We start from the raw sequence: 138996 nt of genomic DNA, 5'->3' as shown, positions 1-138996 counted from the left end.
CACTAATTCAAGCTTTGCCCTTCTCCTCTGCTGAGGGCAATGCTGAGGCTATGGAGGAAGAAGCTGCCAGCAAGTGGATGTAAGGAAGAAGGCAGACAGCCTCCACTGTTGTGCAGTGGGTCTGCTTGGACCATTCAGTCACTCCCAATGTTGAGTTGCCACAGAATTACCCTTGGAAGAGCATCTCCCTGCCCGGTGTGTCCGAATGAGTCACTGTTCCACACCTCCTTTCTTGCAGTGAAAAGGCCCTTCCAGAACAGTGACTCAAACACACAAGGGAGGACCTCTTCTGAAGGTGAATCACTCCTCCACAATCTAAAAATAAACCTTCTTGGGTGTAAGAGTGAACATCTAGCCAGAGGAGAAAGTGTGCTTTGGCCGTCAGAATTTTGGCGTGGGGCGGGGAACATGGCTTTTGCCATTTCTGCAAGTTGGAGCTCTCAGTCCATGCCCCAAGTACTCACCAAGAAGTGGTGGTAAAACCATCAGTTGTCTTCTAACATGACTTCAGTGGCTTCAAAAAGTGTGCCAAATGGCACTCATGGACTGCAAGAAGAACAAACCTATCCATTCTTAAGGAAATCAGCCCTGAGTGCTCACTGGAAGGACAGATCGTGAAGCTGAGGCTCCAATACTTTGGCCACCTTATGAGAAGAGAAGACTCCCTGGAAAAGACCCTGATGTTGGGAAAGATGGAGGGCACAAGGAGAAGGGGATGACAGAGGACAAGATGGTTGGATAGTGTTCTCAAAGCTACCAGCATGAGTTTGACCCAACTGTGGGAGGCAGTGGAAGACAGGAGTGCCTGGCGTGCTCTGGTCCATGGGGTCACGAAGAGTCGGACACGACTAAATGACTAAACAACAAAAATGAAACAGCTGCAGGGGTCAGCAAACTTTTTCAGCAGTGGGCTGGTCCACTGTCCCTCAGACCTTGTGGGGGGCCGGACTATATTTTGAAAAATAATAATGAACGAATTCCTATGCCCCACAAATAACCCAAAGATGCATTTTAAATAAAAGGACGCATTCTACTCATGTAAAAACATGCTGATTCCCGGACCGTCTGCGGGCCAGATTTAGAAGGCGATTAGGCCGGATCTGGCCCCCGGGCCTTAATTTGCCTACGCATGGCTAAAAGCAAAGAACAACAGCACAGATCCTAATGATTTTGTTGAACAATGCGCTACTTCATCCAGTATATTCAAACAGCAAAAGGACAAAAGTCACACTGGTAGATAACACACAGAAAATTATGAGTGGCTCTATTAGGGTAAATATAGCATAACGGATGTTACACTAGGCCAGGGGTCTGCAACCTTTAAGACAAAAAGAGCCACTTGGACCCATTTCCGAAGGGAAAAAAAACTGGGAGCCGCAAAACTCGTCATTATAAAAATAACTTTTTTGTCACTTTTTATTATTATTTCTTTGTTTGACCCCTCAGAATTACTCCTCCTCATAGAAATAAACGTTAAATTAACAAGTTACCTTTTTTTGTGTGTGTGTTCTTCACTCCCCTTCAAAACAGTGACCAGCGTACATGCCCCCTTTCAATGCAGTGACCAGCTTACAATGTAGCGGGCGGACGGGCGGGCAGGTGATGTCAGGATGGTGTGTGACTAACGCACACACTGCCCCCATGCGACGTCACAGCCAGTACAGCGCCCACCACAGTGGGGAGTGTTGGGGCGCACAATGCGCCTCCTCCCCTCGCTAGTATCCGCCCCGGAGCCGCGGCAAAGGTGTAAAAGAGCCACATGCGGCTCCGGAGCCGCGGGTTGCAGACCCCTGCACTAGGCAAACATCCAGATAAGTATGGAATTTAAACTTACCTTAATGAAGGTAATGAGGAATCCAGACACTCGGAGAGAAGAGGGGGAGGAATTGGAAGGAAGGATGCACGAGTTTAATTATTGTTTCTTTATAAACATTGATTCTTGAAAGTCAGTTAATAAATACATTTTTTAAAGAGGCCTGGAAACATATGGTGCATTTTATAAGATTCTCTTCTTTTTTTCTGCACACTGTGAGTCAGAGGAGCAGGCAAGCTTTCAGGCAGTTAGTGTGCCTTTAAGGCACCTTCAGGGACGCAGGTGGTGCTGCGGGTTAAACCACAGAGCCTAGGACTTGCCGATCAGAAGTTCAGCGGTTCAAATCCCTGCGACGGGGTGAGCTCCCATTGTTCGGTCCCTGGACCTTATGGTCAGGGGTCCCTTTACCTTTAACTTTAAGGCACCTTCAGTTCCCTCCAAAGGAAACAGCATGCTCTTACAACCCCACTTCTCTGCTTCTTCTCTATAAAAACACAACTTCTGTCTTTCAACTACAAAACTGTTTCCCTCCGCCCTCTTTGAAACAACTAGGAGGTGCTCAGCAGCAGTGACAAGGAGCCATCAAAAGCCATCATCAATGCTCATTCAAGCAAGCAGCTATTAGTCATCAGTGCCCATTGAGGCAGCATCTTTAGCTATTAACAAAACAAATCCCTAGAGAGAAGGTCATCTCTACAGGTGACAGCACAATAGTAGTCCTATTACATTATAGATAGGGACCTTCACAGAATGATAGCTTAACCACTGTTTCCTACTTGCCTTCCAGGGTGAAGGGCTCTTTGATGGTACATGCATGTATTTTATCCTGCTTGCTCTGGTCAGACTGGTTTTGGGTGCACTTCAGATATGGGCAAATTTCTTTTCCTTCTTCAAGAATGCTAAAGGATTGCTATTTTAAAAAATAAGTTTTAGGGACACTTTAGAGTCGTTAACACATTTTATAATGGCACATGCTTTCTGTTATGTACTGAAGTTCTCACCCTGGGCCAGCAGGGGGATACTGTAGATAGTTATGCAAATGAAGGATCGAAAGTGACGTTCAGTGATTGGATAGTTTTAGAAAGTTGCTACAGTAACGTTGTACTGGAGCTCTATATAAGCAGGCTGACTGAACCCTTCAGTTCAGTTCTGTTCTGGCCTCTGAATAAACAAGAGCTGTTTGAAGAATCGCTGTGTCGTCTTATATGTTCACCCACAACTTAACACTTTCAAGTTCTAGAGTCCGTTTCATCAGTAATCAGTTATGCACATGATTGTAAGATGTAGGGTGGGCAGAGTGTTGTAAGCAGCATAATCACGGAAAAAAGAAATAAATGCAAGATAGTGCCAATTCTGCTAGAGCCGCTTGCAAAACAATCACAGCAACTCTTCACAACAGCAGTAATAGGTGATAAAACAACATGGCCATGCTAAGCTAATTAACATCTGTACTAGAAAAGGAAAGCATTGTCTCTATTCCTCTCCAGATGAACCGAGTGGAACTCTTTTATGAATTTTAATCCAGCAGTTTCATAACGGAGGCATCCTTTGAAAGTCCTTCGCTCAATTATGGCAACCTTAAGATCAGTGGCATAGGCTGAAATGTTCATCTAGTGGTTTATTACCTTTGCCACCTGTGATGTTAGATTTGGGGTCTGGCATTATTGGGTCCTGTGTTGCCAAAAAAGTTACGAGGATAGATGTTTATTAGAATTATAGAGTTGGTTGGAAGGGAGCCATAGGGTCATCTAGTCCAATTATTTGTAGATCTCAAAGATCTGTTGGCACTACAGTTGTACCTCGGGTTAAGTACTTAATTCGTTCCGCAGGTCCGTTCTTAACCTGAAACTGTTCTTAACTTGAGGTACCACTTTGGCTAATGGGGCCTCCAGCTGCCGCCGCACTGCCGGAGCACGATTTCTGTTCTCATCCTGAAGCAAAGTTCTTAATCTGAGGTACTATTTCTGGGTTAGCGGAGTCTGTAACCTGAAGCGTCTGTAACCTGAAGCGTATGTAACCCGAGGTACCACTGTATAAGGCCCCCATCTTGAAGCACCCTTAGTGGAATTAGACAAAATGACAGTCCATTATTAAGGGAAAAGTGTATCTCAGATTTGCCAACCAGGTTAGAATATCAATTATAAAGGCTACAGTTTTATCTGGATATTGTTGCAGAATGTGGACCAGCTGAGAAAAATGTCCCCCTGAATTCCGTATCAGTTGATGTTGGACCCTGATTAATGGGCTTCTGTGTCCAATTTCTGTTCTGAATGTGTAACACCCACCTGCTTGGTTGACAATGGGAGGTGAAAAGGATGATTTGTGCATTTTTGAGCTCAAACTGCAATCCTATGTGGAGTAAGCTCCCCTGAACGCAGTGCAACTTCTGAGTAAATATGCATAGCAAAGGAGCCAACTCCTGGGGGCTGAGGGGTCTTTGGCCCCCACAATAAAATATTTGAGGGGGCTGGGCCCCCCAAAGTTGATGGGCATTGCCATTCAAATGGTGTATATGCACCACGTCATATGATCAATTATGTGGGCCAGGGTTTACTTGGTTTCCCCCAATATTTTATTCAAGTTGGCACCCCTGGTGTATACGATTGCATGTCAGAGAACAAGAAAACCATGCAAATTTTGAATCTAGCTAAGAAACACTGCCATGAGATTTCTAACTTATGAAACAGCATTTCAGGATCACAGAAGACGTTGCTTTAGGACAATTATGACATGTGCGCTTGCTTGCTTGCTTGCTACTAAATAAACAGTACAGTGGTACCTTGGTTCTGAAACTTAATCTGTTCCGGAAGTCTGTTCCAAAACCAAAGCGTTCCAAAACCAAGGCACACTTTCCCATAGAAAGTAATGCAAAGTGGATTAATCCATTCCAGACTTTTAAAAACAACCCCTAAAACAGCAGTTTAGCATGAATTTTACTATCTAACGAGACCATTGATCCATAAAATGAAAGCAATAATCAATGTACTGCCGTCACACAATCAATCAATCAGTAGCTGAACTGGGTTCCACACAATCACAAAAACAAAAGAGCCGCAAAAACAAAAACGCAAAATAAACAGCAAAAACAGACAGACCTCAGCATAACACTCAAAACGGAAGTGTGGCACTCAAAACAGAAGTGTAACACTCAAAACGGAGCATGTTCGGCTTCCAAAAAAAGTTCGCAAACCAGAACACTTACTTCCAGGTTTGCAGTGTTTGGGTTCCAAGTTGTTTAAGTACCAAGGCGTTTGAGAACCAAGGTACCACTGTATGTTACAAAAAGAACTCCAGTACTCTTTCATCCAGATGACTCTGGAGCATACTAAACATTTCAAAGTCTGCAACATCTTAGCTGAATAATTTGTTTTCACAAAAGGATATTTTTTTAAAAGAAATCCTTACCATTGCAGCATGGACTAGTATCATAACCCCACTGAATTGTTTAAATAGAGTGTGTTTGCTTCACAATTTCATATGACCGCATCATTTAAGTAAGTGGCTTTCAAACTGCAACCAGGGACCCTTCGATTTCTACTTTTAAAAACACAGCTTGACCGGCATAGCAAATCATCCCCTGAAAGGCGCAGCTGCAAATGTATGATGGACACAAATATAGAGGCACCTGTACATCACCAACTTAAAACTGGTTTAATATTTGTACCCTCTTCTCAAAGAATCCCAGAGATTGGTTTGGTGCTAGTGCTGGAGCCAAGGGAGCTCTATCTGAATTCTCAGCACTCTCACCAAACTACAGCTCCCAAGATTATTTGGGGATAAGCCAAAATGTCATACGTTTGTAGCCCCATTGCTGTGGATGACTACACCACCCTGGTCGTACCTAACTAGAGTGGGATTTGACAAAACCGTGTTAATGTTTCTTAATGGGTGTGGATGGTCCCTTGAATGAGCAATTTATCTGCAGTGGGGAAGGCAGCTGATGGGTTTATTGAAGGCAGGTTCAGTGCCTTTCCCTGGCAATCCGATATTGTGAGGGAATAGATAGGCTGCCTTGCCTGGATGCTTGTTTACCTCCACTTATGCAGGTGGCGCTGTGGGTTAAACCATAGAGCCTAGGGCTTGCTGATCAGAAGGTCAGCGGTTCGAATCCCTGCGATGGGGTGAGCTCCCGTTGCTCAGTCCCTGCTCCTGCCCACCTAGCAGTCTGAAAGCATGTCAAAGTGCAAGTAGATAAATAGGTACTGCTCTGGCGGGAAGGTAAACGGCGTTTCCGTGCGCTGCTCGGGTTCTCCAGAAGCAGCTTAGTCATGCTGGCCACATGACCCGGAAGCTGTACGCCGGCTCCCTCGGCCAATAAAGCAAGATGAGCGCCACAACCCCAGAGTCGGTTACGACTGGACCTAATGGTCAGGGTTCCCTTTACCTTTATGCTCTGTTGGTACACTTCTAAATAAATATTACAGAAAGACCCCCCCATATAGTCTCCCATGATCCACTTCTCACCAAACAGGCAGTGAGGGGATATTTAACAACCCAATATAAATTAGTGGTCTCAATCTGTAGGAGTCAGCCAAAGTTTGCACAGGGTCAATGTGAGAAAACGCAACAGACCAGGATGCAAACTTGAGTGTGCAGCCTAAAATACACCCTAGAATCGTCCTTTGCATAGAGATTTATCAATGGCAAATCTATCCGGCAGAAGTTTAAAAATTACTTTTAAAAAAATATCAGTGTACATTACAGAAACTGTCACTCCCTTCCCCCCCCCCTCTGCTTTTTCTCTTATTGAACTCCCCCCACCCTCTTATTGATTTGCAAGTGTGTCGGACACACATGCTATCACAAAGGGCTCACAGCTGCCCGGGACAGCTGCACAGGCCATGCAAATGACTTGAGCTATTCAATCACAAAGTGAGCCATGTGAGATATACAGACATCTCAGTTACTTCCTGGGGCCAGGCAAGAGAGAGGGGGAGAGGGTTTGTGAGAAACTGCACACTTCTAAGCCAAGTCCTGGGTTGTGCAAAAGGACAGCTAAGCATGTTCTACAGCTGATGAATATGTAGCCTTCTGATTTTAAGAAGCAGAAAATGAACTCCACAACAACAACTGATTTGGATATTGACACCTCCCCATTTTCCACCAGTTTACAAAAATCTTTAGGCTCTGTGGACATTGCTTTGTGGTCCGCAGCCTCCTTCGCTCTCCTTCCCCATTCTGACCCCTTTCTAAGAGGCAGTTCATAAAATCATCTTACTCATGCAATCGCCATTTTTGTAGCTATTCCATGGACTTTAGATTAACTAATAAGATGCCTGCCATTGTGGTGCTTGGTGTACAATCATGGTGGTGTGACACATTTATCCTTTTGTCGCACACACCAATCCCTAAACAAAATTTAAAAATTCCTTCCAGTAGCACCTTAGAGACCAACTAAGTTTGTTGTTGGTATGAGATCTGAAGACGTGTGCATGCACACAAAAGCTCATCCCAATAACAAACTTGTTGTTGTTGTTGTTGTTTAGTCATTTAGTTGTGTCTGACTCTTTGTGACCCCCTGGACCAGAGCACCCCAGGCACTCCTTTCTTCCACTGCCTCCTGCAGTTTGGTCAAACTCATGCTGGTAGCTTCGAGAACACTGTCCAACCATCTCGTCCTCTGTCGTCCCCTTCTCCTTGTGCCCTCCATCTTTCCCAACATCAGGGTCTTTTCCAGGGAGTCTTCTCTTCTCATGAGGTGGCCAAAGTATTGGAGCCTCAGCTTCAGGATCTGTCCTTCCGGTGAGCACTCAAGGCTGATTTCCTTCAGAAAGGATAGGTTTGATCTTCTTGCAGTCATAAGAGTCTCCTCCAGCACCATAATTCAAAAGCATCAATTCTTCGGCAATCAGCCTTCTTGATGGTCCGGCTCTCACTTCCATACATCAGTACTGGGAAAACCATAGCTTTAACTATACAGTGGTACCTCAGGTTAAGTACTTAATTCGTTCCAAAAGTCCGTTCTTAACCTGAAACTGTTCTTAACCTGAAGCACCATTTTGGCTAATGGGGCCTCCTGCTGCTGCTGCGCCGCCAGAGCCCGATTTCTGTTCTCATCCTGAAGCAAAGTTCTTAACCTGAAGCACTATTTCTGGGTTAGCAGAGTCTGTAACCTGAAGCGTATGTAACCTGAACTGTATGTAAACCAAGGTACCACTGTACTATAACTATAACAAACTTAGTTGGTCTCTAAGGCACTACTGGAAGGATTTTTAAAATTTTGTTTCCACTATGGCAGACCTATCTGTAACTACACTAATCCCTACTTAAAGTTTGCCCCTTATCCTATTTATAGGGATTTTGGGGGTGTTAAAGCACATCACATACAATGCTTCAATAATTCTAACGAGAATCCTGTAAACTTGGGTCAGTAACTTCATAATAGGGGACTAGCAGGGTTTGTTTATCACAAGCTGTATGGATGGCCACCAACTTAGGGATGGCTCTAAGGGGAGATTAGTCAGATTCACGGAGGATAAGGCTACCAATGGCTACTAGTTATGATGCCTGCATACTACTAGTATCAGAAGCACCGTGCACCTGAATACCAGTTTTGGGGGAACACGAGCTGGAGAATGCAACTGTGCTTAGGGGTGTCCCATCGGTGGTGACATCAGGGCAGGACTCTAGGGCAGAAGTCTGGAATCCCTCGCAGCAGAATCAGCAGGAAGAACCCCAAATACCCCAGGGCTGGCTTACCACATTATGAAGTAAAACACACCACTATCTAAAGACTGGCCTCCCTGGAACCCCATTATATCCAGATTCTAAAAACCACATCATTGCACTACATTCCCACAGGTTGACCACTGTGGTCAACACAATCCTGGACTAGATGGGTGTGATCCAGCAGGGCTCCACTTTTGTTTTCGTTAATTTATGCAATTGTGCAATCAAGAAACCTCCCCCCCCCCCAAGACATCTCACCCTTTGAGCTAGCAGGGAGTAGATAAGGCATCAAATAAGCTACCTATTTTTTCCTATCACTAGTCTACTTTGAGGAACAGCAGAGGAATTGAGACCAGGAGCTTACGGAGAGGAAACAGCAGTTCTGAAAAACGAAGTCCCTTTGCCTGACTAGACCATTGTGTTACCTCCTTCATCTCTTTCCACAGCACAGAGGGTTATAAACCTGTTCCTCTTTTTAAATTAAGCAGGTTATCTCAAGTATCTGATGGAACGGCTCAACAGCATTCTGAAAGTAAACTACCAGTTTGCACACACTTCATAGCCATGCAGTAAATTCATTTCCGTTGGCATCGTCTGAAAAACAAGCCGCAGTGATCTTTCTGCTTGCATGCAGAGAGAACGCTGCAAAAATGGAATCTCCCCCCTGTGAATTCCCAGGAATAGAATTCTATAGACAGCTCCACTCTCGGATGCAGGGGTCCCAACCAGATGGTGGAGAAAGTCTGAAAGTATGCATTCTGTGTGCATGGGTGGGATTGAAAAGCATTGCCGGAAATCAGCAGCTCTGAACCAGCTGCCCATCAGACGGATGCTGTGCAAGCGGAGTCTTGCTGAGCACACAGATGAGTCCAGCTGCTGAAAGCAGCAACAAGACTGAGGCCGACATTACTGCTAAGGTGCAAACTGTCTATCATTGTGATGAGTGGTGTTTGTGTGTAGAAGTCTTCTTCTTTCTTTGGCGATCCCTCGTAGCCGAGTAAGATTGTCTTCCATAAGCACGGTTTTCACAATGAGTCCATAAGTGACTGTGTAGGCCAATTCTGGATCCACACATCCTTCCACAGTGGGGACATTGGTTTCCGGGTGGGAGTTGATCCCGGTGTGGATTTGCCAAGCATGCCTTCATCTTAGCACGTTTCTCCTTTGTGTCCTGAGTTCGAGTGTCATCAAAGCCCATGACACCTTTGGTAAAGGCTGTTCTCCAGCTGGAGCACTCGCAGGCCAGTGTTTCCCAGTTGTCAGTGTTTATACTACATTTTTTTAGATTTGCCTTGAGACAGTAATGTGTATACTGCATGGAAACCCTGGAATGTGTATATGCATGTACAAGACATTTCTGTGTACCAAGCACACATTGCATTGCCCATCCCTCCATGGAGTTAATGGAGGCTGAGGCATTCTCTGCGTAGCTGTCAATTTACAGATTTGAAAATAAGGGATCAGCAGCCAAAACAAGGGGCTTTAGTCAACCAGCTCAAATACGAAGTTAAAAGGGACCAGATAATTTTGGAGAGCAGTGCCAGTTTTTGGCCCTTCGTTTCCAGAGGTTGCTGCTCAAGACACCAGCTGATGAAACACTGCAATTAAATAACTACAGGCAGCAACCACTTTTCACGCAAAACGAAGTCCAAGCTACGAAGATGCTGCTGCAGTTCCGTATCTTTTCTCTCGTGCTCCATCTGCAGCTCTCAGTTCCATCAGGCAGGGCGGGAGGATGGGGGGGAAATAGCGCCCAAAGTAAACCCGCAGATCAGACCATCTATGCTAGTCTACCACTACAAATCTATGGGATAAGCGCTTGTGGTCCTTCCTCCACTTTCCCCCTCTATGGTTAGCCCTTGGAACACCTGCCCGTGCCTCCGCCTCCTCTCTCTGAACTGTTTTCTCTATGGTTGCCCTCACTCTCCTCTCAAGGCTCCTCAGTCCTGGCAGGGAGGGGCTCCCAGGGACCGAGCCCAGAGGGGGACAGGCCGGACAGCCAAGCAACACAGTTGGAGCCTCCCTCCTCCCTGGCCAGGGAGCTGCTTCCTTTGAAACCCGGGAAATTTAAGGGACATAATCAATAAAGGACAGCAGCGGGAAACGGCGCTGGGATAAGGGAGTTTCCCGCCACATAAGGGACGGTTGACAGCTATGATTCACTGTCATAATTACTAAGCATTTTTTGCCCCCAAGTACAGCACTATTCCCTCCCCCCCCCATAAGAAGCAGCTATAAAGGAGAGAGTTAAAGGGTTTAGTATTCAGGGAGACCACAGGGGTGGGAACTAAGTTTGTATTCTGCGCCTGGTGACTCCAGTATTTGGAGTGAGAGTCCAGTTTTGCCTCATATGGAACTGAGCCGGGCAATCTCTTCATAGTTCCTCCCCTTTGTGTACATACCCCTTACTTGGGTTCAATTTCTTGAGGCTTTACCACAGTGTGGTGGAAGAGAATGTGGGGAAGTAGGTGGGGGAGATAGAGGAAGAGATCATGAACAAGCATTATAAAGGCCCATCCTTTCCTCTTCTTGGCAGAGAGGCTCCTGCTTCACTGAGGAGCAGGGAGAACATTGTTGGTTCAACAGAACTGGAAGACAACTGAGATCTGCTCTTCCACTCCGACTACAGTACTAAATAATAATAAAAATAGTAATTTGTACCTCGCGCATCTGACTGGGTTGCCCAAGCTACTCTGGGCAGCTTCCAGCATATATTAAAAACACAGAAAAACAGTAAACCTTAGAAAGCTTCCCTATACAATTCAAAGTGTTAGTGTTGACCTTTAAAGCCCTAAACGGCCTCGGCCCAGTATACCTGAAGGAGCATCTCCACCCCCATCGTTCTGCCCGGACACTGAGGTCCAGTGACAAGGGCCTTCTGGCGGTTCCCTCATTGCGAGAAGGAAAGCTACAGGGAACCAGGCAGAGGGCCTTCTCGGTGGTGGCACCCGCCCTGTGGAACGCCCTCCCATCAGATGTCAAAGAGATAAACAACCACCTGACATTCAGAAGACATCTGAAGGCAGCCCTGTTCATGGAAGTTTTTAATGTGTGACATTTTAGTGTATTTTTGGTCTTTGTTGGAAGCTGCCCAGAGTGGCTGGGGAAACCCAGCCAGATGGGCTGGGTACAAATAATAAAATTATTATTATTATTATTATTATTATTATTATTATTATTATTATTATTATTCAGGGCTGCAGGAGGAGTAAGCAAAACAAGTACGGAGGGCATGTTGGAAGGCTCCATGTGGCCTCTGTGTTTAGATTAGAGATGGGGAAGCTGCTGCTCTCTAAGTATTGTTGGCAGGGCCGTCCTTCCTGTTGGTCTTACTGGTGCGTTACGCCAGGGCACCGGCCTCTCAGGGGTGCCCCAGCAAGTGTGGGAGCTGCACGGCTTTGCCTGTGGCCCCCCTTCCCTCCTGCATGCCCACCAGCTGCGCCCCATCAACCATATGGCTGGCGGACGTGCAGCTTCCTTCCCAAGCCCCCGCAGGAGGAGAGCGATCCCCGCAGAGGCTTGGGAAAAGGTCAACAACTCTGGGAAATGGGGGGGTGGGCCGCTGGAGGGATCTTTGCACCACTTTGCCGGATATGCTTAAGACGGCCCTAATTGTTGAGGCTTCAGTGCTCATCAGCCCAGCCACCATGGTCAATGATCATGTCTGTGGGGGGTGGAGGGGTTGTAGTCCAATGAAATCTGGAGGGCCATAGTTTTGGTGCTTGGTTTTGGTGCTTGCCATGAGTTTGTCTTATCCATAACTCTCTACTTGTTGCGCTTGTCTGAGTCACTATGTTTGATGGTGGGTACATAGCAATGACAAGTGGGGGCAGAAATGTAGAGGCCATATTACACCAAAGGCACCATTGAAGGACTGGAGGCCTTTGGGAGGAAGGTGGGGTATACAATTCTTAAACAAACAATAGCTTTTAAATGCAATTAAAAATTGAGATCAAGATGCTTTAGAATTTATGTTATAAAGAAAAGCAGGGCATTCTTTATATAATAAACATATAATCTTTAGAAATGTATGATTACTTTCTCCTTCCCCTTCTTCTGAATTAAGCTACTGTGGCATGCAGCCAAAACACACAATTGGACCTCATGATTAGCATCTTTACCTCATTCAATGTATAGGGTCACTTTCCAGTTCCCAGTTCTTAAATGTGCTGCCAGAGGAGTAATGTGATGTAAGCATTGCAATCAAATATAATTTAATTATTATTTTCCATGCAACTCTCTATTAGTGAAACCAACCTCTCATCAGTCTGGTGTCCTCCGCCAGCGTGATGTAGTGGTTAAGAGCGGTGGACTCATAATCTGGTGAACCGGGTTCGCGTCTCCGCTCCTCCACATGCAGCTGCTGGGTGACCTTGGGCCAGTCACACCTCTCTGAAGTCTCTCAGCCTCACTCACCTCACAGAGTGTTTGTTGTGGGGGAGGAAGGGAAAGGAGATTGTTAGCTGCTTTGAGACTCCTTAAGGGGAGTAAAAGGCAGGATATCAAGTCCAAACTGCTCTTCTTCTTCTTCTTCTTCTTCTTCTTCTTCTTCTTCTTCCGAATGTTTTTGAATATAACTCTGACTGGCTGGTGCTGATGGGAGCTGTAGACTTAAATATCTGAAGGGTACCAGGTTGGGAAAGACTGAGTTAAGCCTTCAGAATTTACTAATCTTTTCTTCGTATGCATTATTGGTCCATGACATTTTCAGATTTCCCTCTCTCCCTTCTTTCTGATCTCTTTATCCATTACGATACAAGCAATCCACTTTAGAGAAACATATTTTTCTATTGTTAAGATATTCACAATCCAGTCACACTACACAGCCTACATTTTATCAGAGTGTGTCACAATGAGGGATTTGCTAGTTTAAACATGCTGCACTGCTTACATTGAATGACAACCCCATTTTCTTCCTTAATTCTGTTAAATTCTTTTAAAACCCAATTAAAATGATTTTAAAATGGTTTAGAAGATCAGAGTTTTAAAAGAGTATTACACAAACATCTGAAAGATAAGTTCTCAAAAGTAGCAATTAATTTCACAATCGGGATGTGCCTGAATTCTACTTTCTATCACCCCAAAAAAGGGTAGTTGCTTTCAGAATCAGCACAAGACATTTTGATGCCTGTACATTCCATGCACAGAAACCAAACTGACTGGTAGTTCTGAGGGCAGCAGGCTAGTTTAGAGGGCACAAAACAGAGTGTACTGCACACATAGCTCTGAACTCCAATGAAGGGGAATGCTGGGGTGGGGTGGGGGCTTCAGAAACAACAGCTGTGGGAGCTGTTGCCACCTCCAGTATTTGCCACCTGAGGCAACTGCCTCACTTTGCCTAATGGTACAATGGCTTTGCCTAATGGTACAGTGAGCCAGTGTGGTGTAGTGGTTAAGAGCGATAGACTCGTAATCTGGGGAACCGGGTTCGCGTCTCCGCTCCTCCACATGCAGCTGCTGGGTGACCTTGGGCCAGTCACACTTCTCTGAAGTCTCTCAGCCCCACTCACCTCACAGAGTGTTTGTTGTGGGGGAGGAAGGGAAAGGAGAATGTTAGCCGCTTTGAGACTCCTTAAAGGGGGTGAAAGGCGGGATATCAAATCCAAACTCTTCTTCTTCTTCTTGTCCAGATTGAAATGTGTTCTAATATGTTCCTGGTAAGACTCCTTGTAAATCACTCCTAAAAGAATAAAAACACCAAAGTCTTATTCATAAGTAACAAAAAGTAGTTTTACTCACGATCAGGCAGAGCACAGTGTGATCCCTGAAGGCAGGCTTTAGGCTTGAAATTACAAAATGTACAAACAGGTTTACCCCATATGGGAGATAACCTAGAGAAATTGCCTGGCTGACAGCCAGCAGAACGAAAAGGAAGATCGAAGAGAAGAAGGTGGCAGTGTTAGATCAAGTAAGGTCACGTCCACCTACTAGTCACATGCAAAGAAGGATGCTCCAGGCCAGGAGGAACAGGAGGTTCGACTGGCTGGACCAAACATTCCCTTGCATGGCCACTCTAGCAAGACAAGGAATGTTGTACTTGACTGCTCCCAGTGGATTACATCCAACAACAGGATGAAGTGTTCCAGATGCCACCAAAGTGGTAGACCACGTCACCTGCCAAAGACAATATAAACAGCAAAGTTTATTGTCAATATGAAGTAATAATGGTACATTATTACTTGGTATGTCCCAGAGAGAAATTTACGGTCTGCAAATAAAAACATTCTGAAGATCCCAGGCCACAGAGAGGTTAGGCTGGCCTCAACCAGAGCCAGGGCTTTTTCGGCTGTGGCTCCAATCTGGTGGAACGCTCTGTCTCAAGAGACTAGGGCCCTGCGGGACCTGACATCTTTCCGCAGGGCCTGCAAGACAGAGCTGTTCCACCAGGCCTCTGGTCAGGGTGCAGCCTGACCCCCTCCTCTGGCAATCTGCACAGAATTTTGCTTAATGGTTGCCATCAATTGATTTTAATTAATTTTATAATGAATGTTTTTAGAATGTTGAATTATTTTGATTGTTGTTAGCTGCCCTGTGCCCAGCTACGGGTGGGGAGGGCGGGATATAAATAAAATTTATTATTATTATTATTATTATTATTACATGGTTTTTTGGACTAGAGCTAGTATCCAAGAAGTTGGCTTCCCTATCTATGTCCTTCAAGACTCATGGTGGATTCTGAAACATTTTGGTAATGCATCACAAATCAAATGCATGGCATAATAGTTAATAACGCTGTAGTGCACACTACTTTACCAATAGCTGGGAATCTGCCTGGTTTACCAATGTGAATCAGCAGTCATAGTGTTTGACAAAATAATGCTAATGTTTCTTAAATTCCAGAGGGGTAACTGTGCCAACCTAGCAGTTCGAAAGCACAGCAAAGTGCAAGTAGATAAATAGGTACCGCTCCAGCGGGAAGGTAAACGGCGTTTCCGTGCGCTGCTCTGGTTCGCCAGAAGCAGCTTAGCCATGCTGGCCACATGACCCGGAAGCTGTACGCCGGCTCCCTCAGCCAATAAATTGAGATGAGCGCCGCAACCCCAGAGTCGGCCATGACTGAAACGTATGGTCAGGGGTCCCTTTACCTTTACCTTTAACTGTGTTAGTCTACTGCAGCAGAAACAACAAAACATATTGCCTTATGACACTATAGTGGAGCAATGTTACTAACCCTAACCCTAACCCTAACCCTTTGTCTGCACCCTCTTTCCAGGTTCTCATTCATACTGGTAAAGGTACCCCAGACTGTCTCGCTTTATTGGCCAAGGGCCAATAAATACTGCTTCCGGGTCATGTGGCCAGCATGACTAAGCTGCTTCTGGTGAACCAGAGCAGCGCACCGAAACGCCATTTACCTTCCCGTCGGAGTGGTACCTATTTATCTACTTGCACTTTGACGTGCTTTCGAACTGCTAGGTTGGCAGGAGCTGAGACCAAACAATGGGGGCTCACCCCGTCGCGGGGATTCGGACCAATGACCTTCCGATTGGCAAGCCCTAGGCTCTGTGGTTTAGACCACAGCGCCACCCGCGTCCCTTTTCATTCATACTGGAGTGCTATGCAAACTGTGATGACACCAGCCAGGTCAGAAAATCAAGCAGAGTACTGGACTTGTTCATCCGCTCTGCTCCTCTGTTAAGGACCGGTTTGATTACAGGGGATGCAAGTGCCCATCTGTCACAGCCTTTTCAAATGCTGCATCAAAGAGTTCAAATGGTCCCAAATATTCCCTTCTCTTTGTACCTCTGGGATATACCCTGTAATTGAGATCACAGCTCCTACTGAATAATTCAGGGAGGCACTGAGTGTCAAGTTTATAATAAACACGCAGATTACGACCAGCTCACTTTCCTTAGCAGAAACAAAGATCAGTAGTGGAATCTCCCAATTTCCCTCTCCTTTCTATTTTTTTTTTTAATTGCTTCCTGTATCTTGCACTTATTCAAAATCCACCTGTTTTTAAGCAGCTTGCTGTTTAGCAACTCCATCCACCCAGCGTCATATTGGTATTCTTTTCAGTGTCTAGCACCTTGAATTCGCTGGCCTCAGTCCATTGTCTTTCTATCCAGCATCTGCTCCTAGTGCCTGAAAAGCCTCAAACTCTCCGTGACCCCTTCCTGCCCCTGAAAAATCACCTCAGTCTACTCACTGAGCTACTGACCCTCGGTCCCTTAATCCTCTCCCTCCCTGGTCCAATAATACAATGCAAACCTCTCCTCCACAGATGAGGCCAAGGCAGACTTGTTTCATGCGCCATGTAAAGCCCCTCCCCGCTGACTCTTTGAGGGGGCCACCATATTTCTCTCCCCCCCCCCCCGTATTTTCAAAGTAATGAATATAGCCTGGTAGTCCATATCCGAGCAGCGATGGTGATGCACTTTCAAGATTAATGAAATTCAGTGATATTTCAGGTCTGACAGCCCTATTTATGGCAGCCTCGGAATTAATGTGCTAGGCTGTGCGCTGCAGCTGCTATTAGGAACCTGAGGTACACACACTCCAGGATGTGAAGAGGGCTTCCAGATCTTTTAGCTCAAAGCAAGGCAGACATTGATCCTGCTAATACATTCTTCATACTGTTTCCCCTCTTTTTTCTCTTTCTTTCTCCATTTCAAATTTCAGAGCCTGCCTTTGTGGAAGCAGGGAGATGCAGACACAGAGCATACCAAGTACATTTTAGGAATGCATGCAGGCTCGTAGCCAGAAATTTTGCAGCCGGGTAAGTGTGTGGGTGTTTAAGATGACACTGGCATGGAAGATTCATAACCAAATGGAAAAGAGCAAGGAAAAAAAAAACCCTAAATGCAGATAGTCTTCCATGATTAAAACCAATGAACAAAACAAAAATACATTTTTAATTTTAAAAAAAATTAAAAGCAAGAGCTAAGCCCTTTTGCACTTATTTGTCAGAACACTGGATTAGAGACTAGATGTCAGAGGTATTGCTAGGTACTTAAAAGACTCAGGGCACAGTTCCTCGACACAAATTTGCATAACATTTGTGCATGTTAATTTTATCTACTGTATTGGCCTGAATAGAAGATGCACCCGCAAATAAGCCATGCCCTGGGCAGCTGGCACTCGGTTCTCAGTGCACTGCATGCCCACGTCCCGGCACTCCCTCCCCAAGCCAGCACCAGACGCCCCCATCCCCCTTTCAGGGTGGTAGTGCCAGCACTCGGTTCTGAATATAAGCCGCACTTTGACTTTTCACAGTTGGAATTTGGAAAAAAGTGTGGCTTATATTCGGGCCAATACAGTATATACATATTACTTAGGACTTCGAGCAAATTAAGATGGTGAGTGACTGGGACCTCACTGGCACTGCAGAGTACAGAATGCCCGGTCACCATGGAAGCTGGTGGGGGAGACTTTAAACCTCTGACCACTGGTCCTGTTAGCTAGGGATGATGGGAGTTGTAGTCTCAAAACATCTGGAGGACTGAGTTTGCCTATGCCTGGTTTAAACAGGGGGAAAGGAACAGGAATCCTGGGCCGTATGCTAAAGATCTGGAGCTCAGGCCGCTTAGCCACCCTCTAACGGTGCCCCTGACCACTGGTTTGTTTTTAAAATGAAAGCTGGAAGTTCAGGGAAGACACATGAAACACACCTAAGAGGTCTAGGCTAAGGTTACCAGACGTCCCCTTTTCCCGGGGACAGTCCCCAGATTTATAAAGCAGTCCCCGGACAAAATCCACCTATTTAGTAGGAAGTTGAAAAGTGTCCCCTGATTCATTGAAAAAAATCTGGTAACCTTAGTCCAGGCCCCTTGCACTACCAGTTATAAATCTGTGTAGATGAAGCTTCTTGGCATTCATATTTCCTTTCTGAGCGTTACAGAGATCTGAGAAATGCCATTTTAAAGCTCCAGGGGTCCCTCATAACAGCTACATCAAGAATAGGTAACCTGTGACCCTCCAGATGTTGTTGAACTACAACTCCCATCAGACCAAGCCAGCATAGCCAATGGTCATGGATGATCAAAGATGAAGTTCAAAAGTATCTGAAGGGTGCTAAGTTCTCCATTCCTAAGCAGCATCTTCATTTTTGATTACAGCATTGGTCATTAGCCAGTAAGGTCTGTATAGTTAAAGCTATGGTTTTCCCAGTAGTGATGTATGGAAGTGAGAGCTGGACCATAAAGAAGGCTGATTGCCGAAGAATTGATGCTTTTGAATTATGGTGCTGGAGGAGACTCTTGAGAGTCCCATGGACTGCAAGAAGATCAAACCTATCCATTGTGAAGGAAATCAGTCCTGAGTGCTCACTGGAAGGACAGATCGTGAAGCTGAGACTCCAATACTTTGGCCACCTCATGAGAAGAGAAGACTTCCTGGAAAAGACCCTGATGTTGGGAAAGATTGAGGGCACAAGGAGAAGGGGATGACAGAGGACGAGATGGTTGGATAGTGTTCTCGAAGCGACCAGCATGAGTTTGACCAAACTGTGGGAGGCAGTGGAAGACAGGGGTGCCTGGCGTGCTCTGGTCCATGGGGTCACGAAGAGTCGGACATGACTAAACAACAACATTAGCCAGTGTTGTTGGAGGGTCACTTTTAGGATGAAGAGCACTGATGTGCCAAGACCCACACCCACACCATCCTGCCAGCAAGCCTAATTCTTACACCCACCAGTTTCCTTTCCTGCTCCTGCCTTAGCAAATGTGGCACTGGGGCTGCCAATTTCTGACCCCCCAGGTCTCCTGCTGACTCCTCTGGCTAGCTATGAATCGCTGAATACCTGGTACAAAGACTCAGTGAAAAAAGGCTTTCTGAAGTCTCGCCACTTTCCCATAGCGGGAGAGATGAAACCTGCTGTCAGCTTAACATATCCACAGTGAAGCGAAGCGAAAGAGAGCTGCTCATATGTAACTGAAATTTGACAGCAGTGAGGCGGGAGGCAGGGGCTGTGTGTGTGTGTGTGTGTGTGTGTGTGTGTGTGTGTTTGCATGAAGAAAGCCTCTGCAGTTTTAATTGATGATTGGGGCTAAGAATCTCAGAACCCCACATAGCTTGTGCCCTGGCACAGAGTCTCTGAGCAACTTTGCCTGAAAATACCATGTGCAGATCATTTCTTCCCACTCCAAACTCTTATTTTACTAATGACTCATTATTTTATTTATAGCTGTTTGAGATGGGGAGGGGGAATAAAAAAAAACAACTTTAAAAGTCATGTTTTGTCACCTGTCTCTTAGTTCCCTCTCAGCAGACACTAAGGAAAAGCTGTATTTATCTCCTGAAGTGGTTGACACTAATAGAATGCCTCTCTGAGAAACTGCATTTCATTTGAGTCTTGCCGAGAGTCTCATATACATTTTTTTATTCAGGTGCAGTCTTTGTTTCAACATGTCTTTATGGGGAAGTGTCCCCACCATAAATATGTGCTTCGGAACTGCTCATATAGCTTAATGGTATGCCTGTTTCAGAGGCAGAGATTGGTAGGTTAAAGCAGCAGTCCTGTTTTGTTAAATAATAATAACAATAATTTCTGGGAAGTTGGGAGCTGCAGATTGGTTGCATAGGAGGTTTTCTTCACGGAGGAGGGGAGAGACTGTTATATTCCCATTGCTGTCACTCGTCTCTTTCCCCTCAGACATGTTCTATACTTCCCTATAACTCCATTTATTTATTTATTTATTTATTTATTTATTTATTTATTTGGTTGGTTGGTTGGTTGGTTGGTTGGTTGGTTGGTTGGTTGGTTACTGTGCCCTGCTTTTCACCTTTCTGTGGCCCCTGAAAGTGTTGTTTTGCCTTAGCATGCAACATCAAACCACTGTAAACCACTATTACAAATTAATTCCAGACAAGAAACAAGGTGTCAGATCAACAATCTAACAATATACCACAAACCGATTCAGAATTGCAGGCTTAAATTAGCGTTCTTGATGGCTGCTTTGGTATGCTGCAAAAATTTTTTTGTAATTTAAATGCTCATATTTCAGTTTTGCAACTGGGTTTAATCTGGGGGTGATTATTTGTTTTTATACTGTTTGTTATCAGATTTGCTAGCTAAACCGCCCTGAGATCTATGTATGGAGGGTGGTATAGAAATTTAATAAAAAAGAATAGACGGGGCAGAAAATTTGAAAACAAAGTAACACTTGAGAGCCTGTTGGAAGAGAATTGTCTTTTGATCTGACAATGCCATTAGAGTTGCCAAAGCGTATTTAATTGCCATCTTTTCCTTCTTTAAATTGCAAGCACTCTAATTCATATTTTATACTTTCTTGTTACCTGATGAGGTACTGATTGTGATTGATGATTTGAAGGTATAACTGTATAGACACAAAGGTGATATTTTAGGATTGCATAGGGCTTTTCCAAGTATGTTTTGAGCAATGAATGAGTAGCTAGTTCAACTAATATGTTGAAAAAGTTCCTTCACACATCTTGCTTCAGGGCAGCGCTTTTGTTGTGGCAATGCCACTGGACTCAAGCAGTAATACTTTACTGATTACAAAAAGGCACCCACAGTGCAGTACAATTCTTTGCGCATACAGAATGCAGCAGCGAGACTCCTTACGGGGTCCTCACCGCAGGATCACATTCACCTGGTGCTATACCAGCTGCACTGGCTCCTGGTGGAGTACAGGATCAGGTTTAAGGTGCTGGTTTTAACCTTAAAAGCCTTATACGGCCTATGACCCTTGTACCTACAGGACCGCCTCTCCTGGTATGTCCCACGGAGGACCTTACGGTCTTCAAGGAAAAACATCTTGGAGATCCTGGGCCACAGGGAGGTTAGGCTGACCTCGACAAGATCTGGTGGAACGCTGTCACAAGAGACTAGGGCCCTGTGGGACTTGACATCTTTCCGCAGGGCCTGCAAGATGGAGCTGTTCCGCCAGGCCTTTGGCCAGGGCACAGTCTGACCTCCTCTCTCCTTCAGTAATCCTCATAGAACTCTAACCCAATGGCTGCCATTAATTTGATTCTGAATTGATTTTAGAGTGTATTTTGATTGATTTACTGTGTGATTTTGTGTGTGCTGTGCTATTTTTGCTGCTTGTTAGCCGCTCGGGGCTGGCTTTGGCTGGGGAGGGCGGGATACAAAAATATTATTGTTGTTGTTGTTGTTGTTGTTAAAATGCTTGCAAGGTCATCTTATTGACACCAATGATGAAAACCTTTTCCTTAAGCCTAATGGCCACTTTGGGGGGTGGGATTCATTGGGGGACTCATGGGGAGTGAAGGATTAAACCTCCCTAACCTTCTCACAAAAGTCCTAAGGAAAAACACATTGCCCTGAAGACAAATTGCATGCTGCTCTATTAACAGTTAAGCCCTCAGGCTGTCAGATTGCAACCTGAAGGCTGTCCATGGACCTTGATATCTACTGTTGAGTTAGGAGAGAAGGCAGCTGTTTCTGCTCTCCCTCATCCCAGGTAGTTTAGCCTGCCCTGCCCCTGGCCTATTGTGGTGAGCAGGACACCAGTTAAGTCACACAATAGGTGGAGAGAGAAGAAAGAAGGAAAAGACACAGGAAGATGGATGCCACAGTTCTCTCATCTTCAGGTACTGCACCAGATTTACAGGGACAAGGGGAATCTCAAGATTGCAGCTTAGCAACCCTACCCATCTCCTCTCTCCTCTTAACTTAATTGGCAATATCCTTTCAAGGCAAGAAAGTTCCAGGAGAAAGCAAAATGCAGGTCCAGATTTGCATTTCTCTTAGCCGGACTGTCTTTCCAGCTTTCAGTGATATCATTAAGCTGTATAAGGAACCATAACAGCAACGGATGAATAATTGGCTACTGGCTAAATATTTCAAAGTGATAAAAAGGTTTAATTTTCCATTTAAGAAAGTGCAATTCACATAACAGATCCCCCCAAGAATCAAAGCCTCCTCTTACCTCCAGTCATGCTGTGACTATGTCTAAACCTTCACGCCCAGTGAATGTGATGCGATAGTCTTTGCAAGTCAAGTCAAATGCAATCGTACAATCCCAACACTGAACCTCTGAGTTGATCTGGTATCATGGCTGCTAAACTGACAACATCCATGAAATGGATGCAGCCTAAAGTCCAAAAGCATATTATTATTATTATTATTATTATTATTATTATTATTATTATTATTATTATTATTATTATACCACCCTATATCCAGGGGTCTCAGGGCGGTTCACAGAATAAAATCATATAAAACCACAAGATACCCAATGACAATAAAACAACAGACCAATACCACCCCCCAAAAAAACACATTTTAAAAGGGCATTATCAAATGGCAGCATCCAACAATCCAGAATCATATATAAGTATCACAAGAACACGGTCGGTCTTCGCCATTGGCATTTAAAGGGATCTGGTTAAGTTGAAGTCTCTTGATTTCTTATTTATTTTATTTTAATACTGTATGTGTTTTGTGCCCTCTTTCCTGAACCTGCAATATAAAACATCATTCCTTTTCTGTTGTTATACTTACATGATATAATCCCTGAAAATTATCATATACAATTCTTACACTTTTCAACTGTTTGTTCTTTGTATTTGTTTTGCGTTCTTATCAAGATACAACCAAGTAAAAACCAAACAATTGTATCAGTTATCATTCTTATGCAATTGATCCAATGTTTATGATTTATTCAAACTTAATGCAGTTTACTAACAAAATAATGACAGAACCCAATTTTCCTTGGTATAGTCTGAGCTACGGATTGTAGCCATTTTAATTTAGGCTGAAGACAGACAATTCAGCATTAATCTATTAATACACAGCTTTTTTGTCTTCAGCACTTGCTTTACAGGTAAGGGAACAACAACTTACTACAAAATATCTAAAACATCTAAATATATCTATCTAAATAAATAAATAAATAAATAAATAAATAAATAAATAAATAATCTAAATATCTACAGCATAGTATAAAACTCCAGTTGACCAATACTGACAGCAGCTTAAAGGAGCTAAAAAATGTCTTCTTCTCTAGCTCCAGGAAGTTAGCAGAACTATGCTTTACCCCCAAAGCTGTGCCTGATGCCAAAAAACCACTAGCTATGCCTCTGTTGCCATAAAGTTTAGTACAACTTACCTTGTGCTTTTGACTCATGATGCTATAACATTTCCATGCCAGCAACAGGTGAGGTGAAGAAGAAACACACAACCCTTTGTTCTTATAACAAGTCATACTAAATAAAAAGGAGAGGAGAAGAAGACACGCCACTGCTGTTTCTGGCAATGTTCTGTGTGTTTCAGAAAGTGATTTAGAAGGCTCCGTCATTCTCAAGTCTCAAGAAGAAAAGAATTCCATGGTGTTTGTTATGTACTGAAGTTCTCACCCTGGGCCAACAGGGGGATACTGTAGATAGTTATGCAAATGAAGGATCAAAAGTGACGTTCAGTGATTGGATAGTTTTAGAAAGTTGCAACAGTTACGTTGTTCTGGAGCTCTATATAAGCAGGCTGACTGAGCTCTTCAGTTCAGTTCTATTCTGGCCTCTGAATAAACAAGAGCTGTTGAAGAATCGCTGTGACGTCTGATATGTTCACCCACAACTTAACAGTGTTGGGGCAGCTGCTGTGGAATATCCAGCCCTGACCACAAACACAGCAGTCACTATTTTGCTACATAAGCGACATACATTTAAAGCGTGTCTAAAGTACATGACTCACACACACACCCCAGTCATGGGAACTGTAGCTTACCCCTCACAGCGGTACAATTCCCAACACCCTTAACAAACTACAGTGCCCAATATTCTTTGGGGGAAGTCATGTGCCTTATAGATGTATGGTTTGTATGCAGCCCTAGTTGATCTTAACGGTCATAACATACCACAGGAGAAGTCATGATCTCTTACGCTGGGTCCAGGATGTATATTTGCATTCTTCCTTCTGTAGTTGCTGGAAGGTATTTTGAAGCACAAAGAAACAGGCCAGTTTTTCTGCTCCCTTTTTCCTCACTTCCTTTCCCTCTTCCTTCTTACTTATATCAAACAATTTAAATGAAACAAAAACACCCACACACCAGATTTATATCTTCATTACTCAACTTTCAAGTATACTTACTCCCCCAGTCATAATTTGCATGGATACTCATATCTCAGAAGCACTGCTCATGATAATTTGAGAATGCATTATCAAAGAGATTTGCCCAAATTATTTGTTTCTGCAGAAATAAATGTCTGGGGGAAAGGGCCTTTTGGAAGAAGGAAGAGGCAACTGAAAGCATGACTTGAAAACTAATAATGGAGATCCTTTGTAGAAATAGAATGCGTAGAGTTGTTACTTGGTCATACCCATTCTGAAAAAATCACGTAGCTGATAATAGTAATTGGTATCCAGTTTCTCTTTATGTTATGTAAAAACAAATAATAATTCTATAATTGGTGGATTTCAGTGGCAACTCTAGCTGTGCTGTCTGCAATTTGCTAGGTTAAAAGGTGGTCATCTCAATCATACCTTTATTTCCAATACAGGTGGGCTTCTTGGTTAATTCTGATGTTAAAGGTAAAGGGACCCCTGACCATTAGGTCCAGTCATGGCCGGCTCTGGGGTTGCGGCGCTCATCTCACTTTACTGGCTGAGGAAGCCGGCATACAGCTTCCGGGTCATGTGGCCAGCATGACTAAGCCACTTCTGGCGAACCAGAGCATTGCATGGAAACGCCGTTTACCTTCCCGCCGGAGTGGTACCTATTTATCTACTTGCACTTTGACGTGCTTTCGAACTGCTAGGTTGGCAGGAGCAGGGACCGAGCAACGGGAGCTCACCCCGTTGCGGGGATTCGAACTGCCAACCTTCTGATCGGCAAGTCCTAGACTCTGTGGTTTAACCCACAGCACCACCCGCGTCCCTCAATTCTGAGGTTACTGCACATTAAAAACAATGCAAACCCAGTTCCCGACTATTTGAGTGTGATTCTTTTAAAAAAGGAATATATCAACCAAGGAGATAGCTATGTAAAAGATGAGAGAAAAGGTTAGCAGCTGAAGATATTTCCACAATGGGTGCCAAATATGCTGTGTTCAATGGTCCATAATGGCTGGTAGCTACTAGCTATTGTATATCCTTCCCAATCAAGCTGGGAGCTGACATAAGTAGCTTGGAACTTCCTAACACACGGGGAACTGAGGAGTTGTGAAACAATACTAGGAAGATGGACAAGGGAAAAACCCATATATGAAAAGCACTTCTCCTCTTGAGGGTCAGACTGGCAAGTAAGAATTCACTTCTAATTCAACAGCAGCCAAAGAAATATTGGCCAAATGCAAAAGTAGAACAAGCCCTGTAAATCAACACTATACAAGTCTCATATGAGGTGAACTAATGGAGACAAGTCAGAAAGTCTCTGGAAAATGTGAGAAGTATTAGTTGAGTTTAATGAGAAATATGAATCAGGACAATCATAACTAATGACTAATCCACCGGGACCACATAACACTGGTCCTGAGAGATCTGCATTGGCTTCCAGTACGTTTCCGAGCACAATTCAAAGAGTTGGTCTGATCTTTAAAGCCCTAAACGGCCTCGGTCCAGTATACCTGAAGGAGCGTCTCCACCCCCATCGTTCAGCCCGGATCCTGAGATCCAGCGCCGAGGGCCTTCTGGCGGTTCCCTCATTGTGAGAAGTGAGGTTACAGGGAACCAGACAGAGGGCCTTCTTGGTAGTGGCGCCCGCCCTGTGGAACACCCTCCCTTCAGATGTGAAGGAATTAAGCAGCTATCCTATCTTTAAAAGTCATCTGAAGGCAGCCCTGTTTAGGGAAATTTTTAATATTTAATGCTGTATTGTTTTAAACACTTGATTGGAAGCCGCCCAGGGTGGCTGGGGAAACTCAGCCAGATGGACGGGGTATTAATAATAATAATAAATTATTATTTATTATTATTATTATTATTATTATTATTATGGCATGGATGACAGTACAGTAGTAGACATGTACCAAAAGGCCCGAGCAAAACAAAGGCATACCATGGAATAACACAAGGAACTACTAATGAACAAACAAACAAACAAGCAACAAATAAAATATAGGATGTCTACAAGTAGGAAAACAATTGGTTATGAGACCAGGATGCTGGACAACATGGCCACAGGGAAAGAACAATATGTCACACTTCATTTTATTTCTATTTAAGCACAGAGCCACCACTAAATTTATTTTTTTAAAAAACACACCAAGGCAGCCATGTTGGTCCACAAGGAGGAAAAAAACATTTCCAGCAACTACATTTGGGCGATACACCTTTATTAGGACCAATCATGATTTTTCTCTTTGCAGGTATCAGACAACACCTAGAATTCTGAGGTAAAGAACAAATGACTGGTTCCCATTAATCAAACAAACAATCAAACAAACAAACAAACAAACAAACAAACAAACATAAAGGGAGGGATTATGTGTAGTACTGTGGCAATGGTGCTGGAGGAGACTCTTGAGAGTCCCATGGACTGCAAGAAGATCAAACCTCTCCATTCTGAAGGAAATCAGCCCTGAGTGCTCACTGGAAGGACAGATCCTGAAGCTGAGGCTCCAATACTTTGGCCACCTCATGAGAAGAGAAGACTCCCTGGAAAAGACCCTGATGTTGGGAAAGATGGAGGGCACAAGGAGAAGGGGACGACAGAGGACGAGGTGGCTGGACAGTGTTCTCGAAGCTACCAGCATGAGTTTGACCAAACTGCGGGAGGCAGTGGAAAACAGGAGTGCCTGGCATGCTCTGGGGTCACGAAGAGTCGGACACAACTAAACGACTAAACAACAACAACAACAACTGTGGCAATGGTTCTCTCAGCACAAGCATCTCAATTTGTCAGATGGAATGATGCCCCTCTCTTCCACCTGTGTTGTCGGATACAGGACACCAAGGAGTTTTAACCCTGTAAACTCCAAACTCCACATGTGTGCTGTTTTGGGGGCTCTCCCAAACCCTCCCCCACCCTGAGCCAATATGGTGGTGCTGGTGGGGAGACGAAGGAAAGCCCCACTAAGCTTGCTGAAGTCCTTGTGTAGGTGGACATCTACTACTGGGACTCATTAGTTGAAGCTGCCCCACAGTTCAGCAATTACCCATATCTGGTTGGCATCTGTCTGTCTTGGGAGACAATGGAAGAGTGTGCCTTTGGGGGTGAAGTCAAACTGCTGTACAGTACCTGCTGTGGCTATAGAAACCGATATGGGAGAGACATGTTCTGTTGCAGCTGGGGCAGGTGAAGGTGTCTGGTTAGGCTGATGCAGGTGTACCATGATGTTTCTTCTTTCTGTGCTCCTCCCCGCAGTAGTAGAAGAAGAAGAGTTTGGATTTGATATCCCGCTTTATTACTACCCTAAGGAGTCTCAAAGCGGCTAACAATCTCCTTTCCCTTCCTCCCCCACAACAATCACTCTGTGAGGTGAGTGGGGCTGAGAGACTTCAGAGAAGTGTGACTGGCCCAAGGTCACCCAGCAGCTGCATGTGGAGGAGCGGGGAATTGAACCCAGTTCACCAGATTACGAGTCCACTGCTCTTAACCTTTACACCACACTGGCTTTCCAGTAATTCCTCCTCTGATCATTGCTGTGGATACATACCCTGATTATCTCCAGGTGTTGCAGTTGTCTGCAAGGGATTCCCATGCACAGTGGTGTCCAAACATTTTTCAAAGAGGACCATGTTAAGTTGTGGGCGAACATATCAGACGACACAGCGATTCTTCCAAAGCAGCTCTTTATTTGTAAGCTGGAACAGAACTGAACTGAGGAGCTCAGTCAGCCTGCTTATATAGAGCTCCACTAGAATGCAACAGTAACCATTTTCTGTAACTAGCCAATCACTGAACGTCACTTTCAATCCTTCATTTGCCTACAAACTATCCAATCACTGAACATTTCGATCCTTCATTTGCATAACTATCTACAGTATCCCCCTGCTGGCCCAGGGTGAGAACTTCAGTACATAACAGACCAGATCTGATGAAGTGGAGGGACGCGAGGGCTGACCAAAGGGCCAACTAAAGTTGTTAACTTATTTTTAAACTGCAACAGGGGCAGGATTAAACCGACCAGCGGACCAAATTAAGCCCCCGAAACGGACTCTGGACATGCCTGCCATACAGTGTGGTTAATGTTGCCAGCCTTCATGTCACATTTGCATGTTTTATTATGTTTATCATGTCACATTTGCATGTTTTATTATGTTTCTGTATATGCCAGAAGCCATGGGCAGGGTGCAAATAATAAACTGATTATTATTATTTGTAATTTTAGAGTTGGTCTGCCAATGGGTCTGTTGCCTCAAGCCAGCTCCCCGTAGAGGACATCCTTGGGGATACTTCCATCTTCCATTCTGTGGATGTGACCAAGATGTCACTGAGACAGGAGTGCAAACATTCTAGGAATGTGGACCTGGGAGAGCACATTTTTGTTTGAGACTCTGACCTGCCATGTGATGCCCAAAATCTTCCTGATGGAAGGTGTTGAGGCATCACTTCTTGCGGGGGCCAGTTACCCACGTCTCACTATGTCGTGATTATTACATTTGTCTTATAATGCAACACAGCTCTTTCAGAATGGCCTCTGCATAGTCATGCTTTTGAAGGTGTTTGCAAACATTTATTCCCATTTACTACCTACAGTTCACACGTCTTTTGCTCAGTGCTCCTGGAGTCTTGGAAAGGAATAATAGCTCAGTGGGTAGAGCACTTGCTTGCTTGTAGAAGGTCTAGTTCAATCCATGGCCTTTATTATTAAGCCTATGGTTAGGCAAGTGTCACTGACAATAATATGGTGGTTTGGGTACTAACTTATGGTCTCTGTGTGTGGTTTGGGAGCTGCACAGCCAGGGAAAAAACAATTCTATCCAGGCCAGGGTTGTAAAGACTGCAGAGAGAATAATTGGGTGCACTCTTCCCACCTTAGATCAAATCTATGCTGCCAGGTGCCATAAGAAAGCGGCAGAGATAGCCCAGGAAAGTATGCACTTTCGGCTTCTGCCTTCGGGAAGAAGGTATAGGGTTATAAAGGCCAGGACTAGCCGCCTGAGAAACAGTTTCTATGCAAATGCAATTCTGGTTCTAAACACAGCATAAGGGGTTTCTATAGTATAGTGTATTTTAAAATGGGGTTTTAAGAGTTTTTAGGGGTTTTTGAATGCTTTATGTAGTTTTGTAGTAGTTTTATGTAGTTTTTATGTAGTTTTATGTAGTTTTTCAATTTCATTGTCCTGCATGGGACAATGACAATAAAGATATATCATATATCATATATCATATATCGTATTGTAATATGTACGTACATAATCTGCAATAGAGACCAGCGCAACTCCTTTCCCTCACTCAACCACATTCCATTTCATGCTGAAGTGCATGTTTAAACAGGTCACACTATTCTGCAAAATATTTTTTTAGCTGTATGAAGTTTGTATACTCCTCTGCTTCCTCATGCACACTTCTAAGTGCAAGCTCGATATCTGATAAATAGTTGAGTGCTTGATTGCATTCCACCATCCTACTTTGTTTGGCTGTGCTTCTGTGATCTCATTATTTAAAAGTGCTGTAGTTTAAAGGTTGCCTATTACAGCTGCAATGAATGGTCCCTATGGCTGTTTTTTATACATTTGAGATTTGCACAGAATTGTCTCAGACTGTACCTCTTGTCTTTCATAACTATTTGACACCACTTTTTGCCATTTTTCTCTTTATATAAGCCAATTGAGGATAACACTTTTAATGAAGCGGACTTTAGCCCACACAGAAACCTATTCTATGAAGTTTACTCTGCTACAAACCCGTTATGTTTTGAGGGTGCCACAATTCACTTTGTGTTGGCTGCAGCAGACTTCTTATGATTACCCCTCTGGAAGCATGAGGTTAGTATGCATTTTCAGTCTGTCCGTCCCCAAATGGTCACACAATGTAATTTGTGCAGTTGAGAGACAACTGATGGGCTTTGTAAAAATAAAACAAAAAGAGAGTGAAGAGTAAACTATACCTGCCTATCTTCTTCCCCTGCAACCCCAATGGGAATAAGTTAATCCCCTTTAGTTTACATTATCATGGTGCGGACCAGATAACTGATGCCTTTCATGGGGATGGCAGAGGACAGGCACACAAGAATTGTCAAATGGGTAAAATAATAATAATAATAATCAGCATTTCGAACTGTTTCTCATTTTGAACTGTTTCTCAGACCTCACCTGGAGTACTGTGTCCAGTTCTGGGCACCACAGTTCAAGAAGGACACTGACAAACTGGAACGTGTCCAGAGGAGGGCAACCAAAATGGTCAAAGGCCTGGAAACGATGCCTTATGAGGAACGGCTAAGGGAGCTGGGCCTGTTTAGCCTGGAGAAGAGGAGGTTAAGGGGTGATATGATAGCCATATTCAAATATATAAAAGGATGTCACATAGAGGAGGGAGAAAGATTGTTTTCTGCTGCTCCAGAGAAGCGGAAACAGAGCAATGGATCCAAACTACAAGAAAGAAGATTCCACCTAAACATTAGGAAGAACTTCCTGACAGTAAGAGCTGTTCGACAGTGGAATTTGCTGCCAAGGAGTGTGGTGGAGTCTCCTTCTTTGGAGGTCTTTAAGCAGAGGCTTGACAACCATATGTCAGGAGTGCTCTGATGGTGTTTCCTGCTTGGCAGGGGGTTGGACTCGATGGCCCTTGTGGTCTCTTCCAACTCTATGATTCTATGATTCTATGATATAACCTCCTACTAATCCCTTGCAACAACCTGGTAAAGTAGACCAAATTAACTCTGTACTGATAAGGGTGAGAAGCAGTGGCTTGCCTAAAGCCTTAATTTGAGCCCATGGCAAAGGTGAGGTTCGAACAGGTTGCTTCCACCAAGTTGTTAAGTCAGGAAGTGCCTTGGATGACTACGTGGAAGAGCCCGAGGAGCCGGGGACTTTCATAAAGATTCTCATTGTGAATCCTAATGTAGGCCCTATAAAATATACCTATCCATTGAAGTTATTCAGGAACTTTCACTTTGCACTGAAAGTTATGTATGTTGGTTTTGCTGGTTTCTCAGTTGGAAACTAAGCCTCAGGAGAGAAGGAAAAATTATCCATTCAAAAATGCAACTATTTCAGGGATATTACTATGGATATGGATATTACTACACATACATTTGCACTTCTTAACAGTTCTGGGATAAAAAAGCTGTATCTTTGTTCATTTCATTTCTCAAAGACTGGCCAAATGAAATTGGCAGAAATAGGACGTTTTTGACAGTAATTAAAGAGAACATTAGTAGCTCAGTAAAGCTATTAAAACCAGCTCCCTTTACACTGCTGAAATAACCTCTCCGGTTAGCCTTTGGAAAGCTATGATTCCCTCAGCTCCCATCTGGAGCATGGGGATAATAATACAGAATACCTTACTGGTCTGTTGCATGGACTCCTGGGATAAGGTATATCACTATTATATATGTACTATATATATATTGCATATATACTATTATTCCCATATTACATAGAAGAGGAACAGGAAACTGAGGGTGATAAAACAGTGCAGTGGCATGGCTAAGGGCAGCTAGCCAGTTCCTGGCTGAACTGAGATTTTTAATCAGGGACTTCCTGGGTGACAGCTCAATCTCTTTAGCTGCTACAATACACAAGCTCTCATTGGCAAGATTCTGGCACACAAGCAAATTAAACAGGCCTCATTGTGTATGAGCATCTCAAATACTTTGGAGTATATTCAGCATTTTCTTCAATGACTCAAAAATAGTAGATCAGATTAGGTTCAGCTCCATGAACATATGGAAAAAAAATTGCTTCAGAGTGAGAATAGCTGTTTGTTCAGCTGAGTTATAGCCAATGGATACTTGAACCATTTTTGTTGTGAATCTGTGTTCTTCTCCAATGGAGCGACAGAATCTTCACAAAGGTAAAACCTGATGCACTTAAAAAATACTTAGTGACTTAATCCACCAAAAAGCAAGCAAAATTGTTTCCCTTTTGGCTCCCCACCCTTTGCGCAGCCCTGTACTTTCTTTTCTCAGTAGAAAGAGTAATCACTAAAAATACGGTACATGGTAATTGGGAGAAGGCAGCTTGCCAAATGTACAAGAAATCAAAGGCTAGATCCTCATTTAGAGCATTTTCTACACGTTGAGACTTCATTATCTACTGCAGCTTGCTGGGAAGGGATTGTAAGGCTGGGGACTGCAGAAGGGAGTCGGGTGCAATCCACTAAGCACCAATGTTCAGTGAACCCTTTCATAGGTTTTAGGCTGGATGAATGGATGGGCTCAAGTTCAGAGATATGGTCAAGTGTTTGTATCTACTAAGCCCCAGTACCTCCGTGTACTTATATATGACAAAGACATATACAGAGATCAAGATAAAAACAAAGACTTGAATCCTAAGAACCACTTGCGAAATGGGAATTTCCCTTCTTGTCCTAGTGCAGCCCGCCGAATATCTGCCCCTATGAATATGAGGACCACCCAGAACCAGTGTTCAGGCAACATAAAGCCTATTGATCTTCTGGGTCCAATTACAAATATCTGGGACTTGACCTTCTGCCTTAGCTTGGTCAATAGAGTAGCATTTTCTGTGTGTTGCACCTGAGACTAGTTCTGGAGTCCTGTATGGCTGCCCATGACCCTGGACCGGTTGCAACAGGCCCTAACTAGGACTGGGCATAACAGATGCTCTGCGGTTGGCAGGGAAACTTGGCAAAGGGCATCCTGGATTTGACAAAACACAGGAGAGCTAATTAAATACTCAAACTCTGCTACCTTTGTCTAAAGCAAGATCAGATTTGCCAGAACTTAAGAGTTAGAGGGAAATGAGATCTAAATTTAGGCCACATATTTTAAGGATTCAACAGAAATTAACTGATTTCCTGTCTCTGGAAAGAGAGAGGAATTTAAAGGTCCTATCTACTACAGCCATCAGATATCAGTAATGCGAGGTTTCTTGGGAAGGGTGGATTTTTCTTTGGAAATGCGGGAAGAGGAGGGAGTTCTGTGAAATACAAGCATTTCCCTTAAGAGAGGTTCTGGGGGCATCTATTATTGAGGGCCTCTTAGGCACAAATGATTTATTTGCAACCTCTGTTGAACTCTAACTCTGCCACATGTTTTGCTGTTATTGGAGGAGGGGGAGATAGTTTTTTAAAAGTATTTTTATTGACTAGCAGAACCATACTCAGCTGATTGGAAAAAGTCTTTACCCAAAATAGTTAAACAGTGTGTAGGGAGGAGCAGTTAGAAAGGATGCCAGGCAAAGGCGTAGGAAAAGGTGGCGATAACTCCAACAAAGTGGAACTGTAAAGATTTCCAAGCCTGTTTTCTTCAGAAATTAGTCTCACATAATGCATCCCTAATAAGTTAGAAACCAGAGCGCCTCTCTTCATTCCCCACCACTTTGCTTTTCATTGTTGGCATTTCTCCAGCTGTGTGCCTGCCAACTGACTATCAAGGAAAAGTCATCCTCTAGAATAATACAACTGGTAATAGGCAGACTTCAGGGGTCACTTCCACAAGAGACACACAGAGGCCCAGGTGGTTAAAAGCTCCAGGGTGACTGTAGCAGTTTAAGAGAAGACTCCCTGGAAAAGACCCTGATGTTGGGAAAGATGGAGGGCACAAGGAGAAGGGGACGACAGACGACGAGATGCTTGGACAGTGTTCTGGAAGCTACCAGCATGAGTTTGACCAAACTGCGGGAGGCAGTGGAAGACAGGAGTGCCTGGCGTGCTCTGGTCCAGGGGGTCACGAAGAGTCGTACACGACTAAACTAGTAAACAACAACCACCACTACTGGAGAGCCCCCTTCCAGCCCTATAGTTCTGCTTCTATAGTTCCATTGATGTGATGTGTTGTTGTTGTTGTGTTGCTTTTGTTGTTTTTAAGGGATGGCATCCAATTTCGTTGCACTTGTGCAATGTTGCACTTGTGTAATGACAATAAAGAATCTATCTATCTATCTATCTATCTTCTACCAAGGGACAACTGCTTCTAGAAGAAACAAAGAAGAACAAAGAAACAAATTAGGGGTTCCTTATGAGGAGCTTAGTAACTGTGAAAACCAATAGATACCACTCAAAGGCTACTCACCAAATCAAGGCTTATTCATGGACTATCATATACTAACTCATTCTGAGTGTGAATCCTTATGCAGCCAAAACAGCACCATCCATCCACAAGAGGAAGCAAACAGCAGGCTTGGGGGAGGGGACACAAAATAAATAAGTACTGCTGTCAATCAGATATCCCCCTATATTTGTACATCTAATTATTCCTGCCTAAGTACAGGACCTTACATTTGTCCTTACTGAATTTCATTTTGTTACTTTTGACCCAGTTCTCCAATCTGTTAAGGCCATCTTGAAACCTGATTTTATCTTCTAGGTATTAGCTACCCCTCCCAGTTTGGGTTCACCTGCAAATTTGATGAGCATCCCCTCTGTTCCTTCATTCAAGTAATTTATAAAGATGTTGAACACCAGCCAGGACAAAACCCTACGGACACCACACTTGTCAATTTTGTCTAGAATGTAAAGGAACCATTGGTGGAGCACACTTTGGGTTTGGTCAAACTCACCTAACAATAAAATCGCCTAGCCCACATTTTCCCAGCTTCTCTATAAGAAGGCCTTACTGAAATCAAGATATGTTACATTCACAACGTTCTCATGATCCACCAAGCTGGTAACTAACAAAAAAGAAGCAAGATCAGTCTGGCATTATTTGTTTCTTAGTAATAAGATGATCCTTTCCTAAGCACTCACAGACCAAATGTTTAATTATCTGTTCTAGGACCTTTCTTCATACTGATGTCAAGTTGACTGGTCAGTAGTTTCATGGGTCGCCTTCCAGACTCTCACCACCACCACCCCATTTTTGATGATGGGGATATTTACCTGTTTCTAATCTGTAAGGGGGACGCAGGTGGCGCTGTGGGTTAAAGCCTCAGCACCTAGGACTTGCCGATCGAAAGGTCGGCGGTTCGAATCCCTGCGGCGGGGTGCGCTTCCGCTGCTCGGTCCCAGCGCCTGCCAACCTAGCAGTTCGAAAGCACCTCCGGGTACAAGTAGATAAATAGGGACCGCTTACCAGCGGGAAGGTAAACGGCGTTTCCGTGTGCGGCTCTGGCTCGCCAGAGCAGCGATGTCACGCTGGCCACGTGACCCGGAAGTGTCTCCGGACAGCGCTGGCCCCCGGCCTCTTGAGTGAGATGGGCGCACAACCCCAGAGTCTGTCAAGACTGGCCTGTACGGGCAGGGGTACCTTTACCTTTACCTTAATCTGTAAGGACATCACCTGCTCTCTAAGAATTTTTGAAGATTACACCTGCATGTTCCTTGGATGTGGGAAGGGGCTGGAGATCTGAATTCATTTGAAGTAGCTAGGTATTCCCTTACCATCTATTTTCCTATATTGGGCTACAGCTCCCTCCCTGCCTCATTTATTTTATTTTTCACCAGGTTGGGTACTGTTTTCCTTTCGGGAGAAGACAGAGGCAAAGTACAGTGGTACCTCAGGTTAAGAACTTACAGTAATTCATTCTAGAGGTCTGTTCTGAACCTGAAACTGTTCTTAACCTGAAGCACCACTTTAGCTAATGGGGCCTCCTGCTGCCGCTGCGCCGCTGCTGCATGATTTCTGTTCTCATCCTGAAGCAAAGTTCTTAACCTGAGGTACTATTTCTGAGTTAACACAGTCTGTAACCTGAAGCATCTGTAACATGAAGCGTCTGTAACCCGAGGTACCACTGTAAGTGTTAATCAGTTCTGCCTTCCCTCTTTCACCCAACAGCATTTCTCCAACTTTTTGCAGGACCTTTCTGTGTTTTTCCTATTGCTTCAAAAGTAGCTGAAAAAACAACCCCTTTAAAATAATTGTTAACCTCTCTCACAAGCCTGAGCTCATTCTGAGCCTGACCCTCTCCCTGCAAGTGCTGGGTACTCTATAAATGATTTGCCCCTTCTTCTATTTCTTATATATGCCACTTTTAAATCTCAGCTCATCTGAAAGTTCCTTATGCAGCCATATGTGTTTCTTTAACTGCCTCTCATTTTTTCTTTCTTGTTGGAACGGTTAGCAATTGTGCCTTCAAAGAGGGCATGGGTAGGCTCATGCTAGCTGGCAGCATCCACCCAAATGTCTCCTAAGTGCAGGATTGTACCAGAAGGGCCCCTTCAGCAGTTTCATTGGCATGAATTGGGGCTCCCTGGTGGTGATGTGGTAAGCTGCCTAATGCTTTCTTTCTGAGTAGCCACAATCATGCAAATCACGATGGATAGAGAAGCATTGCTGTTAAAGGTTTGTGTGGTGCCAAACGGTGTAAGAGTATCTCTTTGCTACAGATTATGAATAGATGTAATTTTACATGATAAGATAATGACAAGAATAATGAAACTGTGTGTTTCAAGACATCCTTTGAGGAGTGGGAAATAGCTCATCACTATCATCCATATCCAACACTGGAGAGACCGAACAATGCATTAAAACATCTTCCACATAAATGTCAGAAAGATTAAATTGCTAAACGGAAGGTAACAGTCTGGGTCGGTTAATGATCTGGTTTGTATATTTCTAATTTTCATTCATTTTCTTGAAGAGAATAGAAATTGGGTTTTGATTTGTGTGTGGGTTTTGATGTGATAATTTTTTTCAAAAAAAAATCACAAAAGTATGCAGCGATGGGGGATGGAAGGAATAGAGCGCTATTCCTTATCACAAACCATGTGACAATACAGAAGTGCCTACGACTAATGACAGGTGGACTCCCGAGTCCAATTTGTAGTTGACCTGTTAAAAACAGATTAATTGAAAGGATATCAAAAAATTAATACTTTTTAAAATAGATCAATTAATAAGATTGCTTCCTTTAGCTGTTATGTTGCAAATGAGCTGTTCAGATCAGATTTTTCTGTCTGCATAATTGATCCAAGTGTCCACACAGTGACCCGTATTTTCAAATATTAATTGCTATTTGCCATCTACACCAGTGGGTGTAAAATCCACAGTGGTACCTCTAGATGCGAATGGGATCCGTTCTGGAGGCCCGTTCGCATCTAGAAGCAAATGTAACCCGTGTCCACGCATCTGCGCATGTCACCTTTTGGCGCTTCTGCGCGTGATGTCATTTTGAGCATCTGCGCATGCGCGACGAAACCCGGAAGTAACGCGCTCCATTACTTCTGGGTTGCCACGGAGCACAACTTGAACGCGCTCATCTCGAATCACATTCAACCCGAGGTATGACTGCAATAGATTTTAACCCTTCCTGGATGCAGGGAGCAAGGAATTAGAAGGGACGCAGGCATCATACAGACTACTCCCCCCCAAACTCACAACAACATATTCATAATTGTGAGTTCTGGCTAATAACCAGTTGACTGTGTGCAAACATGTTAGCGCCCCACACAAGTTTTCACAATGCACAGCATCGCCTCAAGGCTCTTTATCAATACACACTGCACCCGTATAAGGAACTAGATGATGATGATGTTGTTTAGTCGTGTCCGACTCTTCATGACCCCATGGACCAGAGCACGCCAGGCACTCCTGTCCTCCACTGCCTCCCGCAGTTTGATCAAACTCATGCTGGTAGCTTCAAGAACACCATCCAACCATCTCGTCCTCTGTCGCCCCCTTCTCCTTGTGCCCTCCATCTTTCCCAACATCAGGGTCTTTTCCAGGGAGTCTTCTCTTCTCATGAGGTGGCCAAAGTACTGGAGTCTCAGCTTCAGGATCTGTCCTTCCAGTGAGCACTCAGGGCTGATTTCCTTCAGAATGGAGAGGTTTGATCTTTTTGCAGTCCATGGGACTTTCAAGAGTCTCCTCCAGCACCATAATTCAAAATCATCAATTCTTCGGCAATCAGCCTTCTTTATGGTCCAGTCCTCACTTCCATACATTACTGGGAAAACCATAGCTTTAACTATACTGAGCTTTGTTGGCAAGGTGATGTCTCTGCTTTGTTGGACTCTGTCAACTCTAGCAAGCATTGCCAATAGCCAGGGCTGATTTTATTTACTTACTGAATTTATACCCCACCCAGGGGCAAAACTAGGTTTTATTTCACCTGGGTCAAAGACCCCCATGCACACACATTTGTGTATCTCAGGGCTGTCAGGAACAGTATTCTTCAGCGACCTAATGCCTGGGTAAACAAGAATGTTTCCAATTTCTCTTGAAAGTTAATGATGGGAGACAGACCCTAGGGAGAGTATTCCACAAATGGGGAACCACCAATGAAAAGCCATTGTCATGGGTCAACCAGGCAGCCCCCAGGGGTGGCACCATCAACAAGGCATCACATGCTGATCATAGGGTCCAAGATGGTTGATACTGGAGAAGGCACTTTTTTAGTTACAACTGGAGGATCACATCTGGAGGATCACAGGTTTCCTATTCCTGCAGTTCTGCCTCATAAGTGTCTTAATATTTCACATGTACCTCATGGTTGCCTGTGTTTTTCCTCCTCTCTGGAAGGATGCCCCACCCTCTAATTCCTAGTTTGCTTCCAGCATAACCGAGGGAGGGGTACCCATAATCCCCACATCATTCAAAGCTTGCATGCTGAACAGCTTGAATAGGGAGCCACCCTACCCATACTTTCTCCCACCAAGAGCGTATTTTCTGCCATAGGCTCCTGCTGTTTTCTCACCAGCATGGGGTGAGTTGTTACTGTTCCATTCCAAGGGAGTGGTAATTTATCGTCACAACAAACAATTTGCCTGAGCTAATTAGTCGAGAAAGTTGTATTTGTTACGTTTTCTCAAAATATTCATGTTGATTACAATAGTGTTTATTTTAACTGCATAAATCAATATCATTGGTTCAAAACAAGGCACTTGATTAAACTTTGCAAATAAAGCCTCAGTAGAAACTAGCTCATAGAAATGTCTGCTAAACTGCTGGCCCACACATGATTACATCAATCATCTGTAGCACATCGTAGATCTGAAAGAAGGGGAAGGAGAGAAAAGGATCTGGAAAAGCTGGCAGCCATACTTCAGGAGATCAATGAGATGACCAGATTCCTAGTATTTACTATACTTATCTTACAAAACTGTAGAAAGCTGCTGAAATTAAACATATGCATTCTGCTTAGAGGGATGTCATGCTCACTGAAAACGGTCTTTCTTGTTCATTGGTGAAGTGAAAAATCTTTATCACCAAGCATGTTGAGACTGTTGAGAGCACCACCCTCCTTCCCATCAATTAGGTTTGGGGGAAATGCTTTAGGTTTTTTTGAGCTTGGGGAGGGACATGGACTTCCTGGATCACCCCCAAAATTCCCCTTGAGAGATCCTTCTACAGTGCTACCTCGGGCTAAGTACTTAATTCATTCCCGAAGTCCGTTCTCAACTGAAACTGTTCTTAACCTGAAGCACCACTTTCGCTAATGGGGCCTCCTGCTGCCACCACGCCGCCGGAGCACGATTTCTGTTCTCATCCTGAAGCAAAGTTCTTAACCTGAGGTACTATTTCTGGGTTAGCAGAGTCTGTAACCTGAAGCATATGTAACTCGAGGTGCCACTGTATTGGCTACAATATGTGACTTTTTTCAAGCCTAACTGCATCAGGGGAAGGGCAGGTGGGGATCCTCTTAGGGGTGTCAGGGAAGGTCTTGGCATGGGCACATCTGCCTATAGGTGCCAGGTTTGTAACCTCGTATCCCAACGTTTATTTGTTTTTTAATGAAATTCAGCCATGCAGCCTTTTGGCAGTGGTAGAAGAAGAAAAGTCAAGGAGTGTTTGAGTCTTTCCCGCTTCACATCCCAGACAATCTTACTCAGCTATGAGTGATCGCCAAAGAAGCAGCTATTTGCCTGCCCTAGAGGGATGATAGTGTTTCCACCTCCTTATAGCAAGGGTGGCAAACCTGTGGCCCTCCAGATATTGCTGGGATTCCAACTATCATCAGCCCCAGCCTTCAAGGCCAGAAATAATGGGGCACTCTGGACCAACAACATGTGTACAGGATAAAAAGGTGCATGTAGGTTGCCATTTTGACCAGAATGTTGCTCTGATCAAACTGGTAATGGCAAACGGGCTGCATTTTAATTTTAAAAAACTATGAGGTCCTATTGTAGCTACCCTACATAAAAATGCTGGTCGCTGGGTGGAACTGATCTGATACGCTAGCTTCCTGTTGCTTCCAACTTGCTGTTGCTTACTGGGAGGACAACGGCAGCAGGGAGGTCTGTGCAGTATAAATGTACTCTCCTGGGAAGCAACAGTGGCCCAGGGAGCTAGTGTAGTACCTCTAATACTAGCTCGGCATTAGATCCATTTCAGTCCGGTTTCCGTCCTGGTTTTGGGACAGAGACGGCTCTGGTTGCCCTAACAGATGATCTCCGTAGACAACTGGATCGAGGCGGGTCAGGACTGCTGATCCTTTTAGATTTGTCAGCAGCCTTTGACATGGTCGATCATGATCTTCTGGACCACCGCCTTGCAGACGTGGGGATACAGGGCATAGCCCGTAACTGGTTGTGCTCTTTTATCTCTGGTCGGGGACAGAGGGTGGCACTAGGGAGGGAAATGTCGTCGCGCCACTCCTTGGTGTGTGGAGTGCCGCAGGGTGAAATTCTCTCCCCGATGCTTTTTAACATCTTTATGCGCCCCCTTGCCCAGATTATCCGGAGCTTTGGGCTGGGCTGTCACCAATATGCTGATGATACTCAGCTCTATCTGCTGATGGATGGCCACACTGACTCGGCCCCGAACACACTGACCAGATGCTTGGAAGCTGTGGCTGGATGGTTTCGTGGGAGCCGATTGAAACTAAATCCTTCGAAGACAGAGGTCCTATGGCTAGGTCGGGATGGCATGAGGATGAGGGACCAACTCCCTTCTCTTGCGGGGGCCCAATTAGTGCCATTGCCTTCCGTTAAGAGTTTGGGTGTAATCCTTGATGCCTCCCTTTCCATGGAGGCGCAAGTTACAGCAACAGCCAAGGCGACATTTTTCCACCTTCACCGCATCAAGCAGTTGGTCCCTTACCTTTCCCGCCCCGACCTGGCCACAGTGATCCATGCGACGGTCATCTCCAGGCTTGACTACTGTAATTCGCTCTATGCGGGCTGCCCTTGAAGCTGTCCCAGAAACTCCAGCGGGTGCAGAATGCTGCAGCGAGGCTCCTCACGGGGTCTCTGCCATGGGAGCATATTCGCCCAGTGCTTTTCCAGCTGCACTGGCTCCCTGTGGAGTACAGGGTCAGATTTAAGGTGCTACTTTTGACCTTTAAAGCCCTTCACGGCCTAGGACCCTCGTACCTACGGGACCGCCTCTCCTGGTATGCCCCACGGAGAGCCTCAAGGTCCATAAATAACAACACCCTAGTGGTCCCAGGCCCTAAAGAAGTTAGATTGGCTTCAACCAGAGCCAGGGCCTTTTCAACTCTGGCTCCGGCCTGGTGGAACCCTCTGTCTCATGAGACCAGGGCCCTGCAGGATCTGATTTCTTTCCGCAGGGCCTGTAAGACAGAGTTGTTCTGCCTGGCCTTTGGCTTGGAGCCAATTTAATTCCCTCCCTCTCTCTTTTTTTTCTCCTTTTCTTTTCTTTCTTTTCCTCTCCTCCTGTGATGAGGCTACATTTTAATATTTTAATGTTCCATTATTTTAATGTTGTATTTTATTTTTGTTTTTAAGTTGTAATCATTCATCTTGTTTTTATTATTGCTTGTAAGCCGCTCTGAGCCCGGCCTTGGCTGGGGAGGGCGGAGTATAAATAAAAAAATTATTATTATTATTATTATTATTAATACTACATGCATGCTCTAGTTATCTCCCGCTTGGACTACTGCAATGCGCTCTACATGAGACTACCTTTGAAGGTGACCCGGAAACTACAACTAATCCAGAATGCGGCAGCTAGACTGGTGACTGGGAGTGGCCACTAAGACCACATAACACAGGTCCTGAAAGACCGACATTGGCTCCCAGTACGTTTCCAAGCACAATTCAAAGTGTTGGTGCTGACCTTCAAAGCCCTAAACGGCCTCGGCCCAGTATACCTGAAGGAGCGTCTCCATCCCCATCCTTCTGCCCGGACACTGAGGTCCAGCTCCGAGGGCCTTCTGGCGGTTCACTCACTGCAAGAAGCCAAGTTACAGGAAACCATGCAGAGGGCCTTCTCAGTAGTGGCACCCGCCCTGTGGAACGCCCTCCCATCAGATTTCAAAGAGATAAACAACTACCTGACATAGTTCTAGTTACAGGTAGGTAGCCGTGTTGGTCTACCATAGTTGAAGCAAACAAAATCCTTCCAGTAGCACGTTAGAGACCAACTAAGTTTGTTATTGGTATGAGCTTTTGTGTGCATGCACACTTCTTCAGCTTGGTATCTGAAGAAGTGTGCATGCACACGAAAGCTCATACCAATAACAAACTTAGTTGGTCTCTAACGTGCTATTGGAAGGAATTTTTTGTGTTTCAACTACCTGACATTTAGAAGACATCTGAAGGCAGCCCTGTTTAGGGAAGTTTTTAATGTGTCACATTTTAATGTACTGTATTTTTAGTCTTTGTTGGAAGCTGCCCAGAGTGGCTGGGGAAACCCAGCAGATGGGCGGGGTACAAATATATTATTATTATTATTATTATTATTATTATTATTATTATTATTATTATTACCCCACCTGGTAAGCCACTTCAAAATAATGTAGCTCACAGATTATCAGGGCTATTTACAAACCTGGGAGATTTTTCTTTAGAAAAGGGAAAAAAGCAACACTATGATACAACTGACGGTTCTGCTGTTGATTGGAAATCAGAAATGAGGGAACAGAATACAGTGGCACCTCTGTTTTCAAATGTAATCCATTCTGGAAGACCGTTCCAAGTTCTGAAACGTTCGAAAACTGAAGCCTCAATAACTGACAGCTAGCATTCAGGATCTTGCACTCAGTGGAAGCCGCGTGGCATGTTCGACTTCCGAAAAGTGTTTGAAAACCAAAGCAGTTACTTCCGGGTTTATGGCGTTTGAAAACGGAAACATTTGACTTCCAAGACGTTAAAAAACTGAAGTACCACTGTATGTATAATAATTGTAAATATGGAGACGCAGGCAGGGTAAAGAGGAGATCATCTCCCTTGAAGAAATACTAGCACTTACTGGGCCGGACCCAGATGTAAATAAAAATAGCCACACATAACAACTGCTGGCCCTGGGCATGGAGACCCATCCAAATTTGAATTAGGCAATGCTTCTAGCCAGGGTGGCTCTAGCCAGTTCATCTGAGCTCAGGTGAGGACTGTGTCCAAAAGATGGAACTACAGGTATGTATCAGCACCAGCAGCAAGTACTGGAAGTCATATAGGGATGTGGGTGGCGCTGTGGTCTAAACCACTGAGCCTTTTGGGCTTGCTGATCAGAAGGTTGGCTCAATGGAGTGAGCTCCTGTTGCTCTGTCCCAGCTTCTGCCAACCTAGCAGTTCAAAAGCATACCAGTGCAAGTAGATAAATAGGTACCACTGTGGCGGGAAGGTAAATGGCGTTTCCGTGTGCTCTGGCTTCTGTCTCGATGTTCGGTTGTGCCAGAAGCGGTTTAGTCATGTTGGCCACATGACCAGGAAAGCTGTCTGTGAACAACTGCCAGCTCCCTTGGCCTGAGGTGAGATGAGCGCCGCACCCCATAGTCGCCTTTAACCAGACATTACCGTCCAGGGGTCCTTTACCTTTTACTGGAAGTGATTATACTGGATCCTATTGGATCCATCACATGGGATTTTCAGTTCATTGGATGTTGAAGAGAAGTAAACCAGTTCACCAATGTTTTGCATTACTACTGTGCCTTTCCAAATACTTGTTAAATTCGGGTTAACAAAGGGTGATCATTCTGGCATATGTGCATACCCTTGTGTGAACACAGTTTGTGGGTATAAGAAGGTTGAAAGGGTAGGAGGGGAGCTATTATGTGCTAATGACTCCATATTCTCATGGAGCTATACTGTTGGTTTCCGATAAATGCTTTTTTCCAGTTTCTAAACCATCCTGCTGAGCTACAGCCCTTGCTGCTTATATGCACGCAGGCACACGCACACACAGAGAGCAGTTTGAAGGCTGGAACTTCTGGCAAGACAAAGCAAACTGGTAGGACAGCTTCTGGCAAAGGATAGCAAACATATGCAGCAACAGCAGCATGCATGCACCACGACAAATGAAAAAAGGTCTTTGGAATTCCATGGAGTGATGGGGAAAATATCTTTAGAGTAGCTTGTCATGTGGGCTCAGGCAAATTGCAAAGGAAAATCCAGGGGCTTCAAGTGAAATAAATAACCAGGAATGTTAGGACTAGTAAAAAATATTGGAGGAAGTTGGAGGGCTGTGGAAGAGAGCTCATGGGGTGGGGTGGGGGGTGGAATCACTTGTGTGTAGCAGCAGTGTAAAGGGCAAATATGTCCATTAGTTATAAATCCGAGCTTTCACAATAATTTATTAACCCTCAAATATTAAGTCAATGTTAAGATTTATTAGGAAAGCAATTGAAAATGAAATGAAATGTCAAGTATCATCGCCATTAAGTAAATCTGATGCAAGCACATTTGGAGTACTGTGTACAATTCTAGTTATGCCATCTCAAAAAGAATATTTCAGAGCTGCAAAAGCCACAGAAAACATAAACTAAAATTATCAAGAAGCTGGTTCCATATGAGAACCAAAGTACTGGTGGATTTTTAGCTTTAAAAAAACGTAACTGGATGGGACAGGCATGATAGAGGTTTGCAAAACCATGAATGGTGCACAGAAAGTTGGTACATAACCCCCCCCCCCCCCGCCCTATATCTCATAATGGTAGATGACTGGCAGTAAGCCCAGGACAGATAAAAAAAGAAAGTACATTTTCACACAATACATAATTAACTGATGGAATTCACCACCACAAGAAGTGGCGATGGCTCCTAGCTTAAAAAATAATAATTCTCACAGAACATAATCTGTTAGTTGTTATGAACTGTGTTTGTACAAGGAGGTTACACTTAGCTAACTCAGTACACCTCTGAATTCCAGACCCTGGAAAAAAGCAATAGGTTAAGGCTATTACTTGTGAACTTCCCAGAGGCACCTAGCTTGCTGCATTTATTTTAAATAATAAGAATAAGAATATTGTTACACGTTTCCTGAAAGAATTCTGTAAGGCTATCAGTGTAGGTGGGACGCAGGTGGCGCTGTGGGTTAAAGCCTCAGCGCCTAGGACTTGCCGATCGAAAGGTTGGCGGCTCGAATCCCTGCGGCGGGGTGCGCTCCCGCTGCTCGGTCCCAGCGCCTGCCAACCTAGCAGTTCGAAAGCACCTCCGGGTGCAAGTAGATAAATAGGGACCGCTTACCAGCGGGAAGGTAAACGGCGTTTCCGTGTGCGGCTCTGGCTCGCCAGATGCAGCTTTGTCACGCTGGCCACGTGACCCGGAAGTGTCTCCGGACAGCGCTGGCCCCTGGCCTCTTGAGTGAGATGGGCGCACAACCCCCGAGTCTGTCAAGACTGGCCCGTACGGGCAGGGGTACCTTTACCTTTTTATCAGTGTAGGTAAAACGACATTAAAAAACATAAAAAACCGAAGATCATGGCCACTGGTCCCATCACCTCCTGGCAAATAGAAGGGGAAGAAATGGAGGCAGTGAGAGATTTTACTTTCTTGGGCTCCATGATCACTGCAGATGGTGACAGCAGCCACAAAATTAAAAGACGCCTGCTTCTTGGGAGAAGGGCAATGACAGGCCTAGACAGCATCTTGAGAAGTAGAGACATCACCTTGCCAACAAAGGTTCGTATAGTTAAAGCTATGGTTTTCCCAGTAGTGATGTATGGAAGTGAGAGCTGGACCATAAAGAAGGCTGATCGCCGAAGAATTGATGCTTTTGAATTATGGTGCTGGAGGAGAGTCTTGAGAGTCCCATGGACTGCAAGAATATCAAACCTCTCCATTCTGAAGGAAATCAGCCCTGAGTGCTCACTGGAAGGACATATCGTGAAGCTGAGGCTCCAGTACTTTGGCCACCTCATGAGAAGAGAAGACTCCCTGGAAAAGACCCTGATGTTGGGAAAGATGGAGGGCACAAGGAGAAGGGGGCGACAGAGGACGAGATGGTTGGATAGTGTTTTCAAGGTTACCAGCATGAGTTTGACCAAACTGCGGGAGGCAGTGGAGGACAGAGGTGCCTGGCGTTCTCTGGTCCATGGGGTCACGAAGAGTCGGACATGACTAAACGACTAAACAACAACAACATCAGTGTAGGTATATCTGAACAACCTTATGGGGTGCCCTATACAGTGGTACCTCAGGTTAAGTACTTAATTTGTTCCGGAGGTCTGTTCTTAACCTGAAACTGTTCTTAACCTGAAGCACCACTTTAGCTAATGGGGCCTCTCGCTGCCGCCGCACCGCTGGAGCACAATTTCTGTTCTCATCCTGAAGCAAAGTTCTTAACCCGAGGTACTATTTCTGGGTTAGCAGTCTGTAACCTGAAGCGTATGTAACAAGAAGCGTATGTAACCCGAGGTACCACTGTACACTCAAAGCACATCTTCCCCCACTCCCCAAATCCTAGGAACTGTCATTTATTCCACAGAGAGCCAGAATTCCCATGACCCTTAACATACTACAGTTCCCGGGATTCTTTGAGAGAATTCATGTTCTTTAAATGCGTGGTGGGTACACGGCTCAGATGCATATTGTGACCATCCGCCAGTGCATTTCCAGCTGTTCTTTAACCTATGTTTACTTATGTTTATATTATATTGATAACTCTTTTAAATTGTACTATTACACTGCTTAGGGATTCTTTCATTGAAGTGGCTAATAAATGATTCTAAATAAACACACACACCACAGAACAACAAGAAGCTTCTAGTGACCTCCTGGCAAAGGAACACAGGGGTAAGCACTACGACCCTAGAACTTTTCACTGCTCGGAGATGTGTTGCGAGTGTAATAATACTGTAAACAGCGCAAGAGTTCTCTCCCTCTCTCTCTCTTCCACTCCCCTGGGATCAACTTTTGAATTAAACTTGGAATGGCAGCAAGCGCTGGAGAGGCAAAGAACAGCCCCTTTTCTGATAGTTGATGGAGGAGGGAATTGCAGAAATGAATACAATGCAGAGGCCCCTCTCCTCCCTTCCCCCACCCACCCTCTCTTATTTCGCCTTTCCCGCCTTGCTCCCGTTTGCTTTGCTCTTTCTGAATGAATCTCTCCCTCCTTTCCGCCCCCTCATCAGGCCCCAACGCTGGTGCCTCTTTCTTGAAACTCTTGCTGCATGCCAGTTGGAGGCCAGAGTGGGGATGGGAAGCTGGGAGGGGGCAGAGGGAGCTTTCCTGAAAATCACATGATTACCCAGCTTATATAAATCACAGCTTGTTTTTCTCAATTTGCAAGGGATTTAAAGGTACAGAGTTCCTTTAAAAAAACACCCCCCAAAAAACTAGGAATACGTTCCTTGGGCCTTTTCAAACTAGAGACCTGATTTGATGTACCCTAAAGGTGCCAATTCCTGATAGATTTTTTAACAAAAATCAATTGAAAACACTTGACGACGCTTTCATTTACCAAGCAGGGATATAGCAATCACAATGTATCAGCATTTTACTATCCTTTTCGTTCTGTGATGCATTAGAATGTCTACCAGAGCACTTGCAAAAGTAGCTACATCTGCTGTTCTTGGTTTATAAAGTGAGGTATTCGCTACACGGAAAGCTTAGCAGTATATATACACTGTCCTCTAAATATGGCTGCCAGTTTGGCTGAACAAAGGGATGTTCTCCTGTAGCAAGCATTGTGTGTAGCTATGCCCATGGGCAAATTATTTACTGCTCTTAGCCATAAAATACAAAAACTTCTGTCCAGAGATAAGGAGGAAAATCTTGTAATTATTCTCTGGAAGTTGTTTCTTACATTCTGTAAGGAAACTGAGCCGTTTTGTGATACCATTTCCACCACCCTATTAACACTGGCCACATTCCCTTACTTCCCTCTTTCATGATGGGAAACTCTGCCGTGAGAATTGAAACCATTTTGAGTTGCCAGGCTTTTTCTTTTCTTTTTAAACATTGAGATGGCATAAGCAATTGTCGGGATCACCTTGGCCTTGAAGACTTTCAACGCCGATGGGATATGAAGGGCCCCATCGGTGAAGAAGAATCGCAAGATCGCCAAGGAGATAGCTTTGGCTCTATTTGTAACATAGGCTACATGGGCCTTCCATCTGAGGTTATGTTGTAACCAGACTCCCAAATATTGGAATCTATAGACTTGTTCGATGACTCTCCCATCAATTCTCCAATTATGGAGTTTCCGGCTCTTTGAGAAAATCAGGATCTTAGATTTTCCAACCTCTGTTCCAACCAACCTCTGTTCCTGTGATTTTAAAAGGAGCTTGATCTGCCATTGGTAGGGGTGTTTTTCATCGTGCTTGGAAATCATCTCCTGCTGATTTCAGGAGATTAAATTGCTGTTATGGCTACAGGAACAGAGCAAACCAGTTTTTACTGGTCAGCTTGCAACCCAAAACAAATTCCATTTATTGCAAAGTATATTGAGTAGAACCTGTCAGGGAAGTGCCATCAGAACAGGGGCAGGAAACAGAGGGGCAGTTGTGTTACAGGGAGCCTCTGAAAATCCTGCGAAGCAGTTCCTCTTCCGGTGATGAGGCAAACTCCACCTCCAGTGGGAAAGAGGTGAAAGGACCAGAGGATGCTGGTAGGAGCCTCAGCACCACTTCTGGCAAAGCCGGCCAGGAGGGAAGCACGCCCCATCCGTCGCCCACCCTGCACAGAAGTCTAAAGCGCAAAGAGGGAAGGAAAAGGCTGGGCGTAACGAGGCTTTTATGCTAGAGGAGGTCCAGGAAACAGGCACTCCCAAATTCTGCTAGCGATTGAGGCAGACATGAACTTTGGGGTTCTGCACTGTAAATAGTTTGCACCTAAATAAAACCTGTAAAAGACAGGTCGGAGTCCTGCCTGGTTACTCGTGAGCAGCCACCCTTGCCATCTGACAAGAACCCATAAAAGTTTTATGAAAACAGGGAAGCATGAAGAGACAATGTAACTCTTCCAGAGGAGACTTGGGACTGGATCATACATTCATTTTCATCACTTGATGTCTTGCAGGAAAAAGTGATGAATTCAAAGGCCACAGCCTCATCTTACATTTAAAGCACTATTATGGGGTGATTAGGGGTTTCCTAACAACAGAATGTTTCATATTAAACACAATTGCCTTTGAAGTCAGGTATAGGGACGCGCTGTGGCGCTGTGGGTTAAACCACAGAGCCTAGGATCTGCCGATCGAAAGGTCGGTGGTTCGAATCCCCGCGGCGGGGTGAGCTCCCGTCGTTCGGTCCCAGCTCCTGCCTACCTAGCAGTTCGAAAGCACCCCTAAGTGCAAGTAGATAAATAGGGACCGCTTTCTAGCGGGAAGGTAAACGGCGTTCCAATGTGCGGCGCTGGTGCTGGCTCGCCAGATGCAGCTTAGTCACGCTGGCCACGTGACCCGGAGGTGTCTTCGGACAGTGCCGGCTCCCGGCCTCTTGAGCGAGATGAGCGCGCAACCCTAGAGTCGGTCACGACTGGCCCTGATGGGCAGGGGTAACTTTACCTTTACCTAACATGCAATTACACTTATTCTGCCTGTAGTGTTGTATTTTTGATAGTCCATTCACTCTTTGGCCATATTCACACCATCTATTTAAAGCACAATTACAATACTTCAATAGTCATAGCTTCCTCCAGAGCATCCTAGGAACTGCAGTTTGTTTAGGGTTCTGAGAGCTGGTAGGAGACACCTGTTTCGCTCAAAGAGTTACAATTCCCAGAGTTCTCGGGGAAGATGGATGGACTGTTAAACCATCTGAGAATTATAGTTCTGTGAAGGGAACAGGGGTCTCCTAACAACTCTCAGGATCCTGAACCAACTGCAGTTTCCATGATGCTTTGGTGGAAGCAATGACTGTTTAAGAGTGCTTTAAATGTCCAGTGCAGATGTGGTCAATAAGTGTGGGCTATCAAAGATACAACACCACGCAGAACTGTAATTTCATCTCACCTCACTTCAAATGCAATGGCATAAATAAGAAACATTCTACACATTCCAGTGCCACTCTTAAAGTACAGAAAAGTCTTGGTTTATACCAGCATATGTGAACTAGCCCCTGGAAGTTTGTGTGCACTGCTTTGAAGGACTTGCAAGCGACATCACCTTTCATATTTGACAGTCTACTTTCAAAGCTGTTTCCAAATTACAGAGACCCCATGTTTATGTAGCAATGGGCTAAACCTGCACTATAATAGCTGGCTCTGTTGGTGTGGTTTTCTTTCCCAATGCTGCTGGCAAAGATTTTGTTTTATCTGCCACCCCCTCAAATGGAAAATGGTCAAGATTGGTACATTATCCTCTTCTTGGCCAACAAGAATAGGCTGGAACTAAGAGGAAGCAAAAGGACAGACCAACTTTATGAAAACATACCAGTACCAACAACAAGGGCAGAGACCATTTGTCTGTCTGGAAAAATGGTCCTTAAGTAGTACATCTTGGCTCGGACAATGACAACATACAGTGGTGCCCACATAAATTTTCTTATGTTTCTAGCAAAGCCACAGCTTGTAATATCAACTTCAGTCCAACACTGACCTTTCACAACTGAGACAAGCTCAAAGTATTAATCCAGAACCAGCTCAGATCTTCTAAACCATTTACTTAGTAAAGTAATGGCCATCTGTCATCTCAGAACCTGAGCAAAAATTAAAGCATGTGTCAACTAGAAAACCAGATAATTATGCCATGGGAAGGGTTGGCATGATAAAAACAACTTTTTATAGATGTGGAAATATATATAGGTGTCCCCCCCACTTATGTAACAGTTATGCTCTGGACCCCTGTGCACATAAGTGAAACGTAAAGAGGGGAACACCCTCTAAAAGCCTATTTCCCCCTGCTCTCCAGCACACTCTCGCACTCTCTCTCCATTCCAGACCAAAATAACTAGAGTTGAAGCTCTGGAAGCAGCTGGAGGTTGGAAGACTTGTGGCAAAGTGGCTGCGCTACCCTGCATATCAGCTGTTAGGTGGGGAGGTTGAGCAGCCTAAACAAAGCCCTGATGCACCTCAGATCTCTTTGGGGCTTCCAATGCCCATATGTCCTCTTTGGGCTCCGGGGAGGGTTTCCTTGTGAGCCACAAGGACTCTCCATCTCTCTCTCGCCATTTCCTGGTATGATAGATAGACAGATAATTTACTGATCTATCTATTTCCCGGTGCTGTACACACACCCAGTCACACATGAGTAGAATGTGCATAAAGTGGAAGGATGCCTATATGAGAAATATATGTGGGATGTAAGGTAAAGGTAAAGGACCCCTGACCATAAGGTCCAGTTGTGACAGACTCTGGGGTTGCGCCGCTCATCTCACATTATTGGCCGAGGGAGCCAGCGTACAGCTTCTGGGTCATGTGGCCAGCATGACTAAGCTGCTTCTGGAGAACCAGAGCAGCGCACGGAAACACCATTTACCTTCCCGCCGGAGCAGTACCTATTTATCTACTTGCACTTTGACGTGCTTTTGAACTGCTAGGTGAGCAGGAGCAGGGACCGAGAACGGGAGCTCACACTGTTACGGGGATTCGAACCACCGACCTTCTGATAGGCAAGTCCTAGGCTCTGTGGTTTAACCCAGAGCGCTACCCGCGATGTGGAATGTAGTCACTCTCTAAATTACAACAGCAGCTTTAACTGTGATAGTATATCGCCCTAAATAATCTGTCACTGTCCCATAGTTGATCTTCTTATACTCCAAAGAACCACCTGTTCCTATAATTTGAAATCAGTATAACAGTGACCGTCAGCTTAATGGAAGTTGTAGCCATGCATGCTTCCAGGGGGAGAGTTCAGCATCTGGGACATCACTACCAAGGAAGTGCTACCAGAGCAAGCAACACCCACCAGCAGCTCCCTCCCCACTGCCAATCTCAGGGTCAGTTGATAAAGGAAATGTGCTCTGACAAATACTTGGATTCCAGATCCTGTGCAGTTTTAATTAACATATCCAGAGACCTTTTCAGGTGTTGCTGTCTGCAGATTCTAGCCAGATGACAAATGGAGACAGGGTATTTTCTGTGGAACCATCCCCTGAAATAGATAATCTTCTTGTACCTATTCTATTAAATGTTCAAAGGTGGGTTAAAATGGTTTAATATGATTGGGCTTTTAATAAATAAACTGCAATGTTAATTTAACTGCTTCTTTTACAACTGGATTGCTATTTGCTGCTGTTTCTTCTGCCATTTTAATGACTGTGTAACAATTCAATGATGTTTTATCATTTTTTATTTTTAACTGGAAACAGTCTTGTAAATTTCTCAAATTTAAAACACCCACTTTAAAGTAAGTAATTAAATAATCCAAAACCTGTATTTATGTTTCCATAGTCTTTGCTCATACATACTGCTTTGGGTTCTGGTGGTGTGGGAGCACCTGCACTCTGGATCTCCCTCCCTCTTGAGATCAAGCCTTCACTGTACAGTGGTACCTCGGGTTAAGAACTTAATTCGTTCTGGAGGTCTGTTCTTAACATGAAACTGTTCTTAACCTGAAGCACCACTTTAGCTAAGGGGGTCTCCTGCTGCCGCCGCACCGCCGGAGCACAATGTCTGTTCTCATCCTGAAGCAAAGTTCTTAACCCAAGGTAATATTTCTGGGTTAGCGGAGTCTGTAACCTGAAGTGTATGCAACCCGAGGTACCACTGCACTCTTTTTGGCACCTGCTAAAAACATTCTTGTTTAGACAAGCCTACTCAGATGCTTAGAAAGTTGAGGAAATTTTACTTTTAGTATTTTATCTTTAAAACATACAAACGTTTATGTTTGTGATTTCCCCCTCAATTTTATTGTTTAATCTTTTTGTAACCTGCTTTGAGGTTGTTGTTTTTTACAATCAATTGGGGTATGAATTTAATGAAACAAACAAACAAACAAATATGGTATGTGAATGTGTGTTTGACATGCACAGAATATGGCATGGTGGTAACAAGAGTATAGTGACATTCTTTCTCTGTAGATGTGCCCCTTTCACAAGGCAGTAAAGCAGAGAAAGTCTTGGCAAAATCAGTCCCAAGACTTGACACAGGCCTTCTTGCACAATCAGGTCCAGGAGGACCCAAATGTAGGATAACAACTAACATGTGTGCCCAGCTCGTGCCAAAACCAAGTCAGGCCAGAGAAACGAAGTCAATGCTGGCAGTGAGCAAAGGTACAAAATTGAAAGTCTGGGTAGAGTCCACTAGGCTAAAAGATCTCCAGCAAAGGATGGTGGATCTGGAATGAAAGACGCTGAACAACATGGGTGGTTGTCGAAGACAAGGCCTGGGGATCTTAGAACAACAACAACAACATTATTATTATTTATACCCTGCCCATCTGGCTGGGTTGCCCCAGAAATAAGAGACAAGATGCAGAACATGCAAAACAAATGTAGAATTCAGTGTTCAAGTTCTATACCAGTACAGAGCAACAACTGGACTCCTAGTGTGTTGGTCTAACCATATACAACAATGGCTTGCTCTTAGTGCAGCCCACACATTACACTGCTCTAGTGTAGGTTATGTGGCCACTTATACATTGCCAAAAAAGAGAAATTGCATCAAAAAGGAAGACAAGGGGGATACTGGTTTGCTTTTGCTAAATAATAATAATAATAATCCCTGCCCACCTGGCTGGGTTTCCCCAGCCACTTTACATGTATAGATACAAATTTGGGGAAAATATATATAATTTGAATATATCTATATGAGTGGCCAGCACTGTGTGTGATAGTGCTGCTGCTCACCTGGCTGATGCAAGCGGTGGGGTGAGGTTGGAGCTCTGTGGCAAGAGCACCAGATCAGTCATGTAGTCCTGACCTCATGCTGCTTTATTGATACATTACACCCCTCAACAAAAGGATTAAAGTCATCTAGCAACCATAACAACTTTAAACAAGAGTAAAGCATTAAACTGATCAAATCACACAAACAAAATAGCAAGGAAGCCTTAACACCAATAAGACCAGCCAGTCAAATGCTTTCCTAAATGAAGATGCTATCTGCTTTCTAAATAAACACAAGAAAGCTGGTTATTCAGTATAAATATCTTTAGACAATGAATTCCAGAGAGGATGCCTTCCCCAAACCCCCTTGAACTTTAGGTTCACTTTAGGTGACAGATTTTTTGAGTATCATTGAATAGCAATGAATTGGTAATTGACTATTTTATGGTAATCTTACCACCCTGGGACCACTATATGAATTTTCTCCCTCAGACACCAAAACACTTGACTATCTCTAGCACCATCACAAAAAAAGGCTCTGCTTCTCACATTTGTAAGCCCTTACCTCTTAAGGTAAAATTATCTCTATCGAACATTGTTTAATTTTCCATTTAATGCTTCTCTTCACAGGTTGTTAGGGCTAGGGAAGATTTCTGGACTCCACTGCAATATTATTATCTACACATAGGTGTTTTTTCATCGTCACATTTCTAAGCCCATTTTATATTTATTCCAACCATGCTATGCACGTTCTCTCTCTCTCTCATAATAAAGCAGCAAATAGTATGTAATTAAGTATGACAGCAAGGTTTACCACCTTTTCTCAAACCTTCCCAGCTCCATTTAATCTACTTTTAAAAAACTGTTTTAATTTCAGAGATCAGGGAACAATAGGCTTGTCAGTGAATTGTGAACAGCCAGAGAGCAATGTAATTTAGGATGCTTTGCCTCCATTTCTTTGCTTGTGACATTTCCATTCTTCCCAAACTGGATCTCAAGCATGAAGACGCTGCCAGCTTTAGCAAATTAATTGTTAATGTTCCAAGAGAAATAAGAGCACAAAGGGCCACCATTTGGAACCTATTATGTTTTCAGTTCCAATGATTTTGACCACTGGACCTGGTGTGGAAGTCCCATTGCACAACTTCATGTGGGTCAAGGGCATCCACACAAATGCCCAGTTCCTCTGCTCACACAATTTATCTCTCTTTCTTTTAAAGTAGAGAATTCAGATGAACAGAGCTTCTAGACAATCAGGCTTTGGTATTAACATGATTTCCCACATAGCTGTGGTGATGGTGTCACTCTATGGCAATGTTTGCTTGTAACAGTAAGGCAAGAACCATGGTTTAATAAACTGTAATGTGCATGAGTGGCCATTTTGCTTCTTCCCCAGTGGGGGAAGTAAACAAACCAGGAAGGAGAGAGCTTAGCATTACATCCAAACTGTGGGTAGTGGTTTGTTGTTGACTTCCTGCACGATCCTAAGCATGATTTCAGTGGGATGTACTCCCTCAGTAAAGAATGCCAGCACCAGATCAGAAGATCTCAAATGCACTCTCTCTCCTTGAGCAGGGGAACAGCTCTTTCCCCACCAAGAGCACACCAGTCGCTCACTTCTGTAAATCATAACTGAGATCTGTTCCCCTGCTGTTCTCCAAGGCAATGGAAGAGCAACAAGGAGGGCAGATTAGAAATCAGGTTGGGTATGGTTTCACAGTCCAAGCACTTGCCTCACTTTACTGGATTGTGGTACCAGTCGTGCTAGTAAATCTGTGTCCTATTTCTTTCAGCAGCAACTTGAAGATGAAAAACTACCATCTTTCTATTGTATAGTTAATTAGGCCACAAAGAGAATTACATAAAGTATCTAACAGATAAGTGTATTTGTATAAATAATACTTCTGATGATCAATAATGTCACTTCTGAGAGGATAGTGACATCTGCTGGATGAAAGTGCACATTGTTATAAAATTATCTCCATCCAATAATCAACCCTCCCTTGTGGTCATATAGCCCACTAAGAGCAGCTTCACAACATAAAATAAACAAAGCAAATATAAAAAACAAACACATTAAAACATAATTTTAATTTGTGTCACACCATTTATTGAATACAGTGATGAGGAGCATTGGATGCGACTGCTGGTGGTCTCTGTAGATTCACCATAGAATCATAGAATTGTAGAGTTGGAAGACCCCGAGGGTCATCTAGTCCAAGCCCTTACAATGCAGGAATCTCAACTAAAACTTCCATGACAGATGGCCATCCAACCTCTGCTTAGAAGCACCCAATGAAGGAGAGTCATATTCCTTTTTACTCTGCTGTGGCAGCTTATGCTGGAATGGCTAATAAATGTAGTTGTGAACCAAGAGGAGGAGCTACTTTAACAGATTATACTGGAGATACATTTCAAGAGAAGAACAGGGAACAAGTGGTACCAGGCAGACATAGCTGGAAATACCAGCTGCTTGTGATATTATTCCGGCTGCTTGTGATATTATTCCGAGTCTCATATTTCTAAAGTGTCATCTGAAAAGGAGATGTGTTGCTGCTAGGCACGAGGTAAGGTAAAGGCAAAGGGACCCCTGACCATTAGGTCCAGTCGTGACCGACTCTGGGGTTGCGGTGCTCATCTCGCTTTACTGGCCGAGGGAGCCGGCGGATTATGTGGCCAGCATGACTAAGCCGCTTCTGGCAAACCAGAGCAGCGCACGGAAACGTCGTTTACCTTCCCGCCGGAGCGGTACCTATTTATCTACTTGCACTTTGACGTGCTTTCCAACTGCTAGGTTGGCAGGAGTAGGGACCGAGCAACGGGAGCTTACCCCGTAACGGGGTTTCGAACCGCCCACCTTCTGATCGGCAAGTCCTAGGCTCTGTGGTTTAACCCACAGTGCCACCCGTGTCCCCAGGCACAAGGTAGTAAGCCGCAATAAGCTCTGTGATCATTCCTTTCATTTGGGAGCGTCAGTGTGCCCCCAATGTGCTCACAATGTGCTCAATGTGTCTCCGCTCCTCCACCTGCAGCTGCTGGGTGACCTTGGGCCAGTCACACTTCTTTGAAGTCTCTCAGCCCCACTCACCTCACAGAGTGTTTGTTGTGGGGGAGGAAGGGAAAGGAGAATGTTAGCCGCTTTGAGACTCCTGAAGGGGAGTGAAAGGCGGGATATCAAATCCAAACTCTTCTTCTTCTTCTTCTTCTTCTTCTTCTTCTTCTTCTTCTTCTCACAAAGGCTTTCCTGGCAACTACAGGGTGCCCTTCATCGAAAATTAGGCATTAAAAATATTCTGTTGTAGCCAATAAATTTGAAGTGTGTGCGGTTTGAGGGGTGTGTGTTTCTCTAGTTTGCAAAGATGACCATTGGCCCAAAAAGGCTGGCGACCCCTAAGAGCCAGACCACAGGAGGCACCACGAGATCACTCAATGTTTTAATTTAATTTAATCATTCTGCCCGGACACTGAGGTCCAGCGCCGAGGTCCTTCTGGCCGTTCCCTCGCTGCAAGAAGCCAAGTTACAGGGAACCAGGCAGAGGGCTTTCTCAATAGTGGCCCCCGCCCTGTGGAACGCCCTCCCATCAGATGTCAAAGAGAACAAAAACTACCAGACCTTTAGAAGACATCTGAAGGCAGCCCTGTTTAGGGAAGCTTCTAATGTTTATTGGTTATTGTATTTTAGTGTTTCGTTGGAGGCCGCCCAAAGTGGCTGGGGGGACCCAGCCAGATGGGTGGGGTATAAATAATAAATTATTATTATTATTACTTAAAAGCTTCTGTGTGGCAGCGGCATGGCCCAAATTTGGTTGGAGTTGCAGAATTATGGGAAGGGTTTAAACCTCTCCAGCCAATTCCCCTGATCTAAATTATCCTCCCTGGCTGCTGTACACACGTCAGAGAGAAATCCAACAAGGACTCACATCCTCTCCACCTGCTGAACTTCTGCCTGTCAGAAAAATGAGGAATGCAGAAACCTTTGCCTCCAGCAGCCTAACAGGGTTCCCACCCCCCACCCCGAGATGTTTTGACGTTATTCTTTGTTTACAAAAATACTTATATACCTCTTTCTAGCATGCCAAGTCGCAGCCGCCACCCCAGGCACCTCTACGAGGCAGCAAAACCCCAACGACTCACTCCTGAGGGAACAGTTTTCAGACGGACGCCTTTCCCGCCTTCGACGGGCGGTAGGCGGGGCTTGAGCCCTCACACAAGAACATCCGGGCCTTTCCTCTCCCGGCGTTAACCGCCGCTCGAAGCCACCCACGCAGCAAACCCCCTTTCCCGATTGGTGGCTTGGGCGTGACGTCACGAGCGGGGGTTGGTGCGGGAGAGAGGGAGCAAGTTCGTAACGCCTGCGACTCCATCGCGGCCCTGCACTCTGCTCCGTCCCAGCGCAACTTGGTTTCTCCTCTCGGCAGGTCGGCCTAAGCTGCAGAGGATGATGGGAAACCGAGGGGTGTGCCAGGCCCTCGGACTCTCGCGCTCTCCCTCACACGCACGCGCAGACCTAGGCGGAGAATTGGGCGGGATTTGTTTTCTGCTTTCTGAGTGAGGGGAGGAGGACGAAAGAAGGATGACGAACTCAGATTATTATCATTATTATTATTTATTATTTCGCCAGGTTGCTAGGAAATAATGATATAATAATGATGTGTGGTAACAATTCTAAAAATAAATAAATATTAGCATCATTAAAAAACGTTTAAGAAAACAAGCAACAGAAACACGCCATTTCTGAGGGCAACTTCTATCTAGGACTTCCCAGCTGCGACTCAAATATGCCCAGTATCCAGTTCCCGTTGCAATACCATCATTAGCTCGCTTGATGCTTTTAAGTTGAAAATATCGCTCTTTTAAGCATTAAGCCCCAGAAATCGTTTACATGGTCAGGGTTCTGAGGCAATTGATTTGTTGTTTTTTTAAAAAAATTTAAAGGTACCAAAGAGAAAAAAGAAAAAACAGAAAAATACAATAAAAAAAAGAAAAACATAAATCAAATCTTTACATAACTTTCTTTCCTTTGCTTATATCCTTGACCTCCTTGCACCTCCCTTTTTTGTATTCTAGTTCAATTAGATATTTCAGCAAATCCTTTCCAACTTTGTTTTTATCCTACTAATTTATCTTAATATACTGTAATTTTACATTCTCATCTTTCACCAATTAACAATCCATTTATACTTAATCCTTTATATCATTTCTGCTAATGCCAGATTACTTCATTCCCACATCCTTCTAACATTCCTTAATTTTACAATGTTTCTGTAGGTAAACTTTAAATTTCTTCCAATCTTCTTCCACCAACTCTTCTCCCTGGTCTCGGATTCTGCCAGTCATTTCCACCAGTTCCATATAGTCCATCACCTTCATCTGCCATTCTTCCCGGGTGGGTAGATCTTGTGTCTTCCAATACTTTGCAATAAGTATTCTTGCTGCTGTTGTGGCATACATAAAAAAAGTTCTATCCTTCTTTAACACCAATTGGCCGACCATGCCCAGGAGAAAGGCCTCTGGTTTCTTCTGAAAGGTATATTTAAATACCTTTTTCATTTCATTATAGATCATCTCCCAGAAAGTCTTAATCCTTGGGCATGTCCACCAAAGGTGAAAAAATGTACCTTCAGTCTCTTTACATTTCCAACATTTATTATCGGGCAAATGATAGATTTTTGCAAGCTTGACTGGTGTCATGTACCACCTGTATATCATTTTCATTATATTCTCTCTTAAGGCATTACATGCCATAAACTTCATATCTGTGGTCCATAACTGTTCCCAGTCAGCCATCATAATGTTATGTCCAACATCTTGTGCCCATTTTATCATAGCAGATTTCACCATTTCATCCTGAGTACTCCATTTCAACAGCAAGTTATACATTCTTGACAAGTTCTTAATTTTAGGATCTAACAGTTCTGTTTCCAATTTTGATTTCTCCACCTGAAAACTAATTTTCTTATCCAAATTGTAAGCCTCCATTATTTGGTAATAGTGAAGCCAATCCCGTACTTTGTTTTTTAGTTTTTCAAAACTCTGCAGTTTTAATCTGTCTCCTTCTTGTTCCAGTATTTCCCAATATTTCGGCCAGTTGGCCTCCATATTGACCTTTTTCTGAGCCTTTGCTTCCATTGGTGACAACCACCTTGGAGTTTTATTTTCAAGCAAATCCTTATATCGGCAATTGATTTGATAATAGGGCGTCTCTGAACATGCACAGAGACACTCCCCCGTCGCCTCCTCCAATGTATGGAGATTATGTGGATAGAACTACCAGATTACATGACCTGGTTTTCTTTAAGTGCAATCAAGCAATCTTCCATTTTATAATAACTAATAAAATAAAAACACGAGATAGTATATTGGGCAGTATGCCCCCGTAGGGCTTAGAAATCTGCTTTATATAAAGTCAGACCATGAGTCCTACTTCAGTATTTTCTATGCTGAATGGGGGGGGGGGTGCGGTTCAGACAGGAGATGATGAGGGCTGAAGGATGGGCTTTTTGCATGCAAAGTATGCACTCTGCCATTGTTATGATTATGATTATTTTATTTCTAACTGCCCTTCATCCAAAGATCACAGGGCAGTTTACAATATAAAAACACAAAAATACGTAACATAGTAACCAACAAAAACAGCACCCTTCCTGTTCAAAAGGCCATAGGTAGTTTAATTAGCCAAAGACCTGGGAGAAGAGGAATGTTTTTGCCTGATACTAACGCGGGTGGCGCTGTGGGTAAAAGCCTCAGCGCCTAGGGCTTGCCGATCGCATGGTTGGCGGTTCGAATCCCCGTGGCGGGGTGCGCTCCCGTTGCTCGGTCCCAGCGCCTGCCAACCTAGCAGTTCGAAAGCACCCCCGGGTGCAAGTAGATAAATAGGGACCGCTTACTAACGGGAAGGTAAACGGCGTTTCCGTGTGCAGCTCTGGCTCGCCAGAACAGCGATGTCACGCTGGCCACGTGACCCGGAAGTGTCTCCGGACAGCGCTGGCCCCTGGCCTCTTAAGTGAGATGGGCGCACAACCCCAGAGTCTGTCAAGACTGGCCCGTACGGGCAGGGGTACCTTTACCTTTACCTTTAACCATACGGAAACTGTTGTAAAATGAATGTAACACACCTGATCCCTGAAAGCCAGAGAGCCCTCTTGTATCCCTCAAATGCTGGTGCAATCCAGTTGCAGTTGTGGGCAGGATTCAGTGTCTTTTAACAGTTGGACTCAGGAAATTTCAGCACCTGCCAAAATACTGTCTTCTACAGGAGGTCTGTTCTATACTACATCATTATGCAAGGGGGTGATGCTCTGGTTGTACCTGCCACCCATGCCACAGTGCGTCAGGTTTTCTGGTAGGCAGAAGTTGCTATATGGAGATGCTGAGATGTGGATTCAAGAATACACTACTCATTTGTTCATAAATAAACTAAAGAAGAAATTACTTGTAGGACCTGGTGTCAAAAATGGGAGCTACTGTATTTATATTTGACATATTGATAAAACAAAGAATTGGTGGAACTTGTTCTTCATTCTAATTACAGTGGTACCTCAGGTTACGGACGCTTCAGGTCCAGAAATATTACCTCAGGTTAGGAACTTTGCTTCAGGATGAGAACAGAAATAAGCAGCGGCAGCAGGAGTGGTGCTAAAGTGGTGCTTCAGGTTAAGAACAGTTTCAGGTTAAGAACAGACCTCCCAAACGAATTACGTTCTTAACCCGAGGTACCACTGTACTGTGTGGACACCTACACCAGGCAGAAATGGAGTGTAAACACAGGCTTTCTCTCTCAGCTGAGACAGGCAGATCCTATGCATGTTCACTCAAAAGGAATAAAAGTGATATTTGACCAAGTGGATGTTCTGAGATTAATATTGTTATGTTTGCATAATCATTTACCCAAAGTACTCTACTGATTCAGAATGTCTGTTCCTCAATAATCACAAGCTTGTCCTATGCGAATATTAACTAGATATGCTGGTCTTACAGTACAGAAGACAGTAACTGTAAAGCGCTCACATACACTGGATCTCATTTGCTGATCTGATTGTTGGATCTATAAAAGTAACAGCATGCTGTACAGTCAACAAAGTAAGAAAGAAGGTAGCATTTTATAATAGTAATCTTTACAGGCAGACTGTTAAGCATGTGAAATTAGGGGAAATTGGTAATTTCCGTAGTATGCAGTAAAAGCTGATAAAACACATCACTACCCCAATTCCAGGTGTTCCGACAGTTGTTTTTAAATTACAAATATCATTGATTTAGCAAAGAACTGTTCACTTGGGGAATAATAAAAAGACTATGTGTAGTCTTTAAAGGCTTCCATGTTGCTTCATTTGGAAACAGTTCCATTATAATGCAGGCTCCTGGGAATCTGAGAAACTTCTGATGTTTTCCCCCATAGTAGAATTATACCCAGAAATGATTTGATGAAATGTTATGGCCTACTTCATGCATAAAGAGAACTTCTGCTCATTAAACCAATGACAGTAGATATTTTCTGCCCTTGTGCCCACTTCTAGGAACAATTATGAAACTAACAAAGCTTACAGAACCTGGGAGAAGAACTGTATTAGAACAGAGTTTTACCAGATGTTGCCTTCAAACGATCTATAATTGTATTTGTCTCTCATTACCGACAGCAGCCACAGCCTGCCATAGAAAGATCCTATTTCTCTCTTTGTGAGATCACAGAGTAGATGGACAGTTAATGCATCAGCAGCAAAGGTAACTCAACAACTTGAATTCTTGCTTATTTTCCGTATTACTAACAAAAATCAAGATAGATGGCTGTATCTCAGGTAAAACTATTGGCATTAGTTAAAAATATGGGAGGTCCTCATAGAGCACCCAGTTTAACTGGATCCTATTTGCACAATGGATTCATTTTTAAAATGATATGGAAGAGGGCTTCACTACTGAAGTATTTTATCTTCATGTAGGTATGAAATACATTTTATATATACTCTTTCCAGCTTTTGGATGAGACCGAAAGACTGCAAACAACTTCAAAGAAGGGCAATAGGATAGGATTTAATTTGGAAAAATGAAAATATATATATATAAGGAACTCAGTGTGCTCTGTTTAGATTATGGAAGCTAAAAGATTGTGGGATTTTAGTAGGCGGGAAAAGGTTTCTGAGATTCAGTTGCTCTTGAATCTTGCAGAAAAGGTATAGAAGCTGGCAAAGAACTAAAGTTATATGAATTCACTCTTGAGAACCAAGGATAATAGTAAGGGTTGTTTAATTAGCAAAGCTGCTATTTGTAGATCAATTATGTTGGGTAGCCTTTACAATGAGATTAGGCATCTACTTGAAATGAAAAATGTATTCTGTACCTTTGTATGGTTTGGCAGAGTGTTGCCTATAACACTATAACATGTATATGAAACTATTAGCTAGTGGATTAAGAAAGTCAGAGGAGTGTTGTGTTCAGAGACTAAGAGCAGGTTCAAATCCCTGCTGAGTGATAAGCCTAATTGGGTGACTATTGTCCAGGAACTCTCTCTTAGCCTGATCTACGGTACTTCATAGGATGATTTTGAGAATAATGCGGGTGGGGGAGCTACCCTGAGCTCCTTGGGAGAAGCACAGCATAAACATGTAATAAAAAGAACAGGTAAACTACAAAACAAAAAAAATTCCTTCCAGTAGCACCTTAAAGACCAACTAAGTTAGTTCTTGGTATGAGCTTTCGTGTGCATGCACACTTCTTCAGATACTTCAGATACTTCTTCTGAAGAAGTGTGCATGCACACGAAAGCTCATACCAAGAACTAACTTAGTTGGTCTTTAAGGTGCTACTGGAAGGAATTTTTTTGTTTTGACTATGGCAGACCAACACGGCTACCTATCTGTAAGGTAAACTACAGTCATTGTTTATGACACTGCTAAAATATTATGCGTTGTGCTATAGATCAACTGGCTTTGATTTTTAAGAAAAATAAGAGCCAGTTTGGAGATAGGAAATGTTTAAATGGCTACTGATGGAAAAAACATATACTGCTGTTTTTTTGTTTTGTTTTTTAATAATCTTTATTAGGTTAAATTACACACATATACACAAAAATTTACAAAGAATTTACACTCTCATGTTCCAGAAATATTTTTTCTCCCTTTTCCTTTTCTTTCCCCCCCTTTCTCTTTAAAACATATACTGCTGTTGATGAGAATTTTTTCCCCACGACACTCCAAATGTTCCACAAAATGGTACCAGTATTTAACCATCAGTGTTGTACAGGTTGCAGAGTTATTCTACAGCAACATACATCCAATAAGACCTACATAAAGAAGTAACTGACAGGTTATTTAGTTCACCCATATAAGATACTGTAAGAGAGGCACAGAAGAAAAGAGGGAAAGGGGGGAAATAATAAAAGGGTTTATTATCAGATTATTACTAAAAGAACACGTGGATAACTTTCATCCTGTACCTTATCAATCCAGTACTGGATGTACAAGCTCAATTTCTGCATGAATAAATCATTTTGTTGTTGAACCTCTTTAGTTCTGACAATATTGGAGGGCTTGACCATATAAGCCAGGTCCCTGAATCATTAAGAACCAATCCTCAACAAATAGCATGAATGAATGGGCCATGTGACCTCATGTAACCTCCTAAGGCCTCATCCTGCATGGTAACTCAAAAACACATCGCTCACATAGCACCAGGGAGCCAGCACAGGTCAGGGAGCATGGAGAGAAGCTTGGTTGGCCTACGGAATGAAATACTACTAGAGAATAAAAAAAGTTTTATTTGAAATACTGTATTTTTCGCCCCATAGGACGCACCGGCCCATAGGACGCACCTAGTTTTTTGGGGGGGGGAATAAAGAAAAAAAATTAATTCCCCCCCCCCAGGTGTGGGGCTGGGGCGGGGGACACCCGAGCTTCCCCCGACCCTAGCCCCCGAACAGGCAGCTCTCCGCAAGCCTTGGGAGACCGGCGCGACTTCCCGCCAGGCTCCCACGCTTACAGATATCTGCCTGAAGCCCAAACCAGGTCGGGGAACAGCGGGATGGCGGCGCTCCACCTCCCCGCTGTTCCCCAAGCCTGTGGAGCTGGCAGCGGGGAGAAACGCGCTTCTCCCCGCTGCCAGCCTCCAAACCAAGTGGGGGAACTGAAGCCCGGGGCTCGCCGACCCCTCTTGTTCTCCAGGCTTCAGCAAAAGCCTGCATTCGCCCCATAGGAAGCACACACATTTCCCCTTCATTTTTGGAGGGGGGAAAGTGCGTCCTATAGGGTGAAAAATACGCTAAAATGCACCACAGCCAGTCCTTCAGTATGCTTCCTTTCAGCTGCCATAATCAGAACATCTCTAATCAGTAATGCTTTCCCAAGCAATGTTCTATTTCCCTGCACTTCTTTTTGTATTCAGACGTGAGAAATGTCTCCTGATGAGTCCTGGTCGCCAGCTGCAGATGACAGCCAAGCATCAAAACTAGCAAGGAAATCCAGAGATGCCCCCTTTGTTCCCATAGGTGAGTTGAACCCTTCAGGACTTTTGAGTCCATGTGGTACAGTGGGTAGAGTGTTTGGACTTGCTGCGGAGAGACTTGTCAGAGTTTGAATCCCTACTCAGCAGTCTGTCTCCCTGGGTGATCAGTCACACACAAACTCAGCCTAATTTACCTTGCAGCCTTGTTGTGAGGGTAAAGTAAAGGTAAAGGGACCCCTGACCATTAGGTCCAGTCACGGCCGACTCTGGGGTTGCGGCGCTCATCTCGGCATACAGCTTCCAGGTCATGTGGCCAGCATGACTAAGCTGCTTCTGGCGAACCAGAGCAGTGCACGGAAATGCCGTTTACCTTCCTGCCGGAGAGGTACCTATTTATCTACTTGCACTTTGACGTGCTTTCGAACTGCTAGGTTGGCAAGAGCAGGGACTGAGCAACGGGAGCTCACCCCGTTGCGGGGATTCGAACCACCGACCTTCTGATCAGCAAGCCCTAGGTTCTGAGGGTATATACACCCTAATATATGCCATCTGCAGCTCTGTAGAATCAGGGTGGGATATAACCACTCCGGCGGGAAGGTAAACAGCGTTTCCGTGTGCTGCTCTGGTTTGCCAGAAGCGGCCACATGACTTGGAAAAACTGTCTGCGGACAAACGCCGGCTCCCTCGGCCAGTAAAGTGAGATGAGTGCCGCAATCCCAGAGTCATCCGCGACTGGACTTAAGAGTCAGGGGTCCCTTTACCTTTACCTGTTATAACTCTGAGAACTCAATAAATTAGTGATGGTGGTCAGTCTCTGGGTTATGGCTTCAAATGCTGTTGTGCCAATAATGCTATAGCTAAGAGGGATATGGAGATAGTCTCTCCAGTCAGCGACTAAATTCCATCTGCTATATCTGGTTCCTATATCTGTTGAGTTCTAACTCTTGCTCTGTTTTGCTGCATTATTTTGTATTATATTACAGTGGTACCTCAGGTTACATACGCTTCAGGTTACAGACTCCGCTAACCCAGAAATATTACCTCGGGTTAAGAACTTTGCTTCAGGATAAGAACAGAAATTGTGCTCTGGCGCGGCAGCAGAGGGAGGCCCCATTAGCTAAAGTGGTACTTCAGGTTAAGAACCGTTTCAGGTTAAGTACGGACCTCCAGGACGAATTAAGTACTTAACCTGAGGTACCACTGTACTGCTTTAAATTGGCAATTTTTGCAGTTTGATGGAAATGTGGGATACCTCCCTCTTTCTGTGTGTGCATAAATGGTTTTCTTCCAGTTTTGCTGTATCTTATGTACAGATTAGTCTGCTTTGCTGGAGCAGAAGAAGAGTTCATGTTCAAGAACAGAGTGGTGCAGGTAGAATCCCATAGGAATGTCCAGACTTGTGTGTGAGGCAGTGTGTGTTCAGAGTCACATCTATATAGCTCTCTGCTGCCTTGGTGACCATCCATAAGGTGGCACACCTCAGATTGGAAACTGGAGAACTGAGTGGTTTTCAAGAATATAGAAGTTGGATGCTCCTAGTATAAGAAACAGGTAGGAAACACATTGTGGCTCCATATTCCATGCCACAGACTTAATACCATCCTTTTAAAAAAGTCTGTATTTTAAACAGACAAGTGAATGACATTTCTTTTTTTGCTAGTAGGATTTCCTTTAAAAAATGTGCCTACATTGAGAGAGCTAAGCAGAAGCCTTGCAAACTGTCACAGTTTCACCCATCAACCTTCATTAGTCTTCCTTCCCATTTATCAGCTCCAGCTGAACTGCATCAGACCAGGTGCCTTTCCAGAATTTAAAGTGATTTGTACATGCAATGCCCACTAACACAGGCTAATTTGTATGCACTGTTGCCAATTAAGCTGGCTGCAAGGACAGTGCTTGCCTCCTGCAGACCAGGTTTGCAGTTAAAAGATAAAAAAGAAATGTCATTATATTGAATTTACGCATCAAACACTAAGAAACAAAAAGAAAAAGTACATCACCTGACAAATCTCCCAAAACCAAACTGTTCAGGAGATAAAGCTCAACACATCTGGATGTCACTTCAGAGCAATATTTTTTATTATTATTTTGGATTGAGGGAGAGTTGTTATGGTTACAGTGAATGGACCTGGGAATTGAAATCCTAGCCTTCACCCCAGAAAATGAAACATCCTGTTGGAACAAAATGAGCTGTCATTTATTAATCATTGCTTTAAACAACATTTTGATTCAGAAGGGGGTCTATTTTTAAAATGTGTACACAACATGGTTGGTTTACCACATCTGCACCCAATTCTTGATTCAAGGAGCTGAGGGTGGCATACATGGGCTTCATATTCACAACCTTTCAAGCTGGGTAGGATGAGAACTAGTGACTAACTCACTTAGCTTACAGGGACATGAACCCAGCAGTGGGTTGAGCACTCTACCAGTTCATCAGGGAGGAACCCAGGAAAGCAAACGGGCGATGCAAAATGACTATGCGTGTGTGATTTCAACTAACAAAGTAGGAAGGGTATACCTCCTCTTTTGGCTCCTTGAGACGGTCCATTGCATCATCATCATTTATTTATTTTTAAAGTATTAAAACCCAATATGGTGACAACTACTGCTTTAGATGCCTTTAAGGGAGAGATTCCGGCATGAATAGGAATCGTTGAGACAATGGGCAGGGCTGCTGGCTTCATGTCCTGCCTGTATCCTCCATAAAGGCACCTGGCTGGTCTCTGTTAGGAAGAGAATGTTGAATTACATGGAGTCTTAACCTGATCCAGCAAGGCAATGTTGGTGCTCAGTGCTTAACTACACCCCTCTCTTTAATATCCAGGTCTGGCAGGCTGCTTTGCTGTAGTAGGCTATGGGCTTTACAAGCTGAAACACAGAGGAAGCCAAAAAATGTCAGTCCACCTCATCCACATGAGAGTTGCAGCCCAAAGCTTTGTTGTAGGTGCAATAACAGTAGGTAAGAGAACATGTTGTTGTGATCAGTGCCCTTTTGTTAAGTAATCTCCCCGCTGTTCAGTTTAGCTTCTGAGGCCATGTCTCTCTCTCCCCCCCCAAAAAAAACCACACCAAGCCAAGAGTCAGAGGTTCCCCACCACACCCACCTGTCAATCAGATTGTAGGTGAGGTCCAATCCTGCTGGGTGCTGCTTTTCTAGTGTGTTTCCTGCAGGGAATGTGCTAGGAAAGCAGAACTCTTCCCCCTCGCCCCCGTTGGGCACAGCCACCCATCTATTAATCACCTGATTGCCATCATGGTGTCAGATGACTGACAGATGGATCGGCCCACTCGCCTGTCAACATTGGCCGATGGGGTGGGTAAAGATCTGGCTCATGGGGCTGAAAACGTTCCCTGGCAGGCTGTAGTGAGTAAACAGGTAGCACTGTAGTTTTTGATTCAAAGCCCTGAGCTTTTGTTGTCGAGTCATCACCAGGCAACAGATCCATTTACCTGTGCTAAGATAGCAAAGGTGACCTTATTTCTGTTCAATACAACAGTTGCTGGATGATATTGAAGCAGCCATTGCTAACTAATATATCTGTTTTCTTTTGTTAGGAGTTTTATATTCCATGTATACAGATTACATGAAACGTTCCGGCACCAGTGGACCGAACAAATGATCATCATCATCAAAGCAAAGAGGAAGAGCAAAACATTTGATTCAGTATTATTTTATAAAAAGTTGAATGTATAAGTGTTTTTAGAATGTATTCCAAGTATGCCGCCAGGATTCTCACCACCCTCCCCATTTATTAAAGCAGCTTTTATATGCTGAAGACAATCTCTGCATTGGGCATCCAGATCTGAGTCAACTTTGCAGCTTTTTCCTGGTTTGAGTTGAACATTCGCTCTCAAGGTTCAGAGTTGTGTCCAGTTTTTAGAAAGACCAGCAGCTAAGCCCCCTAGGGGAGTCTTAACGTGGCTAATGTCTGGGCATAGGAAGCTGCGTGATACAGAGTCAGACCGCTGGTTTGTCTTCTCAGCCTCTACACTGGCAGCTGCTCTCTAAGGCATCGGCCAGTGGGCTCCCTCCTACCTGAGTTCTTTTTGATAATGTCTGGAACTGAGCTTGCGATTTCACTTACACCATGCATGCGGCTTTGCCATTGAGTTGAGAGGCCTTCCAACATCCATGCCAGTGCACCCACCAAAACAACAACACCAGAATAAAGCCTGCCACACATTTTTAGGATATACACATGAACAGGTGAAGCATAAATGTGACAAATATTTGTTGGCAAACGTTATCACACACATACACATTTCAGGCAGCTGGGATCATCCATAGCTTCTTGTCAAATGCACATATAATGGCAAACCCAAACAACCTCAGTGCAGTTAAATGCAAGCTGGGCTCATTCAGACCACCTCAATTACCCTGGAATGAGTTCGTTCACTCGGAGAGGTTTGATCATCTGAATCATCTTGCCAAGTGATAAGAGGGATTCTACTGCTCATCAGGTGATAAGGTGTGGCAAAATATGTAGCAGGAAGTGTGATAAAATGGTCACCTATTTGGGCTCAGTGGTTTTCCCATATTGCCTATAATAGCATTTTGTACAAATTAGGCCTTGCTCATTTTTTTTTTCTTCCAAAGTAGCAACATTCCTTAAGCAGCCTCAACAGAATTATTTTACTTCTACTTCCCCCCGCTGTAATGATTCCTGCAGCAGTGTCTCCTTGCGTTCTAAGTCAGAAGACAAAGAAAGGCTGATGAAATCAGATAACAAGATTAGAAACCAGAAAGGTAGTGTAGAGTTGACATACTTTATTTGAAAACCTGGACCTCTGTTGAAACAAATAATGATCAGTACATTTAATATAAATTAGTGCCAAATATAAAACAAGAATACCAAATATACTTCTGAATTCCTCTTGCTTAGGAATCATAAGTAGTGAGAGTACTGTTGTACTCAAGTCCTACTTGTGGCTCCCATAGGCATCTGGCTGAGAATAGGATGCTGAACTAGATGGTCCTTTGACCTGACCCAGCTGGGCTTGTCTTGAAATCTGAATGGGTTTTGTAACAGAGCACAGATTGCATATATACCATTCAGCATGTCTTGTAACACAACTGCAGGTATTTAGTGCATCCTGAGTGGAAGATACATGTGACATTTTTAGAACAGAGCGGCTGCCCGGGAAACCTCACTATGTTTGGTTCAAACATATCTATTTTGGCCAAGTTCAGTGGGACACACTTCTTGTGCCCAAGTTTGTGCGTGTGAATGTGGCATGTTTTTTGATGCACACAAATCCAATTTAAGGTAGGAAGCAAAGCAACACCTGATTCTATGCATGCTTACTCAGAATCAAGCCCCACTGAGTTGAATGCGGCTTACTAGCAAGTTGATTATGAACAGAACTCAAGCCTTAGGCTGTCCGCAATAAGTTACAGAATGGGTGACTCTCCTTATGCAATGAAGAAATGCAATTTGTAGAGCAAAGGAGCTATTAGTATGATGGTGTCTGTACTGTTTCAAGTGCAATGGCAGTACCAAGTTGTCTCGCATCACAGAGAACAATCAGACAACTCTAATATATGTGGCCAACTTTGCAAACTAGAACAGCTGCAAATTTGATTAAATACTGGCATTTTCTGCAGATACTGCATGTACACGGCCATATGTGTCTGTTTCTGTGAGCACGAGGGCTAGAAACTTGGGGAAAGTTTCAGAGATAAAACTTAAGCAACAGGTAGGTACCATCTTCTGTTCATACAATGAACAACTCTACTCAAATATCGAGGATTGGCTGAAACCTTGACAGAGCACCGCAAGGCCTAAACTAAATTTGCATCACTTCTATATTGACTTTGGATTACAATGTAAGCTGCGATTGAATGTGTTGTTAAATTAACCGGGTAAAATGTCACACTAATACAGGAAAAAAGGACCCTTAACTTGCTGTAAATTAAAAACACACATTTACCAGCAGCAGAGTAAATGACGCAAGCTGCAACTCTTTCTGAAACTGTTATTTCAAGTTTTACCTAATAAATCAGACGTGACATATTAAGCACAGAGTATGTGCAATGTGAGTTAAAGGAGTCAGCTGATGTGAGATTTTGCCAGCCATGTCATTTTAACAACTCTGTACCAAATTGAGCAGTAGTCAAAATGAAAGAAAGGGGCTCTTGTTACACTTTATGGCACCCTGTACGATGAGGGTGCTGTAATATATATATATTAATAGGGTCAGCAGAAGAAACAGGAGTTGCAGGCTAGAGTTCTTTTGCTTCTCGAAAAAAGAAAAGAAAGCTGTTATACTTGAATCTCGTGAACTTAGTCTTGCAATCGCAGCTCTGCACATAGAACAAGTTTCCTCAGCCACAAGGAAAATTCAATTATGTTAGTTTCCTAATCCGATAGCAAGAAGGACCATGGGGATAGCCAGGCTGGGTGCACTCTGTGTCAAACAAAAACCCAAATTCTCCATCTGGAATAGTGAACCTGCTTGATTTCATTTGGACTCCTTTTTAACAGGATAGTATTGAGGATAAAATGCCAAGAAGGATATTTCTCAACTTTCAGAAAAGACGCTTGTCAGTTTTCCAGAAATTGAGGGGTGTGTGATCATTTCTCCCTTAGACAGGAAAGACAGTGATCTGCATCAAACGGAAATCAAATCACCAGTACCTTTACTGTAGTTACTATGTTTCAAGTATGGGTCACTGTCAAATACCTGTAAAGCAAGTAAAGGGCTTTCAAAAGTGAAAATGACAGACAAGACAGGGGTATGGAACTCTCCGTCTGCTATTGCTAGACCCTGCCTCCAAATAAACAAGTTTGCCCCTGGCACATTTCTCCCAATTTGAGGCCAGAAATGAGATCCAACTAGGAGTAAAATGTTGGGGGCACAAGGAGAGGTAGCTGGGTAGAGAGGGAGGCCAGCGGTTGAATGAAGAGTTCAGCACCCACCTCCCGCTAATTGCTTTTCAAATTTTAGTACCCACACCTCCAGTATTTTGAAGATGTTTGGTGGTGACCCACATTTCAAGATATGTGCCTGTCCATCACTATTACATACAATCTCAGCTTCACAATGATTTAACCCAAGCTCTCTGTCAGTCCTTTTGTAACTTTTCTAGGTGACCTTAGGCACAGCTTCTAAAGAAGTCTATTTTCCAGTGTACCAGACAATCCTTAATAGCATACAGTAATTCCTTTCCCCTTGTGCTCCTCTCTCTTGAAGTTGCAAATTATTGGATGTTTGCAGTAACATATCAGAACCAATCAAACTTGGCTTAGGGCAGCATAGGAGGGCTTTATGTTCTTTGTCTTTAAAGTCACACCCTTACTAGTTCGGAGGGGATTCATCTAATTGAGGCTTGGTCGGCATCAATGTTGTTGAGGAGGAAGAGTTCTGAATGACCAGTGAGTCCCAGGTGATACTAGAGAAGGAAGAAAAAGAGGTGTCAGTTAGGAATGCTCTCTAGGAGAAATGAAAACATAGTTGAAATCAGGTATGATCAGATCTCCCAAGTTTTCCAAGTGGGAGTCCAAACTCTAAAGAGCTGCAGCCATTTGTTAGGAAGGTTGCTGGCTTATGGGTGGGGAACATCATAATAATAATAATAATAATAATAATAATAATAATAATAATAATAATTTATTTATACCCTGGCCTCCCCAGCCAAGGCCAGGCTCAGGGCGGCTAACAAGCAATAATAAAAACAAGTTGAATGAATACAATTTAAAAACAAAATTAAAATACAACATTAAAATATTGAAACATTAAAGTATTAAAAGGTAGCCTCATCACAGGAGGAGAAAGGGAAAGAAAAAAGAAAGAGAGGGAGGGAATCAAATTGGCTCCAAGCCAAAGGCCAGGCGGAACAACTCTGTCTTACAGGCCAGGCGGAAAGAAATCGGATTCTGCAGGGCCCTAGTCTCATGAGGCAGAGCGTTCCACCAGGCCAGGGCCAGTGTTGAAAAGGCCCTGGCTCTGGTTGAAGCCAATCTAACTTCCTTAGGGCCCGGGACCACTAGGGTCTTGCTATTTATGGACCTTGAGGCTCTCCATGGGGCATACTGGGAGTTGGGGCCGAAGGGATTTGGCAGTCCAAACATGTGGATGCACCCAGTTCCCCTACCCCATAGTAGCTCCCTTCCCCATACTTCATTATTTCAGGAGGCCAGCTCACCAGCAAACCCAATCCCAGGAACCCATTCCTTAAATAAATTAAACCAAAATTCCAGAAGTGTAGCCATGATTAAGAGAACCACCACCAACATTAGCACTGTCAAGGCTTGTTAAAAGCTAACAGATCTATTGTGTTGCAAGTAGGTCACAGCTCACGTCACCAGATGTGCAAGCCCCCGAGTGGGTAGGTATATATATTCCCTGAATACAGAATGGAGTGGGGAAGTGGTTTACTAAGTGAAGCCAAAAAGTTGAGCAGAGCAAGAGGCAGCAGTTGGGTATGTCACACAACTGTGCAGATCACAAAGGAATAGTGCATGAAGTTAATTCAAGATCCAGTCAAATGAACAAAAGACCTGATCATAGCACTCTGGATCAGTGACCCCAGGTGAAGATCAGGGATGGCAAGATTTAACGTGTAAATGCACACTTAAAGAGTTCCAATCTCTATTACAATTTATTTAGGCAGAGGGCCTTCTCGGTAGTGGCGCCCACCCTGTGGAACGCCCTCCCATCAGATGTCAAAGAAATAAATAACTATCTGACTTTCAGAAGATATCTGAAGGCAACCCTGTTTAGGGAAGTTTTTGATGTTTGATCGTGTTTTTAATATTCTGTTGGGAGCTGCCCAGAATGGCTGGGGAAACCCAGCCAGGTGGGTGTGAGATATACACTCTCTCTCTCTCTCTCTCTCTCTCTCTCTCTGTGTGTGTGTGTGTGTGTGTGTGTAGCCAGAGTATATTCTCTTGAGCAGAAGCTGACTTGTTTGGCCTATATTTATGGCAGCTGATGCCATTAGTCCACCTTAGAAGATATGTCGATGAATGGACCCTTGATAACAGAGCTGATGTTGTTCGATTGCAAAACAGACTTGCTCCAGTACATATGGAGACTGTTGTGTTTGTTGCAGGGTTTGTAACTCTGTTTTGTGGCTCATAATTGTTAGTAAGCGGCTTCCATAAGTTGTGGGGTTGTTTCTAAGCAGGGGCAAGTCTTCAGCCCAAGGCCAATGAGTAGGGAGGATAATTATCTGTGTTGATGAGATACTGGAGAGATTATAGCTGAGAGCTGAAGATAACAAGAGAAGTTATACAGTGCTTGTCTGATGGGCCTGTTCTGTAGCAAGTGACTCATTGGGAACCTAACCGACTTTACAGCGTGGTTTCTTCACTTTGCTAAACAAATATTGTAGTTTTTAAAAGGATACCTGATGCAACTGATTGGGGCAATTGTTTGACCTTGCCCAAAAGATTGGGAGCAGATGTGACTATACCATAATCTTAGGTAAAGATAAAGGGACCCCTGACCGTTAAGTCCAGTTGCGGATGACTCTGGGGTTGCGGCGCTCATCTCGCTTTACTGGCCGAGGGAGCCGCCATTTGTCCGCAGACAGCTTCCGGGTCATGTGGCCAGCATGACTAAGCCACTTCTGGCAAACCAGAGCAGCACATGGAAATGCCATTTACCTACCTATTTATCTACTTGCACTCCGAACTGCTAGGTTGGCAGGAGCTGGGACCGAGCAATGGGAACTCAACCCGTCGCGGGGATTTGAACCACCGACCTTCCGATCGGCAAGCCCTAGGCTCTGTAGTTTAGACCACAGTTCCATGTCCCACCATAATCTTAGCTGTATGCAATTGTAGGGGGGATGAACTCTGGATAGTAGCTGCAGGTATGTGTGGTTTTCAGTTGCTTTATGGGATATGGTGCAGTTTATATGCCCTAGTTTAACCAATATATATATGAATGAAATCGCGTTACATGGAGTGGTTCAAATTTAGATTAATAGGATGTTGTTACTGATAAAAGATCTGGTTGGATTTCTCAAGAGCTCTCCGTCTCACGAGTCTCAATGCTGAAGACGTCATTATAGTACCACCACTTGAAAAGAGGCATGGTAGTGATTGGAGAAAGCAATGTTCAAAGCCAGCCATTTTGTTTCTTCATACCACTGATGCATATCCCATTACAGTGGTACCTCGGGTTACATACGCTTCAGGTTACAGACTGTGCCAACCCAGAAATAGTACCTCGGGTTAAGAACTTTGCTTTAGGATGAGAACAGAAAGTGCATGGCGGCGGCACTGCGAGAGGCCCCATTAGCTAAAGTGGTGCTTCAGGTTAAGAACAGTTTCAGGTTAAGAATGGACCTCCGGAACGAATTAAGTACTTAACCTGAGGTACCACTGTACCAGGGACTGTTAGCTGGGCATCATTATACCTATACTAAACGGATCTTTGAGCATCTCAATGTATGTTGTGCAAGTGAGGGATCTGCGTGTGACAATCCTACTGCTCTCTCTTCTATCGCTTGGCCTTTGTATTAAAATAACTGCTCAGCCCCTTCTCTTTGTCCTTAGAGTATACTTATCCTCTTTGCTAATCTCACAGAGTAGGGATTGGCTCATGAAAGCTCATACTGCACTACAATTCTTTAAGACTTCTTTAAGGTAACTCCAAACCCTTTGTTGTTTAATATCATTGACCCTTCTGTGCCCCCATGTCAGCACCAGAATGGTGGTCCCCGTTTTCCCTTCGCTAAGTTACACTCAGAGACCCTTTCTTCTCGGTTTATTCAGAGAGGATGTGTTTAAGGACAACGACAATTTGTAGGAGTGAACAGTTGGTGCTTATACATTGGTTCTCTTTGCTTTTCCTTTCCCTGGGTGATGATTACACTAATTCAGCGAGTGATATGGGAAGAGTTGTGTTTCCCCCATTAATTTCAATGGAAGATCTGTGGGGTGCATTTTCTTTGGGGCACTGTCTCTGCTCTCTCCAGTGAAGAAGTAGGAAGTTCTTTTGGGGGCAGGCTGGTTTGATCAGGGCAGAACATGTTTCATGAGGTTTTTAGAATCATGGAACTGAACTGGTGTCTCGAGACATAATATTTCAGCCAGTTATAATCGTGCCACAAAAAGCCAAACACCACACTCCCCATCTTACTAATTTCTTACATGGCATCACCTGTGTTCTGGAGAAATATAGGGCTGTATTTTGAGCTTGCATGGGGTAAGTTCCATTGCATGAATAGAATGGCAGCCCTGGATACAACCCACAGGTTTCTGAAGGTAGATGCTGTAGTGTAGGGAGTCAAAAGGGGCCTACGTGCGGCAGAACAGTCGTGCACTTCTAAGGCGACTATGTTCATACGTGGTACATATAATTGCCTAGATGAAAGCAGTATTGCTAGGAATTCCATGTGGCATCATGAGGTTCCTGCTAACTGGAAGTTGTGCAGTTTCAGTGAAAGTTGACATTGTGATTTGCTGCTGGAGCCACAACAATAACGACTGAAACCTTGTCAGCATTTCTTCTAGAAAACACGTTTGGATCTTGGTGGTTCTATGTTGTGTCTTGAGATGTGTGAATTTCCTGGTTCAGCTGATCACATCTCGGCTTAGTAAGCTCAGTTATGAATGAATCTATTGCATCCATATGAACATGCAGCCTCTTCTGGCAAGCCACTATTAGACCAGCAAGTCCAATATACTATTATTTCCCATTTTAATCAAACTGGGAAAGTATCATTGCCAGCTTCATAAGGGGTCAGGGAATTAAAGCAACTTCAAACACTGGCTGAAAATGTTGGGTTGCTCCAGAGCTAGTAATCACAGTTTCTCAGGCTGGATGAAACAGGAAATTCTAGCTGATTAGAAATTTCATGGATCACACAAAGGGGCTTTGTGAACAGGCAAAGGGCTTGGCCATATCTCAGCTTATTAAGCAGAGATGTGATTGTCCAAAGATTGCCTTTGGGTTCATTTTGGCTTCCTGACTTTAATGATACTGAAAAAGACGCATGCGCATTATTTACATGTCTTAAATACATGTATTGTATTTTTATGTTGTGAACCACCCTGAGATCGAAGGATGAAGGGGAATATACAAATTTAATAAATAAATAAAAAGTAAAAAGTAACACTTGGAGGAGGGCAACTGGTATCTTCTGAAACAGGCATCCCCAAACTCGGCCCTCTAGCTGTTTTGGGACTACAATTCCCATCATCCCTGACCACTGGTCCTGTTAAGCTAGAGATGATGGGAGTTGTAGTCCCAAAACATCTGGAGGGCCGCGTTTGGGGGAGCCAGTTCTGTAAGTGGCACAAAAAATAATCCAGGCAATTGTTCTGGTTTTTACTAATGATGTTTTGTATCTAACTTGCCAAAACTACACAAGACTGATAAAGTGTCACTAATTTGATTTTGAAGTCCACTGACTTTTAAAAGCCATTTCACGCTAATACACTGTAAAAATCTCTACATGCAAATTCTGCTAATCCCATTAAGACTTTGAGAATAGTTTAAACTATTTATATAGAGGTATGAATCAAAAAGATAGGATGACCAACAGTTTCCAATAGACTGAAACTTACCGTATAGCATCTCAAGAGTTTACATAAAAATTTATTGCTTCTAGGACATTTAAACTGCAAGTTTCTTAGCGAAGTAAAATTACTTACACCTTCCACTTCCCTTAAAGCTGGTAAGGAGAGCTTGTAATAAAAGGGGAAAAGATAACATTTCTATAGCATGTCAGAGCTGAATCTGTTTTATCCAAAAGCTTTAATCTGCAGGTAATGTTGGCCCACAGAGCACTACAAAGGATTTTGCCAACTCAGCAGTACTCATTTGAAGGCTGCTCCAGAGACCATTGATCAGTTGCCATTTGATTTGTTGTGTTAATAGGAAACTGCTACTAGATATATTTTTAATAGCTAATTTGCATTGTGGAGTGTGACATACACAGATGATGCAGGAAACACCAACAGAAATAAATTATCTAAAATATAGAAATTGTGAGCAGAGGACTCAACCAGGCCTTAATCTGACCCAGAATTCCCCCTCTCCTTTGTTAATAAGCTGCTTTCGACTCATAAATATGAAACCTGAGCAAATAACTCATGTTTTATGAACTGCAGAAGCCTCTGCAGAGCAGTTCTTGGCGTGTGTTTTTTTTGGGGGGTGTCACAGAACCCTTTGAGAACAGACCCCATAACCTTCCCCATAACATAACAGCTCAGCTGTTTTTCAAAAATGTATTTGACCTATCCTTCCCAAATTTGCCGACAACAGCTATTAGCCAGGAAAGCTACATGGAACTTAAAACCTGACCTGGTTAGGAAATAGTTGTGCTATTCAGGTTTAATTATATCCATCATTCCTGGCCACTGCCATTATTTCTTGCAGCCAGCCAACAGAATTGTTCCTACCTTCAGCTCCTCAATGGCTTGCCACTTTGAATCTTTACCTCTCCCAAAGCGGCAAACTGAACATCGGCTTGTGCCAGAATCACCGATTGCAGCCTACAATGGCAATGCAAAGGTTTTGATGTCTGCATGGATGTCTATGCAAGACAGCTGGGTATTCCATTCAACGGCAGGGTGTGCTTTGCAGATGTGGGTGCAGAATCCGTCAAAGCTCAAATGAACTGGGGGACAGGGGCAGGAAGAGAGAACACTGCCCACATTCCACATCTGGGCGCATTTTACAAATAATAATAATAATTGTGTGCTTGATATATCAAATAATACCCGAATAAGACAACCTTCGTGAGGTTAATTTAAGCAGAAAAGAAAGACACCCAAGTTGGAAAATGTTCCATTCTTTTAATTTAAATTATCATTTATACAGACTGATTTATACTAGAAAAAATAGACATTTGTTTCATAGATTTTACAACCCAAACTGTGTAAAACCCAAACTTTACAACTGCTACATAGCTACGATTTTCAGAATCTTGTACCATGTTCAAAACGGTGTCAGACAGAAACTGACATCCCAAGAGGCAGGCTTGTCTATCTTTCTTCTGAGAATTTACAATGTTAAAGTGCACCGAAGAAAAAATTACAGCTGCTGAAGGCCGCTGGCCATTTTTAAACCATGCAACTCCCCAATAGTGTAAACTAGTCTGCTACTGAAAAACCTGGAAAGCAATTTGCCCATGGCTTGTACAACGCATTTCAAGTAATTATGCAAAGTCCACATAGAAAATGCCAGACGCACTCTCAGAGTTTGCAAAACAGAACGGTTAAAATAACGCCTGCTTCTGAGCTGGGGAAATGTTCACCAAGTTTATTGAAATACAGCAAAAACGAGCAAGTCAGATAGGATAAGCTAGTACAAATAAAACCGGGAGACTTGAGATGGTCAGATAAATAGCAATTCAAAATTTAGCAGCTTTGTTGCAGCAAAAAGGAATGATCAGAGCCCCTCTGTAGAGAATGAAGATATAACAGCAGCACTGCCCAGTAGGAACCACACCTCTCAAGTGTATGGCCAACTTGAACCCTGTATTTCAGAGGTCCTTCTCTACTGCAGGCAAGGACATCTTTTCTTAAGGAAAACTACACATACCAAACACCAACTGGCCTCGAGTGCAGCCTTTCCCCATCCCATGCTGGTTGAGGATATTGGGAGTTGTAGTCTAAAAGTATTGTAATATATCAGGCTATGTTAGTGTTGAGTGGGGAAAAGCTAGGTACCCTCTCTTGGCATCCTGCCATGCCTGTGATGCAATGTATTTTTGTCACCTTTATGGCACTACATACAGTTGTAGGCAGAAGGAAAGATTCTAGCCAACTTGAAAGTCTCAAAACACATGCAATGTCACCTTCTCTTAAGCAAAAGATCCTCACATCTGCCATAAATTTTTCCCACAAGTGCACATGAGACAAAAATGTACTGTCTAGTTCTTGAGCAGAACTGGCTGCTCCCACACTAACTGAAAATAGTTTAATTGTATTTTTTCTCTACATTTGAAATTTAGGTGCACCTTGAAGCAGCAATAGAAAGTCCGTTTGTCCCCCCATCATATGTGGGCCAGTAGGCTATTATAGCCTTGGATTAATGCTCAAGCACAGAACAAAGCATCCGTTAGGATGACCAGTTTTAAAAGGATTTGAGCATGTTTAACTATGCCCTGGAGTGCAACCTTTGACATTTGTCAAAAACAGGGCATAGGTTAACGCTGATATAAAGTTATTATTCAACCCGTTAAATCTTATCAATACCCAGGGAGCAAAACGATAATGATCACGTTAAAAATGGTACAGAAAAATTGGAGGATGAATCCTGAAGACACTCAGACAGTCTGGCTTCCGGTGATGATTGAAAAATTAGGGCATTTCAAAGTCAAGATGTATCATTAGTGTTTTTAAAAGAGAAACACACATGAAGGATTGTGTGAGAATGTCAAATGTCTTTGTGGGGTGGGGACATTGGTCAAGTTATGACCAGTTCTGATTTCTACCTTCTAGTGATTATGGGTAGCCCTCTTCAAGCCAAGTGGGTGGTTAGCCTCACAATACGTGCAAGAAAAGTATTAAAATTGGAATCCACCCAAAGCTGTTTTGTTTTTGGACCTGAAACACATCTGATGAAGTAGATGCAACAAAGCTACCTTAGCCCAAATTCTAGTCCAGCAAAATCAGTATTCTTATCAGTTTCACAATATAAGGGTAACATTTGAGACCAGTGACAATATTTGCGAGCAAGTCTTGCTTGAGGCAAATCTCAAGGACTCCCACAGGTTCGTCTTCTAAGAACAGAAATATATTTGGGAATCTAAATGTTTACCATTTCCCAAATGAAACAGAATACGGAGGTAGTGGAATTGTCTCTGAATTTCTGTGGAGCTCGTTTCACAATGTGCTACTATGTTCCGTATTGGGCCTTTTCAGACCACGCTGCAACCTTAGGAAGTCCCTCTGAATTCTATTTAACAGATGACAGACACATGCATCTCTGAACGATATTCCAGGAGGAATATATGAAACATATTCCATGAGGTAAAAACCATTCATCATTATACCCAGAACCCTACACATAGCTCAGTGATGCAATTATTAACGTTATTAATACTATAATTAGTCCTTTCTTAGTATCTATCTCAATGTTGTAATGCCAAAAGGGGAGGGTTTTGCAATGCTACCCTGAAGACTGTTAAAAGGAAATGAAGCAACAAAAAGAAATACAGAAAAACCATTTAAGATGACGGAAGGAGTAACTGGAATAATTACACCAGGTTAACTGTGTTGTTGTTTTTTTAAAATACGTTTGTGATAGTATGTGTAGTAGGAGACTCCTGGCTAGAAAGAGGATTCAAGTATTCATACTTAAGTATTTTCCTCCAAAGGATGCCGAAACCTTCATTTTAACCCTAACATTCCTGACACAAAGAGTTACAGGAAAAATGGACATCACTTCACTGTATTAATAACAATTAGTCACAAAACAAACAGTAAAAACTTGTAAACATTGAATGCAAAATTATTTCCCCATTGCTGGCCACCAGAATTGCACACTAAGCAAGTTAATTAACACTTTTTAATGTACGGGCCCAATTTTAATTTTCAGCACTTGTTCTTTTGGTTCAGAATCAAGAGTCCTCTAATGGAGAACTCCAGTGGAGACAGAAAAGGGAGAAATCTGTACAAAAATTGTGGATTTCCTCTCTTTAACTGTGATCTTGCTTTTACACTGAAGAGTACCAAGGAAGCCATTTGGGGGGAATTTGGGACAGTTGCTTAAGAGAAATAAAATTCCAGAGCACATGATACATGTGCCCATCTCTGGAGCTGAATAGCAAGCCATTCCTCTAGTGAAGACCAACAAATAAATGACCAAGCCAAGCACTCTTTCTACCTGCTTCTCAGTCAAAATGTGCAGCCACAACCATTTGTGTGATTTTTTTTCGACAGTAGTCCTGCAGAAGATGATACTCTGGCCATCTGGCAGGCACTAGTACTTTCACTAGTTTTGTACTTTCAGAAGTGGCTTGTACTCCTTCCAAAATAAGTTCTCAGCTTGGCAAGGCTCTCTTTGATAAAGGATGCAGAAACAGCCTCAGCACCACTAACTTAGGCCTGCCTTTAATCGTTATCAGAAGGAGTGGTCAGCCGACATTAATCAACTGGATTTGCTTGCCAGCTTCTACATTCAGCAGAATTCATGGACAATACTTTAATCAAACTGCATTATTTTGGGTTCCAGATGGAGGGCCTGAATGCTCAGCTGTGGGGACACTGCCTGCCTGCCTGCAAAAAGCCAGCTTCACAGGAAACAAGATTCAGCATAATGCTTCTCATGCTATTTCCCAACATGCAGGGAGATTCTCCCCTGCTTCCGGCCCATGGGGATGCATCCTGAAGCATAGTGCAGAATAAAGATGCATTCCTTAGCACTGAATAATGTTAGCCTTTACCTTGCATTCCAGCTGCCGACACTAGCAAGACTCATTAGGGTCTATTCTATTCAAGTGCAATCACGTCATTTAATTTTATGCCTTTAAAACACGGGTTTTTTAAAGACACGATTGCCATTAATTGAATGAATCCCAGTTAGAATACAGTATTAGTCCCTTGGTTAAAGTCGAAAGCATTTTAGTGTTTGCATTCTCACACTGAGAATCTAATGCTACATGGGAAGCAACGAGAATTTTTGTTCGTTTGTTCTTTGGAGTGTGATTGTAGGGGGACAGCAAGGAAAAGAACCCAAGTATTTCTCAATATGTACAACCACAATTATTGTTTTTAACGTCATTAACCACAATCTTAACTTTGTGCAAAAGCGCACATACATTTGGATATGTTCACAGAGTAAACCATAGAAACACACTGGCCCTGATGGCTCCCTGTTGCGTACAGACAGACCCAGTATTTAATTAATTGGAGACGAAGCCGGCTCTTCAATAAGCAACGTTCTCGTGACTCTTACCGTGCGACCACAGGCCAGGAAGGAGGCTCCGAGAGCTATTAGGCACAGCCAAGTCTGGAGGAGAGAAGCAGAATCCCAAATCAATTGTAGGTTTACTTAAAAAGACAGACCCACCACAAAGTATTTTAGCCACTACAAAGAAAACAGTGCTCTGTTCCCATGTGATCATAGGTCTCAGGTCTATTAATTTCACTGGGAGAGTAGGCCCATTGAAATAAGTGGACTTGAATTATATCTATTAATTTGAAATGGTCTGCTCTGAGTAGGACCAGTGTTGGATATAACCCAGAGTGGGTCATTTCATTTATTGAATTTATATACAGCCCTAAACCCAGAAAGGGACGCGGGTGGCGCTGTGGGTTAAACCACAGAGCCTAGGACTTGCCGATCAGAAGGTTGGCGGTTCGAATCCCCATGACGGGGTGATCTCCCATTCCTCAGTCCCTGCTCCTGCCAACCAAGCAGTTCGAAAGCCCGTCAAAGTGCAAGTAGATAAATAGGTACCACTCTGGCGGGAAGGTAAACGGCGTTTCCGTGCACTAATCTGGCTCGCCAGAAGCAGCTTAGTCATGCTGGCCACATGACCCGGAAGCTGTACGCCGCCTCCTTTGGCCAATAAAGCGAGATGAGCGCCGCAACCCCAGAGTCAGTCATGACTGGACCTAATGGTCAGGGATCCCTTTACCTTTACCTATACCCGGAGGTCTCAGGATGGTTCACAAACAAAAATCACAATATATAAAATAAAAACAATAATCCAACATGCCCCCCCCCGCAAAGTGTCACATTTTAAAGGGTATAGGATGTTGATTAGGTCAGCCAAAGGCCTGGTCAAAGAGGAACATTTTTGCCTGGCACTGAAAAGTGTATAATGAAAGCGCCAGGCAAACTTCCCTGGGGAGAGGATTCCACAGACAGGGAGCCACTGCAGAGAAGGCCCTGTTCTCATGTTGCCACCCTTCAGACCTCTCGAGGAGGAGGTACACAAAGGAGGGCCTCAGAAGATGATCTCAAGGTCCGGCCTAACATAGTCACTAAGTAAACTTTAGTTGAAAACCACCTAGGGTCACAACCCTGCCCCAACTTCCAATGCCTCAGGAAAACAGCAGCACTGTACCAGGTTTCAAAATGTGATGGGGGCTGTGCAATTCCACCCTAAGAAACACATTGTTTCAAGTTTCAAGTTTTATTGCGGCAAAAGCCAACGACACAGAACACCACAAGATCAAACAAAAGGAAATCAACAACAGCATAAAAAAAAAACGGGGGGGGGGGAGAGAAATTACACAAGGGAACTTCGCAGTGTGCCATTCAACAAAAGAGATTTACGCTTCCTGATTGCTAAAGTGCAAAATTTGGCCACCTCATATGATATTGAGCTTGAGGAATCTTCCAGAAGGTATTTTCGTAGAATTTCAGGGAGGATTCCAAATAATGTTGTAGGGGTATAAATTTTGATAAAAGGAAACACATTGTGAGGGGAGCTAAGAGAAAAACATGTCACACACAGTTGCTGCCATTGCATGCCAAGAGGCAGATCTAGTTAACCCAGCTAAAGAAATCTTAGCTGAGCGATTGTAGGAGTTTTAATCCAATTAAATGTGCATCACTGCAAGTCAGAAGAATACTTCAGAAGAACAACAACAAACAATTCCTTTTAACATGATGCACATATGCGCCAGGGCTGACAGCTCCTTAGAAGAGGTTGTGCCCTCTCTTATAAGCAAGAAGAAATGCTTTTGCTAAAATGGTGCCTATGGTCAGAACTACTAAGAGGGAGTTATGGCTGAACTGGGCTCAGAGAGCAATGACTGTAAGCTTTCATATATATTTTTTTGTTTTTAAGACTCTAGCCCCTTTAGAGTGAAAGTTATGAAGCAAAATGTGCAGGCAGTATATTAAGGAGAAATTCACTCTGGAGAAGGCATTTCAAAGACATAGCTTCAAAATGACATAAAGGGCAGATTTGTGTTGTTTAAAAGGGGCCAAATTCCCCCTGCCATCTGGTACATGAGAGGAGATTGTGTAAGGCAACATTCAAAAGATATGAGTATGCACCCACCCTTGCTTTAAATAGGTAAAATAAGAGCGAAGAGAGGCTGCTCTCAGTCAGCCCATAAGAATTGCAAAAGGGCACAGAGAAAAGTAGACCATCCCCAAGCCCAAGTATTTTAGGCTGTTGACAGGGGGAAACTGAGTAGGAAAAGGTGCAAGTGCAAGGAGGAATTGTATTTACAAGGGTAATAATAATAATAATAATAATAATAATAATAATAATAATACCCCACCCATCTGGCTGGGTTTCCCCAGCCAATCTGGGCAGCTCCCAACAGAATAACAAAACATCAAACATTTAAAACTTCCCTAAACAGAGCTGCCTTCAGATGTCTTCTAAAAATCAGATAGTTGTTTATTTCCTTGACATCTGATGGGAGGGCATTCCGCAGGGTGGGCGCCACTACCGAGAAGGCCCTCTGCCTGGTTCCCTGCAACTTCCCTTCTCGCAGTGAGGGTACCGCCAGAAGGCCCTCAGCACTGGACCTCAGTGTCCAGGCTGAACGATGGAGGTGGAGATGCTCCTTCAGGTCTACTGGGCCGAGGCTGCTTAGGGCTTTAAAGGTCAGCACCAACACTTTGAATTGTGCATCTTCTAGGGATGCAGCGAAACCTGAGAACAGACACACACTTGGTGCACGCCAGAATTACCATCAAGGAGGGTTAGGCTAGCCTGCAACACAATTTTAATCCCTCAGGATCCATTCACATATATGGGAGAAAGTTAAAATGTAGATTCTGAAATACCAAGTTGGGAGCTAAACCAGCTCCTTGTCACCCGTGACCCCAGTGTCTGAGGCAGAAGAGGAATCTCTCCCCTCCTTGCTAAACTGCAGCCAGTGTAAACCTTTTCTATAAACCTTGTGGGAGCCATTTAGAACTGGGTTTAGTGCTATCTGCATAGGCCCTCCCCTTCATTTGCATAGTCACATCCTTGGATTCAATGATAGGAGATGGTTTTTTAAAGAGATACATTGGGACACACACACACACACACACACACACACACACACGGTTGTTGTTTTGTTCTGGGAAGAACAACAGTTTCTGAAAATACACCCGCTGTTTTCGAAGTCAGTCAGTGAGAACGCTATCATGTAGCCTGAGGTACAAACAGTGGTCCCTCGCAAGACGAAATTAATCCGTTCCGCGAGTCTCTTCATCTAGCGATCTTTTCGTCTTGCAAAGCAAGCCCATTGACGGCTTAGCGGCTTAGCGCTATTAGCGGCTTAGCGGCATTTAGCATCTTAGCGGATCAGCTGATAAGCGGCTTAGAAAAAGGGGGGGAAAGGGGGAAAACCCCGCAGGAACTCGCAAGACATTTTCGTCTTGCGAAGCAAGCCCAAAGGGAAATTCGTTTTGCGAAGCGCCTCAAAAAACGGAAAACCCTTTCGTCTAGCGGGTTTTCCGTCTTGCGAGGCATTCGTCTTGCGGGGCACGACTGAACTTCTAATTTACTGGGCAATCCATCTCATTTTCCTTAGATAAGGTTATTTTTAAGTGGGAAATGATGCAGTTACAGAAACTGCTATATGCTGGGATGGCGGAGGGAAGAACTCTGCATGAAGACACCTACAGTGAGGGGGAAAAGTATTCGACCCCCTGCTAAATTTGCCCGCTTGCCCTCTGACATCTGGCAGTTTCCCAGTGTGCTGGAATAGTATTGCCTGGAAATGCCATAGATTTAAAAAAAAACAAAAAAAAAACCATCTCTAGAACAGGTGGGGGAAGAAAGTCATGCTTCCTAGTAAGATGTAAGTCTTCAAAAAGGAAAACAACAACAACGCTACAAACCCACCATTAACTTACCAAATATGCCACGAAGGCCAGGTAGACAATGCTGAGAAGTGAAGCAATCACATAATAGAGGGTTTGTCCCAGGCCAGTTACATACGACACCACAAAATACATGTTGATGGCGCAGATGATAAGAATGAGAATTCCCCCAGCGATCTTCCAGGCCCTAAAAGTCAAATTAAGAAACAATTATTATAGTGGGAGGAGATGAATTGGGAATGACTTGCAACTATGCAGAATGGCTGAGAAGTGCAACAGAATAGGCTTAATACTCAACCCCCTCCCCCACCCAAAAAAAGTTCACAAAAATAAAGTCATGTGACCACATTTACAGAAACCACCTAATACCCTAGAACAGTGTTTCCCAACCTTGGGTCTCCAGCTGCTGTTGGACTACAATTCCCATCATCCCTGACCATTGGTCTTGCTAGCAAGGGATGACGGGAGTTGTAGTCCAAAAACAGCTGGAGACCCAAGGTTGGGAAACACTGCCCTAGAAGCCTACAGGATGGGACTCTGCAGTGTGGGGGCAGGGGAAACTGATGTGGAAGAGCAGCCCAAGTGTGTTCATGTGTACTGGAAATACATACAAGGTGAGTCTTTTAAAAGGGGCCCCGTGGAACATGTGTACTCTGTATCCACCGGGCCTCTTTTAAAGGACTCACCGTGTGTGTGTGATTGTGTGTGTGTGCATATATATAAAAGTGTGTGTGTGTCTGTGTGTATACACACACACACGTGTGTGTGTGTCTGTGTGTGTAAATATATATGTTGTTGTTATTTAGTCATGTCTGACACTTCGTGACCCCATGGACCAGAGCACGCCAGGCACTCCTCTCTTCCACTGCCTCCCAGTTTGGTCAAACTCATGCTGGTAGCTTCGACAACACTGTCCAACCATCTCGTCCTCTGTTGTCCCCTTCTCCTTGTGCCCTCCATCTTTCCCAACATCAGGGTCTTTTCCAGGGAGTCTTCTCTTCTCATGAGGTGGCCAAAGTATTGGAGCCTCAGCTTCAGGACCTGTCCTTCCAGTGAGCACTCAGGGCTGATTTCCTTAAGAATGGATAGGTTTGATTTTCTTGCAGTCCATGGGACTTTCAAGAGTCTCCTCCAGCACCATAATTCAAAAGCATCAATTCTTCGGCGATCAGCCTTCTTTATGGTCCAGCTCTCACTTCCATACATCACTACTGGGAAAACCATAGCTTTAACTATACAGACCTTTGTCAGCAAGGTGATGTCTCTGCTTTTTAGGATGCTGTCTAGGTTTGTCATTGCTTTTCTCCCAAGAAGCAGGTGTCTTTTAATTTCATGACTGCTGTCACCATCTGCAGTGATGAGGTAGGGTGTGTGTGTATAAAAGTGTGTGTGTGTATATATATATATATATATGTGTGTGTGTGTGTGTGTGTGTATACACACACACACCTACACACATACACACAAGTGGTATTCTACTAAGTTTTACGGCAGTGTAAAAGGTTCGGCAGCTGGCAAGTCACTGCATGTATTGCTTTTCAAGTATTTATGCGACGTGCTGGAAGTTGATTTTTTCTGTTACCTGTGGCAGCAGTGGTTGCACACAGCAGCCTGGCGAAACACAGAGAAAGATGTTGCCCAGGAGTACAGCAAACTAAAATGGACACGTGGTCCTGGCATCCCACAGAAAAGCTGCAAAGCTGCAGGTTCCACTGGTCATAATGACTATAAAACACAGTCCACACATTTGGGGGAGGGTGTCCCCTGCCCTTTTTTATTTATAGGGTGGGGAGAGAAATAGGCACCGGCACACAGCCCTATGCTCATCTGAAGAGTGTCCCTTCATAGTAATAAAGCAAAGCTTCAACTTGCTGCGGAATTATATCCAGGTGCGGAGATTTAAAGTGGCTTGCCCAAGTGACAACAGTTCCCAGATACAGTGGCACCTTGGTTTAAGAACAGCTTAGTTTATGAACAGCTTGGATCAAGAACGCTGCAAACCTGGAAGGAGGTGTTTTGGTTTGTGAACTTTGCCTTGGAATAAGAACGTTTCGCTTCCTGTTGAGTGTGTTCCATTTGTAAATCGAGTCCCCCGCTGCTATGGGAAAGCACGCCTTGGTTTAAGAACGCTTTGGTTTAAGAATGGTCTTCCGGAACAGATTAAGTTCGTAAACCAAGGTACCACTGTACTGAGAAATATCTGCTCAGAAGCAATTATGCATCTGTTTTTCCCTTCTCAGGTCCCTCAAGGATGTGCTACGCATGCAATCCTTCATACTTACAGGCCATTGGCAAAGTCATTCATCACAGGACGCAAACTGGTGAATGTGAGGACTGGAATTAATGCAAAAGGAAGCTGGAAAGGAAGAAAAAAAGGGGAGAGGGAGATATTGCTCAAGAAGGTATCCTAAACTTGGGCTTCCAGCTCTGGATTTCCTCCTAGCTGGCCTTACAAAACTCACCCTCAAGTCTATGATATTTCCCTGGAGGGTGATGGCTTGTCTCCTTTAGCATACGAAATAACCTGCATTGCACAGGTCTGACTTTCCACATAGAAATCAAATGGGCCTTAGACTGCTAAACCAACTCAGTATGTGCCGAGTTTCCTTTCATTGGACTGCTAGGTTTTATTATTTCAAATCCCTGCTTTTGAAAACCAGTGCGTCGAACCTGGATTCCGTCATCCCTCCCAAGCCTTTCCGAGGGCAAATTTCGCTGCGGCCAGTAAATGTGCCCCCACAACTATTCTTCAGGATACTCACCTGCAGGCTCATAAGAACGTTGAGGAAGTCGTTCATGCCGGTCAGGCGTTCCACATCTTGGAAAATGGCAACCAGGAGGGTGGGCGTGATGGCGATGGAGCGAGTCAAAACCACTCGAGCAAAGCGCGACCACTTCAGATTGAGGAACCCCTGAAACAAGCAATGGGGAGACAAATGACCCGAATAGCCAGCAGAGCTCAAATGTCATCAAACAACAGTTTGTAGGGTGGGATACGAGTACAAGGCAGACATTCTCAGGTTAACTAGCTAGTTTTCAGCTTAATGCTCAGAACCTTCACAAAGATACACTCGCAACCTTCCAGTATTCTCTCACTTGATTATTGTTTACCTTTGTGTGTCTTTCATTTTCATAAACATCACTCCATGGTGATTTTTTAAAATAAAAAAATAATCCTTTTTATTTATATAATCATAAATGGAAAACCACGGGAAGTGGGTGGCACTGTGGGTTAAACAACTGAGCCTCTTGGGCTTGCTGACAAGAAGGTCAGTGGTTCAAATCCCTGCAACGGGGTGAGCTTCTGTTGCTCGGTCCCTGCTCCTGCCAACCTAACAGTTCGAAAGCACGTCAAAGTGCAAGTAGATAAATAGGTACCGCTCCGGCGGGAAGGTAAACGGTGTTTCCATGCACTGCTCTGGTTTGCCAGGAGCGGCTTAGTCATGCTGGCCACATGACCTGGAAGCTATACACCGGCTCCCTCGGCCAATAAAGCGAGATGAGCGCTGCAACCCCAGAGTCGGCCATGACTGGACCTAATGGTCAGGGGTCCCTTTACCTTTACCCTCACAACAAAGCTGCAAGGTAAATTAGGCTGAGTTTGTGTGTGACTGACCACTCTGGCAGGAAGGTAAATGGCATTTCCATGCGCTGCTCTGGTTTGCCAGAAGCGGCTTAGTCATGTTGGCCACATGACCCGGAATCTGTATGTAAGCTATACACCGGCTCCCTTGGCCAATAAAGCGAGATGAGCGCGGCAACCCCAGAGTCGTCCACGACTGGACCTAATGGTCAGGGGTCCCTTTACCTTTAAATGGAAAGCCATGCAAAGTCTGATTTTTTTTAAAAAAGGTATTAAAAAATGCCATTAAGACAAGTTTTGCTGTTTGTTTTCTTAGTCCCAGCATCTGCTCTGAAGATGCTACACAGCAGCCTAAGTTATTGCACGCTGTTTTTCTTTTGCAGGTGAGAGATTTCATGCAGAATTGCTTGCATACACCAGAAAGCAAAACACCCACAGGTAACCGAACTGTTTAGACCAGGTTGCGACATCTCCATCATCTCATCCCCACTCAAGTAAGGAAAAAGGATCCTGGCTGACAAACAGAAGCCAACGTGGCCGAAGAGAGATTAAATACCTCCATGACAAATTGTCCAGAATATGTTCCCGTCATTGTTGAACTCTGACCTGCAGCGAGAATCCCGATAGCCCAGATGTAGAGAGCAGCTGGGCCAAAAGAACAACCCAGAACAACACCCTAAAACACAGAAGGATTCTTGTCAGTGATGTGTAAACATAAAATTCTGAGGGAGGAGGGCAAATAAAGACTTACAATTTAGAGCTGCCAAGGCAGCGATCTAATGCAAGGGGGCCATTTTATTAAAACCGCTATCTAGATGAGGTTGGCCAATTTACTTAAACAGAACATGAACTTGAAGGTCAGGGCTACTGCACACATATATTAATTTTCATAAATACACCAGTGCCAAATGACAGTTACGTTGTCAACTTTCCATTTTCCCAAGAGCAATGAGCTTGAACTATTGCTCTGGATGGGAGCAGAAATAAAAAAAAACCTCCCTCAGGTTGTTTGCAGAACATTAGACCATAGGCAGGCAAACAAAGGCCTGGGGGCCAGATCCGGCCCAATCGTCTTCTAAATCTGGCCCGCAGACATTCCGGGAATCAGTGTGTTTTTACATGAGTAGAATGTGTCCTTTTATTTAAAATGCATCTCTGGGTTATTTGTGGGGCAAAGGAACTTGTTCATTTCCCCCCCTCCAGAATACAGTCTGGCCCCCCACAAGGTCTGAGGGACAGTGGACCGGCCCCTTGCTGAAAAGGTTTGCTGGCCCCTGCACTAGAGCAATGAAGGGGAGACCCAAACTTGTCTAATATTTGCATCTCCTCTCTTGTCCTTCCCTGCTAAATCCAGAGGAAAAACAATGGCTGAAACATTGAAATCAAAACTTTTGCAGGGTTTTTTTGTTGTTGTTTTTTTACAGACAACATATGGACTGTTGCCCTAATGCCTGATAAAGCATTGTCTCCAGTTTGAAGTGGGGTTGGTTTTTTTTTAGGGGGGGGGTGTCAGTATGTACACCAGGTTCCCCAAGATCTTTGATAGCTCCTCTTTAACATCCTTCTGGAAGCTTGTTAAACCTTCCTTTTTAAGGCAGATTTGTTCACTGTCTTCAAAACGGAATATTTTATGACTCTGCATATTCGTGTTTTTCAGAGGTAGATTATGATGGTTTTTAATTTGGACTATGGTGGCTTTTAATTTGATGCGGGTGGCGCTGTGGTCTAAACCACTGAGCCTGATCGGAAGGTCAGTGGTTCGAATCCCCATGACGGGGTGAGCGCCCGTTGCTCGGTCCCTGCTCTTGCCCACCTAGCAGTTCAAAAGCACGTCAAAGTGCAAGTAGATAAATAGGTACCACTCCAGCGGGAAGGTAAACTGCGTTTCCGTGCGCTGCTCTGGTTTCGCCAGAAGCGGCTTAGTCATGCTGGCCACATGACCCAGAAGCTGTCTGCGGACAAACACCGGCTCCCTCGGCCAGTAAAGCAAGATGTGCGCCGCAACCCCAGAGTCGTCCACGACTGGACCTAATGATCAACGGTCCTTTGCCGTTTAAATTTGGACTTTTAGCCAGCATCCTTATAGAGCTGTGTTTATCACTGCTCTTTTTAAAAGTGATAATAGAAGGAGATAAAAGAGAATGTAGACACTGTACAAGCTAAATGTTAGAGTGTTCTGCTATTCCAATGGGACCTCCTGCACCCCCGAAAATCTGCTCCAGGGGGTGTCTCTGGAAGATTTGAAATGTGTGCTGGGAGGGGGGCATGGGGAAGGAGGAGGGAAAGTCCCATTGCACCAGTGGAAGTCTGCTTGCATAATATTAGATTCAACCTTTCCTTGGCTACACACAAGATTCTTCATGAATTTTAAATGTAGTCAACTTTGTTTGGGGGAGCAAGGGCGGAAATGATCAAATATGGTTCTGAGCCAAGCCCAATATTCCTTTGCTACCTCAAGAAAAATGAATATGGCCGTTCAAAGACCTACTCACCCCTTTATAGATATCGACATCCAGGGTCCCATTTGATTGAAACAACGAAGGTGGAGCAAAGGTTTTATTTGCACACATTTCTTGCTGCAAAGACAAATTTTGACATGTTTCAAAAACTACGTTTTCACAAAGTCGATCCAAGTATGAAGAAAGGAACATATTGCTGTGCTGTGCTGTGATGTGATGTTATAAATATAAATATAAATAATGTAAATATAAATGCTTGGAGATTCCATCAGGATGCAGCAGGAGAAATGGGATGTAATAAAATAATAATAATAATAATAATAATAATAATAATAATAATAATAATAATAATTTATTTACACCCTGCCCTCCCTGGCCAAGGCCAGGCACAGGACGGCTAACACCAAATATATAATACATTAAAAACACAAAATCAAACAATTGATTAAAACACAGCTCAAAATCAGAATAGAAATAAGTGACCAACCCACGAATCACAGCCATGAAGGTAGGAATATTAAATATTCGCCAGGCACGGTCACCCATGCTGGTCCCATATGTAGGGTCGCTCTATTGATTCTTTTGAGATCCAAGCAACTCCCCTTTTCCTTGAACTGTTTCCAACAAGTCTTACAGGTATTTCAACCAAGAATCAGTGCCTGGGGCTTGGCTTTCTCCCTTCTTTTCCCTCCAATCGCATTTGCTTTTTTGTGATCCTCTTTCAGGGTGGGGCCTGCCTTATTACTGATCTTCACATCCACTCAAAGGACACTTTTTGACAGATGTAAAAGGTAAAGGTAAAGGTACCCCTGCCCGTACGGGCCAGTCTTGACAGACTCTGGGGTTGTGCGCCCATCTCACTCAAGAGGCCAGGGGCCAGCGCTGTCCGAAGACACTTCCGAGTCACGTGGCCAGCGTGACATCGCTGCTCTGGCGAGCCAGAGCCGCACACGGAAACGCCGTTTACCTTCCCGCCAGTAAGCGGTCCCTATTTATCTACTTGCACCCGGGGGTGCTTTCGAACTGCTAGGTTGGCAGGCGCTGGGACCGAGCAACGGGAGCGCACCCCGCAGCGGGGATTCGAACCACCGACCTTTCGATCGGCAAGTCCTAGGCGCTGAGGCTTTAACCCACAGCGCCACCCGCGTCTTTGACAGATGAGTGTGACATAAATGCTTCAAATACTGGTTTTGTTTGGGTCACGCCAAGTTACTGGTATATATCCTGTTCCCTTCTGGGAATGCCTTAAAATTATGGAAGAAATTGTACCAGAATAGAAACAGAGAATAGGGACTCACCAAGTCTTTGTTTGTCTTTCCGAAGAAGGCTTGGGCAAAGACCGAAACGACAAAGACGTTTATAATGAAGGAGATGAAGAGGGCAATGCAGGATTCTATGAAGAAATATTTGTTGGCCTCACTGACCTCCTTCTTGTTGGCCCGATTCACCTGTCGAGACTGGACGGAAACAGAACAGGTTATCACAGCCTGCAAGAGGTTTATTCAAGGCTGTGTCCAAGCCAACAGGTGGCATACTCTGCAAATCCTGAATATTCACCCATCTTTTGAAGGTCAATAGTTAGGTGGGCTAGGCTGTGTACATAGGGTCTCACAGATACATGCTGTACGATAATGCACCTGTGACTACCCCGGCCTTTCGGAACAGAAAGTTAATGTATGGGAATTTCCACCTTGGCCTACCCAACATACTGTATTTTTCGCTCCATAAGACACATTTTTCCCTCCTAAAAAGGAAGGGGAAATGTGTGTGCGTCTTATGGAGTGAATGCAGGGGGGAGGCAGGCAGGAAAAGCCGCCGAAAGCCGCACACAAGCTCCGTGCGGCTCTTGCGGGCTTTTCCTCAGGAGGGAGAAGAGACTGATGCGGCCAGTCAGTCCCTTCTCCCTCCTCGTAGAAAAGCCCGCAGGAGCCGCGCGCTCCTTAAAGGGTGCACGGCTCCTGTGGGCTTTTGCGGGAGGTGGGGGAATTGCCCCCAGCTGGAGAGGCTGCGCAGGGGTAAAGAGGAAGCCAAGAAAGCGAGTGGGATGGATCCCACTCCCTGTCTTGGCTTCTTTGCTCTTTGGGGCTGGGAGGGAAATATTATTATTTTTCTTGATTTCCCCCTCTAAAAACTAGGTGCACCTTATGGAGCGAAAAATACAGTAATACTAGAACCTGGGTTTGTCTAAGAAAGCTGAATCCTGGAAGATACGGAACAGGGGGAAAAGAAAGCACTTCTTAATGCAGCCCGTATGCATCTGCTTGGCCACCATGAGAACGATGCTGGACTACTGATGTGGTCCTTTTTTAGTTCAAGATGGGAACCACAACACATTTTATACAGGAACGTGAATTTAAAGGGAAAACACACACTGCTGAAAACTATAAATAAAGCTGTAAAATATCCCAAAGAGGGCTGTTAACTCTTCTCAAAAGAGTGACTAGATTTTAAAAACCTATCACAGGCTACAACAATCCCTGTGGTATCCTGCCAACATAACAGGCAACCAAGACTAGGGTTAAGGTAAAGGTAAAAGGTAAAGGACCCCTGAACAGTTAAGTCCAGTCAAAGGCGACTATGATGGTGCAGCGCTCATCTCCCTTTTTAGGCCGAGGGAGCCTGTGTTTGTCCACAGACAGCTTTCCAGGTCATGTGGCCAGCATGACTAAACCGCTTCTGGCGCAACAGGACACCATGACGGAAGCCAGAGCACACGGAAACACAATTTACCTTCCTGCCGGAGCGGTACCTATTTATCTACTTGCACTGGTGTGCTTTCGAACTGCTAGGTTGGCAGGAGCAGGGACCGAGCAACGGGAGCTCACCCCGTCGCGGGGATTCAAACCACCGACCTTCTGATCGGCAAGCCCAAGAGGCTCGGTGGTTTAGACCACAGCACCACCCACGTCCCTCTAACTAGGGTTACTGTAGCAAGCCAAAACTGCTGTCTTCCTGGCCACGGAGCTAGGGGGCCTGTGCCATGAGAGACGCTGTGGCTTCTTCCTATCAGCCTGCACGGTTGTTGTGGTGCATGGATGAATGCCTTTCATGGAAGGCTGATTTGAAGGCATCAATGGTAGGCACAATTTGACTGCTGGGTGGTGAGAGTATCTTTGGCCTCTTCTCCGCTCCCCCAGCATTATTACCGTATTTTCTTGGGGGGGGAAATAAAGGAAAAAAAATTCCCTCCCCCCAGGTGCCCGAGCTTCCCCCGACCCCAGACCCCAGGGTGCGCACCGACCCCCCCTCGCTCTCCAGGCTTCAGCGAAAGCCTGCATTCACCCCATAGGACACACATTTCCCCTTCATTTTTGCAGGGGGAAAAGTGCATCCTATAGGGCGGAAAATACGGTATTTTAGCACAGCGAGCAGTATAGCAAAGGCAGCCATTTTAACTACACCACAGGATTGATTTCCCAGTGTGTGTGTGTGTACACTGACATGCGAGACGGAAGCAAGAGTGGTGCCACTGTGTCACAGAACAGGCGGCCGCTTCAGAAGCCAAGTGTGCGAAGGTTCACAAGTGTGACTTTGTTGTGTGGCATTCGTGAGTGTATGGTTATTTGATTTTTTTCCAATGAATCCGGGGACACTTTTTTTTCTTCTTTTTTTTTGGAAGCTGAGTAGCAACAGAGAATCAGTAGTGGGGATGTTGAGGCAAAAGACCCTGGGCCCAAGCACACGTGCATATTGTATAAAGGTGCAAAGCCCTTCTTGCGCACCCTGTGAAACTTAAATGCGCAGAGTTTTTGAAAAACTGGGCAACAGTGCGCCACCTGCCCATGACTCCCGAGCCTCCCCCGATCTCCTGCCCCCTTCCTCCTTTGTTTTGACTGAACGGGGGAGGCTCGGGAGTCACAGGCGGGCGGCTGTTGCCCAGTTTTTTTAAAAAAACTCTGCACATTTATGTTTCACAGAATGCGAAAGAAGGGCTTTGCACCTTGCCTGGCAGAGAAACCATGCGCCTTGCGCCCCTCCTGGGCAGCGCCCGCCTGCCCATGACTCCCGGGCCTCCCCCGATCTGTCAAAACAAAGGGGGAAGGAGATCTGCACTGCCGGACATCCCTGGTTCCCCTTCGGCAGTGGCGGCGGCAGCAGCAAGCAGCTCCTGAAGCCAGCCGGAGCCAACTGCGCTACCAGGCTGGCTCTGGGCTGCTGAGGCTGCCGCTGCCACGTTTCCTGGGGAAAGATTTGCAAATCTGGGGACGGAATTTGTCCGGGGACAGATTTGCAAATCCGGGGACTGTCCCTGGGAACGTCTGGTGAGGGGAAAGACTGAAGTGAAAATCGGCACAAAACAACAACGCCCCAAGCTTACCTTGACCAGTGCAGAATGCAAGTACATGTTGTGCGGCATGATGACAGCACCCACGATCCCGACGGCTTGCTCTAGCTGAGGGACGCCACAGCCTTCACAGTAGGGCATGAACATCCCTTTCAACAACTGGCCCTGGTCTGGTCCCACCCTAAAATACTGTAGGGACATAGAGGATGGCTATTAGCACAGCTGGAATCGCAAGCAGCCTTGGGCAAGATACAGATGTCTACTTTTAGACCAATGCAGCAATGCCCTTGTGAGACACTTGCCCCTTCTCAGACAGTGCAGCCTTCCACAGACATTTACTGAACCACAACTCCCACTAACCCTGACCAACGGCCACGCTTGGGGAAGACCAAGACAGCAAATCTCTCTTTTCAGCCCACTCTTACATGGCCATGTTGATACAGAGCTACGGTCGCATTAGATCTATTCATCTGTACCCTTGGGGTGTAACAGATTTTGCTGACTGCACAGCTGCTGTTTGGTTTTCACATCTGGCTCTGATGAGAAGTTCTAACAACGTTTTATTGCTAATATTTTATATTGTTAGCCACACCCTGTGCTTCCATTGAGAGGAAGGAGGGGATATAAGCATGATAAAAATAAATATGAAGGAAGGTGTGAATGCATCACCACCACAAAGCTGCAAATTTCACCCCTGTGGGAAATCACAAGCTCATCCCAAACAATATGAAGACCACTTCTATGGCCAGTCAGACTATGTACTCCCAGTATGTTTCCGAGCACAATTCAAAGTGTTGGTGCTGACCTTTAAAGCCCTAAACGGCCTCGGCCCAGTATACCGGAAGGAGCGTCTCCACCCCCATCATTCTACCCGGACACTGAGGTCCAGCACCGAGGGCCTTCCCTCACTGCGAGAAGCCAAGTTACAGGGAACCAGGCAGAGGGTCTTCTCGGTAGTGGCGCCCTCCCTGTGGAACGCCCTCCCACCAGATGTCAAAGAGAACAACAACTACCAGACTTTTAGAAGACATCTGAAGGCAGCCCTGTTTAGGGATGCTTTTAATGTTTGATGTATCATAGTATTTTAATATTCTTTTGGAAGCTGCCCAGAGTGGCTGGGGAGGCCCAGCCAGATGGGCGGGGTATAAATAATAAATAAATTATTATTATTATTATTATTATTATTATTATTATTATTATTATTATGTGAAACCACTAAAAGATGTCACATAGAATCATCTAGTTCAACGTGTTTTGTTACATCCTAAATGGGAAAAGTCGCTTTTTAATCTCTAATGCAAAACCCCCACATATTAAAAAGGAATGTTACCTCATATCCAAATGTAAGGGCCATAATAGTAATCAGGAACCCGAAAAAAGCTTCCAGTTTCCTCAAGCCTGAGAAAGACACACATGCACCTTTTAAAAGAAACTTTGGGAGCCAAAAGTCCTTCCGTACAGTCCAGAATAGTGAAAGCATTTCCTCAGTGCCTCACCTCATCACACCGGGCATCAGGGCAAGCAGCGCCGTGCACATTTACACACCGCACAAGTTGCTCTCCCGGGGCGGCATTCAACAAAATGACATGCATGCCGTGAATGTCCAGCACAGTGTGAGGCCCTTCCATTGCGCAAGGAGGAATCCTTGCACTGATGGAACAAGCGACTTAAGTGGTGCATTGAATACAACTGTTAGGATGCAACTAGAAGTCAAAATATATTTTCAATCTCGTTCCAACACCCAGGAAAAATATATTATTTTGCTAGAACAGAAGATCAGCCATACTATAGGGACAGAGTGGTTCGCAATTGAAGCATGCCCACAGATGAACGGGTACTCTAATTCAGGAGAGAGTGGGGTGGACAGGCTTCAAATAATTTTAAAGAAGCAAAAGGGTCCATCGAGTGGTCTAGCACTGGGGGAAGAAGAGGAGAACCATGCTGGCGTTTCATTTCTAAAGACCCATATATGCCCCCTGTGCTTCAGAGGTGCAATGGAAACAAATTCCAATTCTAGCATGGGCAAACGCTCCCCTTAAGTCTTTCACAATTTAACAAGTTTGAAAAAAGAAAAAGGAAAACAGGCAATTGAAGAGGTGGGGGCAGGGCAGGTAGGAAAGGCTGAATTGCAGCGTCTCCAGCAATGAAGAGACCAGCAATTTTTATAATCCAAGTACAGAACATTTTCCACAACACACACACACACACACACACAGAGAGAGAGAGAGAGAGAGAGAGAGAGAGAGACTTGGGTTGGTGTGGAAAGAGAACTCAGCAAAAGCATTGTGGCTTCTCTCTCAGACAGGAAGGATTCCATAATACTGAGTGACAGGTGCACACCTGCATCACAAAATGGAAACTCTTTCCAGCCCAATCCCATGACATTTACTTGAAAGGAAAGTCTACCAAGCTCAATGGGCTTTCTTTCCATGAAAAGCATACACATGAAGAAGAAGAAGAAGAGGAGGAGTTTGGATTTGATATCCCGCTTTATCACTACCCGAAGGAGTCTAAAAGCAGCTAACATTCTCCTTTCCCTTCCTCCCCCACAACAAACACTCTGTGAGGTGAGTGGGGCTGAGAGACTTCAGAGAAGTGTGACTGGCCCAAGGTCACCCAGCAGCTGCATGTGGAGGAGCGGGGAAGCGAACCCGGTTCCCCAGACTACGAGACTACCACTCTTAACCACTACGCCACACTGGCTCCTAAGCCCACCAGCCCATAGAGCATTAGAGGCCATGTACAAAGGCTGGTTCTTTGGGGGAAGGTGAGGCAGGGAAGAGCGAATGGCAATACCTAACCAGGAAGTTGATTACTATAGGAACAAGGAAAGCCACATGAGAAGTAATTAATCATTTTGAATCAGTAGCCATTTCCCTTGCAAGACATCATGCCGCTGGAATCCACAGCTTTTGCAAAGTGGATTGCGAGACTTCACCAATCTGCAATCTGGAGAGCCATACGAGCTCTAATCCTCATTCCCAGAAGGGCCTCCAATGTGGAGTCTGTCTTTGCAAAGCAAGTTGCAGGCAAAAGCCCTTTTCCAGGATTTCGCAAGCGTGCCCCAATGAATAGCAGGGCCTACTCAGAGTTGATTGCGAAAGTGCTCTTGCTCCACTCGTCAGATTACTAAGGACAGGAGGAGCGTTTATATAAGAAAGGAGCTTACCGTATTTGTCCAGGAAGAGAAACATAAAGGTGTCAGCAATTGTGATGAGAACTCCGCCCCACAAAGGGATTCTGCAGGAAGACAAAACAGGCAGCGGAGGAGGTTTCAGGGTGTTCTAAGTTCAGCGGCTGAAAACCAAGTGGGTCCAATCCCCCTTTAGGTTCAGAGTCTGTTTAAAAATGTTGGGAAAGGTGGACCAAATACTTGCCTATTGAGAGGCAAAGAACCTGGGAAGCCTCATTCAACCGCGGAAGGGGAGGGAATCAGATAAGAGAAAGTCACAAGGAACGCTAAGCATGTTTGTTGAAAGTTTATGGGGTGAAACGTTGTATTTCCCCAGTGATGAAAAAAAAAAGGGCAACTTAGCAGCAGCCTGGTTGCTACAACTGGCTATGCCCAGCTAAGCTCTGAACCCTGCGGGCATTTTAGAAAACCAGCTGCCCTTTCAGGACGGGATAGAGAGTGGAGCCAGGATGACAGTGCCATGCCTTTCGAACAAGGCACACAGTAGCCATTGTTTTTTTAAAAAGCAATTAAATATTGCCTAGCAATTCTTAACCATGACACGAAAATTCAGTGTTAAGAAGTATTCAGAAAGGAACTGGAAGAAATACGGCAACTATCAGAATGCTGTGGTAGCCCTGCCTTATACAGAGTCAGACCAATTTGTCCCTGTAGCTCAGTATTGTCCACACTGGCTAGAAACAGCTGCTCAGGGTTCCAGGCAGGAGACATTCCCAGTCCCAGGGATTGAACCTGCGACCATTGGCATGGAAAGTCTTTGCTCTGCCCACTGAGCTCTGGTGCTTTCTTCAGATGCAATCATATAAAATAAGGGGCACACAGTTCCATTTAATTTATAGCCGCTGCATCCTGCCCTTCAGGGTGGAAGGCTTCCAGAACAATGGAAGAATATCAACAATAAGACATTTAGAACACAGTATACAGTTGTGACTTTTTTCTTTTTGAGAGGTGGCAAGCAGCAAAGAAAAGGGCTCAGAAAAAGGTGAATAATATCACGTCAAGAAGTTTGAACATTCCTACAGGGGAAAGGTTTGAGATTTATTTTTCAGTTTGCCAGTGGCAATTTGTCACATAAGGACTAGAAATCATTAACATAAAACGTGTAATAGATTATAAACATGGTCTTGCAACAGACGGTATTGTGTCAAAAAAAAACCTATGTGGGACTGTGTAGTGCTAGGCTTCCCAGCAGACAAGGGCTCTGTTGGCGATGGAATTCCCAGTCTGGGGTACTGAATTCCTTTGCCTGGGGAATTCCTGAGCAATTCTGATGCCTCACTCAGCTTGCCAGAGTACAACTTTGCTCCGTTACTGTTGGCAAACAAAGGGTTGTTTATTTTTCAAAAGCTCTGCCAAAAAACCTGAGCGGATCTCATTTCTAACTGCCCATATCTGCAGTGTATTTACTTACTCAATGTTTAAAATAAAATTCGGAGGGCAAAGCAGTGGTGAAGCGGGAGGGTGAGGGTTTGCAGCAGGGGTGGGAAACCTGGGGGTATCGAGAACTGGTTGGATCCCCATTTCCATCAGCCCCGGCCAAGTTGGCTAGTGGTTAGGGATGATGGGAGCTGTAGTCCAGCAACATCTGGAGGGCCAAAGATTCCCTAAGGTAAAGGTAAAGGGACCCCTGACCATTAGGTCCAGTCGTGGCTGACTCTGGGGTTGCGGCGCTCATCTCGCTTTACTGGCCGAGGGAGCCGGTGTACAGCTTCCGGGTCATGTGGCCAGCATGACTAAGCCGCTTCTGGCGAACCAGAGCAGCGCACGGAAACGCCGTTTACCTTCCCGCCAGAGCAGTTCCTAATTATCTACTTGCACTTTGACGTGCTTTCGAACTGCTAGGTGGGCAGGAGCAGGGACCGAGCAACGAGAGCTCACTCCATCGCAGGGATTCGAACCGCCGACCTTCTGATTAGCAAGTCCTAGGCTCTGTGGTTTAACCCACAGTGCCACCGGCGTCCCCAAAGATTTCCTACCCCTGGTTTATTCTAAGTAAGGGGGGGTGTATTATGGGAGAGCTGGTGGCAGCAAAGAGGAGACAGCATATGGGAGGGATGGCTTTGCACTGTCAGAGCTTCTCTCCTACAGAAATCAGTGAGCTGAATTGCAAAGGTTTAGAAATGTTGTGTGGACATAGCCGGCCAAGGACTAAGCTGGTTCAATAATGCATTTGTGGAATCCTATGCTTGAAGGTTCTCCAGGATCCAAGGTAAAGACACATCCCCAAACTATTTGAACCATCGCTGAATATGGAAAATGAGAAAGTTGGGATGAATGGTTCCAGCCTGAGTTTCTCAATGATGCAATCCTGCAGCCAAGCTGGTGCCAAACATATTGCTTGGCTTTCCTTTGGACCACATCAGTGAGACCGAGAGGGGGGTCTTGTTGTCTTTGCAACCCAGGACCTCCATACACACTGCCCAAGCTTGCACCGCAGAGAGGTGATGTTAATGCAGTGGTTTGACTTCACCCTTAAGAGGTGCACTCCATTGTCTCTCGAGACAGACGGGTGCCATCAACTAGGTTACTACATGAAGGAAGTTTCTTTTTCACAAGGAGGTACATTCAAGCATCTGGACTTTCCCAACTGCATTCTGAAATTTTGACAGTCCTAGAAGGGCTGTGCCACGTTTATTATTTTTCCATATATAGACGAGCCATCAGAAGTTCCGCTTTTCACACAGGGCACTGCAAGAAAGCAAACCATGTTTTCCCTCGTTCAGAATGTGAACTGGTGACACCACTCCAGAAGCAGAGGACCAAAAGGCAACTTACATCCCAACAGACAGGAGGTGAATGGCGATTGCTGAGCCGATGACTTCTTGCATATCTGAGCCAACAATGGCCAGCTCCACCATCAACCACAAGATAATCCGAGGAACCTAAGGTGCAATCAAGAATGTTGTTTTATACACACACAAAATGTGAAAGAAGCAAATGGGGAAAACAAGGATACACACCCAGAATTTTTTTTAAAAATCACAAACACAACTTCCATTGTTAGTTTGTTAATATGAACAACCTTCCTACTATGAGGTATCCTAATGGTACACAAACAACCATATTTCCACAAGAAATTAGTGACTTTCTTCCCCACCAAATCTTAACCCCTTTTCTCTTCAAATATACTACTTTTTGCCCATCAATCTCATGTGCCCCAGGGCTCTGTCGTAGAGCACCCACCACCTTGCTGAAAGAAAGTAAGCAGCTCTGAGTCTGTCTGGATGGAAGACTGACTGGGAACCACAAGGATCCCACCTTGAATTCCATGATGATGATAATAATAATAATTTTATTATTTGTACCCCGCCCATCTGATTGGGTTGATGGCTGAAAGGTGTTGCTAAATAAATAAATAAACAACTTTTCTTTTTCCAAATCTTTCTTGAGCAACTGAGGTACACACCAGAATGATTTGCCCACTTCTACTTGATAGGGTTGGGCGTGGGTGGCACTGTGGGTTAAACCACAGAGCCTAGGACTTGCTGATCAGAAGGTCGGCGGTTCAAATCCCTGCGACGGGGTGAGCTCCCGTTGCTCGGTCCCTGCTCCTGCCAACCTAGCTGTTCGAAAGCACGTCAAAGTGCAAGTAGATAAATAGGTACCACCCCGGCAGGAAGGTAAATGCCGTTTCTGTGTGCTGCTCAGATTCACCAGAAGCGGCTTAGTCATGCTGGCCACATGACCATATATGCTGGCTCCCTTGGCCAATAAAGCGAGATGAGCGCCGCAACCCCAGAGTCGGCCACGAATGGACCTAATGGTCAGGGGTCCCTTTACCTTTTTACTTGATAGGGTGGAGAGAAGGAAAGGAACCCTTCCTGGGTCTCCATTTCATTTCTATCTAGCAAAACCTGATGGTCAAAAAAACTCACAGAGGCAGCAATACGTATTTATTCACACGAAGCAGGTAAGCTTGAAAGCTTGCTAATAATGTTATCTATAAAAAGGTAAAGGTACCCCCCTGACTGTTAAGTCCAGTCGCGGACGACTCTGGGGTTGCGGCGCTCATCTCAATCTATAGGCCAAGGAGCCAGCGTTTGTCCACAGACAGCTTCCGGGTCATGTGGTCAGCATGACTAAGCCGCTTCTGGTGAACCAGAGCAGCACACGGAAACGGCGTTTACCTTCCCGCCAGAGTGGTACCTATTTATCTACTTGCACTTTGACGTGCTTTTGAACTGCTAGGTTGGCAGGAGCAGGGACCGAGCAACGGGAGCTCACCCCGTCGTGGAGATTCGAACCGCTGACCTTCTGATGGGAAAGCCCTAGACTCTGTGGTTTAGACCACAGCGCTACCCGCGTCCCTAATGTTATCTATATTTGACAGCTAATATTAGGCCCTAATATTATCAAGTGTTAAGACTGTTTAAGCAACAGGAGCACCAAGGCTCCTAACTGTCCTTTTGCAGTCACAGATCTACCTGTCATGTGTGTGGCATCAGGTATTAGATTTAAGAGTTGTACGCCACTTCCCTACATTAATACTGATCTCAAAGTGGCTCACGGCAATAAAGCCTCACGGAAAAATTAGCAAACAATATCTCCATCAATATAATCATGTGGAAAACACAACAGCATTGAGTTTTGAAAGAAGAAGAAGTAAACAATGGATGCAGCTCAATCGAAACTCAGAATGATTAAAAAATAATAATTGATTAGAAATGGCTGCTGAGCTCAATGCGATTCGACATGATCCCTTTGGGGAAGGGAGGAGCATAATCACAGGCAGAAAGTTCTTCTAGCCACAAGGTGGGTGGGGAAACTGGTCTTGTTCTGCCCTAGACGGAAGACACGCTCATTTGCCATGGCATCAGGTGAGTGGAAACTGATGAGCCAAAAAACAGCCTTGCGGCCAAAATTGTAAGGCCTGGTGGACCTAATTGAGCCAATGGGCGAGAGGGATCCCACTATATTAGGGTCTAATTCCTGTGGATCAAACCAGACACAGCGACAGAAGCAGATTAAAAAGGGGCGGAAGATCCCCAGTTATCACAGACACTGAGCAATAAAAATAACAGCCTCTGCGGTCTGTTTTTAGAAATCAAACACTTCTGATGAGGGAAGGATTCTGCATCTGCTGACCTGCAACCACCTACGTGGATTACACTGACTGGAATTTGGCAAGTCCTGAGCCAACAGACACCAACGAGATTTGTGAAGCCAACTTTCAGCTACAAGGGAAGCTCAGTATGAAGATACGTGCTTTTAAGTAAAAAAAATTCAAATCCTTCTGCAGAGAGCCACAATGAGCTTTCGGAAGGCACTGCCCATTAGAGACACGAACAACAGTGAAAGGAAACTTTTTAGCATTTTACTGTATTTTTCGCTTTATAAGACACACTAGACCATAGGATGCACCTAGTTTTTGGTGGAGAAAAACAATAAAAAAATATTCTGAATCCCAGAAGCCAGAACAGCAAGAGCGATCGCTGCGCAGCGAAAGCAGCAATCCCTCTTGCTGTTCTGGCTTCTGGGATAGCTGCGCAGCCTGCATTCGCTCCATAAGATGCACACACATTTCCTCTTACTTTTTAGGAGGGGAAAAGTGAGTCTTATAGAGCAAAAAATACGGTAGTTTGCAAAATTGTCCCTCCTTGCATTAGCTTCCTGCCTGATGCTACCAAGAGGAAGAACAGCAGAAGTACAAGGCCGGCGGGACAAGCCTACATTTGCAGCTCTTTCTTTGACAGTATCGGCCCTCCCAGAAACTGGCCCCTCCCACATGGTTTTTGGAGGCTGTTTTGAAGAAGCTGCGCTGGAGCAGTTTCCACACCACCTCAGTCCCAGAAGATCTCAGAACGCAGCTTCCTCCTCCTTCAGTTCAGGGAAAATAGTTACTTGGAATTGCCTGGCTTGGCCTGGGACTCAACTCAAACCCAACTTCCTATTTACTGAGGGTGTTTTAATGCAACCCCCGGGGGAGAGGAAGCAAATAGATGTGTCAAGTTCTGAATACCCCAAGAGGAAACTGAGTCCCGGGTTAGATATAAACACACACATGACCACCCAGAGACACGTCACCAGAAATAAGATGGGGGCAGACAAGGAGGGTTTGCTAATCCCGGTGTTTTGCAGCTGAGATCCGCATCCCTAGGCAACTGTGTCTTGCCGAAACAAGCCTCAAAAATTGCCACAGCCAACAAAATACTCCGATGTGCTTGTTTAAATCCAAGCTTTTAAGCAGACTGGCTTCTTCAAAGACCAGCAATTAAAGTGATTATGGAGAGGCAACACAAAGCAAATATTGCACGAGCGTAGTAGAAAACGAGGAGGAAGGACGAGGCTAAGATGCAAGCCTGCCTGGAAGCCACAATCCCAGCCCCGCAATTCAAAATCATGCAATTTACTCTGTGCTGAGAGAAGTGCTCTCTGCACACATTCAGAAGACATTCAGATACTCACTTAAAAGGAAAAAAAAGGAAAGTAAGCCCTGGGTTCAAGGTAAGAGCTGTATGGGAAAGTCGGGGCAAGCAAGCAAATTCTCCTCCAGGTAATGGAGGTGGTGATGATCTTAAAAGAGGGGTGCACTCAGATTCACCCATCCCTATTTCCCCTGACAGGGAACCCCTGATTTAAAGGGCTGGCAGAGATGCAGTTTTGCCTATTTAGGGTAAGGGGGCGACATCCACAGTGCAGCCGGTGCTTTCTTTATATGCAGAAATAGTGCAAAAGCCAGAGGATCTGGAGGCTGGTGTAGTCTTTCCAACTTCACTTCTAGGTCTCATTAACTCCACTGCATGTTGCTCTTTGGCACAACACATCTGCCTTTCTCCCATCTGCTTCTTTTTGCCTTTCTGGATCTGTTCTGTCCCTTGTATGCATCAAGTTCCCTTATTCTCTTTGGCTACAGACCTACGACTTTGAGAACAGCCTGGCATCTTCAGGCGCCTCTTGGGACTTTCCACAATTCCTGGCCCCCCTCTTCCAGGCCTGTTCAATCCTGCCTCTGCTCAACCCCCCATTACCAGTTATCACCTATATTCCAATCCTGTCTAGCTGCTTTTAACACACGGGGAGATCTGATCCTACAACAAGGTGCATTCCTCTGCTCGCAACAAAAGAACAAGATAAATTTCCAAATGAATGGCTCAATTCACTCACCTTGGGATACTGCCGGTTGCATACTTCTGCCAGATGAAGTCCGGTTACCACGCCCAGCCTCGCTGCCAGACGCTGCAAGAGGAGGCCAATGATCGTGGCTAGCAAGAGAACCCAGAGCAGCTGAAAGGCACAAAAGCACAGCAAGGTCAAGAGCAGCCAAGATATGAGAACTCTGGAAGCCAGCCAGCCAGCCTAAGGATTCTGTTTCCTAAAGTGTGTCTGCAATTCTTCATGAATTAAATACAGATGCAGCCTCAAACCCCTCTCACAACCAGAAACAGGGCATGGAGGAGAACACAGCTTTCAATTGCACGTGTTTTATCAAGAAATAACTGCTGAAGCAGAATATTCCAGACATGTTCAGGCTACATGACACATCCACTGGCATGTGAACTGTAGTCTAGAGACTTCTCTGTTGGATATTCTTACCGTGTATGCAAAAGAATTACAACCCCCAGCTTCCTTGGAGAGTACCATTTGGCAGGACTGTTGGAACCGGACAGGGCAGGAATGTCTTCAGGAAAATATACTACTAGATTTCAATCTAGCTTTTTATGAACGAGGAAACCAGCACATTCCTCCTCCGGTAATGTAAGCAATCAAGCTTAAGCCTATCTTACCTGCTAAGGGCAAAGTAGTTAAATAAAACATCTCTCTAGCTGAGTTGCTTAAAACTTAAGTTTTCAGCTGCAGAAGAATATATTATAAGTTTGAAGGTTGTTCCAGAATAGCTTGCTTTGCCACCAACAGCTTCACCACTTGATCTTACATTATCAGTAGACCTTCAGGTTTCTGCTCTTACAGAGAAACAAGAGAATAGCTGAACCCCTGATTTAAAGGGCAGGCAGAGATGCAGCTTTGCCTATTTATGGTACGGGGCGACATCCACATCTGGGTGGTTTGGGAAGAAAGAGCGCTCTTGCCAGAGCAGCCTGGTCCCACTGCAATTCATCTTCATGTCAGGAGGACTCAAGCAATAAAGACAAGTTCACCCCAAGAAGGCTGTGGAGTCCCCTATTTGAACACGGTTATGATAAATATCTTCTGGTTAGAATTAATATTGGCACATGGAGTAGGAATAGGCTCTCTTTAAGCTCTCAAAACTCTATGGGTGGCTTTTATTTTATTTTATTTTATTTTTATTAACAATTTCAACATAAAAAATATCGAAACATATCATCTTCATTATTTCCCTCCATTCCTCCCCACCTCCCCAACGAACCCTCCCCCCAAGACATCCCTCAGCTCCTTTCTCTCCTTCTCAACTCATATTGTTCTCTGCATTACTATAAAATTGTATAGATCCTTATATTATCTATCTACTATATTAACCATCAATAAATTTGTGCATGTTTATTCAAAACCTGCCAAGGAGTCCAGTTCATTTTGTTTTTTTTTTAGATAATTTGTAAAAAGTTCCCATTCTTCTTTAGCTTTTAGATGCTCAGGAGCAAATGTTTTGTAGCAAGAGGCTACTTACCTTAAAGCCTGCAATGGCGCCAGACTGCAGATCCGATTCTATGTTCCCTGGATCCAAGTAGGCTATGCTCATGAGAAACCCAGGCCCAGTGAAGGCCCAGAGTTTTCGAAAACTGAACCATGGATGCTTAAAAGGAAAAAAGGGGGGATTAAGAGTGGGGAGATGTTTTTCCACAGAAGGGAAGGAGTTCTTCAAATGACAATTAATGTCACAATCAATCAACACAGAAAGTTGCTTTGTTGTTGCTTTCTTTCTTTTTTAACCAATGCTTTAATTCCAGAAGGACCATCACGCTAGGAGCAGAAAAGCAGCAAACCCACCCAACGATACAGCATCTCACGAAGTCTACATCACGCCAGAAACGTTTATCTTAACAATGGCCTAAATTTAGAGCATTTACTTTGAACTGTGCTCTGGGAAGGTTCCTTAAAGCTTATCAGGGCTTGCTCAAGCAGAAGACCTGTGATGGCAGGCAAGCTTCTCTGAAAGACAGCTCCCATCCAACACTACCAACCTCAGACTGCAAGGGAATGTTGGGTGCGCTCTAGGAAGGCTTAGTTGATGTGGGGCGGCCACAAACCCAAATAAGCCTGAGCAGTGGCTTGCATACATTCTGTGTGCCCTAGAACGGGGAGAAGCAAAGTTTGGATCTACTTATCAATCTTTGGGTGATCTGCAGCAGAACAGCAAGGGTTTCTGACTCCCAAATGTTATGGTCTGGTTTTGGATAATGCCTCTCCTTGTTGCAGAAGCTTATTTTGAACCTCAACGTTCCTTTGGTTAGGAAGCTTTTGTGGTTATCATTAGCTGCAGAGGTGATCCACAAGAAGCTAAATTTATGTCCGTGCTTTACTTATAGAGGGACTGCCAACACACGCAGCCCGCAGGGAAAGGCCTGTGCTGCTGTGACATTTCAAAAGTTAACATCAGTAGCTGTCCACAGAGCACCATTGTTCCTCTTCACTCAACCATTACACTGGCTAGGTTAGCAAGGAAAATGACTGTTTCATTTCTGCTTCCCGGAAAGTAATAGGTAGGTACAGAGAGGCCCATCTCTCACTATAATCATCTTCAAATAGTATTACATGTCCAACATATGGCCTGGAACTTGGGATTTGTTTACTAAAAAGAAAACCTAAGCGGAAGAAAACCCACTGAAAGCCATTTTATAGTTGAATATCTGAAACTTTGTATTTCTAACAGCAAAAACATGCTTCCCTTTCAAATTAAACATTGGAGACAGAGAGCTTTAGATCATATAGTGATGATGATGATGATGATGATGATGATAATTTTATTATTTGTATCCCACCCATCTGGTTGGGTTTCCTCAGCCACTCTGGGTGGCTTTCAGCATATATAAACATAATAAAACATCAAACGTTAAAAAAAAAGAATACAGTGGTACCTCTGGTTACGAACGGGATCTGTTCCAGAGGCCCGTCCGTATCCCAAAAACTTCGTAACCAGAGGCGCCTTTCTGAGCATGCGCCGTAACCCAAAGATTCAGCCGTAACCCAAAGATTCCATAACCTGGAGGTTACGCAACAAGAGGTACCACTGTATCTTATACAGACTAAAACCAATAAATCAACAGAAATGAAGAGGAGGAAGAGGAGGAGGAGGAAGAAGTTATACCCAAATTAAAATAACTGCCAACCCCAACTAAACATTTAACCAACCCCAACCCAACTTAAACAAAACAAAGGAACAAAATACCCAGAACCGCCTATCTCTGCATGAGTTTAGTGTTGGCCTTAACTGGAAAGAGGGAAGCTCAAAGGAGCAACTCATGCAGCCTCATAGGATAATGGATTAATTCTGTTGCATATGGCACCTTGTGCAGAATTACACCCCTTCCCAGAAGAAGCTGTCTGGAAGGGAGCCTGGCCAAGGCAGGGACACAGTGGGCCATCTCTTCCACAGGTTGTCCCTTGGGGCTCAGGTAGGTTATTTCTTCCTCTGTGTAAGCAGTTCTTCCGTGGCGTAATAGTAGTTCCCCAACACAGCATTTGGGGATTACTGCCCTGCACACACCTCTATTTCCCCTGAAGGAGAGGTGGCCAAACGCCCTTGCTTACCTTTTCATCTTCAGGTACAGGTATTTTCTGATCAAAGTAGGTGGTAAATTCATCTGTAGAGTCGGAAAGGTGAGATGGTAGTGTGGTGTTGCAAATGGTGCTCACGCCGTCCCCCGAGGAATCTTCTGCAAATCGACAATGGAAATTTTGATAAGCAGAGTGCAGCTTAAAGGAGAAAAATTCAATGCCAACCTTCACGTCAAGTGAAGTCAAAGACACGGTGCCTGTCAAATGTTGCTAGACTAGTTTCCATCAGTGCCAGGCACCATGGGCAATCATCTGAGATGGGAAGAGGCTTGTCGTCCAAGAGCATCGTGAGGAAAGTTTATTGGCTACCTCAGTTTTACACAAGATTGTATGCTATGGCACTCTCTCTGTGTCTGGCTTAGCAGATAGGGGTGGGTGGGTCAAAGGATTATCGTCTAGAGACCTTTTGCTGGACCTCTCAGCCCTCATGTCCAAAAGTAGTGACTACAGTAGACAGAAGGGATGCAGGTGGCGCTGTGGGTTAAACAAATCCAAACTCTTCTTCTTCTTCTTTTAGAAAAACTGCATGCCCAGCCCCAAAAGAAAATAACTCATGGATAGATTGGTGCAATTCCCCCATTACTGGCAAATTCTACCTTTACAGTAGAATGTACATGGGTGGCGCTGTGGGTTAAACCACAGAGCCTAGGACTTGACGATCAGAAGGTTGGCGGTTCGAATCCCTGCGACGGGGTGAGCTCCCGTTGCTCGGTCCCTGCTCCTGCCAACCTAGCAGTTCGAAAGCACATCAAAGTGCAAGTAGATAAATAGGTACCACTCTGGCGGGAAGGTAAACGGCATTTCCGTGCGCTGCTCTAGTTTGCCAGAAGCGGCTTAGTCATACTGGCCACATGACCCGGAAGCTGTACGCCAGCTCCCTCGGCCAATAAAGCAAGATGAGCGCCGCAACCCCAGAGTCGGCCACGACTGGACCTAATGGTCAGGGGTCCCTTTACCTTTACCTTACAGTAGACAGAATGACTGTAGACAGAGATAAAGCAAACATGGTAAATTGCTTTGCATATTAGAAACTTAATTCGTGTACATTGACATTGTCTTCCTTATCACAGGCCCATTTTCTTAAAAGGGGAGAATAAAATTAACGTTAAAATGTGATGCCCACTGACCTGGGATTACAGAAGCAAGTCCCACTGAATTAAAAGTAGTCATGTTTAGGATCTCACTATCCGCCAGTCAGGTTACATAGAATTTTAGGAATTGTATGAGGTCATCTGTCCCTCAACAATGAAGCCACGGTTAATCGCTCTTAAAACTATCCATATTTTGCATGTGTTTAGTTTGTGTATGTGCCCTGTCATTTGCCAGAAGAAACTTATTCTCCTGTTTCAAAGCTGCAAGGTTGTTTCTGGGGTACAAAGATGAAATTTGGTACAATCACTCTAAAACCCTGACTGCAAGAAAAGTTCTTTTAAGAAATATCTCCCTCGAAATGCATGATGTGATGTCTTCCTCATTAATGGCCGGCCATTGCTGAAGAAGAAAACAAGCTAAGCCCCACAGATTTAAGAACGGAAGGATGCAAGAGAGCACAATTCACACAATTCAACAATTCTGCCAATGGCAAAAGGAACAGGCAGAAGATAAGAAAGCATTTATAGTGTTGGCTAATAATCTACACACAACATATACAAATAATAAGAATAGTATCAACAACTTGCACACAGCTAACTTGTGCACGTTCAGATTTACATACATAGCGAAAAATTAAAAATGGGGCAGAAAAGGGTGGGTTTTCAGGAAAAAATGACTTTAGCAATCCTACCTGCCATTGAACCCAATGGATTTTTACTTTACAGAATTTATGTTTTAGGTGCAATTTCCAGGACGTAACCCCCAAGTAAGTTGCAGGCCTACTGCAATACTTTCCCAAAACACAATTTGATGGTTCCAACATGTTGGGTCCCTGCAATCGGGTTGGGTGGGTGACAACAGGCAGGGATCCAGTTTAGCTGTGCAGTCTATATATGACTGGCTTCCAGCAGAGACCACAGGGCTGCCCTTCGGTGGTGGTGAAGAGGTACCTTCCTTCTCGAGGACATGCGTTCCCCTACCTGCACTTGCAGGTCCTGCCAAGTCCAGAGCCCAGCTGCTCCTTCCTTACAGCCAGATCGATTCCAGTCCTTCCCTTGTTACCAATACCTTTCTAGAACGAGAAGCCATTTCCTCCTGTTTTCCAAACCAGGTGATCATTTGCTCTCTCCCTTCAACATAACTACTAGTCGGCAAAGCATCTCTCTTCCTCCATCATCTTCCTTCTCCTTATCAGTCTGTTTAGATTGTGAGCCCGTAGGCAGGTTTTAATGCTATGTACTATACAGCATCCTTTGGTGCTCAAGAAATCCCAGCAAAAGTCTGTTATTACTGACATGCTTTTTTTTTGCTCTAGACATAAAAACATATCCTTCATCTGAAGTCCAAGCTCGTTCTGCCCATTGACTGAAGTGCAGGGGCTCCATTCTGCACATACCAAATTTCTATAAAGTATTCAAGTATTCCTTATCTTGATGGAATGGCTTTTGACTTGTGAGTTTCCCAAAGGCATCTGAGAGGTCACAGGAGGCTAGATTAGACAGACTCTTTGGGTCCAGTCCAGAAGGGCTGAAAATCATGTTCACCCTTTAACACATCTAGAAGCTTTATTCAATATAAAAATGTGGCTAACAGACAGAATTCAGGTGCAAAGCACAACTTCTTTTTTTTAACCATAGGGAAGTTGTGGATTAAACTGACTCTCCCATCAGCAAACAAGAATTGCATCAAAGAGTGCTACGTAGACACAGATCTACAGAAGGCATCTAACAAGGGTTTCGCCCAAAACAGCCCTCCACTCTCTGCAAAAGGGAAAATTACAAGACACTGGAAAAAGTTTTACATCAAGTCCTGAAATGTTATTCTACCCCCCCCCCCACTTGCCCCAACGCTCCGGTTCTACTCACTCTTATACTCTAATTTGTATTCCCCACGTGGCATTTTGTTTCTGCTTCCAGGGACCAAGAAAGCTGAGCTCCACTTACGCCAGCCTCCTTGGAAGCGTAGAAGAGACCAATATATAGTCGAGAAGCAGGAGGATGCACATAACACACGGTTTTCTGTTGCAGCTGTGAAGTCAGTTTCTCCTCCTACACCTCTGCCTTCCCCGCCTCCCAAATTAAAGAGGCGATGCCACTCAGCAGATCTGTTGACATGGTGGCTTTAAAGCAACAGTTGTGTAATGAAAACCACCATTGCAGGAAGAATTCCACCCCCAGATGAGCCAAACTCACCTTGCCTAGCTAGTTAAACAAAGACAAGAAAGTGTAAGGAACATGATGTAGCACACAGATGCAGCCTGTTGTTGACTTCCCTGAAGTTGCGTACTGAAAAACTGGCCACCTGACAAAAAGCGTAAGCTGTCGCAAGGCCTTGGCAGAGAGAAAGAATCTGGAATGTCCTCTTTGAAAAGGTGTGTAAGGCTGCCTGGCAAATATAGGTCAGCAAAAGGAGAGAAGTTCTGTTTTAGGGGCATGCTGAATGATTTCGGTCTTTACAGGGTTGCTCGCTTCAGTCTTGCACAGGGATTTCAAATGGGAAGGGGAATTTCAACCTGGTGCCTGGGGATTTCACTAGATGATAGTGAATTTTCTGCTTTGTTCTGGTGAGAGCAGAAAGCTGTCATTTAAGCCCCAGGTTTCACTGTTTATCCAAATATTTGGCCATGACAAAAATGGTTTCAAAACTCCACACTCCTAGAAAATAACACCACCGTCGTGTCAAAACCAGAAGCCATCAAAGTGGCATATTATTTTTTAGTTTCTGACCTGCCCATAGCATCACAGATATGGAAGATAACTAGCCAGGTCATCTAGTTCAACCTCTGACCAATGCAGGAGACTTTGTACAATGGCAAGGAGTGGGACAAGAAGACCTCTGGAATATGATGCTTTCAACAAGTAAGCTATTAGAACTCCTTAAAGTAGCCTTTTAGCAATACATGGGGAAGAAGGTAGAGAAGTCTTTAGGGAAATCCGCAGTCCCCATGCAGAATTATCCAGTTTTAGCCAAATCATCCCCACCTAAAGCCTCCTAAAAACAGTTGCCATGATGGTCAACCATGAACAGATTATCCCTCTCTGGTCCTTTGAAATTTAAGCAGTGATTCACCTGATCTAATCATTACTCAGCTAATGTTCCATTGCTAGTTTGGACATTTTCAAGACTAGGCAGTTTAAAGAGAAGAAAAATTAGACATTAGTGCAGGAATTCCTAATACCACACCTAAGCAAGGAACATGAAAAGCATATAGAGATATTTTCCGTTGGTTGTTTCAGAGAGTTGTGAATGCACCTTTCCTGTAAGACCTGGGGAGATTTGATTTCCTTCTTCAGATCTGAAAAAGCCTAAAGACTGCATGCAAAAATCAAGAATTGTTCCTTAGAAGTTGAGCATTTCAAGAGTTCTGAAAAACCACTCCATGGAGGAAAGTCACCTTGTGTTTTCTTGGCTCTTCTCTCCTGAGGAAATATTGTTTAAAAGCCTGCTTCCGCAAAATGATAAAACTGCTGAACAAGACACCAATTTGCTATTCAGTAGTGAAGTGCAATTGAATTACACACATTTAAAATATGTTGATTTTTATAGCTGTGACCATATCTATTAAAATCAACATATTTAACAGCACAAAACCAGCGAGTCATTATTTCAAGAATATTGGCCAAGAATCATCCTTACCTATGCATACCACTGAGCAACATTTTAACTGGCGCATTCAGAACTGTAACTGGCATTTGGTCATCGTTTATATTATGGTTTTAAGAAGACAGAGAAAGAGAGACTTGTTCATGAGCTACTCAATTTCCTCTACGTCAGGAAACGGGAACCCATATCATGTATAAACAGTTACATTACATTCCTTAAATCCCATCAGAAAATCATCTCTTAGAAAATTCAGTTGTCCAACCAGAGGCTAAAAGTAATGGGTTAACTGAGTCAGTTTCAGCTCAGATGGACACGAGAGAGCCAGTGTGGTGTAGCGGTTAAGAGTGGTAGTCTCCTAATCTGGGGAACCGGGTTCGCGTCTCCGCTCCTCCACATGCAGCTGCTGGGTGACCTTGGGCCAGTCACACTTCTTTGAAGTCTCTCAGCCCCACTCACCTTACAGAGTGTTTGTTGTGGGGGAGGAAGGGAAAGGAGAATGTTAGCCACTTTGAGACTCCTTAAAGGGAGTGAAAGGCGGGATATCAAATCCAAACTCTTCTTCTTCTTTTAGAAAAACTGCATGCCCAGCCCCAAAAGAAAATAACTCATGGATAGTTGGTGCAATTCCCCCATTGCTGGCAAATTCTACCTTTACAGTAGAATGTACATGGGTGGCGCTGTGGGTTAAACCACAGAGCCTAGGACTTGACGATCAGAAGGTTGGCGGTTCGAATCCCTGCGACGGGGTGAGCTCCCATTGCTCGGTCCCTGCTCCTGCCAACCTAGCAGTTCGAAAGCACATCAAAGTGCAAGTAGATAAATAGGTACCACTCTGGCGGGAAGGTAAACGGCGTTTCTGTGCGCTGCTCTGGTTCGCCAGAAGCGGCTTAGTCATGCTGGCCACATGACCTGGAAGCTGTATGCCGGCTCCCTCGGCCAATAAAGCGAGATGAGCGCCACAACTTCTAGGTCACGACTGGACCTAGTGGTCAGGGGTCCCTTTACCTTTACCTTTGCACATTTACTCAACAGTAAACCCTATTCCATTACACAGGGCTCGCTTCCATGTATAGCGGACCCGCCATTTACGCGAGGGTTCGGTTCTAAGGTGTCTGAGCACAAAGGCAAAATTGTGCAAAGGCAGGGACCCCCGGAACTACCCTCTGTGAGGTGGAAGGCTGCTTACTGGGGCCTGGGAAGGTTGTAGGGGGCCCTGAGAGTTTCCCAGGGTCCTCCGTCACCTTCTAGAGGTGCCTTTAAGCAAGGAGATGCCTTTCTTACTAGCCTCTGGGATGCCTGGGAAGGTGGCACGAGGGCTCTGGGACGCTGCTCTGTTAACTGGCTTTGGGATGGCAATGAGAGGGCTCTGGCAGCGTCCCAGAGCCATCGCGCCTCCTTCCCAAAGCCCGTCCCTTCACTTACTGGGCTTTGAGAAATAAAAGGAGAGCAGAGAATGGCGTACGGTTGCGATGGTGTGAGTAAAACAAGCTCAAGTTGTGGGGTCGCTGCATGTAAACAGAGGACTGCAGCAGTAGAGGGGGCCCACAATCCACGATTCACGCATGACTCATTTCTGCCTGACAGGAAAGCAGGAAAGGAAGACGCTTGATGTGGTGACCAAAATCAAGCCAATACCAGTAAACATTAATGCTCAAGTTTCAGGGGTATAACTTTCTTTTACAGAATTCTCTCTGCAAGTCAGGAGTTGCATGCAGAACAGTTACACCAGTGTTGGCCTTTGCATTGAAAAGTGAAGTTTCCATTCCCTTCCTGTGCCAATAGGCATCTGATAAGATGTAGCCCTTTTTAAAAACTGAAATATTTATTACATTTTTCACCTCAGGAAGAAAGCAATGCAAGTTTAGGCTAAACAGCCACCTCTCTAAACTGATGTATGCAAAGTTTTATATGTTTTATACGTGCATTTTATATTTGACTTCACTTGGTAATGTTTTCTTTTGAAATGTTTAAAGGTTTTTTTTTGTTAACTTTGTTTGTGTTGAATATGTATTTTGTAGTTGACCTCCTTTGTAATGTTTTATTTTGAAATCTTTAAGATAATATTTTAGTTTTGACTGTATATTTTATATTTGACTTTCTTCAGAAATGTTTGATTTTGGATTGTTTTATTGATGTTTTAATATGCTGTAAACCGCTTTTGATTTTTTTCTTAAAAATATAAAGTGGTATAGAATAAAATGAATAATAAAAAACATAATAATAAGCAGGCTAGCAAACACATATGCTTTCAACTTGCCAAATCCACCAAGACTGTTAGAATTAAGAAAAGCATTAAAGGGCAATCTATAAATAACTTCCAAAGAGAAAGGGCCCACGTGTTACAGTACTGCATGAAATTTTCTTGCCTAGAAGGCAGTGGCTGATACTATTCATGGAAGAGCCATAGCTCAGAAGTACACTGCTCACTTTGCGAGCCGAATGTCCCAGTTTCAATCCATTCAATCTTCATGCTGATGACACACTTCTTTATCCTGGCTTTTGACACCTGAGATGTGTATTTTTAGGATATCCCCCACCCAGGTTTTTTTCGACTGCACATTGTTTTTAACATTGCATTTTAATTGCTGCAACCTGTCCTGGGACCTTAGGGTGAAGGGAGAGTCATAAATTGGAAATTACCGTATTTTTTGCTCTGTAAGACTCACTTTTTCCCTCCTAAAAAGTAAGGGGAAATGTGTGCGTGTCTTATGGAGCGAATGCAGGCTGCGCAGCTATCCCAGAAGCCAGAACAGCAAGAGGGATCGCTGCTTTCGCTGTGCAGCGATCCCTCTTGTTGTTCTGGCTACTGAGATTCAGAATATATTTTTTCTTGTTTCCCTCCTCCAAAAACTAGGTGCGTCTTATGGTCTGGTGCGTCTTATAGAGCGAAAAATACGGTATTAATAATAATATACAGACAAGTTGTCTGGCTTGGAAAAATGCACTGTCTTATGTTCCTATGAAAGTGATGTAGATTTGTGAAAAAGATCTCAAGACTGAAGCTACTCAGGAAGCAGGCAAAGAGTGCTAAGCTACCGTATTTTTTGCTCTATAAGACGCACCAGACCACAAGACGCACCTAGTTTTTGGAGGAGGAAAACAAGAAAAAAAATATTCTGAATCTCAGAAGCCAGAACAGCAAGAGGGATCACTACACAGTGAAATCCCTCTTGCTGTTCTGGCTTCTGGGATAGCTGTGCAGCCTGCATTCGCTCCATAAGACACGCACACATTTCCCCTTACTTTTTAGGAGGGAAAAAGTGAGTCTTATAGAGCAAAAAATACGGTATGTCCACATCTGGTGAAAGGGGCTCAGTGGAATTATTTCTCTTTCAGAGGGCCTGGAGGCAACAGAGGGTTTTGGAAGGTATTTTTTGGGTTTCATGATCACAGGGAACTGGAGCCCATTAAAGCCAAAGCTGTTAGCTGCACAGAGGGTCTACATTTACAAAAGATAAAAGTCATCTCAGAGGTCCATCTGGTTTGACCTTCCCCACCACTGAAATTCAGACAGAACCAACTCCTTAAAGGGCCTTGAGAACACAGACCTATATAGCAGTGTTTTCTAGCTGCACAAGCCCATAGGCGTAATTCAAGACAAACTAAAAAGCCTCCTTACAATGGCTGGGAGGTGGTGATAACGTGAATATAGAGCCCGTAAAATTTATCTTGTGCAACACTGCTTGATTTAACAAGCCAGCAGTTAAAGGATTTCCTAGAATGTATCTCCCAGTTCCACAGAGTTTGCTTACAGTTCGCTTGGACAAATGATATTCAGTCGCAGGGGCTTGCTCCCATTTCTTATCCAGTCCTAAAAGCAGGGATGGGGGCAAAGAGAATGGGATCTTCCAGATCAGGGTTGGTTATCCACTATTGTGTTTTTTGAGGTTCGGAGGGAAGACTCAGCCCCCCACACCGTGCCCCTTTCCAAAACATCTGTTTCTGAATGTGTGGAGTGAAACGTATAAGAGAATGACTATCACCACCGTGATATATTTTTATGATGCAGCGGTACATAACAATTTTAATAAAGAATTGAGAGCAAGCTTGCCAAACCAGTTCCTTTGTCTAGCTTTGGCTGACTAGTTAAGTACCGCTATTTACAAATCGGAAGAAGTTGCTATAGAAGAAAATAGGTGGGCATTTGCCCTCACCACCGCTTGGCTGGTAGGTAGAAGGACAAAAGCCAGTTGGTGGGTGGGTTGAAAAGCTGAATGCTAGAAGAGGCAAAGACAGACACCTGTTTGCTCTGTGCTGGAAACCTAATGAAGGAGGAAGATCTGCTGGAAGAAGATCTCCTGTGAGCCTCTCCATCCTATATGTGCAGGTTGTATATATGTGTAAATAAAACCATATACCTTAAAGACATCACAGTCTTCACAGATCTTCATTTCAAGGAAACCATATGAACCTAACTGGACCCTGCGATCATCACCTGAGGCCCTTCTTCGTGTGCCTCCTCCACGAGAGGTCCAGAGGGTGGCAACATGAGATGGGGCCTTTTCTGTGGTGGCTCCCCACTTGTAGGAGACTCTCCACAGGGAGACTCGCCTGGCCCCTTCATTGCATATCTTTAAGCACCAGGCAAAAACATTCCTCCTCTCCCAGGCCTTTGGCTGACCTAATCAACATCTTATCATCTCCACCCCCATCGTTCTGCCCGGACGCTGAGGTCCAGCGCCGAGGGCCTTCTGGCGGTTCCCTCATTGCGAGAAGCAAAGCTACAGGGAACCAGGCAGAGGGCCTTCTTGGTAGTGGCACCCGCCCTGTGGAATGCCCTCCCATCAGATGTCAAAGCGATAAATAACTACCTGACATTCAGAAGACATCTTAAGGCAGCCCTGTTCAGGGAAGTTTTTAATCTGTGATATTTTAGTGTATTTTTTGTTTCTATGGAAGCCACCCAGAGTGGCTTGGGAAACCCAGCCAGATGGGCGGGGTACAAATAATAAATTATTATTATTATTATCAGCCACCTTTTAAACTGCAGGGCATGTTTGTGTGTGTGAATTTTTTATTACTAAGGTTTTTTTGTGTTTTTATATTGTAAACCGCCCTGTGATCCTCAGATGAAGTACAGTACAGTGGTACCTCGAATTACATACACTTCAGGTTACAGACTCCGCTAACCCAGAAATAGTGCTTCAGGTTAAGAACTTTGCTTCAGGATGAGAACTGAAATTGTGCTCTGGCGGCGCAGCAGCAGCGGGAGGCCCCATTAGCTAAAGTGGTGCTTCAGGTTAAGAACAGTTTCAGGTTAAGTACGAATTAAGTACTTAACCCGAGGTACCACTGTATAGAAATTTAACAGTTTCAGGTTAAGACTGGACCTCCAGAATGAATTAAGTACTTAACCCGAGGTACCACTGTATAGAAATTTAATAATGATGATTTCTTAAAAACCCAAACACTGTCCCAAATTAACATCTCACACTAGTACCTAAGACAGAGAAAACAGTCGACATTCAATTAAAGACAGGAAATTTTTTTTAGATTTTCTGTCCGTTGCGTCTGAAAAGTTTCATCAAGTTCCTTACAACAACAACGAATGAAATAGCAAATTTACCATATAATGCTTCCCGCTCCTTCCCCGGTGTCATGGTGGGAACTTTCTCTGTAGAGCCAGGCTCTTTAGAAGAGGTCACATTCACTAGGAGAGAGCACAAAGAAATAAAAATCATTAGGGCATGGCTACATGGGGCGCCCAAAGTTTAATGAGACTCTGAAACAGTCCAAGTCTGTTCTTTCCACCTCTTCCAGAGAAGATGGGGCTGGAGATGCAAATGTAACAGAACACATAGATCTGTGATGATGGAAGGAAAGATGGTGGAGAAGTGGAGCACACATGGAACCACACAGCCAGAGTGTGGTTCATGTCCTTTTGAGCGCAGCATTTACAGTGGAGGATGTGGGTGCATTGACGAGATGGTCGAGAAGGTCTAAAAAAGACAGTGTAGCTGCATTCAAGATGCATGGACCTTAAACAACTCAGGATCGCAATACTTCAAGGACCGCCTCTTTCTATATGAAGCTACCCAGAACCTGAGATCATCTTCTGAGGCCCTCCTTCGTGTGCCTCCTCCTTGAGAGGTGTGGAGGGTGGCAACACAAGAACAGGGCCTTCTCTGCAGTGGCTCCCCATCTGTGGAATGCTCTCCCCAGGGAAGTTCACCTGGCGCCTTAATTACACATCTTTCGGCACCAGGCAAAAGTGTTCCTCTTTAACCAGGCCTTTGGCTGACCTAATCAACATCCTATACCCTTTTAAAATGGGACTCTTTTCAGGGGGGAGTGTTATTGGGTTGTTGTTTTCATTTTGATTATATACGTTGTGATCTTGCCTGTGAACTGCCCTGAGACCTCCAGGTATAGGGCGGTATATAAACTCAATAAAAAATAATAAAAAAATGCTGCACCCCCAGCAAATCAGCCTGTGGACACACCAACACATCATCTAGCTCAGTAAATTCATGTTGAAGAGACTATAAAGCAGGGTTTCCTAGACCACCATTGAGCCCAACCCAAATGCCTTGTAAATTTCTATCCCACCCCAGGCACTTTTCAACCTATTCACAGTCCCATCAATCACAGGTGGTCACTACCAACCACTGCTGTAAAGGATGTAAGAGCCCAATTCTGTGTCATGTGGATGGACCCGTCATATGACAGACCTCATCCACTCATAACACGATACAACCAGAAGGCAGGTATGGATATGAAGAGAAGGTAATTCCTCAAGGAACATTTTCCTTATTTTATAATTAGTGTCTTGGCTCACTTGCTTGATTCGTTTGGAACCAGGGATCATTTTTTGTTTGATGCATTTGGAACTGGGATGTTTTTCATGCATTTATTTTTCCTCTTGGTTTTAATGTACAGTGGTACCTCGGGATGCGAACAGGATCCATTCCAGAGCGCCGTCTGCATCCTAAATAGAACATAAGACGCAATGGCACATCTGCACGTGCACAGGTCGAGTTTTGCCGATTCCGCGCATGACGTCACTTTGAGCATCTGCGCATGCGCAAGCAGTGAAACCCGGAAGTAACGCGCTCCGTTACTTCCGGTTGCCGCAGAGCGCAACCCGAAAAGCGCTCAACCTGAAGCACATTCAGCCTGAGGTATGACTGTATCTACGGAGGGTTTTCTATCTGTCTGTTTGGATACAAGTCACTTTGGGCTGCCCTGGGCAAGATAAAGCAACTAACAAATTAAACAAACGATCTACCAAGCAACTCCAGCCAAAAGGCCAGTGTTGCTAGAATTTACACACAGCACTTTTCAACCTGTGGAGTATTTTTATTTCAATACTACATTGAGAACAGAAGTGCCATTTCTTGAACTTGACTGACAGGTGCCCACTGGAAAGAGACACAAAAAAGAGGGAAATGTGGCTGCAAGCAAAGGGTGATTAACATTACAGTGGACTCTCGGGTTACATACCACTCTGGATATGTAATCTTCGGGTTGCAAAAGCGGCAAACCCAGAAACATATTCTTTCAGGTTTCACCGCTCGCGCATGCACAGAAGCCCTCTGCACATGTGCACAGAAGGGCTTTATTGTGCCATGTGCGTGCGCAGAAGCGACACCTCTGGTTATGGATTTTTCGGGGTGAACATGGACCCCCAAAATGAATTAAATTCGTAACCAGAGGGCCTACTGTAGTTAGCCTTTTTCCTTGGGGTAGGCAAGTTTGGTTCTGCCAAAACAGGCAGAAGAGTGTCTCTTTGCCAGTGTGGTGAAATGGTTAGAGTGTCAGACGAGGACCTGGAAGACCTGTGTTCGAATCTTCACTTGGCCATGGAGCTTGCTGGGTGACCTCGGGCCAGTCACTGCCTTTCAGCCTATCCTACCTCACAGGGTTGTTGTTTGGGATTAAATGAGCAGACGGAGAACCATGTATGTCACCTTAAGCTCCTTGGAGAAAACGGTGGGATATAAATGCAAGAAAACAACAAGCCTTAAGGTGAACATACAAAGTTCCAGAGTTTCTGTCTGCCATTCCACATTCCCCCTCGTTCCCACCTTGCAGGAGTAGACAGCTTTCAGTGATACCAAAGTCCAACTGCAGTTCAGTCTATATAGCAGAGACAGCTCTCCCAAGATGTGTCTGAAATAGTTTGTTCTTGTAATCTTTCCCCAGAACAAACAAGCTCTTTCTTTCCTAATAAACACTGAACTCTCTCATGCCTCTTACAAAGGAGGTCGCTTGAGCCAGAACTTTGATATGGCAGTTTACTACTCTCAGTCTAACAAGGGTGCAGGCTTGAGATAAGGAGGGTTTAATGGGAAACCCGGACCATCCCTTTTACATGCTAGTTGTCTTCTTCAGGGATTATGAATCTTTGGCCCTCCAGATGTTGCCAGAATGCATTGCCCAACATCCCTGACTACAGGCTATGCTGACTGAGGATGATAGGAGTTGGGAGTCCACCAACATCTGGAGGACAACAGGCTCCTCATCCCAGCTTCAGGTTCTATCGGCTGGTCCTATCACTGCGACATTTTTCAAAACTGATTCTTAACATACAAATATTCCACACCACTTCCTACAACCTTGAAGTTCTGCCCTAGGGAAGCTCAAATCTCAGTGGTCAGACTAAATGCGTAAGGTTTTTTAATACAGTGGTACCTCGGGTTATGAACTTAATTCGTTCTGGAGGTCCGTTCTTAACCTGAAACTGTTCTTAACCTGAAGAACCACTTTAGCTAATGGGGCCTCCCACTGCCATCACATGATTTCTGTTCTAATCCTGAAGCAAAGTGCTTAACCCAAGCTACTATTTCTGGGTTAGCGGAGTCTGTAACCTGAAGCGTTTGTAACCTGAAGCGTCTATAACCCAAGGTACCACTCTATATGTTATGCTCAACAAAGGGAACAAGTAGAGGGAAGGAGAAAGAATACAAGAGATACAGTGGTACTTCGCAAGACGAATGCCTCGTAAGACAAAAAACTCGCAAGACGAAAGAGTTTTTCGTTTTTTGAGTTGCTTCGCAAGACGAATTTCCCTATGGGCTTGCTTCGCAAGACGAAAACGTCTTGCAAGTTTGTTTCCTTTTTCTTTTTCTTAAAAGCCTTTGGTGATTTTTGAAGCTTTTCCAAAACTTCTTTTGCAGCCATTTGGTAAGTTAAACTTTTAAAACTTTTTGGGGGGTTTTTTGGATTTTGGGTGCTTCGCAAGACGAAAAATTCGCAAGACGAAAAAACTCACAGAACGAATTAATTTCGTCTTGCGAGGTACCACTGTAAAAGGCTGGGAAAGGCAGCCATAAAAGAAAGGAATACAAAGGACTTAATTTGTCAGCCAGTCCTAGGAAGCTCTAAGCAAGTCGAAGGGGAAACTAACCAAAGCAAGTATCATTTTGAATACTTAAATGGCTGCTCATTTTTAAAAATATGAATCAGGAGCACTAATTGCAGAGAAGCAGATGTGGGTGGCAGGAGTCAGAACTAGGTCAATTTTAGCATTGCTTTCACTTCAAGGAAAAATACATGAAAAAACTTGTTATACAGAGATATGGATTAGCAAGCAGCTTGAGAGCAAAGGCAAACAGGATCCTAGTCTCCTTGTGGAGTTTTCCATTACAATTAAAATATTTTACAACCATGTTCACCTCCACGATACAATACAGATAATATTTATTTAGCTGAAGCCATTGCATGGATATGCTTCCATCAAAGAGTGTGGCGGAAGAATCCTGCCAAAATTGTCCCATTCTGAATTACACGGGTGGCGCTCTGGGTTAAGCCACAGAGCCTAGGACTTGCCGATCAGAAGGTCGGCGGTTCGAATCCCCGTGACAGGGTGAGCTCCCGTTGCTCGGTCTCTGCTCCTGCCCACCTAGCAGTTCAAAAGCTCAAAGTGCAAGTAGATAAATAGGTACCACTCTGGTGGGAAGGTAAACGGCGTTTCCGTGTGCTGCTCTGGTTCGCCAGAAGCAGCTTAGTCATGCTGGCCACATGACCTGGAAGCTGTACGCTGGCTCCCTCAGCCAATAAAGTGAGATGAGCGCTGCAACCCCAGAGTCGGCCACGACTGGACCTAATGGTCAGGGGTCCCTTTACCTTTAACCTCCTCCAAATGACTGGTGCTGGTGGTAACTGAAGTCCAAAGGGCACCGGGTTGGGGAAGACTGGACTTGTGGTTCCCACATTTCTTCCAAAGAATCTTCCCAACGGATAATAAGGATGCAAAAGTAGGACACTCTCTTTCAGAAGGGCAGATAGACTGAGGAAAGCACGTCCTCTGGAGGCCTGGGCCAGGGCATTCCAACAAGTCAGGAAAGAAATGCGCCCTCATTCAATCAAGGTCTTCGGCTTGATTAAACAGCACGCTCTACTACTCGAAGCATTTCCCCCAGAGGCACAGCTGAAGCTTTCGGCTTGCGGTAAACGGATTCCCCTAGCTACAGGGAACAAGAGATGCCCAGAAATTTCAAATCGCCCCTCCATTTCAGAATGCAGAAGCAACCCTACTGGAAGTGCGCTTCTGTTTTACGGCTAATAATGACCGATGGACTTCTCCTCCATGACTGAGCCAATCCTCCCGTTTAAGCCCTGGAAGTCGGAAGACATTTCCACATCTCACGACAGTGGATTCCATAAATTAACTGCATGTTGTGTGTAAGAGTGACTTCCTTTCCACTGCACAACCCCAAGTTACGAAGTTATGGCCGGGTGGCCAACTTCCAAGAGACTGTGATCTACTCACAAGTTTAAAAACTGGCAGTGATCAAACCCCAGGGTTCAAGTTGTTGAACTTTTTTTAGGGAGGAGAAAGGCCCGGGTTTCTTTGGGGATTCACGTCAAAGTTGTTGAGATTTTTTTGGGGGAGGGGAAGAGCAATGTTTTTGGAGGGGTTCAGGAGGCACAAGTTGCTTAGCGTTTTGGGGGGGGTGCAACGTTTTAACATTATTTAGGGATCAAAGAGAAGCAGCAACTCAAAAAAGGATCACCTCAAACTATGGAGGGCGAGGCAGCGGGACCAGCGATCAACCAAAATCTCGCATGGATCTACCAGTAGATCGCGATCGACCTGTTGGACATCCCTGTGTTATGGGATAGAGACATCTCTACCACACCACCCATTTTTCTAAGCTAAAAAGTCTCAAGTTTTGTAACCTTGTCGCTCCAGCCCCCTAATAAATTTGGATGTACCTTCCTGCACCTTTTCCATCTCTACAACATTTTTTTTAATAGGTGGGACAAGAACTGTACACAATACTCAGTACTGTAGGCTTGTGCCCTACAAGGCACGTGCGCAAGCAGTACCCTCTCTGCGACGTGCCATATCACACATTCTGCTGGCACAAGTGCCTCTCTGCTCTTCTATAATCCTCCTATAAAGCCAGGTTCAAGTCTAGAAGCAGAAAATTATGGGTAGTGAAGGTGTCTGGAAGTTTACTACCCTTTAAATCTGCTACACCTGACTTTCGGCAGCAAGGTGTGCAAAGGGGCACATCCGATAGGTTGCTTTTGCGTGCGTGCAAAGGGTGCGCAGCTGCATGGAGTGTCACAAACCTGGACATGCACACAACACGTGAAGTCACCTTAAAGGTAAAGGTAAAGTGACCCTGACCATTAGGTCCAGTCGTGACCAACTCTGGGGTTGCGGCGCTCATCTCACTTTATTAGGGACGCGGGTGGCGCTGTGGGTAAAACCTCAGTGCCTAGGACTTGCTGATCGTAAGGCCGGCGGTTCGAATGCCCGCGGTGGGGTGAGCTCCCGTCGTTCGGTCCCAGCTCCTGCCCACCTAGCAGTTCGAAAGCACCCCTAAGTGCAAGTAGATAAATAGGTACCACTTTATAGCGGGAAGGTAAACGGCGTTTCCGTGTGCGGCACTGGTGCTGCCTCACCAGTGCAGCTTCGTCACGCTGGCCACGTGACCTGGAAGTGTCTTCGGACGGCGCCGGCTCTTGGCTTCTTGAGTGAGATGAGCGCACAACCCTAGAGTCGGACACGACTGGCCCGTACGGGCAGGGGTACCTTTACCTTTACTATCGCTTTATTGGCCAAGGGAGCCGGCGTTTGTCCGCAGACAGCTTCCGGGTCATGTGGCTGGAATGACTAAGCCGCTTCTGGCGAACCAGAGCAGCGCACGGAAACGTCGTTTACCTTCCTGCAGGAGCGGTACCTATTTATCTACTTGCGCTTTGACGTGCTTTCGAACTGCTAGGTGGGCAGGAGCAGGGATCGAACAATGGGAGCTCACCCTGTTGTGGAGATTCAAACCGCCAACCTTCTGATCGGCAAGTCCTGGGCTCTGTGGTTTAGACCACAGCGCCACCCGCGTCCTTACGTGGAGGCAAACTAGCCTAGCACTCTCAGATGACAGGCAGTGGCTCTCCAATGAGGTCTTTAGCAGCCCTGCTAGCAAAATTCCTTTAATGGGAGATCCTTGAAGGGCAGGCAAGGTATGTGAGCTGCTACAGAGCTATGGCACGCTTCCTGGTGCCCATTTCATGTACGCACTACAATTGAAAATGAAGAACAAGCATGCACAAACAGGGGAGCAGCTGAGTGCAAGATCAGCTCTCTCCAGCAACTTGATTTCAAGTTGATTTCTCTATCTCACATACGCTTCAGGCTCACCTTGTTTAAAAGAACCGCAAAACACAGGACACACATGGATTCAACTGAATGTCCAATCCTTGCCTTATTTCAGCAACTGGCCTTGTACGGGGCAGCAAGGGAGAAAATGGGCTTCCTGACAGCACAGAGAGAGAGGTGGTTGCTAAATGCTTTTATAGTTTCCCTGGTGGAAGCATAAAACCATTTCAAAGCCCTTACTGGTTCCCTTGGACCTAGTAACAGGAGATGCTCAACGACTAATATTTAAACTGGCCGGCTTTTATACATCAAACTGGGCGGTGGCAGAGGTCATCTTCCTTTGCCTCAGACAGCAGAATATCCTTGGCTGGCTCAGATGACAAGACTGCAGGTACCTGTTCAAACCGCCTACTTCTCCAAGACCACCCAGGAAGTTTCATGGCTAAGCCATTCTTCCCCAGAAGCTAATTATACGTTATGCACAAACACTCATTCGAGTCAATGATGACAACAGGAAAGCAAAAAGCAGCTGTTGCAATGAGACTCTGACCCACGGATGCCTAGAAGAGGTCCTACTGTGACCCACAAGGGCATGTTTGCCAAGACACACACAGATGTCCCCGTAAATTTTATGTGGCACCAGGTCTGGGGCAGGCAAGGTGTGACCGCTATCACTCTGGCACACATTTGCAAGCAGTTTGTGCTAGCAGACAGGGTTCAGTGGCAAGAATGGTGTTATGTGACCTACACACACATGAAATATACAATACCTAAAGTGCAATGGCTTTGGTCAACCTCTGTGACGACTTCTGTGAGCACAGAAGGGGCTAGCCTGTTTACCCAGCTGCTCCCTTGATCTCTCCACTCAAGTCACCTGTTTTAATTGCTGTGCTATTTTAATGGGGTTTTTTTATTGTGTACTTTAATGATGGCTGCTTATATTTTAAATGTTTATGTAACTGGTTTTGTATTGTTTATGTAACTGGTTTTGTGAACCACTGGGCAGCCTACTTTGGCGTTAACTGTTAAGTATGTGTGTGTATCTGTATCTCTGTGTATCAGAATGTACACCTCCCCAAGTTTCCAGGAAAAAGGGCAGAATATTCTCAAGCCAAACCACGGAAACAGTCTGATGAGAAGAGATAAAGGAGGGGAGGGGAAAACCATATCTGTTAGAATCACTGGCACTTAGGCCGGTTTGAACAAGGATCAGTTGCCTACAACACACCATCTGAATTCAACCGCTTCTCCCCACTTCTTGGTCCAAAACTGCAACTGATTTGGAATTAGGACTGACTCCAGCTTCCCCCAGCAAGAGAGAAGAAATATAGTTTCGCAGCTCAAGTAACAGTGCAAGCCTAACTATGTCTACTCAGAAGGACTTTGCATTGAATTTAACGGGGCTTACTCCCAGGTAAGTTGGGTCAGGCTTTCAACCTTAAGCATTATTAAACGAATATGAGAGAATACATATGTATAAGGTGCAACAGTTTAGTGATCAATGCAGACCTGAAATCTGAACCTTACTACTCCATCCTTCCAATTATTTGCCTCGAAGTAAATGAAACAGAAGAGGACACGGGTGGCGCTGTGGGTTAAATCACGGAGCCTAGGGCTTGACGATCAGAAGGTTGGCAGTTCGAATCCCCGCGACAGGGTGAGCTCCCGTTGCTCGGTCTCTGCTCCTGCCAATCTATCAGTTTGAAAGCACGTCAAAGTGCAAGTAGATAAATAGGTACTGCTCTGGCGGGAAGGTAAACGGCGTTTCCGTGCGCTGCTCTGGTTCGCTAGAAGCGGCTTAGTCATGCTGGCCACATGACCCGGAAGCTGTACACCGGCTCCCTCGGCCAATAAAGCGAGATGAGTGCCGCAACCCCAGAGTTGGTCACGACTGGACCGAATGGTCAGGGGTCCCTTTACCTTTACCTAAACGCAACAGACTGTTTTTAGTTCCTGCTAATTTGGACACTTCCTTGCATGGGACCAATAGGTATTTAAGAGGAGTAACCACATGTGGTTAGCAGCCCTGAAAACAAATAAATGCTGTTAAACTAGAGGGCCTTTATCTGAGCAAGCTTTTGTGAAAAGCAGTTTTTCACTGTCTGTGTCACAAGACACACAGTGCATCATGAAGCCTGACATCTACCAGTCCTCACCCGCAAGTCTGAGTTTAAGAACAAAACTCAGCAGTGGTGCTGTTGTTGAATCACATCCTGTTCACTCACCCAGTTTTAGACTGTGCATGATTATTCCTTAGGACAACGTATGTCTGGCCAACTCATTTATACTATATTGCCAGAAACAACCAAATCCCCTTGCTTTAAAAATAAATGACTGACCCCGTGTCAATATTAACTGACTTGTGTCAACAATACTGGCTGGCCTGTGTCTTCGTTGTAATACCTCAGTGCTTCCCAAACTTGGGTTTCTAGCTGTTTTGGGACTACAACTCCCATCATCTCCAGCTACCAGGACCAGTGGTCAGGAATGATGGGAGTTGTAGTCCAAAAACAGGTGGAGACCCAAATTTGGGAGACTCTCTGGTAACTATTTAAAAACAATTCTCTGTTATGTATTGGCAATGCAATAATGCAATCTTGCTGTAAGGATGGCATTCAAGTTACAGTGGTACCTCGGGTTAAGAACTTAATTCGTTCTGGAGGTCCGTTCTTAACCTGAAACTGTTCTTAACCTGAAGCACCACTTTAGCTAATGGGGCCTCCCGCTGCTGCTGCGCCGCCAGAGCACGATTTCTGTTCTCATCCTGAAGCAAAGTTCTTAACCCAAAGTACTATTTCTGGGTTAGCAGAGTCTGTAACCTGAAGCGTATGTAACCCGAGGTACCACTGTATTTGTTAGAAAATCTGAGTAACCTTCTCACACAAACATTTTGCAAGATGATAACTGGAGAAGAGAAATACAGTACATGCACTGGGATTAGTTTTTAGTTCCTATTCATGAAGTGTGTATATATATATATATATATATTAATCTCCTTTACACAGAATGCAACATAACAAGGCCCAGATGGAAAAGAAAACACTGAAATGGGCAGACTTATGCTCCACAACACACAGGCTCCCACCTAGGTCAGACCAAAGGTTAATCTAGCTCCTCAAGGTTTCCCAAACTTGGGTGTGCAGATGTTGTTGGACTACAATTCCCATCACTCCTAGCTAGCAGGACCAGTGGTCAGGGATGATGGGAATTGTAGTCCAAAAACAGCTGGAGAAATCCTGATCTAGCCCAATACTCTGTTTCCAACAGAACGCCCCTGGGGAAATCACAGGCAACCTACGAAAATTATGACTCTTGCCTGTTTCTCCCTGGCACGTGGCATTCAGAAGTACACTGTTCCTGTTTTCAGACGTGGGGCAAGAGTCCTGTACACCTGGAGGCCTGGAAATAAGGCACAGCCTTGTTGCTTAAAACAGAAGACAGGATTTAGGCTTCCATTCTTAAACGCACTTACCTGGAAATAAAACCCCACTGGTAACACCTGGCCTTGTAAAGTCCAAGTCAACATGCTTTAGACTGGGTTGCAAGTGTCACATGCTAAATAAGAGTCATCCCTATCTCTTTGCTTTTCCCAGAGTGCCCTCTTCTGCCTTCCCAGACCAGAATAAAAACCTGGGATGGACTCCCAGGCAAGGCTGGGTGCATTATTCAAGAAAACCATCTCTGCTGGGGGAAGGAGAGGAAGGGGTGGAAAGGATCAGGCCACTTAGAACTGGAAAGGAACATGCCCTCCGGTCACGCTGACTTGCAACTCTGTTTGGTTTGGAAAGAGATGCTCCCCTTCTCTTTTGCTTTCCCTTCCTCCACTGATTTCACTTGAGATAACGACCCACGTGAAAGCGCAACCTTGCAATCGTATCAGCAACCTTTCACCCCCCCAAACTAGGCGCCTGAGGATGTTTGGATAGCAGGAAAGCTCCTATTTTCAGAGCAAACCACCAGAAAGGAAAAAAAAAACACGCCGGGTTTCATCCAAGAGCAAGGGCGAGGGAGTTGTGCAAATGATTTGAGAAGCAAATGGAGCCCAGCAGCAAGCAAGCAAGCGCTTCCCCGAAATGCACGCCAGCTCCGGAGGGTCAAGCATTTCAAAAGACACGAGAAAGTTGAATGCAAAGTGGGAGACTCGGCAAGAATTGAACTTCCTTTGAAAACCACGTTCAGACAACAAGGCCAGTGTCCCGGGTCGTCTTCTAAAGCAAGTTTGGTGGCTCGCCTGATAATCCTTGCATTAATTTTAGAAAACCACCCAGGGAGTGGGAGAAATAAAACCTCAACTGAGCTTCTTTTCTTTTTTTCCCACCATAATAAAAGCGGCGCCTCCTCCAAACCTTGGGCTTGGCAATTAGGCTAAGTAATCTTATTTTCCCTTCCCCTCTTTTGTCTCATTCACACGACCGGCTTGACCCCTGGGATAGCAAGACGAAGGTGACACGTGTGCAAACCTCGGCGGACAACGGCACCCACCTTCCCCCCCCCCCCCGCTGCTGAAGTGAGCCCCCCCCCCTTCAGCAACTGCATGCATGCCAGGGCGCCCCGCGCCCCAACTTGGCCGCCCCCAACCCTTACCTTCGCCGGCAGCACAGGCGGCTCCAGCCTCCTAGCTCCATGGCTCAGCTCCATCAAGAGGCTTGGCCCCACCCTCCGCCGGGCCCCGCTGCCCTCATTGGCTCGCCGTGTGGCCGAGAGGCGGGAGCGGAGGGAGAAGGCGCCTCCCGGCGCAGCGCGGCGCGCGGAGCTAGGAAAATGTAGAGTAGTCCGCTTGCACTCTTTAGATTAGAGCTGGACTGGGGGATTCACACAGGAGCCTTAACACAAGAGAGTTATTAAGATGAGCGTAAAGCGTTGTGGGTTAAACCACAGAGCCTAGGACTTGCTGATCGGAAGGTCGGCGGTTTGAATCCCTGCGACGGGGTGAGCTCCCGTTGCTCGGTCCCTGCTCCTGCCAACCTAGCAGTTGGAAAGCATGTCGAGTGCAAGTAGATAAATAGGTACCACTCCAGTGGGAAGGTAAATGGCATTTCCGTGCGCTGCTCTGGTTCGCCAGAAGCGGCTTAGTCATGCTGGCCACATGACCCAGAAGCTGTACACCGGCTCCCTTGGCCAATGAAGTGAGATGAGCGCCGCAACCCCAGAGTCAGCCACGACTGGACCTAATGGTCAGGGGTCCCTTTACCTAAAGCCTACAAAGGTCCGTATAGTTAAAGCTATGGTTTTCCCAGTAGTGATGTATGGAAGTGAGAGCTGGACCATAAAGAAGGCTGGTGGCTGAAGAATGGATGCTTTTGGATTATGGTGCTGGAGGAGACTCTTAGAGTCCCATGGACTGCAAGATGATCAAACATATCCATTCTGAAGCTGAGGCTCCAATAACTTTGGCCACCTCGTGAGAAGAGAAGACTCTCTGAAAAAGACCCTGATGTTGGGAAAGATTGAGGGCACAAGGAGAAGGGGACGACAGAGGATGAGATGGTTGGACAGTGTTCTCGAAGCTACCAGCCTGAGTTTGACCAAACTGCGGGAGGCAGTGGAAAACAGGAGTGCCTGGCGTGCTCTGGTCCAGGGGGTCACGAAGAGTCGGACACGACTAAACAGCAAAAAACAATCTTGTGCATAGATGTTGGCTGCTTTTACTCTCCGTGTGCAGCATGCATGCAGGTGTTTGCAGCAGCTGCTACTTATTACCATACTCCCAGATTGATGGGCACTGATCAAAGAGACTCAGAAGGTTTGTCTGCCTTTACTTCTGTCTGTCTTTGCAATTTTCTACCTTCCCCCCTCCAGTACTGAGCATACAATGAAGGTTGTGACTCTCACCAAACTGAGAGGGGTAGCTAACGCCGCAGAAGACAGAATCAGAATTCAAAGTAACCTTTGCAGATTAGAGAACTGGGCCCAAGCTAACAAAATGTAGGGACAAATGAAAAAGGGGGAACAAGCTTATTTTCTTCTGCTCTGGAGACTAGGACCCTAACCAGTGGCTTCAAGTTACAAGAAAGAAGAGTCCAAATAAACATCAGGAAAAACTTTCTGACAGTAAAAGCTGCTTGACAGTACAACAGTCTCCCTCTAGAGGTTGTGGACTCTCCTTCTTTGGAAGTTTTAAAGCAGAGGTTGGATGACCATCCATCATGGATGCTTGAGCTGAGATTCCTGCATTGCAGAGGGTTGGACTAGATGATGATGATAATAATAATAATAATAATAATAATAATAATAATAATAATAATAATAATATAATACCCTGCCCATCTGACTGGGTTTCCCCAGCCACTCTGGGCGGCTTCCAACAGAATATTAAAATACAATAACCTATTAAAGCTTAAAAGCTTCCCTAAACAGGGCTGTCTTCAGATGTCTTCTAAATAAAATCAGATGTCTTCTAAATAAAATCTCTATGATTTTATTATTCCTTGGGCCAGCCCTAAAGGGAGGACACAATTGCTCTGACACTCACTTGTTGGAGTGTAAGTTGCATTGAAAGCAATAGAAATTACTTAGTTGATAGGTGCTGCTTGCATACTTCGCTCATGTTGAATTATGGTCCACATGCCCAGGCCCGCAGGGCTAGCTTCTTTCCAGCACCAGCAATTAATATTTGATCTATAAACTTGGCGGCTCATCAGCATATCAAGATCTACATACAAGGTATTTGCTATTGTTGATTTACAAGCACATTACCATTTACTCCGGCTCCCACCGCTGGTGTTTGAATGCAGAGTGCAGTTCCTTGAGAAATAGTGCCATTTGGTCCTATTTCTTCTCTCAACTCCTCTTCCATCCAAGAGGACAACGTAAGCCACATTCACATTACAGTTAAACTGAGATGTGTAAATTTGAGGCAGCTGTTGGGCATGTGCAGAAGACAGTGCATGCTTGCACAGACGACGTCTTCATTGAACAGGAGTTGGGGAGGTGGAGGGAAACAAATTAGGCAATGTACATCAGGTGTGTACAGAAATATGCAGATTAAGCTTGAAACACAGTGGGGGGGGGAAACAGCCTTGTTGCCTTTTAAGCCACCTATGTGTACATTGCTGAAGTCCTTAAAAAAACAACAACAGCTAAGAGAAACAGCTCTAAGTTGCTTTAAACCAAATCAAACTTATTTGTCTATCTAATCCAGTGTTGTCTCCTCTTAACTGCCAGCAGTTCTGCCGTGTCCCAGGAGACACAGAGGTCTTTGCTACTTACCATGGTCCTTTTAACTGGATATTCTGTCTTTTGCAGCATTTTGTAGAAACCAAAACAGGGGTGAAGAGGGTTTTAAAGCATTATGATAACTATAAGGTCTAAGATATAAAATAAATGTACCAAGCAAACACACATATAAATATATAAACCCCATGTCAGAAACAGTACAGGAAAAAGTCCTGAAACCATTTTGTCTCTCCCAAATTGACCTCAAATGTTTCTCTAGAAGGAGGGAGGAAATGGGAAAAACCTCCCCATTGCCTCTTTGCTCACAAATCCTGCCTTAAGGGCACATATAAGATATGAATAGGGCGAGCCTGTGACCTGGACTTAGGAATGAAGTATTTATCATCACAAAAGACTAGCCAGGCTGTCCAGGTAAGCCCATTAACAGCCAGGTAAACCCATCAACAGGTTTCGTGTCAGACAGGATTCTGTTGTAAACTGCCCCTTCTCTGATGTATGTATGATGTATTGGGGGGGTGGTCTTGAGCTCAAGGGTGGGCAATTCCAAATGTGTATATAAGGGCTTGTGCACCAATGTTCGGGGTCCCTCCTGGCTCCTGCGTGTGGTTGTGAGCACCCTGTTGCAACAGCTAATAAAGATCAGGCTTACTAGCTGCTTTGCTTCTCAATATTCTCTGGTTGGCCTCTGTTATTTTCTCCTACTGATAGAGAACCTACATACGGACTCTTGGGTACCCCATAAGGGACAGGGAGCAGTTTCTTTCTTATAACAAAAGCAACCCTTGACCTTAGACATTAAGTCACATGAATGTATGGGGGCTAAGATTAAAGGGAGGAAATTAAGACTTGCCAGAGCCATTGGGCCATTTCAGCCCTTGCTTAGTGCTTATACAAATGTTTTATGGCCACTTTTTCTTTCAAGGATGTCCCAGCAGCCGATGCCCTAGCTAGGAACCAGATCACCAAGACACATTGCTGCCAAAATGCATGTTACAGTTGCTCACTGCAAGTCATCTATCTGCTTTTCTTTTTGCAAACTCACAGGATTCTTTTAATGAAGGGCAGTCAATAAATACTTTAGATAAATATTTGTAGACTGCTATTATCTTTCAATCTCCCAGGACATTCTATACAAGATCTCAAAGTAGCTGTTTTACTACAAAGGAATTTCAGAAATAGACTGGAAAGAGAAGCTGCTGAATTACAACTTATCACCAAACTTAAAACCATGGAGAAACCTGGCCTGAACAAAGACCTTGGATTCTTATCTCATTATACATGACAAAGCCATTTTTCACCTTTTCACCCCTTGCTTCTTCCTGTAAGACCTATTGCAGTCGTTAAGAGTCCTCAACAGGCTCATCACAGCTATCTGCCAATCACCCATTCCCACCAGCCTTCTGAGTAATACCCCTCCCCACCTTCTCACTATATAGAAGGGTCTGGAAACTTCTGTTTCAGTGTATCTGAAGAGGTGTGCATGCACACGAAAGCTCATACCAAGAACTAACTTAGTTGGTCTTTAAGGTGCTACTGGAAGGAATTTTTTTTGTTTTGACTATGGCAGACCAACACGGCTACCTATCTGTAACTGCTATTATCTTGTCTGCCCAGGGTCGCAGATTCTTTGAATAAGGCAGGCAGGAGGACCTTCTGGCAGGGGTGGGTAAGATACAAAGAAGGATAGGGCTGTTTTAAATAAAATCAGCAACAGATTTGTAAATGCAGTTTTTCAATTAATCACATACAAGGAAAAATGGAGGGAGGGGGACAACTTAAATGCCTGTACAAATAAAATAATATTTGTTCAAAGCCGGGGAGCAACCTGAACAATACAAGAAAGAAGGAGAAGAAAATAAGTTGTGTTATTTCAGATTCAGGTACCTATACCTTTAACAGCTATGTGTATAAAAAAGGGGGTTTCAGGCTGTGTAGCTGACCATGGAAGGATGCAAAAGCATCTGCTACAATTGGCTTCTGTGAGCACCTCCTCCTCCTTTGGTTACCTTGCACGACCAAAAGCCCATCACTTCCAGTCCCTCCACAAGGAGACTGCATCATCCACAAATTAGACCAGCAAATGCAATCCAAATCACATTTCCAGGGAATGCAGGAAAGGGGACCATCAAAGCCTTATCTGAGTCACAGCACAAGCCCTATGCATGTCTACTAAGTAGTAAGTCCCATTGAGCTTGATGGGGAAAGTAGACACAGGATTGCACCCATCTGAATGCAGACCCTCCAAGTGTCCCTATTTTCCAGGGACAGTCCTGGATTTACAGAAGCTGTCCCGGTTTCTGATTTGACCCTGGAATCGCCCGCTTTTCCTTAGGATGTCCCTATTTTCTTAGGAGAAATGTTGGAGGGTATGGAATTATCCAGCCCTCTGAGCCAAGGAGATACATAACTATGCAACCTTTAGAATACATCTGTATAGGGAAGTTTTTAAAATGTTTTATTATGTTTTTATATATGTCGGAAGGTCCTCAGAGTGGCTGGAGCAACCCAGTCAGATGGGTGGGGTATAAATAGAATAAGAATAGAATAGGATGTCCCTATTTTATTTTGAGAAATGTTGGAGGGTATGTGAATGCTACAGGGAAAACCTAAACTACCCAGCAGAACAGAAACCTCATCTCCACTTGCAGCCTAAATAATAAGCAATGCTAGTACTTACCCATCTCACAGTTGGGCTGTGAGAGGTGTTTTTTAGTCATTTTATGTTGATGGTGTTAGCTTCTCACACTGCAGATTCCTCAACAAGGAAAAACCCCACACCTATATAAGTGTCTCCAGCTGATAATAATTCTTCAACCAGACTTTGCCTTTCCCAGGCTAGTAATGGACAGGGTTGTTTTAAATAGCCTGGCAAAACCAATTATGTGGTTGCTTTTTTTTTTTAAAGACATACACCCAATTATGTATAGTGGGGCAGAGTGCTCTGAAAATAATAATATAACTGACAAACCAATAATTAATGGAGAATTAATTGGGCACAATAAACTTTGATCCTAGTTCTGTTCGCTGGTGCAATTGATCATTCTGGACTTGG

The 138996-nt window shown here is 44.5% G+C and overlaps 2 protein-coding genes and 2 long non-coding RNA genes across 12 annotated transcripts; 1 reads left to right on the top strand and 3 right to left on the bottom strand.

The window, feature by feature from the left end:
• Window positions 1-27332: 27332 nt before the first annotated feature.
• Window positions 27333-58385, bottom strand: LOC310840253. The gene is made up of 3 exons (XR_014561875.1): window positions 58241-58385; window positions 34970-35084; window positions 27333-27701 (listed from the first exon to the last, which is right to left on the bottom strand). It is a non-coding gene; the product is annotated as an uncharacterized lncRNA (long non-coding RNA).
• Window positions 28123-28366, bottom strand: LOC310840261. The gene is made up of 2 exons (XR_014561882.1): window positions 28299-28366; window positions 28123-28255 (listed from the first exon to the last, which is right to left on the bottom strand). It is a non-coding gene; the product is annotated as an uncharacterized lncRNA (long non-coding RNA).
• A 77-nt stretch (window positions 58386-58462) lies between the features above and the next one.
• Window positions 58463-69393, top strand: HIGD1C (HIG1 hypoxia inducible domain family member 1C). Of its 4 annotated transcripts, XM_083729545.1 has the most exons (6): window positions 58505-58597; window positions 62140-62258; window positions 62813-62897; window positions 65550-65652; window positions 68437-68571; window positions 69168-69393. In XM_083729545.1, exons 4-6 carry the CDS (start codon window positions 65559-65561, stop codon window positions 69230-69232), a joined length of 294 nt encoding a protein of 97 aa, XP_083585671.1. In that variant the 5' UTR covers window positions 58505-58597; window positions 62140-62258; window positions 62813-62897; window positions 65550-65558; the 3' UTR covers window positions 69233-69393. The 4 variants fall into 4 exon arrangements, with proteins under 4 accessions (XP_083585669.1, XP_083585670.1, XP_083585671.1 ...); XM_083729543.1 differs by lacking the exon at window positions 62140-62258 and having other exon boundaries at window positions 58463-58597; XM_083729544.1 differs by lacking the exon at window positions 62140-62258 and having other exon boundaries at window positions 58470-58597; window positions 62816-62897.
• Window positions 69394-70368: 975 nt separating this feature from the next.
• On the bottom strand, window positions 70369-138730 carry SLC11A2 (solute carrier family 11 member 2). Of its 6 annotated transcripts, XM_083729427.1 has the most exons (18): window positions 132085-132240; window positions 128811-128952; window positions 121782-121865; window positions 111494-111618; window positions 109413-109538; window positions 107933-108052; window positions 103604-103710; window positions 100805-100875; window positions 98966-99033; window positions 97669-97824; window positions 94649-94807; window positions 93384-93467; window positions 91448-91567; window positions 90071-90220; window positions 89591-89664; window positions 87342-87495; window positions 83478-83531; window positions 70369-73005 (listed from the first exon to the last, which is right to left on the bottom strand). In XM_083729427.1, the coding sequence occupies exons 3-18, from the start codon at window positions 121813-121815 to the stop codon at window positions 72928-72930; spliced, it is 1680 nt and encodes a 559-aa protein (XP_083585553.1). In that variant the 5' UTR covers window positions 121816-121865; window positions 128811-128952; window positions 132085-132240; the 3' UTR covers window positions 70369-72927. The 6 variants fall into 6 exon arrangements, with proteins under 6 accessions (XP_083585553.1, XP_083585550.1, XP_083585551.1 ...); XM_083729424.1 differs by lacking the exons at window positions 128811-128952; window positions 132085-132240 and adding an exon at window positions 138622-138730; XM_083729425.1 differs by lacking the exons at window positions 128811-128952; window positions 132085-132240 and adding an exon at window positions 133353-133460.
• Between the last annotated feature and the right edge of the window lie 266 nt (window positions 138731-138996).

The sequence above is a fragment of the Podarcis gaigeae genome (assembly GCF_964106915.1).
Source record: "Podarcis gaigeae genome assembly, chromosome: 2".
In the NCBI taxonomy this organism is placed as follows: Eukaryota; Metazoa; Chordata; class Lepidosauria; order Squamata; family Lacertidae; genus Podarcis; species Podarcis gaigeae.
The sequence above is the reverse complement of the archived record's forward strand: the minus strand, read 5'-3'. Positions and strand labels throughout refer to the sequence as shown.

Excerpts from the sequence above, each read along its gene's own strand:
- HIGD1C (XM_083729543.1), top strand. The coding sequence starts at position 65,559 with ATGTCTCCTGATGAGTCCTGGTCGCCAGCTGCAGATGACAGCCAAGCA. Across the intron at positions 65,653-68,436 it reads TGCCCCCTTTGTTCCCATAG|GTCTGGCAGGCTGCTTTGCT; the intron begins GTGAGTTGAACC and ends TTTAATATCCAG. Across the intron at positions 68,572-69,167 it reads TGTAGGTGCAATAACAGTAG|GAGTTTTATATTCCATGTAT; the intron begins GTAAGAGAACAT and ends TTCTTTTGTTAG.
- SLC11A2 (XM_083729424.1), bottom strand. The coding sequence starts at position 138,661 with ATGACTAAAAAACACCTCTCACAGCCCAACTGTGAGATGG. Across the intron at positions 89,665-90,070 it reads ACGTTCTTATGAGCCTGCAG|CTTCCTTTTGCATTAATTCC; the intron begins GTGAGTATCCTG and ends CTTCCTTTCCAG. Across the intron at positions 73,006-83,477 it reads TCCTGGCCTGTGGTCGCACG|TATCACCTGGGACTCACTGG; the intron begins GTAAGAGTCACG and ends TTCCTTCTCTAG.